We start from the raw sequence: 144,179 nt of genomic DNA on the forward strand, positions 1-144,179 counted from the left end.
ACCCCACTAGAATGTTTTCATTGAGTGTGAGTAGGTATTCCAGTTAGACCCAAATGAAGATAAAAATCCACTTGAACTTATCCCAAATTTCCACTCAGTTTAAAGCAATTACTACAACACGGACAGTCTGTCTTTTGGACGCAAAGAAATACTTTGTCAGGACGCTATTTTGTTTCTCTATGAAAAACAATGAAGGTGGAATAAAAAGTAATTGCAAAGGGAGTAGAACAGAGGAGAAAAAAAAAAAAAAGGATCAGCAAGACCACCATCACCACCAGAAAGCAAGGGTGAAAAATTCATGCACCTGAAAACATTGATTTCACGTCAGAACACGGAAAAAACCAACTAAAGAAAGCAGACTTTAGGGGAAGAAACGGAGCAGGCGTAGGAGAAGGGCTAACAGTTAAGTGATCGCAAAAGGGAAGAAAACCTCGTTGCTTTTTCTTGGTATCTGAAAACCGAAGCTCTAACTGGAGGGCAGAGGTCAGTGCCTGCAGCGCCGCATTGCAAACAAACCCACGGTTTGGTGCTTCCGCAAGCGTGGTCGGACCGACGTGGGCAGCGCTGGTTGGGAGCCGACAGTCTCCGTCCCGGCCGCGGCCGCCGTCAACTCCTTTGTCTCCCGCCGGCGAGGCGGCCGGCGCGCCCGGAAACCTCCGCGGGCAACGCCGCGCGCGCAACTGCCGGGTTCGCGCGCCCGTCGCCGCGGCCCTGCACGCCCCGAGTCTACAGCCCAGTGAGGCAATGCTGAGGCGGTCTAGCTCGCCCCGCCGTTCCTCCCAACTTGCCGCCGGGACCCGCGCGCTGGCGGGCCCGCCCCGGCTCTTATTTCCTCCCACGCCTCGACCAGTACTGAGTACGACCCTGTGTTTCTGTTTTGCTTTTTGGGTTGGGAGGGTGCAGAGGGCTAGAAACAGCCGTGGTTTCCCGCGCCCTTTACTTCGGCAAAAATTTGGGGCCCCTTATTGATAACGTTCACGGGCTCCAAACAGCTCCCGCCTTCCCCGAAAACTCGACACACTGAAAAGGGCTTGCTCCTCCCTGTGGCCGCTCCACCAGGAAAGGGGGAAACAGGATTTCGGGGGAGCTTTTTGGTGGTGGTGGTGGTGGTGGTGGTGGTGGTGGAGGGACGGGTCCGATGCGGCAGAATCGGCCAGGCCCGGACTCGCTCTCCTGAGGGAGCGGGAGAGGCGGGAGCGCCCGCGGGCCCGGTCTCCGGAGCCGGCCCCGCGGGGCGGGCCGACGCGCCATGGCGGAGCTCGGGGACGAACCAGAGGTCGCGGCGGGGAGCCGGCTGGTGTGGGGGAGGCGGAGGGCGGTGAGCCACCTGAACGACGTGGCAGCCATTCCCTACTTCCCGAGACCCCTCCCCATTCGGCCGCCCACCCGCCCTCTCGCGGCTGGCGGCGGCGAGGCTGCTCTTCCCGGGCCGGACAGAGAGCGGCAGTGTCTCCCCGCCCGGCACTCGCCGCGCGTGTCTCCCCCCCCATACCCCCCCCCGCGGCCGCCGCTGCTCGCCAGCCCAGCGCCGCGCCGGAGAGCGCAGTGGCGGCGGCGGGAAAGGGCTGCGGACTCGCGGCGCCGCGTCGCGCACTCGACGACGCGGCCCCGGCCTCGACGCCCTCCACCCGCTCTCGGAGCAGGTAAAGGCAGCGGGTGGTAGGCGGGGCGGCGGGTCCGGGAGGGAAGGGATCCCGGGGCCCCGAGCCGAAGCGAAGGGCCTGAGGCAGCGGCGGGCGGCGCTACGACCGAAGCCCAAGTCCCCGAACGTGGGGGCCGGCGCGGGCCGCTTCCAGTCCGGCCCGCGGGCCTGGCCGCCTGGACGGAAGGGAAGTGAGGCGTCGGTGAGAGGCGGGTCCTGGCGTGCCGCCCGAGGCCGGGCGAAGGCGGGGGCCGCGGCCGCTTGCCCGGCCTCCCAGTCCCGGGCGGGCCTCCAGGCCCCAGACACACCCCTCTCGACCCCCCGGAGCTGCTTCCCTGTCGGTTCCCGCCGGGACTTGACCTTGTGCCCCTCCGAGCACCTTCGGCGTTTCCCAGGCGGAGCCTTCTCGGAACTTCGGGCCACCCTCCCGAGCACGTAGTCCTAGCAAAGCCGTTTATTTACTCACTTCTTCATATCCAAACACAGCCTCTCACTCCACACGTTCCGATTTTGGATACTGTGGGGAGACATCCCGGGTCCCTGGTATTTGTGCCTCTTTGACCCTCGTCCGCACCCCCTCCCCCACCGCAACTTTGATCCTCTCTGGGACCTTGCTTGAACCCTTCTGTCATCCGGACCTTCTCCGAGATGTTCGTTTGGAAATCCGTCCTCGATAGAGTGAGTCATCTGACCGGGGGCACAGTTTATTCCTTAGGCTCTTTTGATTAAAACAGTCAACACTACCCACCCCCCGCTTCAGAGAGCTAGAGTAATAAAGTGTAGATGCCAGATCACGCTTGGTGTGGCTTATAAAGAATCTTCCTTTTCGCAACAGCCTTTAGAACTAGGAATCTGGTATTTGTAGCAGGGACAGGTTTGTACACATTCTCGCCATGCAGTGGTTGTAATGTCTCCATAGCGCAGTTCCGACTTGAGGGCAGGATTGGCTGGTTTTTCTACTCAACATCTTTAAGCCAATCAAGAAGCGCTGCTTGCCTGGAGACTGGTTAACTCAGAAAAGGTGGGGATTGGTTGAGCGCAGAGAAGAAAATCCTGGTGATCAACCTGGTCTCTGGGAAAACAATGACTGTTGTGCAGATGCCTCTCTTCTCTCACTTTTTTTTTTAATGTTATCTTTTCATCCCAGCATCAGCTTTTTCGTTCCGTTTTTATTATTTTTTCTTTCAAACACCCAGCTCTCTTTTGTAACTCGTTTGAACCATCTTTCAATTTTCAATGAAAGAATCCTTACACACTTTAAGAAATGTAAACGTCATGTGTTTTGATGCTTGGCTTGTTCAGTTTTCTAACACTGTTCGTTTTTAAAGGTCAGAATTTAAATCAATAATTTTTAGTTTCTATGCTAGATAGAGCCTTTATCATTTAAGTGGTTCTGCCAGAATAAGGGGGCTGCAGTGGTGGAGATGGTGGGAAGAATAGGGAAGAAATGGCTGCTTTTGTATGAGGAGCCTACAATTTAGTTCATGAAAAAAGACTAGTATATTAATGGAAAAAAAAAAAAAGTGCAAAATCCCAGTGCAGAAACCCAGCATACAGTACTGACGAATGTCAGTTTGTGTACCTGTTGACTTTAATAGCTTTTAGGGGAAGAGTAAAGAGGACCAAGTGTTGGACTAAATAGAAAAAGTGGGCTTAGGTTATCAGAAGAATATTTTTCCTTTATTGAAGTGGGTTTAGTACCTTGTACACAGTAGAGGCTAAGTAAATATCAGTGTAGGTGCATATTTTTTTTAACAATATCTGAGGATTTTCCTTCTTTTAGAATCTCCTTTTCTGTCTTCAGGATTATCCATGGTTGTGCTTGTCTTTTGATATGCAAAACAGTAACCATTTATTAGTCAATGTGAATTTTGGGAAACAGCTATCATTTTTGCCTTTCTTCCCTTCAGTTTTTTATATGCAAACTCATGCTGTCAGTCTTGTGAAGAATATGTCAGGCCAGATATTGAATCTTAATAGATCCCTATTAAATGCCTTCAGAAGTAGTTTTAGGAATTAAAGAAGAGATTGACATTTTATTTATTTATTTATTTTTGAGATTGACATTTTAAAAAATATTTACCATGCCAGGCAGTGAATAAGTCAGAAGTCATTATCGGCCTAATCACCTTCATCCTTATAGTAATAAAAGTGGCCACCACATATCTGTTTATGTATGTGCATACATATATATATGTATATATGCATGTGTGTGTGTATATATGTATGTATGCCAGGCACTGTTTTAAGCACTGTATATATGCTGCTGTATTTAATTTTCACAGTTCTATGAGATTTGCACTATTATTGGTACTGTTTCACAGATGAGGAGACAGACAATATGAGAAATGTGAAGAAAGTTGTCCCAATATAAGCCAGCTGGTATTTAGCAGAGCCAGGATTCAGTCAATTCTGGATCTTTGTGACCCAGAACCTTACTCTTAGCATATTCTTTTTGTGGCCCTCTGAAACAAAACCTTTGATATCAAGTAAATCATGACATTTCCAAATATCTACCATTCCTCCCATCAGTTGTAAGATGGATTATTTTATGTACCTCTACAAAACCAAAAAAAACTCCAAGTAACTGTGATATGCCATTGATTTTAGGATGGTCCTTACTGCAGAAATGTAAAAGTGTCTTAAAATTGATGAAATAAGGTATATTAGTTTGTCACATAAACATTTTTTCCTTCTACATTACAGTTCAATTTACTTATGTAAGATCATATACAGATTTTTTTTTTTAAATCATATACAGATTTTAACATTACTCTGAATTTTGGTTTATTGAATTTACTTTTAAGTAAGTACCTTCCTACCCACTGTACTAAAGTTTTAAAATATGTCTAGGTGGGCAGACTGTTGGAAGAATCTCAGCCTTGTTCTCCAGAAACTATTTTAGTAGTATGTCTAGATTCAGGTTAATTAATTTGTGCTATCCAAACTCACATAACTTTGAAAATTGAAAAAAATCATTTCATTAATTTCCATGGAGGAAGAAACTAGCTATGCCAGCTAGGTTTTTATGACTATTAGTGCAATTAGTAGCAGGAAGAACCTACATGTTGCACTTGGCTGAGCACTGGCTCTGGGTCTATCAATTCCGCTAAACCTCACTAGACTGATGGTGGACACTATTTTTCTAAACATGGATTGTTCATATCCTTTGATCATCTGTTACATCTGTTTCTCTTAAAATTTTGAGAATGGTCCAAATATATGGTTATTAGTGTCTTTTTTCTTGAAAATATTTTTCTCTAGCTTGTTGTTTTACTTTTTGGTTATTTTATTTGTCAGAAGTTTAAAATGTTCATACATGAATCCATCGTTCTTTTCCTTTGTTATTGCTTCATATTTCCAAATTAAAAAATTTCATTGTTCTACAGATGTGATAATCAGTTTTTTCTAATATTTCTAAGATTAACTTTGTAATCAATTTAGGATAAATTCTAAGCATAAATTTATAATTCTAAGGTGATACCACCTTAATTGTTTTACAAATTACTATTAAATCATTTTATCACTATTAAAAACTTTAATCTCGGGCGCCTGGGTGGCTCAATTGGTTAAGCGACTGCCTTCGGCTCGGGTCATGATCTCGGAGTCCCGGGATCGAGTCCCATATCGGGCTCCCTGCTCGGCGGGGGGTCTGCTTCTCCCTCTGCCCTCTTCCCTCTCGTGCTCTCTCTCATTCTCTCTCAAATAAATAAATAAAATCTTTAAAAAAAAAAACAAAACAAAAACTTTAATCTTCTTGTTTTGGAAAGCCTATCTTATTACATGTAAATTTTGAGATATAGTTAGGACTTTTTCTGGACTCTTGATTTCTTACAATAGTTCCTCAATCTTTTATTGAATTTTTGTGACTGTACCATTTCATAATGCATAATATGCATTAGTTTGTTTTTCAGTGGGCTCCATGCTCAGCATGGAGCTCAATGTGGGGCCTGAACTCAAAACCCTGAGATCAAGACCTGAGCAGAGATCAGGACCTGAGCTGAGATCAAGAGTTGGTCGCTTAACAGACTGAGCTACCCAGGCACCCCTCAATAATATGCAGTAGTATTTAGGGGCATCTGGGTGTCTCAGTTGGTTAAGCGACTGCCTTCGGCTCAGGTCATGATCCTGGAGTCCCAGGATGGAGTCCTGCATCGGGCTCCCTGCTCAGTGGGGAGTCTGCTTCTCCCTCTGACCCTCCCCCCTCTCATGTGCTCGTTCACTCTCTCAAATAAATAAATAAAATCTTAAAAAAAAAAATATGCAGTAGTATTTAGTAGAGGGAATTTCCCCATGTTACTTTTTTTTAAGAAAAACATTTTTATATATCTTCTATTCATTAAATTTAAGAGTTACTTTGGGAAACTGACATGAATGATATTTACTTTTTTTTTGTTCTGAAGCAGGGTATCTTTTTAATTAATTAATTAATTATTTAAAAGTGGAGCCCATCGTAGGGCTTGAACCCACAACCCTGAGATTGGACCTATGCTGATATCAAGTCAGTTGCCTAACCAATTGAGCCACCCACACGCCCCAAAGCAGGGCATTTTTTTTTTTTTTTTTTTAAATTCTGTGTTTGAATTTTATTTCTTCTGCCTGGAGTGTTTTACTGTTTTCTCTGTCCTCCTCCCCCTAACCTTTGAACCTTTGATATATTTCCAGTATACACTTAACTGCTATGCTGAGCTCCTTCTTCCCTCCCTCTACTAACTGAGCTTCACTGAATCTTCCTTTTTTTCCCCTGCTAACACTGGTCCCAACCTAATTACTTTAGGTATGTAGGTATTAAATAAATATTGGCATAAATAGAAGAGATATTTTACTTTTAAAAATATTTCTCTATTTACCATCTGTATTCTGGTAATTCTCTGTCTCCAACCCAAAGCTCTTTTCCTGATAAGTGGACTCATGTATCATCTATCTTCATGACATGTCCATTTGTATGCTACCATCAGTACTAAGCATATCCCAAACTATAGTCATTAACAACTTTCCGTCTCCCATCCTCAAACCAAAAATACAGAATAGACTGTTTCTTTTCGGTCTTCTTTCTAGGGGAAGATTAAATGAGATAATGTATGTGTGGTAAGAATTTAGTAAATAGTAGACATTGTGAATAATAACTTGGCAGAAACATGGGCTATTCCTTGTCCTCTCTTTTTGCTTTCACATTCTGATTGATCACTGGGCCCTGCTGGATTCTTTCTTCTTAATATTTCTTACCTCTGTGCCTTTTCCCTATCCCCAAGGCTACCATCCTGCTCAAGGTTAGCATCATCTCTCTCATCAATCCCCTCCTAAGTGGTTATCCCTGCTTCCAGTCTTGCCTTCCAATCCTTCCCCCCCCCCCCGCCATTTTAGCCAGAGTAATCTATCTGACACAGCTGAACATATAACTTCCCTGCTAAAAAACCTTTTTGTGACTTTTCATCATCTTTAGGATAAAGTCAACTTCTTAATTTGGCTTTCAGGATCCTCATGATCTGGTTTCTATTCACCTCTTCATCTTCATCCCTTCTCACTTTTTCCCTTTGCTTTCAATGTGCTAGTCATGTTCAGTTACTGGCATTTCTTTCTTAAAATGCCAGATTTGTTAAATCTAAGCCTGAGTACAGGAGCTTCCCTCTGTCTGGAATGCCTTCTCTGGTTCCCTGCTTCCCTCCCCTTTGGTTTTGTTATCTCATACTTGTCTTTCAGGTCTCAGTCAAGATGATAGCTCTATGGGGAAGCTTTTTTTGATATCTCAAGGCCTGGTTTAATGTTTGTTCCATGTCTTCTGTTTGTTTCCCTAGCCAACTCTGTATTATCACATTGTTATAGTTTGCTTATCTGTCATCTCACCATGTAGTGGTTAGGGTGTAGTGAAAGAAAGAGGTGAATTGACTATCTTAAAAAATGATGTGATTTGCATGGAGGGAATTAAGTAGTTATTTTGGGGTTTACCTAGTAGGGAAGGGAAGGAGACACTATATGTTAGATGAAAATTTTCTTTCTTTTTTTTTTTTAAGATTTTATTTTTGCAAGAGAGAGGGAGATGGGGGTGTGGGGGCGGAGAGGAGAGCGCATGCACAGAGGGAGAAGTAGACTCCCCGCAGAGCAGAGAGCCTGATGCTGGACTCCATCCCAGGACCCTTGGATCATGACCTGAGTTGAAGAAAGATGCTTAACTGACTGAATCACCCAGGCGCCCCAGATGAAAGTTTTCTAAGTTAGGAAAGGCATACTAGGTAGGCCCTTTTATAGCGTCAGTGAAATACATCTTTACATAAAATTTCCATATATTCAGTTTCTCTGTTTGTTAGGACTTTTTGGATTGCAAGTAACAGAGATACAGTTTGAAATAGCCTGTTTCAAGGGAAAAGTTACTGGCTTAATAACCATATAACAGAAATTGTATGGATAGAGATGGCCATAAAGACTAAGGTAGGAACTTGCCCATAGGTAGGTCCTTCCTATACTTAAAATCTGTGCATACTGGTGCCGTTTCTCCCATTGTGGATATGCTTCACATGGTGGGACCTGGTTCCTGCCAGCACAGGCTTATCTATTTAGAGCCTTATGTACAAGGTTTTAGGTAGATTTGGTCACATGTCCATCCCTTGACTGATTCCTGCAGCTGAGGAGATGAGGTGCTATGCTTAGTTTAGTTTAGATCATGTGATGTGCTCGTTTATGTGTCAGGAGTCTGTTTTCTAACAGACCAGGGGAGGAGAAGGAGTTCTGGGCGGACACAAAGAATATTCATTATAATTCTTAACCATTCTTCTGATTATAAATTTATTTTCTTAGGTACTTTATTTGTGAAAAAGAGATACTCAGTATTACGTATGTGAGTATTCCAGGTACTAAAGTGGAAAGTCTAATATTTTGTTTTTTTAAAAAATTATTTATTTATTCATGAGAAATAGAAGCAGAGGCAGAGGGAGAAGCAGGCTCCCCGTGGAGCAGGGAGCCAGATGTGGGGCTTGATCCCAGAACCTTGGGATCATGACCTGAGCCAAAGGCAGATGCTTAACCGACTGAGCCACCCAGGCACCCTGGGAAGTCTAATATTTTAAAGAACTAATTTGGCTTTTTGGTTTGTGCTGGCATGTAACAAATATTTATTGAGCTCTTGCTTGCTAAATAACACATTACCTGGGAGATGCTTATCAACTAGTGGTCTAAGCAAGTAAATACAGAGGTGCTAAGATAGAGGTATATCTAGGGTGCAGTGGGAGCTGTGTCTAAGTCAGACTTTAGGATAGCAGAAAAACCTTCTGAAGGAAAGTTAACTAAGCCAAGAAATATGGGTTGGGTGGAAAGGTGTAGAGGGACTTTGGGGCAGAACATTTGTGAAGCACAGAGATGTGAAATGTCCTACTTTGTGTGGGGAAACAAATAATTAGATACAGAAATAATAGAGAGCACCTGAGGAGGACTAGAGGAAGAGGAAGCTAGGGGTACATAAGAGACCAGATCATAGAAGTCCTTGAGTACTTTCCCTAGGAGTTGGAACTTGATCTTGAAAACTGTAGAGTCATTGAAGGATTTTAAGCTGGACCTCTCAGGCTTGAAGGGCCTATGTAATATCCAAGTGGCTATGACTGTTAGGCAGTTAAGTATATTGGAGTTTTGGAGAGAATTCTGGGCTGGAGTTGTAGTTACAGGTATTGAAACCATGGGTTTAGATGGGCCTAGAAAAAGCTGGTGGAGCAGAAAGTTGGGAGACAGAATCCAGGGGAACCATGACATTGAAAAGACAGAGCAAAAGAGAAGAAATCAATGGAGACTGAGAAGGGGCAGCCAGAGAAAAACCAGTAGGGGGAAGATTGCTTTGGATTAAGACAAACAGGAAGTGGGAATTTGAAACAACAAATGTAAATTATTATTTTACAAAACAGTGTAGGGAATACTAGGAATTTGGTTAGTCTCAGTTAAGAAATCTGATGCTTATCAACTCTGGGTGTATTGAGAAAATTAAATTCCTTCCTTCCTCCCTCCCTCCCTCCCTCCCTAAGATTTTATTTTTCGTAATGTCTACACCCAAAGTGGGGCTCGAACTCACAACCCTGAGATCAAGAGTCACATGCTCTACTGATTGAGCTAGCCAGGTGCCCCAAGAAAATCAAATTTCTAAACCGTTTTTCCAGTGCAGGAATTTGAACTTTTAGACTTTTTAAAGGCAGAAAGGAGAGGATGGAGGCTTTTTGGTAGGTGATGGTTCATAGGAAAGAAGTGGTTGAGTAGGGGATGGATATAGTATATGTACAATCCTAGTAGATAGTATTTTGCATATAGTTTCTGGAGCTAAAGAGATCCAGGAGATCTATTCTATCACAGGACCCAAAGTTGATAATTGATTATGTAGTTGTAACTAACATAATTCACTTCTCAGGGTTTCTATTTGTGATTTTCTTTTCTGTTCTATTTCTGACTCTAACTCTCTTCATTAAAAGATTTTATTTATTTGTCAGGGAGAGACTGAGAGAGAGAGGTAGGCAGAGGGAGATGCAGGCTCCCTGTTGAGCAAGGAGCCCGATGTGGGACTTGATCCCAGGACCTCTGGGATCATGACCTGAGCTGAAGGCAGGCACTTAACCCACTGAGCCACCCAGGCATCCCTGACTCCAACTCTCTTCAGTGAACATTTTCTTTCCCTGCTAAATCATCTTCTCTTATTTTTTTCCCTTTGTAGTTTTAACCCCTTACAGGTTTTTTTGTTTTTTTTTTTTTTTAAAAGATTTTATTTATTTATTTGACAGAGACACAGAGAGAGAGGGAACACAAGCAGGGGCAGTGAGAGAGGGAGAAGCAGGCTTCCCACCGACTAGGGAGCCCAATTCGGGGCTTGATCCCAGGACCCTGGGATCATGACCTGAGCCAAAGGCAGACGCTTAACGACTAAGCCACCCAGGCACCTCCCTAAACCCCTATAGTTTTATTAAAAAAATTGGTGAACAGGGGCGCCTGGGTGGCTCAGTTGGTTAAGCGACTGCCTTCAGCTCAGGTCATGATCCTGGAGTCCCGGGATCGAGTCCCGCATCGGGCTCCCTGCTCAGCGGGGAGTCTGCTTCTCCCTCTCCCGCTCCCCCCTCTTGTGCTCTTTCTCTCTCTCACTCTCTCTCTCAAATAAATAAATAAAATCTAAAAAAAAAAAATTGGTAAACATATAACATAAAATTTACTATCCTAACCATTTTTAGATGAACAGTACAGTAATGTTAACTATATGTGCACTGTTAATACAATAGATCTCTAGAATGTTTTCATCTTGTAGAACTGAAGCTCTAGTCCCATCAAACAATTCTCCTTTTCTTCCTCTTCTCCAGCCCCTTGCAACCATCGTGCTACTTGCTGTTTCTAAGAGCTCGACTACTTTAGATACTTCATATAAGTGGAATCGTACAGTATTTGCATTTTTATGACTGGATTATTTCACTTAGCATAATGTCCTCAAGGCTTATCCATGTTGCAGCATATAACAGGATTGCCTTCCTTTTTTGAGGCTGCGTATTATTGCATCATGTGTGTTTGTGTGTACACCATGTATTCTTTATCCTTTTTTCTGTTAATGAACATTTATGTTGCATGGACATTTTTGGTTGCTTCCACTTCTTGGCTATTGTGAATAATGCTTTAATGAACATGATTGTGCAAATATTTCTTTGGGATCTTGTTTTCATTTCTTTTTGATATATACCCAAAAAGTGGGATTGATGGATCATAATCTATTTTTAATTTTGGAGGAACCTCCATATTGTTTTCCATAGCAGCTGCACATTTTATTTTTATTTTTAAAATTTTAAATCCAGTATAATTAACATCCAGTGTGAAATTAGTTTCAGGTATATAATATAGGACTCAGCAATTCTATATATTACTCAGCTGGTGCACATTTTACATTCTCACCAGCAGTACACAAGGGTTTCAGTTTCTTCCCATCCTTACCAACACTTGTTCCTGCCCCCTTTTTTTTGGTGGTGGCCATCCTAACAGGTGTGAGGTGATATCTCATTATGGTTTTAATTAACATTTCCTGATGATTAGTGATGTTGAACATCTTTTCATATGCTTGTAGGTCATTTGTGTATCAATCGCCTATGGAGAAATGTCTGTTCAAGTCCTTTGCCCATTTTGAAAATTGAGGGGTTTTTTTTTGTTTGTTTGTTTTGTTGACTTGTAAGAGTTATTTATATATTTTGGATATTAACACCTTATCAGATATATGGTTTGCAAATATTTCTCCTATTCTGTAGATTGCCTTTTTGCTCTGTTGATTGTTTTCCTTTGCTGTGCAAAAGTTTTTTTTTTAAGTTTGATATAGTCCTGTTTGTTTATTTTTGCTTTTGTTTCCTGTGCTTTGGTGCCATAACCAAGAAGTCATTGCCAGTCCAATGTTATGAAGCTTTCTGCCATGTTTTCTTCTAAGAGTTTTATGGTTTCAGGTCTTACGTTGAGGTCTTTAACCCATTTTGAGTTAATTTTTGTATATGGTATCAGGTAAGGGTCCAGGTTCATTCTTTTGCATGTGGATATCCAGTTCTTCAAGCACCATTTGTTGAAAAGACTATCCTCTCCCCATTGTGTAGCCTTCGTATCCTTGTCAAAAATCACTTGACTGTAGGGGTACCTGGGTGGTGCAGTTAGTTGAGTGACTGACTCTTGGTTTTGGCTTAGGTCATGATCTCAGGGTCATGAGATCGAGACCCACGTCAGGCTCCATGCTCAGTGTGGAGTCTGCTTGGGATTCTTTCTGTCTTCCTCTCCCTTCCCTTTTGCCCCTTCCCCCGCTTGTGCTCACTCCCTCTCTCTGTCTCTGTCTCTCTCAAGTAAATAAAGATTACTTGACTGTGTATGTGAGGGTTTATTTCTGGGCTCTATATTCTATTGCAGCTGTTCTTCTGCTTCTTTATGCCAGTACCGTACAGTTTTGATTACTGTAGTTTTGTTAATATGTTTTGAAATCAGGAAGCCAGTCAGGAAACAAAGACTTTAGCTTTGTTTTAATTTCTCAAGGTTGTTTGGCTATTCAGGGTCCTTTTCTTCTTCTTTTTTTTTTTTTTTAAGAGTGTTTATTTGAGAGAGAGTGAAAGTGATCCACAGAGGGAGAGGGATCATAGAGGGAGAGGGAGAAGCAGACTTGCCGCTGAGCAGATAGCTGTTGCGAGCGGATAGCCTGTTGCCCCAATTCAAGGTCCTTTTCTTCATTTAAAAAAATTAATTTTTTTAAAGTAGGCTCCACGCCGAATGTGGGGCTTAAACTCACAACCCTGAGATCAAGAGTCATATGGTCCACTGATTGAGCCAGCCAGGAGCCCCTCCTTCAGTTTTATCCTTTAAGATTTCTTCTTTCAGGGGCACCTGGGTGGCTCAGTTAGGTAAGTGTCTGCCTTTGGCTCACGTCATGATCCCAGAGTCCCCTGCGGGGGGGGGGCGGGGAGTGGGGAGTCTGCTTCTCCCTCTGCCCCTCACCCCACTCTTGTGCTCTTTCTCTCTCTCTCTCAAATAAATAAATAAAATCTTTTTTTTTTTTTTTAAAGATTTTATTTATTTATTTGAGACAGAAGGAGAGGGAGGAGGGTCAGAGGGAGAAGCAGACTCCTTGCCGAGCAGGGAGCCCGATGTGGGACTCGATCCCGGGACTCGATCCCGGGACTCCAGGATCATGACCTGAGCCGAAGGCAGTCGCTTAACCAACTGAGCCACCCAGGCGCCCTAAATAAATAAAATCTTAAGAAAAAAAGATTTCTTCTTTGATTTTCTTCCTTCCCTTTACTTATAGCATGATTGAATTTTTCTTCTCAGAATGCATATGGATAGATAACCAGATACAACCTTTACTCTGCTTTATGAAAACTTGGCATATTTGAATTAGAAGTTTCAAATTAAGTGTTGGTATTTGGATTAAAAAAGGATTTTACTTTGTAGACTAGACAAACAAGTTTACTTGAAGCATGGTACATTCTAAGAACTTTTACAAATGGAAAATACTTAAGCATATAGAAAAGTAGAATAGTATATTGAACCCACCTTCTAGATTCAAATAATTGTTAGTAATTTTGCCACATTTACTTTACATATCTGTGTATGTATGTATAAATATCCTGCACCATTTAAAAGTAAATTAATGGTGGCAAGTGGAATTTGTTTTTTGGTTTTTCCTTTTCTTTTTTTTTTTTTTTTTTTTTAAGATTTTGTTTATTTGAGAGAGAAAGAGTGGGTGAGAGAGAGCACAAGCCAGAGGGAGAGGGAGAAACAGACTCCCCGCTGAGCAGGGAGCCCAACGTGGGGCTCAATCCCAGGACCCTGGGATCATGACCTGAGCTGAAGGCAGATGTTTAACCGACTGAACCACCCAGGAAAAGCCACCCATGGTTTTTCCTTTTTGAGTATTATACATTTATGTTATAGGTGTATATATTTTGGACTTTGCTCAATTTTGTTTAAGGGTTTAGTTTGAAATTTGCTCTTTTAAAAAAATTATAAGAAGACATATTATCTTTAGCATATATCCCAGAAAAAGGATATTCTCTGATACAGCTGTAAAACCATGATTATTCCTAGCAAAATTATCATAATTCCCTAATATATAATACTCATACCATAGTCTTATTTCTCCAATTGTTCCCAAAACCTCTTTTATTGTTTTTTTGTTTTTTTTTTTAATTTAATTTTTTTAGGCAGAGAGAGGCAAAGGGAGAGGAAGAGAAAGCATCTTAAGCAGGCTCCATGCCCAGGGTGGAGTGTGACGTGGGGCTTGATCTCACAACCTGGAGAACATGACCTGAACTAAAATCAAGAGTTGGATGATTAACTGACTGAGCCACTGAGGCGCCCCTTTTATTGTTTTTTTTTTAATACCAAATTCAAATCAAGAGCTACCTATTGCATTTAGTTATCTCTTGAGTTTTTTTTTTTATAGAACTGCCTCTCTTAGCTATCTCTTCACCACCCTCCCTCTCTTACTCCGTGATACAGATTTGTTAGCTCTGTTGAGAATGTCTGACATTTTTTGTATTGCTGATCGTTTACTCATGGTGTAGTAGAACTTTTTCCTCTATCCCCTATATTTTCTATAAACAGGGAGTTAGGGGCTGCCTAGGTGACTCAGTTAGTTAAGCTTCGGACTCTTGACTTGGGCTCAGGTCATGATCTCAGGGTTGTGAGATCAAGCCCCATGTTGGGCTCTGTGCCGAGCCTGGAGCCTGCTTAGAATTCTCTCTCTCCTTCTGTCTCCCCGCCGCCGGCCCCCCCCCCCCCCATATTTAAACTTGGAGTTATATCTAAAGGTGTTTCAGATTCAGGTTAAAGATTTTTGGAAGAGTACTAAATAAAAGTGATGCTCTGTATTCATATTGTTTCATATTAAGAGCACATAATGTTTAGTTGTCCCATCATTCTGATGCTGTGTTTCATCACCAGGTGACAACCAGATCATTTTATTGAAAAGTTATCTTTTTCTTTTTGCATCTGTAAGTCATCTGTGGATGGCACTTTGGCTCCGGGTAAATCTCTATCAACCTGTTTCACCTAATGATTTTAGCCTTCATTGATGATTGCTGATTCTTGTTCAGCTACTTGTTAGAAATGTTAAGATTCTGTTGTTCCTTTTACATTCCTTTTGCATAGTCATCTTCTATGAAGAAGTTTCCCTCATCAATTTGGGCTATTTTGTTATCTTGAAATAATGTTCTACCTGGAGAATAAATGCTTAGTTTGTTCCTTTAATATAACCATTTCCAGAGGGTTATAGTTACCTCTAGTGGTGGCAAATGAGGTTGGCCTTTTTTGTCTTTTTTTTACTTTTGTGCCTTTCTCTGTGGAATATCATATGTACTTAGGTTATAAGTATTACATGTTTTGAACTTTGATTTCATTTAGGATTATAGTTTGATATAGATTTGCCTTTTATTATATGTATAAAATTATTTTTTTTTTGTAGTAAGAAGACATGTTGAATAACAGGAAGAGCTGTAGAGTTTGTAGATATCAACTGTGGCCTTAATAAGCACGTTCTTAGCATCAATGTTGGACAGATGGTAAGTATTATTAAAGTCATAGAGGATGAATATTTTACACATAGGTTCTCAAACATTTTTATTTGAGTGATTAAAAAAATCTCTCAGAAGGAAAATGTAATCACGGATTTTGTTACTAGAATTTCTCAAAGAGCTTGTGGTTGTGTAAAACAACTATATTGTAGTCCTGTTCCCCACCCCCTTTTTTTTAATTCAGCTTCCTTTCAGATTTTTTTTTTTTTAAGATTTATTTATTTATTTGTCAGAGTGAGAGAGAGCGAGAGAGAGAGAGTGCACAAGCAGAGGGAGTGGCAGGCAGAGGGAGAAGTAGGCTCCCCACCAAGCAAGGAGCCCGATGTGGGACTTGATCCTAGGACCCTGGGATCGTGAGCCAAAGGCAGATGCTTAACTGACTGAGCCACCCAGGCATCCCTGCTTTTCCCCTTTAATATTTCCTCTTTAATGTTGTAGTTTCTGTTTCTAAAATGCATCTTCATATTTTATATATTCTCCATTTGCAAATATTATTTGTGCACCTATTTTATGTATGGGACTATGGCTATCTGTCAGATTGGAGTATATATCATCATCTATGTTATCAAGGAACATGGCTAATGGGGAAATAAACACATACAGATGAAAATATGTTGGGGGGCACCTGGGTGGCTCAGTCGTTAAGCGTCTGCCTTCGGCTCAGGTCATGATCCCGGGGTCCTGGGATCGAGCCCCACATTGGGCTCCTTGCTGGGCGGGAAGCCTGCTTCTCCCTCTCCCACTCCCCCTGCTTGTGTTTCCGCTCTTGCTGTGTCTCTCTCTGTCAAATAAATAAATTAAATCTTTAAAAAAAAAAGAAAGAAAATATGTTGGTAAAACCAACAATGTGAGGCTCTAAAATAACCAAGCAAGACTAGTACTGGCAGTAAGTAATGAGGAATTATAGAAAGTGTTGAAGAACTCTAAGAATTACCACTTCCTGGATTCTTTGGCCAAGATATGTATATTATTTAGCAACTGGCTTTTTCCTTTAAGAGTATGTCTCAGAGGTCTTTCTGGTTTCTACACACATCTGGTTTCTTCATTCTATCTTAAACTGTTTAATAGTTGCCTAGTATTCTAAAGGGTGATTTTAATCATAATTTATTTAGCCATACTCTTATCCAGGGATATTTAGGATGTCTTCAGTGATCGATTATAATAGTTCTTATGTCAGATAGATACACTTTAAGATTATTGGTTACCTTAATTTGATTACATTTTCTATAAATGCTATTTTTTTTTTAGTGACACACCCTTTGGTACCTTGATCAGATTTAATATTTATCTTACTTTTATCACAGTGGTGCACTTAAAATCATTTTGTAGGTGACTTAATCCCCAGTAAAGATGGATTGATTGGTTTTGGTAGCATTTGTTTCTGAAAGAGATGTTTCTTGATCTTGTTTGGGATGATACAATGTTTTGAGTCCCGTGGCTCCCATATATATATTCCTTATAGAGAGATGCTTTTTGTTTTTCTTTTTTTGATGATTTTAAGGAGCTAAAGTATTATTAATAAATTTGATTGTTAGTATCAATTTTCTTAGGCCTGTTCTTTCTAGATGGTTGATATTGCATATATTAAATAGAATATCTTTCTTGATTGTTATAGAAATTTGTTATTCTGATATTTTTCTGTAAAGGTTATCTAAAATTAGTAGTCTTTATATAAATATAGCAGATTTATTCATAAAATGACATGGTAAATTTTTTTAGTGAGTGTTGTGTTGATGATGTAGCTTTCAATAGGAAGGTATTTTTTGAAGTGGTGTTTATTGGTATATTCACTTTAATGGCAGTACTGACTATTGCCATACCACTGTTAGAGTTCATGTTCACTCTACTACTTTTATAAATTTCATGTTAACCCAGAATTTTTTTTTTAATGTTTAAAAGAACATATATCTTTATCTGTTGAAACAAAACAAAACAAAACAAAAAACTCAAGTTGATAAGGCCTCTGCGTACCATGCGGGAATATTTTGATGATAATTAGTGAGCAAGTATATATTGGTTAGGTTCTCTATCAGGTTAAAATTAAATAATAGAGGTAGAAGAGCTTGGAAAATGTGTATATGAAATTTAAATATTCATGGTCTCATTATTAACAAAAATTTATATTATTTATTTTTAAGTTCTTCATTTGAGCCAGTTCTTTCACATTTCTCCATAGTATATCAAACCTTACTTACCCATCCTTATTTTCCATATCCTTTTAGAATACACTCTCTAGGTCAGGTATGTATGTGAAGAAGCTACATAACCTTGTTTAAACTAGTGTATCAATAAGGCTCTCTTTATGGAAAAAGGAAGATGCATAAGATCAGTTGATAAAAGTTGAACATTACTCAAGTGAATAAATGGAATTGAAATAATCTAGATATATAAAATAAAACTGGTACTTGGGTGGTAGTGTATGTTTTTATAGCAATTCCCCATTATACTAAATATTGGTTGGACACTTAAGCTACCTACATGTTTAGATCTTTTTCCATATAAATAGACACAATGGAAAAAGGTGGAAGGGATGTATGGTTTGCCAGCTGGAGGAAGTATAGGGGAAGTCTAAGATTCATCTTTGATAATAGTGATTTTTTTTCCCCCTGATTATTGAAGTATGTATATATTATAGATTATTTGGAAAATGCAAAAGTAGTATATAAAAAGAGTAGTATGCTAAAAATAAAGTTACTTGTGGGGCACCTGAGTGGCTCAGTTGGTTAAGCGACTGCCTTCAGCTTAGGTCATGATCCTGGAATCCCGGGATCCAGTCCTGCATCGGGCTCCCTGCTCAGTGGGGAGTCGCTTCTCCCTCTGACCCTCTCCCCTCTCATGCTCTGTCTCACTTTCTCTCAAATAAATAAATAAACTCTTAAAAAAAAAAAAAAAGTTACTTGTAATCCCATTACGCAGGGATTTCTTTTCCAGTCTAATATTATAGTCTAATCTAGTCCCATTTGGGTGTCTGTATAAATTACATTTAGAGTTGTGTCTTGCTTTCTTTTCGAACATTGTCTTAAAAAAAAACTCTCAAATATTATCCAAAATATAGTCTTTAATGACTGTACAAAATTCCAATTTAGGAATCTAAATGGATATTGTGCTTAGTGGAGTCTAACAAATCTGGGTTCAATCCCACTTTTGCTACTTAAGAGCCTTAAGCTTGATACTTATCTTTTCTAGTCCTTAGTTTTCTTATTTGCAAAATAGGCATAATATTACTTACCATTTTAAGAGTTAAGTAAAATCATGATCTTAACATTCTAGCTGGCATTTGTGAAGTATTTAGTAAATTATACTTACTATCACCAGAAATTATTTTATCATTCCTTTCTCACTACTTAGTTGTTTTTGGTTTTTCTTTGTAAAAAATTCCTGTATTTTGAACATTTCTGTATAAATGTCTATTTATATATGTAAATCTGATTATTTTTTATGATGAATTCCTAAAAGTGGAATTGTTGGATCAAAGAATAAAAGTACAGTTGACCCTTGAACAACACAGGCTTAACCTGCCGGGATCCACTCACATGGAAATTTCTTATAGTACAGTACTGTAAATATATTTTCTCCTTATATTTTTCTTAATAACATTTTGTTTTCTCTAGCTTACTTTATTGTAACAAAACAGTATATAATACATTTACAAAATTTGTGTTAATTGACTTTATGTTTATATTCTCAGTAAGGCTTCCAGTCAAGAATAGGCTATTAGTAGTTAAGTCAAAAGCTATCAGTAGATTTTTGACTGGGTGGTTGGTGTTCTTGACACCTCCCCCAACATTGTTCAAAGGTTAACTGTAATTTAAGATTTCTTTTTTTCTTTTAAAGAATTTTTATTTATTTATTTGACAGAGAGAGAGCATAGCAGGTGGAGTAGCAGGGAGAGGGAGAGGGAGAAGCAGGCTCCCCGCTGAGCAAGAAGCCAGATGTGGGGCTCGATCCCAGTACTCTGGGATCATGACCGGAGCCGAAGGCAGTCGCTTAATCAACTGAGCCACCCAGGCACCCCTAATTTAAGATTCCTTGATACACAGTGCCAGTTTGCTTTCTAGAAAGGTTATACTAGTTTATTCTCATTACAGTGTATGAGAATTCCTATTTCACTGTAGACTTGCCAACAGTGGCTATTATTATTTTGAAAATTATTTTTTGTCTATTAGGCAACATAAGAGTATTTGACATAACAGTAATGTTCTCTTTAAAAAAGAAAAAAAGAGGGGCACCTGGGTGGCTCAGTCATTCAGCGTCTGCCTTCGGCTCAGGTCATGGTCCCAGGGTCCTGGGATCGAGCCCCGCATTAGGCTCCCTGCTCGGCGAGAAGCCTGCTTCTCCCTCTTCCCACTCCCCCTGCTTGTGTTCCCTCTCTCGCTATGTTTCTCTATGTCAAGTAAATAAAATCTTAAAAAAAAAAAAGAAAAGAAAAAAGAGAGAGAGGGAGGGAGGGAGGATGGGCATGGAGCCTAATGTGGGGCTTGAACTCAGGACCCTGAGATTAAGACCTGAGCTGAGATCAAGAGTCAGACGTTTAACTGACTGAGCCACCCATGCACCCCAGTAATATTCTTTTAACTTCATTTTATTAATGGGGTTAAACTTCTAAATTTTTATTGAGTATTACTGTTTCTTTTCAGAATTTTATACCTAAGGCTTTCCTGTTCAAGAGCCCCACATCTGGCTTCTTGCTCAGCGGGGAGCCTGCTTCTCCCTCTCCCTCTCCCTGCTACTCCACCTGCTATGCTCTCTCTCTGTCAAATAAAAAAATTCTTCTTATTTCTTTTTCCTTGCCTTAATCCTTTATTTATCTAGCAGAAATTTATTGAGCGCTTACTATGTGCTAGACATTGTTTTGATATTGGTATACAGTTTTGGTACTTATTTAGTTTAGTGATGGCAGTAGAGGAGTGGACAGAATTGCCAAAAACCTTTGTCTTCAGAGTTTACTTTCTAGTGTCAGGGTATATACAGCCATTAAACAAAATAAACATTGAAATTAGAGGGTGTTAATTTCTTTGGAGGAAAAAATAATGAAAGGGAGATGGAGAGAACATGCGTGTGTACAGTTTTGCATAGGATGGTTAGGGGAAACCTTGCTGCAAAGATGCTATAAGTGAAGTCTTGTAAGGAGTGAGTCAGGTAGATATCTGGGGGAAGTGCATTTCAGGATTTGATTTAAGTGTAAGGGCAGTGAAACAGGAGAATTCTGGGTGAATTTAAGAAAGAGCAGGAGGGAGAGTAGCAAGAAATGATTTGAAAGAGTTACTAGGGAACCAGACTGTTTCATATCTTAACTAGGCCATTTTAAGAACATGGGCTTTTACTTTATATGAAATGCAGAGGTGTTGGAAGCTTTAAAACAAACCTTTGACTTAGGATCTACTGATTCGACAGAGTCCCTGTCAATATTCCATCTGGCTTCTTTGCAGAAATTGGTAAACTAATTCTAAATTTTGCATGTAAATCCAAGGGGCCCAGAATAGTCAAAAGTCTTGGAAAAGAAGAGCGAAGTTCAAAGGCTCACTTTTCCTGATTTTTTTTTTTTTAAAGATTTTATTTGTCAGAGAGAGACAGAGTATAAGCAGGAGGAGCAGCAGGCAGAGGGAGAAGCAGGATTCCCACTGAGCAAGGAGCCCGATGTGGGACTCAATCCCACGACCTGGGATCATGACCTGAGCAGAAGGCAAATGCTTAACTGACTGAGCTATCCAGGCATTCCTACTTTTCCTGATTTTAAAACTTAACTACAAATCAAGATGGTGTGATACTGGCATAAGAGTAGATTTATAGGGGTGCCTTGGTGGCTCAGTTGGTTAAGCGTCTGCCTTCAGCTCAGGTCATGATCTCAGGGTCCTGGGATCAAATCCCCCATTGGACTCCCTGCTCAGTGGGGAGTCTACTTCTCCCTCTGCCTCTGCCCCTCCTCTCCTTGTACTCTTTCTCAAATAAACAAATAAAATCTTAAAATAAAAAGAGTAGATGTATAGATCAGTAAAATAGAATTGAGAATACAGTAATAAACCCTTATAGTTATGGTCAATTGATTTTTGACATGGGTGCCAAGACCATTCGTTGGAGAAATAGTCTTTTTTTTTTTTTTTTTAAAGATTTTTATTTATTTATTTGAGGGAGAGAACACGCGAACCGAGGGGGGTAGGGAGCAGGAGAGGGAGAAATAGACTCCCCGCTGAGCAGGGAGCCCGATGTGGGGCTCAGTCTCAGGACCCTGGGATCATGACCTGAGTCTAAGGCAGATGCTTAATGGACTGAGCCACCCAGGTGCCCCAAGAATAGTCTTTTCAACAGATGGTACTGGGACAACTGGATATCCACATGAAAAAGAATTGACTTAGACCCCTATCTCATACCACATACAAAAATTAATTAAAAATGGATTAAAGACCTAAACGTAAAAGCTAAAACTTGTAAAACTTTTCGAGGAAAACATAGGCATAAATCTTTGTGACTTTTGTTTCAGCAGTGGTTTCTTAGATAGGACACCAAAAGTGTAAGTGACAAATGAAAAATACAGATAAATTCGTCAAGATAAAAAATGTTTGTGCTTCAGAGGATACCATCAACAAAGTGAAAGGATGGGGCGCCTGGGTCCTTTCCCACAGAATGGGAGAAGAGATTTGATAAAGGACTCCTATCCAGAATGCATAAAGAACTCTTACAGCTAAATAATATTGACAGTAACCCTTACTTTTAAAAATGGGCAAAGGATCTGAATAGATATTTCTTTAGATAAGATATACAAATGCTAATTGAGCAATGTAATGATGGTCAACAACATTAGTCATTAGGGAAATGCAAGTCAAAACTACAATGAGGGAAAAAAAAAAAAACACCAACCAAAAAAATACAATGAGATACTGTTAGGATGGCCATAATCAAAAAGGTGGATAATAACAGGTGTTGGTGAGGATATAGAGAAATGGGAACCCCCATATATTGCTGGTGGAATTTGAAAATGGTGCAGCCACTTTGGATAACAGTCTGGCACTTCCTTAGAAGGTTAAACGTAAGAGTTATCATATGACTTGAATATATTTTGAATTTAGAACTGGCAAGTTTTGCTGAATGATCAGATGAAGTGTGCAGGAAGGAGGAGGCAAAAATGACTCCTAGTTTTTTGGCCTCAGCAACTAGAAATTGCCATTAGCTGAGATTGGAGGATTATAGATAGGATAGGTCTGCAATGGAAGATTGAGATCACTTTTAGACATGCCTGGTTTGAGATGTCTATTAGATATACAAAGTGGAGGTATTTAGTGGGTAGTTTGTGTGTCTGGGGTTAGGGAAGAGGTGCAGTTTGAAGATGTAAATTATTAGCATTATGTTAGTGTTTAAAGCCATGAGACTAGGAGAGGTCACCAAAGAAGTGGGTAAATCAGGGAAAAGAAGAGAACCTAGGGCTAAGCCCTGCAACAGGTCATTTTATCCAAGTTGAATGATGAGAAAATTCTGATAGTAACCCTGTTCTTAAAAGAATATAATATCCTTAGGATGTTCTTTGAGGGAGGGATTTATCAGCTATGTAAATGCTGCTGATAGGTCTAGAACATTAAATTTAATTTTTATTTTCTAATTGCTGGTGTAGAGAAATACAGTTTAGTAATTTTGCTAAATTATCTGGGTAATCCAAAAGATAATCTGTAGATTCTTTTGGATTTTATGTGTACTCAGTTGTATTGCCTGTGAATAATGACAGTTATATTTCTTTTTTTCCAATCCTTACAACATTTATTTCCTTTTCAAGTCTTAATGCACTGGCTATGATCTCTGGTACCATGTAGTACTGTAGAATAGAAATGGTGATGGCAGGCATCTTATTTCTGATTACAGAGGGTAAACTTTTAGCATTTCCTAATTATGTATGAAGGGGGTGTGTGTGTGGGGGGTGTGGGTGTGTGTGTTTTGGACATGCCTTTATTCCCTTCTATTTCATGTAGAGTTTTTATCATGAGTGGATGTTGACTTTTTTCAAATAGTTTTTCTGCATATATTGAGTTGATTATTACGATTTTTCTTCTTATTTTGGTAATGCTGGGTATTGAATTGAATAATTTTCAAATATTAAAACAACTTTATAATCTGAAAATAAATTCAGGTTGTGGTACATTATATTTGTAACTAATATAATTTTTATATTTTGTATAACATCACTCATAATTTATGTATTACTACTGTAATATTTTGCTTGGGAATTTTGCATCTATTTTCATGAGTGAAATAGGCCTGTAATTTTTTTCTTTTAATATCCTAGTAAGGTTTTGGTATCAAGGTTAGATTGACCTCATAAAATGAGTCGGGAAGTGTTTTCTCTTTAGTCTCTAGAAGAGTTTGTGTAAGATTGGTATTACAGATTATTTAGTGGAATTTTCTTATGAAGCCACCTCGACCCTAGGGTTTTCTTTGTGGGAAGCTTTTAAGTTCTAGATCCATTTCTTTAATAGATACAGGACTATTAGATCTTGTTATTTCAGATATGGTATGATATGTGTTTTTTAAAAATGTGCATTCCATTTAAAGCTTAAAATTTATTGGCATAAAATTGTTTGTGATCTCTCTCTTTTTAAAATATGTCTGTGGACTTGATAATGATGTCCCCTTTTTCATTTCTGATATTGGTAATTTGTACCTTCTCTCTCTCTCTCTTTAAAGATTTTATTTATTTGTCAGAGAGAGAGCGCTCATGCACAAGCAGGGGGAGGGGCAGACAGAGGGAGAAGCAGGCTCCCCACTGAGCAAGGAGCCCGATGTGGGGCTTGATCCCAGGACACTGGGATCATGACCTGAGCTGAAGGCAGCCGCTTAACCAACTGAGCCACCCATGCATCCGTTCTCTTTTTTTGATCACTCTTGCCGGGGATTTGTTCTTCTTAATGGGGTGTTATTTTGGTTTTTTTTGTTTTTAAGCTAGTTTAGATTTCAAAGAACCATCTTTTGATGTTGTTGATCCCATTTACTGTGTATTTGTTTTCTATTTTGTATTTGCTGTTTGTTATTTCCTTTCTAGTTTCTTTGGGTTTGATTTGCTATTTTTTCTCCCCCTCAACTGCTTATTGAATGTTTAGACAGTTGATTTTTCACCCTTTCTTTTTTTCTAATATATGCATTTGTATGCAGCTTTTTTTAAATAAAGATTTTATTTATTTATTTGAGAGAGAGAGAGAAAGTATGAGCAGGGGGAAGGGGGAAAGGGAGAGGGAGAAGCAGAGTCCCCGCTGAGCAGGGAGCCTGATGCTGGGACTTGATCCCAGGGTCCTGGGATCATGACCTGAGCTGAAGGCAGATGCGTAACCAACTGAGCCACCCACGCACCCGCATTTGTATGCATCTTTTTCTGTGCATGACCTTAGTTGTAGCTCACAAGTTTGGATATATTTATTTGGTTAAAATATTTTCTAATAATATTAATTTAATTATTTTTGTTTTTTAAATTTACATTTATTTTTTAAAAAGATTTTACTTATTTAGAGAGTGCTTGTGAGGTGGAGGGAGGGGAGAAGGGAGAGGGACAGAGATGGAGCGGGAGGGACAAGCAGACCCCTAGCTAAATGCAGAGCTGAGCTAAGCACAGAGCCGGACTTGGGGCTTGATCTCACATCCCTGAAATCATGACCTGAGCTGAAATCAAGAGTTGGATGCTTAACCCACTCAGTCACCCAGGCGCCCTTTAACTATAATCTTAAATTGATGTTAGCATTTCACTAATATAGTGGAATTCTTCTTTGACTCAAGTATAGGAGTCTGTTTCTTAATTTTCAAACAATTGTGTTTTCTAGTTATATTTTAGTTACTAATTCTTTTTTTTTTTTTTAAAGATTTGTTTATTTATTTATTTGACAGAGAGGGACACAGCGAGAGAGGGAACACAAGCAGGGGGAGTGAGAGAGGGAGAAGCAGGCTTCCCGCTGAGCAGGGAGCCAGATGCAGGGCTCTATCCCAGGACCCTGGGATCATGACCTGAGCTGAAGGCAGACGCTTAACGACTGAACCACCCAGGCGCCCCATTAGTTACTAATTTCTAATATAATTCCATGTATACTTGAAAATAAAGTGTATTCTGTGGTTATTTGGTCCAGTGTTGTATAGATATTAAGCCAAGTTATTTATTGATCTCCTCTGTCCTTATTGTTCAGCCTTTGTTTTTTTTTCTATTTTGTTGGGGGTGCTCCTTTTTCTAATAGTTACAGAGGGAGTGATTTTACAAGTTGAATACAAGCTTAGAATTGTAGAATTGTTGTATCTTCCTGGTGAATTTTATCATTGACTTTTATCATTGATGAGTACATCAATGGTGATTTAGATAAGAGCAATTTTTATTTTCTTTAGGAAAACAATTTAATATTTGACAAAAAAAGAACAACATAAATCACAGTCAGGGAAAATCAGAGCCTTTCTAGGCTTCTTTTTCATTTATTTTAGTTTAGAATGGCTTGTACTTTTTTTTTTACTTTTTTATTGTTATGTTAATCACCATACATTACATAATTAGTTTTAGATGTAGTGTTCCATGATTCATTGTTTGTGCATAACACCCAGTGCTCCATGCAGAACGTGCCCTCTTTAATACCCATCACTAGACTAACCCATCCTCCCACCCCCTCCCCTCTAGAACCCTCAGTTTGTTTTTCAGAGTCCATCATCTCTCATGGTTCGTCTCCCCCTCCGATTTCCCCCCCTTCATTCTTCCCCTCCTACTATCTTCTTCTTTTTTTTCTTCTTAACATATATTGCATTATTTATTTCAGAGGTACAGATCTGTGATTCAACAGTCTTGCACAATTCACAGCGCTCACCATAGCACATACCCTCCCCAATGTCTATCACCCAGCCACCCCATCCCTCCCACCCCACCCCCTACTCCAGCAACCCTCAGTTTGTTTCCTGAGGTTAAGAATTCCTCATATCAGTGAGGTCATATGATACATGTCTTTCTCTGATTGACTTATTTCGTTCAGCATAACACCTTCCAGTTCCATCCACGTCGTTGCAAATGGCAAGATCTCATTCCTTTTGATGGCTGCATAATATTCCATTGTGTATATATACCACATCTTCTTTATTCATCTGTCGATGGACATCTTGGCTCTTTCCACAGTTTGGCTATTGTGGACATTGCTGCTATAAACATCGGGGTGTACGTACCCCTTCGGATCCCTACATTTGTACTTGGGGTAAATACCTAGTAGTGCAATTGCTGGATCGTATGGTAGCTCTATTTTCAACTTTTTGAGGAACTTCCATACTGTTTTCCAGAGTGGTTGCACCAGCTTGCATTCCCACCAACAGTGTAGGAGGGTTCCCCTTTCTCCACATCCCCGTCAACATCTGTCGTTTCCTGACTTGTTAATTTTAGCCATAGAATGGCTTGTACTTTGAAATGAATATGGGAGAAGGTACCAGAACCTTTTGGTTGCTTAAGATACCTAAAACTTTTTTTTCCCTTTTAAAAAAAATTTTATTTTTTTGTTCAAGTATAATTAACATACAGTGTTATATTAGTTTCAGGTGTACAACATAATGATTCAATAATTCTGTGCATTTCTCAGTGCTCATCAATATACGCATACTCTTAATCCCCTTTATTTTACCCATCCCCTGACTTACCTCTCCTTTGGCAACCACCATTTTGTTTTCTGTATTTAAGAGTCTGGCTTTTTTTACCCCCTTGGTTTATTTGTTTTGTTTCTTAAATTCCACATATGAGTGAAATCATATGATATTTGTCTTTCTCTGGCTATTTCACTTAGCATTATACCTTCTAGGTCCATCCGTGTTGTTGCAAGTGGCAAAATTTCATTCTTTTTTATGGCTGAGTAACATTCCACTGTGTATGTGTGTGTGTCTATGTGCATATCCCACATCTTTAATCATCTATTGATGGATACTTGGGCATGGAGACTTGAATTCATGACCTTGTCATCAAGACTTGAGCTGAGATCAAGAGTCAGACGCTTAACGAACTAAGCCATCCAAGCGCCCTTATGTTTTGGCTATTGTAAATAATGCTTTAATAAACATAGGGGTTCATGTATATTTTTGAATCAGTTGTTTTCATTTTCTTTGGGTAAATACCCAGCAGTGGAATTATTGGATCATATGGTAATTCTATTTTTAATTTTTTGAGGAACCTCCAAAAAGCTCAATACCCAAAAAACAAATAATCTGATTAAAAATGGGCAGAGGACCTGAATAGATATTTGTCTAAAGAAGACATACAGATAGGCAACAGACAAATGAAAAGATGCTCAACATCATTAATCATTGGGGAAATGCAAATTAAAACCACAATGAGATATCATTTTACACCTGTCAGAATTGCTGAAATCAAAAAAATAAGTGTTGACGAGGATTTGGAGAAAAAGGAACTCTTGTGCACTGTTGGTAGATAAGAGCAATTTTAGGGTAGTTGTAGAAATGGTGGATGCAAAACCCTCTTTATGAAAGAATGGAAGGAGAAAAATTGAAAACAGTTGCTGTATGTTGTACATATTTTTCCCTGATTTTGTTTCTGATACATAGGTCTTTTACATTTAAATGTGGCTAGATGTGTTAGTACTTTTTTTCTTTATGACTTTCTCTTTGTACTTTTTTGCTTCCCAAGATGGGATATTCACTTGCTCCATGGAACTTATATTCCTGAACAGTGCTGTCTAATAGAACTTTCTGCACTGATGGAAAAGTTTACTATTTCTGCTCTCCAATATGGTAATCATTAACTGCATGTAGTAATTGAGCATTTGAAATGTGTGTAGTATGACTGATGAAATGAATTTTTAATTTAACATGCTTTTTTCATAATTAAACTTTTTGTTTTGAGATTACAAATTCACATGTTCTAATAAATTATGCAGAGAAATCTCCTGTGCTTTTACCCAGTTTCCCTGATGAAACATCTTTGCACAACTATACTATGGCATCACAACCAGGATATTGTCATTATTATAGAACATTTCCATCACTACAAGAATCCCCCAACTTACCCTTGTATAGCCACACCCACTTGTCCTCCTCTCCCGTCCCTTCCTTAACTCTTGGCAATCATTAATTTGTTCTCTATTTCTGTAATTTTGTCATTTCAAAAATGTTATATTAATGGGATCATTCAATATATAGCCTTTTGGGATTGGCTTTTTTCCACTCAGCATAACTTTGGAATTTCATCCAGGTTGTTTTTGTATATCATCGGTTTGTTCCTTTTTATTGCTAACTAGTATTTCATGGAATGGAAGTATAATTTGTTTATCCGTTCACCCATTGAAGGACATCTGAATTGTTTTCTGTTTTTCAGTTATAATGAATAAATCAGCTATAAACTTTATAGGATTTTGGGTGAACTTAATATTTGATTTCTCTTAGATAAATGTCCAGAAATGCAATTGCTGAGTTGTTATATGATGTTACGTGTTTAGTTTTTAAAGAAACCTCCAAACTCTTTTCCATAGTGGCTGTACTGTTTTTCATTCCTAGCAGAGTGTATGAGCCATCCAGTTTCTCTGTATCCTTGCCAGCATTTTGTATTGTCATTAGTTATGTTAGCCAGTTTGATAGATGTGTAAGTTAATAGCTCATTGTATGTAGTTTTAATTTGCATTTACTCAATGCCTAATGATGTTGAACATCTCTTATGTGCCTATTTGCCATTCGTATATCCTTTTGGTGTTATGCTTTTTGCCCATTTTCTAATTGAATTGTTTGGTTTTTACTGTGAAGTTTTGATAAGTTCTTTATATATTTCAGATACTAGTCATTTGTTGGATATATGGTATGCATATATTTCCTCCAATCTGTAACTTGTCTTTTCATCTTCTTAACAAGGTCTTTCACAGAGCAAAAGTTTTTAATTTTGATGAAGTACAGTTTATCTGTTTTTCCTTTTATGGATCATACTTTTGGTGTTTTGTTTAGCTCTAGGTCCTGGAGATTTCCTCCTGTTTTTCTTTTTTTTCTTTTCCTAAGATGTTTATAGTTTTATGGATTTAAGTTCTTGATCCATTTTTAGTTAATTTTTCTATAAGTGTGAAACTGAGGTCAAGGTTTATTTTTTTAATCTGTGGATGTCCACTTGCTGCAGTTTCATTTGTTGAAAAGACTGTCTTTTCTCCATTAAATTGCTTTTGCACCTTTGTCTAAAGCCAGTTAGGCATATTTATGTTGCTGTATTTCTGGGTTCTCTCTTCTGTTTCCAAATCTATAATCTGTTTTCAGATCTATAGGTCTGTCCCTCTACTGATACCATACAGTCTTGGTTAGTGTAGTGATATAACAAATCTTGAAATTGAGTTGACTGATTCCTCTCTTTCAGAATTGTTTTAGCAATTCTAGTTCCTTTGTCTTTCCATTTAATTTGAGAATAATCTTGTCCATATCCACAAAAAAATCTGAGAATAATCTTGTCCATATCCACAAAAACTTTGTCTGGGGTTTTGATAGGAATTCTGCATATCAATTTGGGGAGAATTGACATCTTTACTATGTTCAGTTTTCTAGTCTGTGAACATGCTGTGTCTTTCCATTTATTTAAATCTTTGATTTCTTTCATCAGTGTTTTATGTTTTGCCCTTCTTTTTCTAGGTAATAGTGGTGGGGGCTTAGATTATTGATTTGAGACTTTTCCTCTTTTGTGATTTGTATGCATTTGGTTATGAATTTGCTATAAATTTCTGGCATTGCTGCTTTGGCTGTGTCCTACAAATTTTGATGTGGTATATTTTCATTTTCATTCATTTCAATGTATTTTTAAATTTTTCTTGAGACTTTTTCTCTTTGACTCATGGATTATTTGGTATATTGCTTAAGTTCCAAGTGTTTGGAGATTTATCGGTTATCTCTCTGTTAATTGATTTCTAGTTTGATTCCATTGTGGTCAGAGAATACACTTTATATGATTTCAGTCCTTTTAAATTTGCTGGAGTTTAAGGCCTAGGACATGGTCTTTCTTGGTACATATTTGGTGGGCACTTGAAAATAATGTATTCTGCTATTGTTGGGTGGAGTGTTCTATAAAGATTGACTATCCTTAATTGATGGTGTTATTGTGTTCTGTATCCTTGCTCATCTTCTGTCTAGTTATTCTATCAGTTGTTGAGAGAAGGATTTGAAGTTTCTATAATTGTGGATCTGTCCATTTCTCATTTCAGTTCTGTCAGCTTCTGCTTCACTTATTTAGTGGCTCTTTTGTTTGGTGCATACACATTTAGGGTTGGTATGTTATCTTGGTGCACTGATCCTTTATGATTATATAATGTCCTTCTCTGTCTCTGGCAGTTTTTCCCCCTCCGCATTCTATTAATGTGCTATTAATAAAGTGCTATTAATAAAGAAAGGTGTAATTTAACTGAATTTAAATAGGCACATGTGGCCGGTGGCTGCCGTACTGACAGTGCAGTTCTGGAAGATGGAGAGAGCTATGACACAATAAATTTAATTAAAAGGTACATTTTATAGTATGGGTGTAAAGGGCCAATGGGTGGTTAGAGGAAAGGGAGATTGGGGCAGAGGGAGCAGGGGACATGATTTTAAATTGGGTAATCAAGGAAGAAATCATTCACTGTGACACTTGAATAAAGATTTAAAGGAGTGAGAGTTAGCAGTGCAGATATTCAGGGGAAGAGTACATCAAAGGCCTGCAGGGAGGTGGGCTACTCTAAGAACTTTAGCTTTTACTGAGTGATGTGGAGAACCACTTGAGGATTTAGAGCAGACTTGATTCATTTTGACTTGTTGTGTGTTGTATGTATGTATGTATGTATGTATGTTGTATGTTGTACAAAGATCATTCTGGCTGGTGTGTTGAAAATAGACTGTAGGAGACAAGGGTTGGAAGCAGAGAGAACATTTAGGACCCTGGAATATGAGTGAATAATGACAGTAGCCAGACCAAATGGTTAGAGCAGGTTTTGGAGAAAATATCAGACATTTAGTTTTAGATAAGTTAAATTTGAAATGTTTATTAGATACATCCAAGTGGAGAAAGCAAGTAGACTATCTGGGGTTCTCTAGATCAATGAGTCCCTGCCCTTGTGGAGCTTACTTACACTTTACTTGAATATGGGTAGTAAATACAATTTAAAAAATGAGTAAAACATACACTGTGTTAGAAGTTGATAAGTCTTATGAGAAAATTCAAGTAAGGAAAGTAGGGTAAGTGGTGTTGGGGGACCGACTTCTTAAGTGGGTAACGTTTAAGTAATGATAGGAAGGTGTTGAGGAAATAAACTTTTATAGATACCTGAGAGAGAAGTAGTTTAGGTAGAGGGAGCCAAATGTAAAGATTCCCTGAGGGGAGCATGGCTGGTGTGTTTGAAGAAGAACAAGGAGGCCAAGTGTGGCTGGAGTAACACTGAGCAAAGGGAAAGAGGTTTAGGGATGACAGTACTGAAGTAACACATGTCTGAGTTATGGGCCATTTTAAGGGTTCTGGGTTTTACTCTGGGTGAAATGGGAAGCCAGTAGATAGTTAAGCAGAAGATATGTATGATCTGACCTGTAGTTTAACTGAGTCACACTGATTGCTCTGCTACATATAAATAGCAAAAGGGGCAAGGAGATTGGTTTGGAGACTTTTACAGTAATCTTGACAACAGGCTGTGGTGGCAGTGAGATAGTGAGGCAAGGTCATAGTCTGGATACATTTGAGGGTCGTATTGACAGGATTGGCTTACTGGTTGGATTTGGGTTGAGAGGAGTTAGGATTTACTCCAAGATTTTTGACCTGAGCAGTTGGAGGAATAGAGTTGTATTAACTGAGACGGGAAAGACTGAGAAGAGCAGATATGAAGGAGGCGATCAGGAGCTCAGTTTTGGACATGTTAAGTTTGTAATGCCTATTAGACATCCAAATGTAGGTGTTCAGTAGGCGTTGTCGTTATGAATACTGTTTTATGGTTTTCAAAAATGAAATAATGACAGTAAAACAGTGTACACACTGTTGCGAAAATTCATTATATTTGTTAATATCTTGATTTTTAACATGTTCAATCCTGGCAAAATTTGAATATTTTGGAGAGAGAGAAGTTGTCTGACTGCTTTTTGGCTTTGCTACCAGAGTTGATGGTACTTTCTTAGAGTTAAATAAAGATGTCATTCCGATTTTAGAAATGGAAATATAACTATATAGTCTGAGTGTTTTTACTTGCTTTCTATTTTAGGTCCTATTACTGCTGGATTGTGCAAGATATTTAACCGTGTTTTCTTTGAGGTATGACTTAAATATCAAACATCTTAAATAAGAAAAGGGAAACATTTTAGTTTTGGAAGTCAGAATGCCAAGGAGAAAGAAAAATCTTGGGGGACATCCTTTTTGGAAGACTGCAAGCTCTAAGGAAGTTGTCGTATCCAGTGTTGCTAGTCATGAGGAGCCAACTACTACTCTTCCTTCCATGTGTGAGACAAAAGTTGATCAGGAGGAACTCTTCACCAGTATCTCAGAGATGTTTTCTGATCTGGATCCCGATGTAGTGTATTTGATGCTTTCTGAATGTGATTTCAAAGGTGAGAAAAAGTTTAGTTTGAACACTTTGCATCGTATAAGTAGACTTCATGTACTGTGCCATGACCAGTAGTAATATAGAAAAATGACTGCCTTATTTCTGTTTTGTTAATTTATTGAGCATCTGCTATGGGCAAGGTACTAAGTTGATACTGTGAATGATATGAAGAAGAAAGCATTGTTTTTTTTCTGCTTTTGAGAAATACACAGTTCTAGATATAAGATGTATGTATAGATATCATATTTTATGTTTCATTTCTTTTTATCTTCCCTCTAGAACAGGTTGGCACTATTAACATTTTGGACTGGATAATTCTTTTTTGTGAGTGGCTTTCCTGTGAATCATAGGATGTTTAGCAGCATCCCTGGCCTATACTCTGTAGATTCCAGTAGCAACCTTCAGCAGCCTGTTGTGACGATTAAAAATGCCTCCATCTGTTGTCATATGTCCCTTGGGGACCAGAATCATCCCCAGTTGAGAACCACTGTCTTAGGATGTAAGCTCCATAAAGACAGATTTTATAAACTGTTTTTACTGCTGTATCCCCAGCCCCTAAAATAGCAAATGATTCAGATAGGACCTCAGTAAATATTTATTGAGTGAAAAGATAATTGTAATTGTGGGAATGAGAGCTGATTAGGTTTTGATGCTAATAGAGTAGTGTTTCACAATATTGGCTTTGGAGTCAAGAAACCTGGGTTAGATTTCCAGTTCTGCCACTGAAGCTCTCTGGGTGTTTCCTTATCTTTTAATAAGAAAAATAGTAGTATGTACCTCATAGGACTTTTCTGGTGAGAATTGAGTTGTGTGTTTTTTGTTTTTTTTTTTGTGAAGTCTTCAGTATAGTATTATTAATAACTTGTAATAAATTGTTTAGAAGTATTTTGGCAAATAGACAAACTATCAAAGTTGACTGAATGAATAAATGTTGTTGCTTAGTGTTGCTATTGGCCATGATTAGTATAAGATAAAATTATTCTAGATTGGGGAAGTTTTGCTAATGCATGAGAAACTTCCATTTTTATTCATTGCATGGACTGTGATGTGAGCATATCTTAACTATCCTCTTATGTATGCAAAAAAACAGTTTTCGGCAGTCCATATGATGCTGAGAAATGATAGTTTGTAGAATTTTATGTGTGACTTCAATACTTATTTCCTGTTGTTGAGGTGTTAAAAATCTGTTTCAGATACACTAACATAGTAATGAGGAATTACAAGAAAAATATATTACCCTTATATCCTAACAAAAAACATTTCTCTTTTCCAGGATCTTCTCTACACCTTGTTCATAAATACTGATATTTTGAGTATTTTGAATAATAGTATTGATGAAATTATGTATTCTGCTTTTTAAACTTAACATAAGCATTTTTTCAGTGTTGCCGTGATCTTTGTATTTATTTTTAATAGCTTTCTAATATTTCACTGAATTGTTGTGCTCTAATTTTTTAATTATATCTAAATTTTTCATGAATAATTAATACAGCAGAGGACATCTTGGTACAAACCACTTTTCCCTTCTTTTGGCTTTTTTTCTTAGTCCAACGTTTTATTTTCATATGTCACAAGGTAAGAACAGTTTTCAGTTCTTGGAAACATACTGCTAAATTGCCTACCAAACAGGTGTGCTGATTTGTCATCCTGCTAGCACTGTTTAAATATAGTGGTTTCACCACAGCCTTTTCAGCATCGTGTAGTATTAGTTTAAGATTTTAATGGGAATAAAATTTTGCTTTTTCTTAATTTGTTTTTTCTTTAAATAAACAGGATTATTGAGCATTTTTGTACATGATTATATATTAATTTTTGTATTCTTGTGTGAATTGTTTATTCATATTTTTTTTGTTGTTTTATACCATTGTTTTAATTTTTTCCAACACTCTGTGTAAGGACTTTTCTTTTGTGTGACTGCTTTTTGGCTTTGTCTGATTGCTCTGCTACATATAAATAGCAAAAGGGGCAAGGAGATTGTAAAAAAAAATATCTTTTACTTATTTTTACTTAATACTGTTTTTTATTATATACACCTTAATTATTTTGGTTGACCTTGTGGTTTTTCTATTATGTAGAGTTTCTTCGTAGAAATACCTCTTATGTTTGCTTGCGTGCTTTCTTTTTTTTTTTTCCCCCCATGTTTAGGGCTTCTAACCTTTGTACTATTGCTATAATATCCTAACTGGTCTCTCTGCCAGGCTTGCCCCTCCAATCCCTCTTTGTTTTTCTTCTTAAGGGAACATTAATTGGGTGCTTACTAGGTGCCAGTCCTTGTGCACAGCACATTTTCATGGATTATCTCATTTAATCCTCACAAGAACCCTATGAGGTAGGTACCTTTATTATCCCTGTACTGCAAATGAGAAAATCAAAGCTTAGGAAAGTTAAGTAATGTGTTTTAAGGGTCATATCCAGTAAGCAGAGATTTAAGTGTTGGTTTTCTGACTCCAGACCAGAGCTGTTACCTCCTGTGCTGTGCTTCCTTTTCATATTTATTTTCCGTAAAACAAAACAAAACAACACAAAAATAAGCAAAACTCCAAAATTTCAAATGCTTAACAGTTCTAATTCTGTATTTGTATTATAACAGAAAGAGCTCAGCATTGGAGTCAGACATACCAGTCCTGGCTCTGTCACTTAATATCTGTGTCACTTGGGCCAAGTTAATATACTTTTTGAACTTCACTTCTTCATCTATTTGCTAGAAATATTATACCTCATAGTATTATTTGATGGTTCATTGAGGTGATACATATAAAGCTCCTAGCTCAAATATGGTGACAGGTAGTTTCCCTAGAAAGTAAAATTGATTTGTCCTACCATGACATATAGCACTTTTTCCAATTTCACTTGATCTTTTCCAGATTTGTCTCCTTTCATCTACCATACTACTGTGTACCCACACTCCAACCAACTTCTCTTAATACCTTAAACATGCTTTGTGTTTTCAAGACTGGCTTTGCCTTTCCCTTTTGTGTCTGACAAGTTTCTTTTTAATCTTCAAGTCCCAGTTCACATATTACCTTATGTGAAATCTTTCCTTATTCTCCTATAAGGCTGCTATGGCATTTGTGTATTACTAAAAGTGTGTATTATTTAATCTATATTATATTATAATGTAATTGTCTTCTAATTTAATTATCTTTAATTACCTCCATTAGACTGCAAAAATCCCTTAAGTGTAGTAAAAACTATGTCTTATTTACTTTGAACAGAGTATGTCATATGTAGTACATGCTGATACCTATTTTTTGTATTAAGTGAAATTCATAGCATAAACCATATAAACAAATTAGATTTATAGGAGAGTGCTTAAAAATGCTTAATATTTAAAAGGATAGGCAGTAGCTAAGTATTTGTTGAATAAATTGTTTTTTGGGTCTTTATAAATAAACATAATATATGCAATTTTTAGATATAATTTATAGATATTTTTAGATAAAATTTATAGATGTTTTATGTTTTATGTTTATTCACATTTATCAGAGATTATCTACTTGATGGCAGTTTGTTATCCTAGTTTATTACAGTTTGTCTGATAGTAACAGCATTGCATGACTCCATCATTCAAACCTTTCACTAATACAGACTGGTATATTCATAAAATATTAACTGAAAAATGACTTGAATATTTATAAATTATAAATTTCTGTATTCTATTCAGTACATGGATTTTAATCAAATTATAGTTTACTTATTTCAATACACATGTATGCTGCTCTTCTTGTTGTACAGTTGAAAATGCAATGGATTGTCTATTAGAATTATCTGCCACTGATACCAAGGTAGAAGAATCGTCTTCAAAAAGCTTTGTTGCTTCTGAGAACCAAGTAAGTGCTGTGGGACGTGAAATAATGGAAAAGTATCCTCCTGAAGAAGAGAATGAAGATTCAAAAATGGATTCATTTTTGGACATGCAGCTAACTGAAGACTTGGATTCTTTAATACAGAATGCTTTTGAGAAATTGAACTCTTCTCCTGATGACCAAGTGTACTCATTTTTGCCTTTGGAAGGTGTTAATAGTTCTAGTGACCCGAGTGCATTTATAAATTCCGATTCCGATTCAAGTATTATGACTCCCATTCTTTCTACACAAAATATGGAATTGAACAGTGAAAATTTAGAGAATTCTGCCTCTGCATTAAATTCAAACACCTTAATGTCACCTTCTGCTTCTAATGAGTCCAAAAGTTTTATAAAGGATGACACATTGGCATTGGAAGATTCTCTTCTCAGTAGTTCTTTAAATGTAGCAAATGACACTATGGTGGGTGGTAGCAATCTCAGTCAAAGACAGAAAGAGCTTTTAGAATCTGAGTGTGTTGAGACTCTGTTCTCTCCAGCCCCTGTAGATTTGGATGCCAACGAACCTCAGGCTCCGTTAAGCCTTACTGTGCGAAATCTGGGCCTTGATTTACTAGGTACAAGTGGGGATCAGAAATCTACTTCTGTCCCTGATGCATTTGTACCTTCTGAAGAATTCAGTTTCAAGCCACACAAACATACTGAACTGCCGTCAAAAGGGAAGGATGTGAATTACTGCTCTGTACTTACCCCTCTCCCTCTACTGCTGCCTCCTCCTCCTCCACCAATGTGGAATCCAATGATTCCTGCTTTTGACCTCTTTCAAGGAAATCATGGCTTTGTAGCTCCTGTTGTAACCACCACTACACACTGGAGACCGGTCAACTACACATTTCCCCCTCCAGTTATTTCTCACACTTCCCCAACAAAGGTATGGAGAAATAAAGAGGGAACAAGTGCTTATCAAGTACAAGAAACCCCAGTTTCTCAGGTTGTAAGAAAGAAGACATCATCTTATGTTGGACTAGTTCTTGTTCTTCTCAGAGGGCTTCCAGGATCAGGAAAATCTTTTTTGGCAAGGTATGAGGTTTAATTAAGTTTAAAAAAAAGTATATGTGAAATGCTATTGCTTATAGAGATGTTTAGTAACCCCTAAAGTCTTTTCTTTTTACTAATTTTTTCTTTGTAGCAAATAGCAGCACTCTTTTCTCCAAAGTTTTTATTGAATTCTTCTATCTTAGACTATCATTTTGGGAGATAGAATAGAAGAAAAATTTAAAGATAATTCCAAGACTGTAAGCTTCTGAAATCAGTAGAAATAGCTTTATGTGAAAGAGAACTAATTTGAATGGGAAAAAAATAAGTTCAACTTAGATTGTAGTGTTACAAAACCATAATTGATTTTGAATTCAAGGAATAAAATAGACTTGTTTTACTTCAGCTTTCTTGGGAGTCAAACTTCTGCTAAGAGGATTTCCAGTATGACTTGTCTGGATATTACTGTATTCTCACTTTTAAGTAACAATTCTTTATTTGGATTGTGACCTTGTAAAAATTAGGAGAGAGAATTTAGGAGAAAAATTAATGGAAATAATTCCATTTATCATTCACAGGACTTTGCAAGAGGATAATCCAAGTGGAGTTATTCTTAGTACTGATGATTATTTTTACATAAATGGACAGTACCAGTTTGATGTAAAGTACTTAGGAGAAGCACATGAATGGAACCAGAATCGTGGTAAGAATAGACATTAGATTTTGGGTAATATTAAGAGCAGTATAAAATATTTGTATTTTGAGAGGTAGACAATTTTTAGAAAGTTATAATTCCCTGTAATTATTTTTCCTTTTTAAGATTTCCTTGAGAGAGAGGGAGAGAGAAAGAGCACGAGTGGGGTGAGGGGCAGAGGAAGAAGCAGACTCCCTGCTGAGCAGGGAGCCTGATGTGGGACTCAATCCCAGGATTCCAGGATCATGACCCCAGCCGAAGGCAGTCGCTTAACCCACCGAGCCACCCAGGGGCCCCCTAAAATGGAATTTGTATTGTTAAACGCTACTCTTTCCTAGATTGATTTTGTTGGTATGGGGGGACAGTGTGAGAGTAAAAATGGCTCTCCTCAAACTGAATCTGTAGAGAAGAGATAAAACCTTACTGTTTTTATTAGTGCAATGATCTCTTCACTGAAGATGGTTTTATCATGAAATGTTTAGTTATAGTTTGAATTTCATATGAGGAATTTTTTTTCTTTTTTTTTTTTTTAGTAGGCTCCATGGCCAGCGTGGAGCTCAACTTGGGGCTTGAACTCAGGACTCTGAGATCAAGAGTCAGCAGCTTAAGTGACTGAGCCACCCAGGTGTCCCATGAGGAATTCTTAATACACATAGACAATATTTTGCCTTCATTTTATGATAAAGGCACTGTGAAAGTGATTCTTGAATTTGCCATCTTCAGACATTATTGAATTTTTCTGTATTTTTTCTTGAACTGAATATTAAAGTGAGAACGCAGGACTATGAAAATACTATTACAACAAAAAATGAAAACAGTATCCTGTGGTGAAGAATAGTCTTGGATTTGGTAGTTACTAGCTATGCAATCTTGTACAAGTTATTTATACTCTCCAAAGCCCATTGTCTTCATCTGTAAAAGGGCTTAATAATACTTAACCCCTATGGTGTTGTTAAGGTTGAGAAAGAAGTGTTTAGCAGTGGTTCAACATGCCCTCACTACTGCAATAGCCATAGCAGTAATAATATTAAATTAATAGGCAGAACTCTTTTAAACAGTTTTATTGAGATAAGAATCACATGGTTTTAAGCATATTCAGAGTTCTACAACCATCACTATAATTCTAGGACATTTTTATCACCCCCAAAAGATCCTTTACCCATTAACAGTCACTCCTCATTTCTCCCTAACCTCTCCCAGCCCTAGGCAACCACTAAGTTGCTTTCTGTCTCTATAGATTTGCCTATTCTGGGCATTTCATATAAATAGAATCATATCATATGTGGTCTTTTGTGAATGGCTTTCTTTCACTTAGTTTAACATTTTCGAGGTTCATGTTATAGCATGTATCAGTAGTCCATTCTTTCTTATGGCTGAAAAATATTCTGTTGTACGGATATGCCACATTTGATTTATTCTTTCATCAGTTGATAGACATTTGGGTTGTTTCCACTTTTTGCCTATTATGAATAATGTTGGTATGAACATACATGTCTATGTCTAAACTTTATTGGACCTACCAACCTGTTTTTCCAAAGTGACTGCACCATTTTACATTCCTACTAGGAGTTTATGAGGGTTCTGTCTTCTCCACATTGTCACCAATACTTGTTATTATCTGTATATTTGGTTATACCTATCCTGGTGGATGTGAAGTGGTATTTCATTGTGGTTTTGATTGCATTTTCCTGGTGGGTAATGATGTTGAGCATTCTTTGGTGTGTCCTTTTGGCCATTAGTTTATCTTCTTTGGAGAGTTGTCAATTTAAGTTTTTTTTTTTTTTTTCAAGATGTGATTTAAAAGTTTTTAATACATTAGTTATATAAAGGTACAGTCTTTCCCTTCCTATTTAAAAAGTATTTAAATAGGAAAATAGTATTTCCTTGAAAAATTGTACTTTTTTCCTAAGTATCTTGTGTTCCTTTTTTAAAAATTATTTTTTTCGTCATGATGAGTGTATTCTTTAATACCCATCACCTATTTTACCCATCCCCCCACCCACTTCCCCTCTCATAACTATTAGTTTTGTATAGTGAAGAGTCTGTTTCTTGGTTTGTCTCTCTCTCTCCTTTTTGTTTTGTTTCTTAAATTCCACATATAAGTGAGATCATAAGTTATTTGTCTTTCTCTGACTTATTTAGTTTAGCAATATACTCCCTAGCTCTATCCATGTTGTTGAAAATGGCAAGTTTTCACCATTTTATGGCTGAATAATAGTCCATTGTGTATGTGTATGTATTGTGTGTGTGTGTGTGTGTGTGTGTGTATACACCTCTTCTTTATCCATTCAGCTGTCAGTGGACACTTGGACTGTTTCCATAGATTTGCTATTGTAAATAATACTACAATAAACATAGGGGTGTGTGTATCCCTTTGAATTAGTGTTTTTGTACTTTTTGGGTAAATACCCAGTAGTGTGATTCTTGGATCATAGAGTGGTTCCATTTTTAGTTTTTTTTTGAGGAACCTCCATACTGTTTTCCATAGTAGCTACATTCCCACTAACAGTGCAGGAGGGTTCCTTTTTCCGCATATCCTCACCAACACTTGTTTCTTGTGTTTTTGATTTCAGCCATTCTGACAGGGGTCAGGTGGTATCTCACTGTAGTTTTGATTTGCATTTCCCTGATGATGAGTGATGTTGAACATCTTTTCATGTGTCTGTTGGCTCTCTGTCTTCTTTGGAGAAATGTCTCTTTGTGTCTTCTGCCCATTTTTTAATTGGATTATTTGTTTTTTGTTATTGAATTGTATAAATTCTTTATATATTTTGGATACTAACCCTTTATTGGTATGTCATTTGCAAATTTATGTTGAGGTATGTTCCCTCTAGACCTACTTTGCAGATGGTTTTTCTCATGAATGGATGTTGTACTTTGTAGAATGCTATTTCTGCATCTATTGAAATGATCCTGTGGTTTTTGTCCTTTCTCTTACTGATGTGATGTATCATTTTGATTGTTTTGCAAATAATTGAACTACCCTGGCAACCCAGGAATAGATCCCACTTGATTGTGGTGTATGATTTTCTTAATGTATTGTTGGATTTGCTTTGCTAATATTTTGTTGAGGGTTTTTGCATCTATATTCATGAGAAATATTGGCCTGTAATTCTCTTTTTTGGTGGTTTTTATCTTGTTTTGGTATCAGGATAATGCTGGTCTCATAGAATGAATTTGGAAGTTTTCCTTCCCCTTCTATTTTTTTGGAATAGTTTGAGAAGAATAGGTATTAACTCTTCTTTAAATGTTTGGTAGAATTCGCTTGTGAAGCCATCTGGTCCTGGACTTTTGTTTTTGGGAGTTTTTTGATTAGTGATTCAATTTCATGTGGTAATTGTGTTCAAAATTTCTATTTCTTCCTGCTTTAGTTTTGGTAGGTTATACGTTTCTAGGAATTTATTCATTTCCACTAAGTTGTGCAGTTTGTTGGCATATAGGTTTTCATAATATTCTGTAAAAATTGTATTTCTGTGGTGTTATTTCTCCTCTTTCTTTAGTGATTTTGTTTATTTGTTGATGAGTCTGGCTAGAGGTTTATCAATTTTGTTGGTCTTTTCGAAGAACCAGCTTCTGGTTTCATTGATCTGTTCTATTATTTTTTTTTAGTTTCTATATCATTTATTTCTGTTCTAATCTTTATTATTTCCTTCCTTTTGCTGGGTTTGAGTTTTGTCTTCTTTTTCTAGCTCCTTAATCGTTTGTTATTTTTAAATTGGGTTATTTGCCTTTTTATTACTGAGTAGTAAGAGAGTACATGGAACTTTTAAAAATTCCACATAATATCCTTGTAAGGCTTATTTATTGTGCTTCATCGTTAATTTCCTGAATGGTTTAATTCCTTGGGAAAAAAGGTAGTTTTTTAAGAAAATCTCTTGGAAACAGTATATAATAATGTTTTCTTTATTTTAAATCATTACATCTTTTTGTGTGTGTTTGTTTATAATTTGTGCTTGTTTGTTTTAAAACTATTTTGGAATAATTTTTGATTTATGAAAAGGTTGCAAAGGCAATATAGAGTTTCTGTATACCCCTCATTTCCCCTCTAATGTTAACATCTTATATAACCATGGTACATTTGTCAAGACTAAGAGGTTAATGCTGGTATATTACTGTTAACTCCAGACTTTATTTAGATATTAGTTTTTCTTTTCTTTTTCTTTTTAATTTATTTATTTTTTACAATTTTTGTTTTTAATTAGGCTCCATGCCCAATGTGGGGCTTGAACTCACAACCCTGGGATCAAGAGTTGCATGCTCTACTGACTGAGCCAGCCAGGCACCCCTGATACTAGTTTTCTCCTAAAGTTCTTTTCCCTTCTAGAATCTTATCCAGGATACCTTGTTGCTTTTAGCATTATATTGTTTTTAATGATAGTTTTTTCCCCATTTATACATGTAACTCACATAAAACTTAGACAGTTTTTATTTTATAATTTTCTCTGATTATAACTTTAGTATTTATTTATTATCCGACACTTACCTGTACTTTAATTTTTCATACACTCATAAGTGATATTTAGAAGTAGAGTTGTGGAGAACCTGGGTGCCTCAGTCGGTTAAGCATCCAATTCTTGATTTTGGCTCGGGTTGTGATCTCAGGGTTCTGGGATCAAGCCCTCCGTTGGGCTCCGAGCTGGGTGTGGAGCCTACTTGGGATTCTCTCTCTCCCTCTCCTGCTGCCCCTCCCCCCCTAAAAAAAAAAGAAGTAGAGTTGTGAGTAAAATTACCCCATATCTATGATTTTCATTATGGAAACAAGATCAGATTTTTCAGATTTCAAGAGAATACTTAATACTGTTATAAAAAGTGATTTGTCACTTTCTATTTGTGTTTTTCAGCAAAAGAAGCATTTGAGAAGAAGGTGTCTCCTATAATAATAGACAATACAAACCTACAGGCATGGGAAATGAAGCCATATATTTCTTTGGTTTGTACTATAAATTGTCATAAGTCTATAGTAGTAAGTTTGAAATTGTTGGTGGATGTTAATTACACAACTGAATCTCAAGCAAACAGTCCAGAGACTGTCTGTAACTGAGCTTTTCTCTGGTTGTAAGCGAAATGAGAAAAATAGGAATAGTTTTTGCATAAAGCTAAATTTAATCAGTTTTCAAATTCTTAGTTTTTAAATCCTGTGATTATTTCATTTTTGATGTCTTTTATAAAAAGTAGTGGTATTGTTATAATTTTATGTTTGTGTGTATATAGATAATAAATTATAATTTTATGTTTACATGGGTATATATATATGTGTGTGCGTGTGTGTGTATTAATGTGTATACATACAAAATATTTTTCCTTACTGCTTTTACTTGGTGGAATCAAAATTGGTGGTCCTTTGTTACTGATCAAATTTCTTTTGATTTTGCTCTTCTGATAAATTCAGACTTTTATAAATTCAACTCTTTTCAGTTCTCCAAATTTGCCAGATTCTTTTCTTTTTTTTTTGCCTAGCTTTGATGTCACCTTTTTCAGGAAGTTAGCATTAACTTACTAAAAAGCTGAGTGGAGGGGCGCCTGGGTGGCTCAGTCATTAAGCGTCTGCCTTTGGCTCAGGTCATGATCCCAGGGTCCTGGGATTGAGCCCCACATCGGGCTCCAAGCGCTGTGGGAAGCCTGCTTCTCCCTCTCCCTCTGCCCCTGCTTGTGTTCCGTCTCTCGTTGTGTGTGTGTCTCTCTCTCTGTCAAATGAAAAAAAAAAAAAAACCTTAAAAAAAAAAAGAACTTTAAAAAAAAAAAAAGCTGAGTGGAGTACTCTTTATGTTTTCATGGTACCCTGGCTTGCTTCTGTGATACCATTAAGCACGCTGCTTTTATCAGTAGGCCATGGGTTGGCTAGCTTTTTTCTATAAAGTGCCAGGTAGTAAATATTTTAGGTTTTGGGGGGCCACATACAGTCTCTGTTGTTTTATCTTTTTTTTTTTCTTTTCTTTTTAAATGACCCTTTAAAAGATATAAAAACTATCCTTAGTTCCTAGGCTGTACAAATACTGGCTGATGGTCTAAATTTGGCTATAAGCGATCTATATATTCTTGAGGATAGGTTGTTGTTTTATTCATCATTGAATCTTCAGGGTGGCATATAGTAAAGATATATTTGTTAGGTTAAAATGGTGAATGAATGAAGCTTTTGTGATTATTGGGTATTGTTTATTCCCCCACTGTTAGCACACACATGTCTGGCACGTTAAAGCTCAATTTATGTTTCTTCAGTTAATGAATGTTGTACTTCTTGAATGTCCTCAGCATATCCAGCCTGTACCTCCTTTGCTATGTGTTGTGCACTTGTACTATTTTGAAGGTGTGACTCTTCATTTTTCTGAAGAAAATTAATGTCCTTTAAGAGCAAATGAGATTTTACTTCTGTGCGGGTGCAGTAAAGGGAACAAAGACTCAATTTTAGTATATTGGGAACTGAAATTCAGTTTGCTTTCTGGCCTCAAGAGTTACTAATTTCTAGCCTAATGTATTTGTCATGGGGAATGCTTTCCCACTTAACTTACTTGACTTCTCTGTATGTTTTCTTTAGCTTCCTATTGTCATATTAAGAAATTCTTTAACACTCATTTTCCTATGGAGAAAATAAAAAAGCCTCTGCATTACTGTGTTACTGATTTTCATTTAGACTTCAGGCTTCCATAGTATTTTTCTTTCCTTTTTTTTCTTACATAATAATTGAAATTATAAAGCTGTTTTCCCAGTATTGATTCCTTGGCTCTTCCCAACTCTACTTAGAAGTATAAAGGACTGCTGCTTATCATAGGTTGCCAGATTCACTTTTTCTTCAAAAACGAGTAGATACAGCAATTACTGTAGAGAAGAGGATCACTTTTTGCTCCTTTTGGTAGCAAGATAACGAGAGCTGTGGGGGAGTAGAATAGGTTGGAGATAACAATCTATTACTATTGTGACTGTCATTTACAGAAGTAGTTAAGTAGTGAGTTGGGGATAAGTAGCAAGCAGTCAGGTATGCTTAGTGGCATCTGGCAAAACTTATTACTTTAAATATATATATAGTTTCCCTTGTGAGTTATCATATAGCTTAACATAAATAAGAATCCTCCCAAGTAATATAACATTATTAAGATTTGCCTATTGATATGGGAGTTGAAAAAGTCTTTAAATTCATAGTCTCTTTTTTTCCCTCTGTGTGTGTATATTCATTTAAAGTTAATTTGATCCTAAGAGCTATAGGACAGTCCCTTTAGGTAATTAGAGACCACAGCTGTTGCCAGCCCCTGAATAAAGTATATAAAATTTGGTACTGAGGTGAGGAGATGGAAGTGAGTAGACTCATTACAGGGTGTTCTGTCACTTCTTACCTAGGTTGATTTTGGGACTTTTCTGTCAGAATGACAGAAAATATCAGTGAGTACTTTGTTTGCATCTTGTCATAAAACTGAGGGGATCAGGGCACCTGGGTGGCTCAGATGGTTAAGCGTCTGCCTTCGGCTCAGGTCATGATCCCAGGGTCCTGGGATCGAGTCCCACATCGGGCTCCCCGCTCAGCGGGGAGCCTGCTTCTCCCTCTGACCCTCTCCCCTCTCATGCTGTTTCTCTCTCGCTCACTCTCTAAAAAATAAATAAAATCTTAAAAAAAAAGAACTGTTTAAAAAAAAAAAAAACTGAGGGGATCAGTAGTGAGAGATGAGGTCAGAGATGTAATGGTGGTTGGGGAGATGGTAGGGCAGATTATATAAGGGCTCATAGATCACTGTAAGAATTTCAGATTTTACCTTGAGTGACATGGAAGATGTATTAATCTGCTCAGGCTGCCATAAGATACCACAGACTGGATGTCTTAAACAAGTTTATTTTCTCACAGTTCTGGAGGCTTGGAGTCCCAGGTCAAGGTCTGGCAGGGTTGGTTTCTGGATGAGAGTTGTTTTTCCTGGCTTGCAGGTGGCTGCCTTCTTGCCATGTTCTCTTATGGTATATAAGGAGTTCTCTGGTGTCTCTTCTTATTTGCATACTAATTCTGTCAGATTGGAGCCTTACCCTTATGTTCTCATTTAACCTTAATTACCTCCATAAAGGCCTTATCTCTAAACACAGTCATATGGTGGGAGTGGGATTTCAACATAATGGGGTTTGAAGGGACATAGACCTTCAGTCCGTAACAGGGTTTTGAGCAGAGTAGTGACATGATCCGACTGTTGACGGGATTGCTGTAGCACAATGTTGAGAATAGACTTGGGGTAAGGGCAGGGGCTGGGGTGGCAAGTGTGGAAGCAGGGAGATTAGAGGACTATAGTGGTAATTAAAGGAAGAGATCATATGCCTTAGACCAACATGGTGGCAGTGAAGGTCACAGTGAGTACTGATTAGATTCTGGATATATTTTGAAAGTAGAGCCAACTGAATTTCTTATTGGATTGATAATGGATGTGAAAGAAAGAGGAGTTCAGTGTGACATCAAGGTTGGTTTTTGGCCTATGTAATTAGAGGTTGTCAGGAGCTGAGAATGATGGATAAGGGTTCAGATAAAATAGTTTTGTGGTGGGTGTCGGGTAATGGATTTCAAAAGTTTAGGTTTGAATATGTTAAGTTTGTTGAATAGGTAGTTGGATCTATGAGTTTGGAGTTCAGGAATGAATTCTGAGCTAAAGATATGTATCTGAGAGTCATTACCGTATGGTAATGGTGATACTCAAAGCCAAGGAATGGAATGATATCACCGAAGAAGTGAGTATGATCAAGAGTAGAGGACCAAGCGCTGTGAATTGTGTAAGACTGTTAAATCACAGACCTGTACCTCTGAAACAAATAATACATTTTATGTTAAAAAAAAAAAAGAAGAAGATAGCAGGAGGTGAAGAATGAAGGGGGGGAATCGGTGGGGGAGACGAACCATGAGAGACTATGGACTCTGAAAAACAAACTGAGGGTTCTAGAGGGGAGGGGGGTGGGAGGATGGGTTAGCCTGGTGATGGGTATTAAAGAGGGCACGTTCTGCATGGAGCACTGGGTGTTATACACAAACAATGAATCATGGAACACTACACCAAAAACTTATGATGTAATGTATGGTGATTAACATATAACATTAAAAAAAAAAAAAAAAGAGTAGAGGACCAAGGACTAAGTGCAGGTCTAAGTGGGAAGAGGTCTGGGCAAAAAAGGACTAGCAAAAAGGAGTGAGAACACTCTTCCAGTGGGGCAGGAGGAAAACCAAGAGGGTAGAAAGAAAGTGTTAGGAGAGGGAGTGATGAACTATGACAAATGCTGCTGAGAGTCAAGGAAGAGAGGACTGAAAATTAGCTATAGCATTTTTCACTGTAAGACCTGTATTACAGGTCTTACAGTGAAAAGAAGTATAAAGGACTACTGCTTATCATAGGTTGCCAAATTCACTTTTTCTTCAAAAAGTGAAGAAAATGGGGAGATCGCTAGCATCTTTTTTACACAAGTGAAAATTATGTATCTTACTTTCCTTACAGTTTGTATTGGGACCTTTTCTCATGAACACATGCAGCATTTTTAAAATTGCTGTATTTGCATTGTATGGCTGTACCTTCATTTATTTAGCCAGTTGCATATTAATAGTCACTGTGTTGTCTTCTTTTGTTATTACAAATAATGGTGAACTGGATAACTTGTGTGTGTATGTGTGTGTTTGCAGTCTTATGTAATTATTTATTAGTAGCATAACTTTCTGGAAATGAATTGCTGGGTCAAAGAGATTGTACCTTTTGCCAGTTTAACAAACTCATCACAATTAGATAATCTTTTAGGTTTAAAATTTTAACATGCTATGAATTTGGAAACAATGCATTTAATTTCATGGAAGTAGTATTTTAAAATACATTTGTCTTTTTTGTATGTAGTCTCAAAATCATAAATATAAAGTCCTTTTCCGGGAACCGGACACATGGTGGAAGTTCAAACCAAAGGAACTTGCAAGGTAAAATTGAGAGACTATTTAACATGTTTTTAATTTATGGCAGTGATAGAAAGTCCATCTAGATTTTTTTTCTCCCTACAAATAATGAATGAAACAAAATGGATTAGGTTGCAGCTTTGATAACAAATTTTGTATTTCCTGTAGACCTTTTTTCAGTTTATGAGGAGTTTGTATCTTTTTATTCCTAATACTGAGTTAATTAACAGAAATATTCCAGTTGTCTTATATAGTCAGTACTTTATTACTTATTAGCAGTATAATGTCAATATCTGAAATTAGAACAGATCCTGGGGTTTGGTGTACCTGAACCATGTGCTAGTAGCCAATCATTGGAGGAACCAATCATTGTAGCTGCCTAATGACTAAGAATACTGAAAGGAAGTGAAGGAAGTATGGGTAGAAAAGGTAGCAAATGTCTAGCTATGCAGTTTTTGCACTACCCTCCCCTCTCCCTGCCCTTCTCCCAAAGGTTTTACTTTTTTACTTGATTGTTTGACTTCAATTAAAATGTTACTTAGGACATGGACACATAATGTATTTTGCTTTGTGTTCTGTATTCCCTTAGAGATAACCCTAACTTGATTTTGGTCAGGGTATTTTCTTCTTGGTCATTTTAACTAATTTCTATACTAACTGAGGGACAACCTAGTCTTAGTATATTCATAATGTTGTGCAACCATCACCACTATCTAATTAGTGCACACTTCCATCTCCTCAAAAGAAACCCCGTACCTGCTATTGGCCACTCCCAATTCTCCCTTTCCTTTGGCAACTGCTAATTTGCTTTTCTGTCTCTATGAATTTGCCTATTCTAGTCATTGCATATAAATGGAATCATACAATTTGTGGCCCTTTGTGTCTGGCACCTTTCACTTAGCATCATGTTTCAAGGTTCATCCATGTTGTAGCATGTATCAGTACTTCATTCCTTTTTATATGTTTTTGGTACATTATAGATTTGGTTTTCTAATATTTTGCTTAGGATTTTTGCATCTGTATAAATGAGAGAGGTTGATCAATAATTTTTTCTTCCTTGCCCTTTCTTGCCTGGCTTTGGTATCGTGATTTTAGGTTGATAAAATTAATTGGAAAATATTTCTTCTTTTTCTCTTTTCTGAGTTTATGTAAGTTTGAGTGTTTGATAGAATTTACTTATGAAACTTGTGGACCTGGTGTTTTCTTTGTGAGAAGTTTCAGTTAGAATTTGTCCATTACACCAAAGTTTCCAAATTTATTAAGACTTTATTAAGACAATTATAGTATTCTCTTATCATTTACATCTGTGTTGCATCCATACTTAAGTTCCCCTTTTCAATCTGGATATGTTTATATGTATCTTCCTTCTTTTTTTCTTATTCTCACCAGAGATCAGATTTTTTTATTAGCCTTTTCAAATAAACATCTCTTTGCTCACCTGATCTTTCTATTTTAAGTTTGTTTTACGTTCATTTCTGCTTCTCTTTTATTCTACTTTCTCTGCTTTTTAAAAAATCTATTTTGCTTTGTTTATTCTGTTATTTTTATAAGGTTTCACCTGAAGGTTCAGGTTATTTTCTTATATGAGCATTTGATGCTATAAATTTCCTTAGGAAATTAGATGCTCCTAGAATTTTAATATATAATATTAATATATAATGCTTTCTTTTTATCATTTATCCTCTAATTTGTATTATGATTAATTTTACTTTTTAACCCTTGGGTTATTTAAAACCATGTTTTTAAGTTTGTGAACAGATGGTTTTTAAATTTCTTTTTTAAGAAATTCATTTTCAACTTAACTGTAGTAGATAAGATTGTGCCATTTGTGTGATACTAATTCTCTGATATTTTAAAAGATGCGTTTTTATGGCCTAGTTCATTGTTTTTTATAAATGTTTCATGTTTGCTTGATAAAAATGTATACTGGTTATAGTATGTTAATATATTATTAAGTCATGCTTATTCTGTTACATCTTCTGTAGCTTTACTTTTTAAAAAAATGCTTGATGGATTAATGTTTTAAGAGAGGAATGAGGAAATCTATATGAGAAGGATGTGTTGAAATCTCCCTTTATTATGTTGAATATGTCCAAGTTTCTTCTTATAAATCTGCCTATTTTCACTTTATGAATTCTGAGGATATATTTTGATGTGCTTTTATAGCTTAAAGTTTTTTTATCTGTCTGATTTAACCTTTTATCCTTGTCAAGTGATTTTCTTTTATCCTTAATTTTAATTTTTGTTATAAAGTCTCATTTGTCTAATATTAATAGAACTACACCAACTTCCTTTTAGGATTTGAGTGTTATTTCTTTTTCCATATTTTTACTTTTGACTTTCCTTTGTCTTTACATTTAGATGTATCTCTTATAACCAGTATGACTGGGTTTTGAAAAATCCTCTCTGTCCATCTTTGGCTTTTCATTCTTAAGCTTAATTCTTTTATGGTTATTTTGGTTATTCATGTAATTAGCCTTGTTTCTTACTGTCTTCCCTCTGTGCACTGTCTCTTTATTTCACCTTTCCTGCGATTGCTTTTCTCTTATCACAGAAAATTATATATTTGATTTTTCCCCCCTTTTCATCATGCCTTATTTTGGATTTTTTTCACTGAATGCAGATTTTCTTATTTACTTTTTCCTTCTCTTTTAATTTGGAAATGATATACACTATTTTTATCCTTTTAGTGGTTACATTAAAACTTTGATCATGCAAACTTTAAATTTAAAGTCAAACCATTTTGTTAGCCTTCCTTCTCGCAAATATAAGGACTTTAAAACATTTTAACTCTGATATTTATCTCCCTTCTGACTTACATGCTATGATTGTCCAGAATGTACAGACACTGTGTGTTTTCACTCATACAGTTATTGTTGTGCTTAATTTTTCTTTCATCGTAGATATTTCATCTGGGAATTTCCTTCTGTCTGACATTCATCTTTTAGGATTTTCTTTACAGTGTAGTTCTGCTTCATGTCAAACTCTTTTTTTTTTTTTTTTTAAATCTGAAAATTCTTTTATTGCCTTCATTCTTGTAAGATACTTTCACTGGGTATATATATTCTAGATTGACAGTTTCTGTTATTGAAGATAACATTTAATTATTTTTTGACTTCCATTGTTAAGGCAGCTGTAATTCTAATACTTGGTTTCTTTATAGATAATTAGTTTTTTTTCCTTTAGTTTCTGGCTGCTTTTAATATCATCTCTTTATCTTTGGTGAATGACAATTTCAGTACCATGTTTCTAGTGGATTTCTTAATATGTATCTTGTTTGGGATTTGTTGGGCTTCTTGGATTAGGGGACATCAATGATGTCTTTGATCAGTTCTGGAAAATCCTTAGCCATTTTTCTTTAAATTGCTTCTGTCCCATGTACTCTCTTTCTGGGACTTGGATTACATGTATACTACCTTTTTGCTCTGTCCTCTATGTCTGTGTCTCTTAACTTCTCTTTCATATTTTCTATCTCTTTGCTTCTCTGTGATCTGAAACCAGACAAGATTGAGGTAGGTAAATATGAAAGCCAGATTTGCCCAGGTGGCAAATACTGATATTAGCCCTGGGATCCAGACACTAAGCCTTGGATCCTTGCCCAAGATAGGAATGTTGCAAACTAGAGGTTTTCATTATGACAAGATCCTTGAGGGACGAAAGCATATCATCTGGCCTCCTGGCAGATGCAAATCCAGATGTTGTATGAAGGAAAGCACCCCAGGTTAAGGCCTAAGGATTCTCATATATTAGGTTCAACTAACTATGAGTTCATAAAAACACACAAATAAGCTACCATGAGTGAAAGCACAAATATGACAAATTTCATATTTGGACATCCAGAGACTGGACATACCAGGAATTTTTTTTCTTTGCTTGAATTTAAAATGTATTAAAATATATGTTTGCTTTAATTGACTTGGGATCTAGTTTTATTGTAACAGGAGAGCCCTTTGGACATCTAATCTGCCATAGTGGCATAAGTAGAAGATTGTAGTGGAATTTTTTTACTTACTAGTTAATAGTCTTGAAGTAATGGTCATTTTCTTATGAAATGTTTTTTTGCAGAGCTTGAGAATAGCTTCTTTTAAAGTTATTAGGATCTGCTGGTTTTTTCTGAGTTGATAAATGATATTTGGAAAAGATTGTATGGAATGATTATAAAAATGGTAATTTAAGACATCCTGAATAAGATGAAATTAGAATCTAACAGTATATATTGTGTCATAATAAACCAGCTTAGATATTTTTACTTATTAGAAATAATATTATTTCCTTGACATTTTATGTTTCAATTAAAAAAAAAACTTAATTACCAATATTCCTTCTACCCTTTTCTCCCCTGGAATCTTTAGGCGTAATATACATGGGGTAAGCAAAGAAAAAATAACAAGAATGTTGGAACATTATCAGCGTTTTGTTTCAGTGCCAATAATCATGAGTTCTTCAGTTCCAGAGAAAAGTGAACGTATTGAGTTGTGTGTCTATTCTTGTGAGGACACCAGTACTAGGTAGGTTAAAGTCCCTGAATACACAAATTCAATTTGAAATATAATTTAAAAAGAATAATTTTGGAGCTTGTGAAATCACTACCAAATAACTTTAAAAATAAAAGTAGATGTTTATTATTTGTAGGGTTTAGATATAGTCTTACCTGAAGCAAGATGTATATGGTTAGCAAGAGAAGTGAAGTTATATATGCAATGGCATGGGAGTTTTTTCATTGTCCTCAGGGTTTTGTGGCTCCATGTTTATACTGTGAATACTCCTGCCTTTTTTATGTAACTGCCTGCTATTCCAGTATTTATTTATCTGTTATTGCCTGTCATTATTTTGCATCACTTCTTAATTTCTTTAGGTATTTGTAAAAATACTCTTTCAAGTTAGTATTATAAAAATTAATTATTAATGGTATACCTTGACTGAGTAATACAAGTCATAGCCTTTTGAGAGTTTGTAGTCCAGCATAGTACTGATTCTATTAAACATTTAGGACATAGAAACAGTTGAATAGATGGGTGAGTTAAAGAATAACCTTAAATATAGATAGAGGTCTAAATTGCCCACACTTTCTGATGATAAGGAATGGTGAGGCTCTATTAAAAAGGGGTTGGGAAGAGAAAATTCATAAATGCTCTTTTATTGAGGAGTCATGTTGCAAAGTGGTTTAGAGCATGGGCCCCCGAGCTGTGTTTCCTAGCTTGAAATCCCAAGGCTTTGTAATCTTTGACAAATTATAGAATCTCTCTATACTTCAGCTCTTCATTTCTAAAATGGCAGTAATAACACTTTGCTCAAAAGATCTCAGCAACGTAATAGTTATCAAACTTTTTAATCTTTGCTATTTTGATTTATAAAAAATGGTTCCTCCTATTAAAAGTTGAGCATATTTTTATATTAAAAAAAAAGAAAACTCAGTGTTAGATGTGATTTCATTTAGGAAGGCTTTATGGGAGAGTTGGGACTTTGAGAGCTCCTGGAATAAAGGAAGAAAGGAAGGGGCACCTGGGTGGCTCAGTTGGTTAATCATCCGATTCTTCATTTCCACTCAGGTCCTGATCCCAGGTTGTGAGATGGAGCCTCAGGCTCTGCGCTCAGCTGGGAGTCTGCTTGAGGATTCCCTCTGTCCCTCTCCCTCTGCCCCTCCCTCCCCCTCTAAGAAGAAAGAAAGGAAGGAAGATGAGTAGATAAATTGACTAAGGAGAAAAACACTGAAGTTGAAAGTGTAATGATTAGGCAAAAGTGCTCTAAGTCTGAAATTAACATTGAGGATGATTTTAAGAAATTTAATAGGTGACATTTCAAATGACAGTTCTCCCTTTCATTTCTTTTAGTTGTGCAAATCATGTTGATTCTTTGTGACTTTGTAAATGAAGCTTAAGCCTAATCCTCGGTAGCAAATGACAGGTGTTATAGAAGCAGACCGCTTTTCAAATATATTAAGCTAAAATAGTTCTGAAAGAAGCCAGGGAGGTGGTGTCCTCTTCTGGGAACAAATTTAGAATCGTATCTTTAATATTTAATGCATATGAACACCTTAACTGAAAATCTCATGTTCACTATTTAATTCGAAAAAAATTTGAGTGCTTCCTATATGCCAAGCATTGTGTTAGGTATTGGGGTTACAATAAAGGGATGTATTCACAATGTACTAGAGAAAGATCAGGATGAGCTTTTATAATTTTAATGTAGTTTATTTATAGAAGTTTTAGAATAAATGTTAAGTGCCTTGTCTTTCAGTTGAATGCTGCTTTAATTTAAATCATAATGTTAATGGCAACATTAAGAGACTTCCTTATAATACTTTAAAAAAAATCTTACAGCCCAAGAGACAATGAAGATATTACCTCTGAAAAAGAAGAAAATGTTTTATCCTCATCTTTGAAGCATCTAGAGTTAACTGAAGAGAAGAAACTTGAAGTGACCAAAGAAACTATATTACCTGAGAATGTTACATATCTCTCTAATGCAGATTTAAATGAAGGAAGAAAAGAAATAAGTGCTATGAATCCTAACATTCAGAGTGCTTTCATTCAGGAAGTTTCAGACATGTATTTTTCTGATTCTGAAAGCAAAGTACAGGCAAAAGAAAAAGGTAAAAAAGAAGAGCAGGTAGAACTGGCTTCTGAAAAAGAGTATAGTAAAACTGATGCAGATAGTGTTGTTGAGAGAGTGTCGCCGAGTATTTGCTATGGTGAATATAATCAAGAAGACTATGATCTTTCAAATACTATACCATTTCATAATGAAAAATCTTCACCGGGTGAAACATTGGAAGAAAGAGCCACAGTAAGGAAAAAAACCTTTGGAAAACAAAAAAGCAAGTCAACTTTGGAAAAGTTCCCGACGAGACACGAGCTACCAAATTTTGTTGGTGACTGGCCAGTTGATAAGACTATTGGTCAGAGGACAAAAAGGAACCGAAAAACTGAAAAAGCTTCATCTGGTCAAAGTGACAAAAAATATAATCGCCTTCAGTCACGCAAAGGATTAGATAATACTCTATCTGCGAATATAGATCATATCCAGCAACGAGAATCTCCGCATGAAAGTACAGAGGATGACAAGAAGTCACAGTATGATGATGCTTCAGAATCTTTCAATAGCTGTCAATATGATACATATAAAAATACTGAAAAACAGTCATTCAGCATTGTGGGTGACTGGCCTTTGTCTGATTCCTTAGCTCAGAGAGAGCACAGATCAAGAATGCCGAAGGATGGTTTAAAGGAACCCAATCTAGAATTTGGAACTAAAGACAGTATGAATGAAATATCCTTCTACACAGCACATGAGACCTGTTGTTGGGGCACAAGCCCTGAAGAACTGAAAACCCTGGGTAGTTCCACTCTAGGAAATTCTGAAACGCTACCCAATGAAATGACCTGTGAGAATAAGACTTGTCCAAGTAAAAAGATTCATAGCCAGCACACATTGTCTCTTACTTTTACCAATAGTAGGCCAACTATTCCTGGAGTAGTAGGACCACAAACTTTAGCTGAATTTCCAGAAGGAAAATCTAAAAAAGTCCCTAGAATAGAAGAAGGCATGTGTACCCAGACTGAACCACAGGATTTTGCTCTCTTATGGAAAATAGAAAAGAATAAAATTAGTGTTTCAGATTCTGTGAGAGTACTAACAGGACAGTTAGATGGATTTAAACCAAAAGCTTTCAATATTAACACAGAATTAGATGTTCAAGAAACAATTCCATATAGGGTAATGTATGACAAAAGCACGTATGTTGAAGAAAGTGAGCTTACTAGTGCTGATGAATCTGAAAATCTTAACATTCTTTGTAAACTCTTTGGATCCTTTTCATTAGAAGCCCTAAAAGACTTATATGAGAGGTGTAACAAAGATATTATTTGGGCCACAAGCCTTTTGTTGGATTCTGAAACTAAATTATGCGAGGATACTGAATTTGAGAATATCCAAAAATCATATGATGAAGCACAAATTGGGCCATTTTCTCTGGGATTAAATTTGAAGGAAATTATTAGCCAAAGAGGAACCCTGGAGGATTCTAATTCTTCTGTGCCAGAATTTAGCCATGGCACTGCTGTCAGTAACACTAATGTACAGTCCACCTGTGATTCAGAAGAGAGAAACCCAGAGCAGGCAGAAATAAGAGCTATCACTACTGAAAAACCTGGATTAATAACGGGTTTATTTCCTAATGCCACTCTAGATCTAAAGAATACTAATGAAGTACTTCCCAGTAGCCAGGCAGAAGTTCCAGGTCTGTATAACATTAAGCAGTCTTTCCCAGGTACTCTAAAAGCTACTGTAGCTAAAGATGTGAATGAAATGGAGAAGAATCTAGAAGTCACAGAGATTGGAGACAGTATACGTTCTTCTTCGAATTTGTCTGATATTTTAAACTCTGTATCGAGCACTTCAAATCTTGAATTAAATGAAGAAGTTGATTTAACCGACTCTCTTGAAATAAAGAAAAATGAAAATCTTCCAAAGGATTATGTGAAATTTCCAAACACTGAAGAATTTATGAATGAAGATGAACAGGAAATGGAAAAAATTCTAATGGCTGAGGGTACTTTGTCAGCTGGAGTTAATGAAGAAGATAAAACTGAGATATTGAATCCCATGCCAGTGATGGCCAAATCTTTGACCATAGACTGTCTGGAATTGGCATTACCTCCTGAATTGGCTTTTCAGCTCAATGAATTATTTGGCCCTGTTGGTATTGATTCAGGTAAAGAAAAAATAGATTACGTGTATGTGTGTCTTTGTGTGAATAGAATACAGATTCAGGGTTCTATCTTAATTTTAAAATTATGTCATATGTTAACTGAAATGTAAAAGTAATTTATTTGTGTTGCCTACCTTATTTTTGACACATTCGTTTGTAGAGGATTTAAAAAAAATGTAATTTAAAGAAATAGTATTTATATGGAGTTTGCGTTCATTCCATGCGTATATTGAAAGTTTTCTGTGGTATTTACCTCATACTTATTTGCAGAGATGAACCTTTTTGAATCTGTAGTGCTACTCCAGATGTACCTAAGGCAAGATTAATTTAATAGAACACACTTCTTGAAAAGTCTTGACTAGTGGAAATGAATATATACATTTAAACTAATGGACATGAATAACTTAAATATGTGAAGCATTGTATAATTGCACCTGCCAAGAAGTGTGAAAACAGTGACATAGTACATAAACAAAAATATTGCAAGAGATTTAGAACTAAAAATATAGATTAGTAATTAATAATATAAATTAGTTTTATGATACATAAGGTGGTTGAGTATGTTTTCTGAAAATGTATGAGTAATGATTATATTTTCTTTTCTTTTTTCCCCCCTCAAAAGGGTCTCTAACAGTTGAGGATTGTGTTGTTCATATAGATCTGAATCTGGCTAAAGTGATTCATGAGAAATGGAAAGAATCTGTAATGGTTGGTAGGCTTTTTTTTTATGATGAGCTCCTTTTGTGTTCACCTTTGCTCTTAATAAAATCTGTTGTATGAAAGAATTCTGTTGAATTTTGACTTTGAGAGAGAATGAACTTTTTCCAATAAACAGATAAGTGATATTTTTTCTCTTTCCAGTGTTTTAGATTATTACCAGACTGGCCAAATTATATAACTGATGATGGAGCTCAATATGATTGTTGAATTTTTTTAAGAGAAAAATCATAAATAGTTTTTTATTCTCTAAAGACTTGCAGGGCTGGGCTCCTGGGTGGCTCAGTCATTAAGCGTCTGCCTTCGGCTCAGGTCATGATCCCAGGGTCCTGGGATCAAGCCCCGCATCGGGCTCCCTGCTCTGCGGGAAGCCTGCTTCTCTCTCTCCCACTCCCCTTGCTTGTGTTCCCTCTCTCGCTGTGTCTCTCTCTGTCAAATAAATAAATAAAATCTTAAAAAAAAAAAAAAAAAGACTTGCAGTGCTGACTGATTAAATTTCAAAAACAGTCTAAAAAAGAAAGCCTAAGAGCTCTGTAAGTGGAAAAATATATTGATATAGTCATACTTCATAATCGTATCTAATTTTGTTTTACTTAGATTTAGCAAGAATGATTGATAGTTTTACAAGAAGTGATTTCTAGAGAAAAATAATATAATCTTATTTTCTAATGCACCCTCCTTTGCCAATCCCCTGTCCTGCATTTGTGTTTAGGAGCGACAAAGACAAGAAGAGGTATCCTGTGGCAAGTTTATGCGAGGTAAAGCACATACTTTTTACTTCTGATGTTCCTGTCATGATGTCAAAACTTGGTGTATGTGTATGAATTTTAACTCATTATTAAATGTACTTCCACAAAATATGTTACCCAAGAATTTTGATTTGCAAATAAAAATTCTTTTAAAATATTTAACATTTAATATTGACATAAAATAAAACTAGAAGAACTAAAAAGCATCTATGATTAATTACTTTCATGAGTACAGTGGAACACCTTAGATGTGCTCTAATACATATAACAAGGTGTTTCCTGTTTAAGATTTTGCTCTGAATGAAAGAAAACTTCTGGTTTGAGAGCAATAAAATGTTCATGTGTCTGAGAGCATCATTCAACTGTTACTTGGTTATTTGAAATTTTTATTGATGTTAATTTTATTAGAGCACAAAAGTCGGCCTGCTTTTGGAACATCTGCCATTTGATTCTAGAAGACTTTTTGGGTAGCATTGGCCTCAGTGATTAGTGCAGGGTGGCAGAGCTGTTAACAGGAGCCTCCTATTGTGCACATTTCCTTCAGATGCCTCTTTTGTCCACTCCACACCAGGACTCCAGGTTGAAGGTTCTTTGGGTATGCTTTAGTTGCAGCTTCAAAGAACTAAAGCTATTTGAGAGCTAGAGGTACTGAAAGGGTATCAGAGTTATGGGGATGGCAGTATCTACTGTCTTCACTCTCCGGGAGAGCTAAGGAGTATATCAAAATGTGCTGATACCGAGATGCTGAAATACTATACATTAAGTCTCGTTACTGTGAACTTCTTAGAATGTTCAGTTTCTTCCTTATGTTGAATATCATTTGTTTAATATTTGTTGTGTGCCTCTATTGGGTTTATGGGTTTGCTAAGATATTGATCCTTTCAGTCCTTGGAGTGGCTGAGCAGAGCTGAGCAGAGCTGAGCAGAGCTGAGCAGAGCTGCTCTAGCTGGTTGCTTCCACCTGGCCAAAACTCCCTTTGTTTACCAGTGTATGTGTGCTGATTTTTCTGTGTCCGTGCGATGTAAAAAAGAGTGGGAACCATTGAGTTGATTTGCAATGATACCCAGATCCTTGCTCATTTGAGATATTCCTACATTTATACATATTCTTGCTTGCAATTATGTGAAGATATATTTTGAAACTTCAGAGTTATATTTATAAGCTAGAAATAAAAAATCATGTTTCTTTGGTCCTTCTGAGGTAGTTGTAACAGAATGAGTAATGCTTAATTTGTTTATTGTTGAGGGCCTGATACTATTTATACTGCTTTTGTAGATCCTTCCCTGGTTGGGCACATTGGTCTCGAGAATCCTGAACAAAAATCATCTCAGAGAACAGGCAAAAAATTACTGAAGACTTTAGCAGCACCTGAAATGCTACCCTTATTGGATCATTGGAACACTCAAACTAAAAAAGTATCACTCAGAGAAATAATGTCAGAAGAAATTGCCTTACAGGAAAAACACGCTTTGGTATGAGATGGTATAACTATTAAGCTTTTGCCTCTGACTCTAGGTTGATTGTATGTTTACTCTGTGATTTTCATTTGATTCTGAATTTCCTAGCCTGGAATCTGTATTTAACTGATTGAAATTAATGTTAAAATTGAAACTGTTTCGAAGTTTGAAGCTGGAATTTTTTGCTTCTGGGAGATTAGTTGATATTCTATAACAATAAGCCAGTCTGTGTTAAACCATTATTTTAGATTTAATTTTGCAGGTGATTGAGCTGCATTTTTTTTTTTTACTTTTAGCATTTATTTCTATAATTTTTTAATTCTTGAAAAACATGAAAGATTTTTCATTTAAAGATAATTTTGTTCATAAATTAGTAAAAAGAAATGTCTGTCTTGCTATTAAAGAAGTATCCAACCTCAAAACAGTTTTTTTTTAAAGTAGGCTCCATGTACAGCGTGGAACCCAGCGTGGGGCTTGAACTCATGGCCCTGAGATCAAGACCTGAGCTGAGAACCAAGAGTGGGACATTAACCAACTGAGCCACCCAGGCGCCCCAAAACAGAGTTTTTTAGAGAAAAATTTAGAAACTTAAAAAAATTAAGTACTCTTCTTTTTCTAACTTTTTAATCAAACATGTTCAAGTAGAAACTTTATTTTGAACTTTATTTTTGTTTCTTATTCACCATAATCAAATTTTATGAAGCCATAAGTGAATTTGGTTTCTTTTGCTTTCTTCTTAGCCTTTTTTTGAATTCTGAAAATTAGTATTAGAGAATTTCAGAAATCAAAAAGGGGAAGAACTTAGAGGTTATTTAGTCCAATTCTCAAAGAAAAGAAATAATTCTTAGATGGTGATCTTAAAACATTTTACTTTCTTACTCATTTGACTATGCAAAGGAGCACCTTTACATTTGGCTGAAATACATAGAATTGGGGCATAGGAAGAATGATGGAATTCCTCCACCTTCATATTTATTTTCCCCAGTTAACTTGTTAATTAATTGGAAACATGCTACCATTTTTGCATGTTTACATAACCTAAGGAACCAATCTCTTTGGTAGGGTCTTATAATGTAGTGTTGTTTCAAATATCCTCTTCATTTATATGTGTAATAAATTGGAGAAATGCATTTTCTTAAAAAAATAAGGAAATCTTAGAACTTATGCCCAAATGGTGTGACACCTTTTGTTGAACTGCCATTTTTTTTTTTTACTACTGAAACTTAACTTTGTGGTTCTAATCTGCCTTTTAATCTCTCAGTATAATAGTGAACAGAGGAGTATCTTTGATTTCCCAACTTAATGCATTTTTTTTTTCTATCAGTGATTTTTGCTTATCTTTCTGTGGGTTGGGTAATAGAAGCTGTACTTATTTTGTCCCAAGGATACTTCTTAGGTAGAACCTCAGTAAGAGAATTTCTTGATGCTTTCTTTTCACTCTCTGTCTCCAAAGGAGAAATACACTGCATTTTTTTAAGCAAAGTTATAAGATAAACATTAGGCATAATATATGAGTAGAATAACTCTAAGATGATTAAGGTCATGAGTTTTCAGTCATGAGACCTTAGAATTTGTAGTTTAGAAACTCTATGACCTGAATTTTTTAATAAGTTCAGATTATAATGTGTATCTTAAATAAAACATGAAATATTTTTAATTCTTGAGGTGGCTTGTTTCCATTACTCTTGTGATGTGTGATGTGTTTAGCTTTACCAGTCTCTTTTACTGGTCAGATTATCACCTATTGTGGACTCTCTCTTATTGTTTGGTGTTGTAAATGACCTAGATACTAGGTGACCTAGGCTTCAAAAGCAATAACTATTCTAGGGTTGTCCTAGATTATTGTAATTTTTATATTTTTGAGTCACCTTTGAAATTGTATAGGAAGTTATTTTTCAAACATCAGCAGCTTCATAGCAAACAAAAATATTATGTACTTACAGTGTCAACAAATTGTCTTAGAGTTAGAAATCAACTTTAAGAATGTTTACCATAATCCTAGGTTAGAATTTAAAAAGCACATTTTAGGAAAGTTCTTTAGTTTGGCAATTTCAACCGATCCCATTATGACTTACGAAAAAATAACAGTCAGTGGCAGTTCTCATACAGTTATTTTGGAGTAAATATGTTTGTGAAAATTTTTAAAATTGTGAATTTTAAGATTTTCTCATCAACCTGAATTTGCAACTCATTTGTACGTTGTAGTTTCTGCCCATTGAGGAGAATATGTTTATGAGGACGTTGTTCACAGCATCACCCAGTGTCCCTTTTCTGAGGACCCATGGGAGAAATTTCTCTCAGGGCTCAGTGCCAGAAAAAGCTGTACTTCTCCTGAGCAACTGGTTTGTTTTTATTTTATGGACACTGAGAATCTTTGTTTCCCCCTTTGCTTTGGCCACTAAGAAGCTCAGAACTGAATTTGTGGCCCACCTTTAGCAATTGTACAGGATTTTATGGCATGCATTTATACACTAATGTTACCTGCTAGCTTTATCCTATAGTCTTCCTTTTATTTTCTCTACTCTGACTTCTTCATTTATTTATATCCTGTTTATATATCTATATTTTCATCTTCTTTTTTTATATAATACGACTGAACGTGCTGGGTGTGTATATGTGAGAGTATGTATATATTTATATACACTTGCACACATTATGTATATACGTGTGATTGTGTATGTGTATAAATGAACAGCTTCAAATACTTTGCAAAAAATGGGATATAAATAAATAGTGCAAGAATACTTATATTACTAATTTCAGTCTTTAATCAGTGAAGAAAGTCTGTGATTGCTTTAAATGACTAATCTTTTTGCAACAAAATAACCATGCTTATGGATCAGCATAATTAGTTTTATAAATTCTGTCTGAAGGATGATTTTTGTCTCTTTTGTTTGTTTTAGAAAAGGGAGGCACTTATGTTTGAAAAAGATTGTGCCACTAAACTAAAGGAGAAGCAGCTCTTTAAGATATTTCCAGCCATTAACCAGAATTTTCTGATGGACATTTTCAAGGACCACAAGTAAGTGATAGGATTATCTGTAGGTTCTATTATGATGTCATTGAAAGTATATCATTTTAATTTTTCTGATAACAAATCATATAGGCATATTATAAACCATTTAAATGCAATGTACATAATATAGCAAGTGAGCAGGTTTTGGTAATTGGTTCATGGTCCACTAATGTGTATGTGCTTACATATATATCTGTTTGCTTTTGTGTCTACATATAAATACATATTTCACCAAAAATAGGTTGTTACATATACTGTTTTATAGTTTTGTTGATATTTATTTTTCTAGTACATTCTTAGTAATTTGCTTTTTTTAAGTCCATAGAGTATTTCATAGTAATCATAAAGTGTTTTTTTAAAGATTTGTATATTTATTTTCCATCCTATGGCCATTTTTATTATAAAAATCCAGATATAAAATGTATTCTTCCAATCTTTCCAACTTTTCTTTTTTACAAAAACAAAAAAGGCACGTAAAAAAAACCTTCCCTGTTGTCATTCCCATAGATGGATGTTTTCCCCCCAAAAGTACTATATAATTTGAACATGCTCCTCTTTATGGGCTTTTTGACTGCAAGAAAAATTGGAGACCATGTTGCCCACTAAGCATACATTTTTGCACACATGGATGAAGGCTATTGTACACTAGTTCCTAAAGTGAAATTGCTGGTTCAGAGTGCACATTGAAAATTTTTACAGCTAATATATATATACATATTAGCTATATAGAGAGAGGCTTTCTGTATTAGTTAAATGTACTGATAGTGTAACCCACCCTGGATATTAAGAATCTGTAAGATTTTTGCCATCCCAGTGGGTAAAATAGTTCATTATTGTTTAAATTTAAATTTTCTTTTTTTAAAATTAATTAATTAATTAATTATTGAGAGAGAGCAAGAGAGCGAGCACAAGCAGGGGGAGTGGCAGAGGGAGAAGCAGACTCCCCACTGAGCAGGGAGCCCGATTCGGGGCTCAATCTAGGACCCTGGGATCATGACCTGAGCTGCAGCAGATGCTTAATCGACTGAGCCACCCAGGTGCCCTAAATTTTAATTTTCTTGATTACTAGGAAGGTTGAGCCTTTTTCATTATTTTTCTACTAAATACTTTTTGCCTGTTTTCTGTTTGGTTCTTTGTATTTCTTTGGACATTTGTGAGAACTCACTATATATTATGTGTAGTTATCTTTGTTTCTATAGATTATTATTATTTTTCTACCCTGATACTTATCGCTTAACCTAGTATAGTCTCTTTGGGCATATACATGTTTTAATTCATGTTTTATCAGAAAATCATTTCCTTTATGGTTTCCAAGTTTAATGTCATTTTAGGAAGTCTGTCCTACCCCAATATTATAAAATTATTTTCTTCAGTATTTTTATTTTTTTATTTTATTTTTTGATTATTTATTTGAGACAGAGAAAGCGAAAGCGAGAGAGAGAAAGAGAACGAGTCGGGGGGAGGGGACAGAGGAAGAGGGAGAAGCAGACCGGCTGATGAGCAGGGAGCCTGACTTGGGTCTTGATCCTGAGACCCTGGGGTCATGACCTGAGCTGGAGGCAGATGCTTAACCGACTGAACCACCTAGACGTGCCTCATTTTCATTATTTTTAAAATAATCTCTAATGCAGATTGATTTTATTTACCCAAAAGTTTTTCATTTACCCCAAAATTTTTAATATGCTTTTTTTTTTTTTTGAAGAGTGTTTAATTTTCTAAATGGTTTGATGGTTTTGGTGGTAGGTGGATTGAGGACTATTGTTTATTTTATTTTGTTGTATTGAGGTATAAGAATGTGGCCCGAAGAGTTCTTTTTAGAATTTAAGATTTTCTTTATGGTTTATACCTGATCAGTTTTAACAGATATTACACTAACGTGCTTTTGAAAAAGAATATTCTCTGCTAAGTATGTAGAGTTCTAAACATGTCACTTAAATCAAGTTTTTAATGGTGTTATTCCAATAAACAATTTCCCTACTTATTTTTGCTATCTAACCGGCTGTTTTCTTAGAGTTACGTGTTAAAATCTCCCAAGGGGATGGGGATTAGGAGAGTGTCACTGACATATGGCGGCAACTCTCTTTTATGGGAACCTGGCACAAGATGGCCTGATGTGAAACAACCCAGAGTTGTGGTTCCCTGGGCAAGGTAAGGGGGACTGAGTGAGTCCTTCCTGGGGATGCCCAGAGTGACGGGGGTCAGTCAGGCCCTTCAGGGTAGGTGGTCAGTTGCCTCCATTTGTTTGTCGGCAGCTGGATAATTTTTTGTTAGCAGTAGCTTCACCTTCACCCTTCAGAAGGGTAGGTGGGTTCAGTTACTGATTTTATATATGCCTGTGGTATAATCTTCCAGGGCCATCCTCCCTTTAACACTACCAATGGTGGATACTGCCTTCCAGCCCCAAGAGTAAGCAAGCCTGTGATTTTTAGGGCTATTTAGGATGGTAATTGCTGTTAGCTTCCAATCCCTAGGAACCTCTCTTTGTTGATCATATCTGAGGTAGCAATATCAGAGGGCTAAAGTGGTAGTCCCCAAAATGGTTCTCCATCAAGGAGAAATTGAAAGAATACTACTAAATTGAAGAATAGCAAAATATCACAATACTTCGGATCACTGTTTATCACATTTCACAAATACTCCTTTGTGGTCAGCTCTTCATTATGTAGTCATTGGAAGAGATCAGAAGCATAAACAGCCTGAAATAATAGCAGTATAATATCATTTATAATTTGCTTTGGAATGAGTTTCTTTAGAAATTGGAACATGAGTGTTTTTTTAAGTCTTTGTCAATTTGTAGAATTTGATATTACATATATATAGAATCACCATGAAAATATGCCTGAATAATTAGGGGTGAGGGGTAAGATAGTGTTTTACTTTTTCCTTTCTGTATCCCAGCTTAGAATTTCTTTGACTAGAACCTTATGGTTTAAGTAAAAAGTGAAATTAAGTAAAAACTGACACAATAAAAATGTCAGTTTAAAGATATATTGTCTGTGTTTGATGTTTGAAGGAAACTGAAACCATGTGTGAACCAACAAGGGACCTAAGAAATATAGGTGTTGAGATGAAAGTAAGATTTGTTGTGGATAATCTACCTGGAATAAAAGATCAGAAAATGAATTCATTATCTATGTTACCCTTTGGTCTTCATTCACAAAAATTAGTTTTTGAGAGCTATTATTTAATAGTTTCCTTCTGGTCATTCTTGAGTCTTTGAGATGCATAATGAGCATATAATGTCAATGTTTAAAACTTAGAAGTAAGCCAGTGTTTGAAGGATTGCTTATGTTAGTGTTTTCGTATAACTTTTATTTTTTTAAGTAACATTATATCTGTAACTCTCTACAGCTATTCATTAGAACACACAGTTCAGTTTCTAAACTGTGTTCTTGAAGGAGATCCTGTAAAAACAGTTGTAGCACAAGAGTTTGTTCACCAAAATGAGAATGTCACTTCTCATGCTACACAGAAGTCTAGGGAGAAAAAGGTATGGAGTTATTTTTACTATAATGGTAAATACTTGTATATGAAAATGTAATTGGCTTGTTGGTATAATTTTATGATTATTTCTCACCATTTTAACTAGACTGGAAATTTAACCAACAGTAGTATATTTGATTTTAGGATATCTGTTTGCTCAAAATAATGAATTTATAGCTGATTATGTTTTTTTCTTCAATGTCATTGTGTATGGCAAGCACTTAAATTTTTGTAACTTTTTCTGTATAGGCTCTATACAGTAGAGCATGAGGTAATTGAATAGCAGTGCAGTGGTAATATGGTGGATTTTAGGTGTAAATATGTTAAATATGTGGGCGGAAATTTTTAACCATTTGAGAAACTGCGAAACTTTTTTCCAAAATGGCTGTACCATTTTATGTTCCCACCAGTAATGTATGAAGATTATAATTTATCCACATCGTCTCTGACACTTGTTAGTGTCTGTCATTTTGATTATAGCCATCCTAGTGGGTATGAAGTTGTCTTAAGGGTACCTGGGATTTGTTTTAATCAGGTATGGTAAGATACTGAGACATAGAAATGTTACGAAGGAAGAAATTTATTATACTCACAGATCTCTAGAAACGGGAGGCATGGCTTGCCACCCAGGGCCACATGGAGAAGCACTAGAGTCAGTCAGGAGACAGAGCAGAGGGGAAATGTGGGCAAGAGCGTTTTTTGTGGTTTCTGTGGAGAGGAATGGGTGAGGCAGTGCAACCAGGTTAAGGATTGGCTAGTTTGAACAGTTTCGGCAGGCTCTGGAGTATAGGAACTGTCCCTGGTTTTCTCATATCTGGTGTAGGTGATAGGCAATGTGGACGGTGGCCCTGAGGGTGAGAACCCCATAAAGGAAGTGGTTGAGAATATGGCCTCGAGATTGGTTACATATATAAGATATCCTAGCAGATGAGTTGTTTGCTCTCTCTAGGAATTAGACAACCCCAGGGTTGGGGATACTTTCTCTCTAGGGGTTAGCAAGGACCCAGATGTCAAAGCATCAGGAAACAGGAAATAAATGATTAATAAAGAAGTGATTATCTCACTGTCATTTTGATTTGCATCCCTGATGACTGGTGATGTTGAGCACTTTTTCATGTGCTTATTGGTCATTTGTATATCTTCTTTGAAGAAATGTCTATTTGTATCCTTTGCCCATTAAAAAGTGTTTTTTTATTTTTGTGGGTTTTTTTTTTTTGAAGATTTATTTATTTGAAAGAGAGTGTGCATGTATGTGAGCGGGAGCAAGGGGAGGGGCAGAGGGAAAGAATCTCAAGCAGACTCCCTGCTGAGTGTGGAGCCCTACATGGGGCTCCATCTCATGCCCCTGAGATCATGACCGGAGCCTAAATCAAGAGTTTGATGCTCAACTGACTGAGCCACCCAGGTGCCCCTTAAAAATGTTTATTCTTGAGTAATAGGAGTCCTTTTTATATTCTAGACAAGTCCCTTATCAGACATGTGATATGCAAAATTTTCTCCCATTCTGAGGGTTGTCTTTTTACTTTTTTGATGGTGTCTTTCATTTGAAGCACAAAGTTTTAATTTTGATGATGTACAATTTATCTTTTCTCTTTTGTTGCTTGTACTTTTGGTGTCCTGTTTAAGAAACCATTGCCTAATCCAAGGTCATGAAGTTTTTTTGTTTTTTATGTTCTATATTTTCTTATTTTTTTGGTTTTTTATGTTTTCTTCTAAAATTTTATGATTTTAGTGCTTACATTTAGATCTTTGATCCATTTTTAGTTAATTCGTGTATATGGTGTGAGATAGGGGTCCAGGTTCATTCTTTTTGCATGTTGATACCCAGTTGTCACAGATCCACTTATTGCAAAGACTGTTCTTGCCCCACTGAATTTTCTTAGCACCCTTATCAAAAATGAATTGACTCTTAAGTTTATTGCTAGACTGTCAGTTCTGTTCCATTGATCTGTATGCCTGTCATCATACCAGTTACACATTGCCTTGATTATTGTAGCTTCGTAGTAAGTTTTGAAATTGGGAAGTGTGAGTTTCCATCTGTATTCTTTTCTCAAGATTGTTTTGCTTCTTCTGGTCCCTTTGCAGTTGCATGTGAATTTGGGATCAGCTTGCCAATTTCTGTAGAGAAGCCAGCTGGATTTTTTTTTTTTTAAGTTTATTTATTTATTTTAGTAATCTGTACACCTAACATGGGACTTGAATTCACAACCACAACCCTAGGATGAAGAGTCGCATGCTCTTCTGACTGAGCCAGCCAGGTGCCTCAAATCCAGCTGGAATTTTTATGTGGAGTGTGTTGAGTCTGTAGATCAACTTGAGGTGTATTGCCATCTTAACAATATTGCCTTCCAGTTCATGAATTTCAATTTAGTTAGATCTTAATTTCTTCAACGTATGTTGTAGTTCTGAGTGTAAGTTATGCATGTCTTTTGTTAAGTTTATTTCTGAGTTACTTTATTCTTTTTAATGCTATTATAAATGAAATTGTTTTATTTTTGGATTGAACATTGCAAATGCATAGATATACAATTGATTTTGTATATCAATTTTGTATTAACTTTAGGCTTTTTTTTTTTACAGACCTTCATTATCCTGCTCTTCTTACTTATTAATTAAGACCACCAGGGATAACTTGTATGCTCCCTTTTTTCTTTGGATATTTCACCATCACTTTGTTCACATATAGGACTCAGTTAAATTTTGTATTCATGTGATCTGTTAGTGCCGTACATGCCTGTGTTCATCGTGGATAGATAGGTGTAGTATTTCATAAGATGTAGAGGGGATACAAGATGATGATGAGACCATCAAGGCCAACTTGGTAATGATTATTTCTTCTCTCTCCTGATAATAGAGCAAGGCACTGTAGGTCATTATGGTGATAGAGGAAGTAATGGGGAGAAAGTGTGCTTGCTCAAAATGGGAGATGATTGGAACATGCTCAAATAAGAAAAAAGAGTTTGTGAGTTATGTAAACATTGGCCAAATGTAGACTTTTAAGTTATTCTGGAAATTATTCTTAGCCTTTTCCACAAAATATAGGCAGGTATCCTAACATGGATAAAAATTATTTTAAGATTTGTGAACAGAATACTCTTTTTAAGATTTGTAAACAGAATACTCTGTTTTTGATATCCTAGGACCCTAAGGGACCACAGATATTAAAGGGGAGGGTATCATGGTACCAGTAATATTTTGATTTATCTATTTTCAAGAAGCATTTAAAACTGTGTTTTGTTAATACTACTATTTTTCCCTTTAGCCTTCAATAAAATTTACAAGTTTGTTACCATGGGAAATGGTTTTGGTATTATAGTACATCATACTTTCAAGAGAGTAAGTGGCACTGATTAGGTGAATTCTTAGGAAGCCTGTATTTCACTTGGCCTTTGTTAATGGGGTTATAGTAATAAACCACATCACTATGAAATGGATATAAAAATAAATCGTGGTTTCATTTTGAAAGAGTAGCTATTTGAGAAAGCATTTCTCATTATATACTGTTTTTTTTTTCTTTTTTAAGAATAAGAAATGAAAGGTCTCTTCCCAGAGAACCAAATGTGCTTTGCATTTTTTAGTATGAACACCAACAGAGACTGTAATGCTATGAAATATTTATGTTCATTCTGTTAAGCACTGTGGCTTTTCAAAAGTCATAGAAAGCATTTTTATTATCCCCTCCTTGCAAAATCTTTGATTTTTATCAGAGATGCAAACCATATACTCAGAATATTTAAACATTAATATGAAACAAGCGTGTGCTTAAGTACTGGTGAGAGTGACAGAAGGGTGTAGGTCCATGAATATTCTCATGTGAGAGAGAGCCTTGTATTCTTTCATAAAATAGGTTGGGTATTTGTTGTAAAAGTAAATCAACTGTATATATTTACAGATTTTTTTTAAGATTTATTTATTTGAGAGAGAGCATGAGTGGGTGGAGGGGCAGGGAGAAGCAGACTCCCTACTGAGTGCAGAGCCTGACGTGATGGGGCTCGATTCCAGGACCCTGAAATCATGACCTGAGCTGAAATCAGCCACTTAACTGACTGAGCCATCCAGGCGCCCCTATTTACAAATTTTTGACTTTGATAATGAGTTAGGAGTATGGAGATACCTTTATTTTATGCTTTAACTCATTTTAAACCTCTTGAATTCTAGGGGTTAAATAAATAAAATGTAATCAGTAAAAAGATTATACAATCAACCATTATATATTAGACCAGTTTTTTTCCCAACCTTTTGTGACTTTGGAACTCAACTCATAGGTACAAAATTTGAAAAAATGGTCAATTAGTGATATATGTATTATATAACACATACATATAATTTTAACGTAATATTTAATATATATCAAATGATATTACCTTAAAAAATTAAAGTGGCATTTTATTAAAGACTGTATTGTAGAGTACATTACAATTATAATCTTTGGTAATATTTCTAATTTAATGACAGTTTTCAGCTTTTAGGAATTTAACAGGCTACACTATTTAATTTGCTTTCAGTTAATTGTATCAGAAAAGCATGATTTGTTTAAGAAATTGAAGATTATATTTTTGGAGGAATTTTGGGATTGAGTTTTCATGAAATGTTCATTAAATTACTTGGTATGGCACCTGATACTTGGAATTCTTTTAAGCTTTTAAGAAAATCCACTTAAATCATAATAATTAATCCCCACTCACCCCCCCCACCCTCCCCCCACCCAGTGACAGCCTAAGAAATATATCAGATTGCTGTTTGCAAGCAGTTTTCTGCAAATAGCACTTTAGGAGTGGGATAAATGAAAAACCAAATTGGACATAGAAGTAACTATATTTTACTGTTTTTTAAACACCAGCTTTTGATATTTTAGAGACATCTTCAGAAACATGCAATTTTCTATTTGGTGGGAAGTATTGAGGCATAATTATTATTTTCATTTACTTTGTGTTTTAGAGTTAGTTTTGCTTGTTTAAGGATCCATTTTGAATAGCAGTTACTTGATTGATGATTTTTTAATAAACTCAAAAGTCGACACTACCATAGTGGCTAGTAGGTAGTAGTCAGCTGATTGAAAACTGCCGCATAAGCCTACTTATGATTTTTGGTATCAGCTATGGACATTACAAATGCCCTTCTGTTTTATTTTTATTTTTAATTTAATTTTATTTTTTTAAAGATTTTATTTATTTGACAGAGAGACACAGCGAGAGAGGGAACACGAGCAGGGATCCTGACGCGGGGCTCGATCCCGGACCCTGGGATCATGACCCGAGCCGAAGGCAGAAGCTCAATGACTGAGCCAGCCAGGAGCCCCTATTTTTTATTTTTGAAGGTTTTATTTATTTGTCAGAGAGGGCACGCGTGTGCACAAGCAGGGGGAGTGGCAGGCAGAGGGAGGAGAAGCAGGCTCCTGGTTGAGCAAGGAGCCCAATGTGGGGTTGGATCCCAGGACCCTGGGATCATGACCTGAGCCAAAGGCAGACGCTTAACCCATTGAGCCACCCAGGCGTCCTAGCCCTTCTGTTTTAAAAAGAGTATTATTTAATTATTTTATTTTTAAAACATATAAATTGAAATATGCCATTATTACCTTCAATGACTGGACTCTTTGGGTTTACAAACCAAAATTTAGAAAATTTTGCATTAGCTAAATGAATTTTATTCTTTGAATATCTTATGTTTTCTTTTTTGGTTTGATTTTGTGACCTAATTATATTTTGATAATTTTAGAGAACTTTTCAACATCTTTTAAGATAAGAGTGGTTAAAGAAGAGGTACCTTGTACCATGAAAAAGTTAATGTAGTCGCTAAATGCATGACTTACTAGGTAGACTCTGGGGAGAGTCTTCTTTCCTGAGAAGAAAGGTAAAAAAATAGGGACGCCTGGGTGGCTCAGTGGGTTAAGCATCTGCCTTCGGCTCAGGTCATGATCCCAGGGTCCTGGGATTGAGCCCCCACATTAGGCTCCCTGTTCAGTGGGGAGTCTGCTTCTCCTTCTCCCTCTGCCACTCCCCCTGCTTGTGCTCTCTTGCTTACACTCTCTGTCAAACAAACAAACAAATAAATAAATAAATAAAATCTTAAAAAAAAAAAAGGCAAAAAATAGTAGAGCCCAGTTTTCAAATACATCTTCTGAAGGAAAAGCCCATATTTTTTCTACTCTCTCTGTATTTTATTTATTGTATAACATCTTATAGGCAAAGAAATCGAAAGAGACTGAAGATATACCAAGCGAACCATCTTTCCAGGATTTTGAGTACCCAGAGTATAATGACTACAGGGCAGAGGCTTTCCTGCACCAGCAGAAGAGGATGGAATGCTACAGCAAAGCAAAAGAAGCTTACCGGATGGGGAAAAAACACGTTGCCACGTTTTATGCCCAACAGGTAAAGAGGAAAACTGATTATTACTTCTTTCTTTGTCGCTTACAATGTCTAAATAATCTTATAGCAGGTAATACTCTTATTGTGACTAGATTAAGTTATTCTGGGGAATGTAGATTATATAAGTGACATAAGATACCCTAATATATAGGAAATGTATGGTTCTGAGAATTACCTCTCCTTTGAAATGCTCAATTTCTATGGTTGCTTTTGCAATTATGAATTACAGTTTATTCTGACAGTCCATATTTTCTTTTAGGATAAATTCTGTCATTTAGTGCTACTTCTAAACAGAGGTTTTCTGAAGGAAAGACAACAGAATGTTAATACTGACCATCTCAGGGTGGAATTACAGGGGACTTGTGCTTTCTATCATGTTTGAATTTTTAGTGATGTATCACTTTTATGGTCAGAAAAAGAAAGTTCCATTAATATCTTTCAGTGAAGTAAAATTTTGACTCAGGGCTTATTGGACATGGTGTTACAAGAAACCTGTCTGATTTCCTTTTTAGCTTTGTGGTTCCACATGGCTTGCTTTTTGTGATTGAGTGGAGAAAGGTACCAAACTGGTATAACCCTGTGAGCCCCAATAACATACCTTGAGGGATGACTTCAGGGGTAACCACAAGGTGTTGAAAGGAATGAGATCAGAATTATCAAAGGATAAACTAAGGGATTCTTTCTTGAGATAGGTGATATTTATTTAAGTCTTCCTCTTCTATGATTTTTGGATCAGGAAATATGTTAGAAATGATGATTTAGTATTTTAAGAACTATGTTATTAATTCACCAAAATTCACCTAAATTTTGATGCCTTCTTGCATATTAGACCATTGCATTATTTAAAATTTTAGATTTGTTGTTCCCTTTTTTGTTCTACCTTTTATTTGGGGGCACTGTTTGTTTCCTCATTTGCCTTCTAAGTAGCAAATAGCAAAAGTGTTTACTGGTGATCTGTTTAAAATAAAAGGGTAGTCTCCATGAGCAGAAGATGAAAGAAGCCAATCACCTTGCTGCCGTGGAGATTTTTGAGAAAGTCAATGCCTCCCTGCTGCCACAGAATGTTTTAGACCTCCATGGGCTACATGTGGATGAAGCTATAGAACATTTGATGACAGTTTTACAGCAGAAAACTGAAGGTAGGACTTGTGGTAATGACAAATTTTCAATAGAAAATATGTTTTTGCTTATGTTGGTAAACTTGCTAATTTAGGAGAATCTGAATTCGCAGGCTTGAGGCTATCTGTGTCACATTTATAGATATTTCTATTAGGTTCATTCTTCAAGTGGACCTTCTTGGAAAAGAATCCTCATTGGCATAGTCATTAACATTTTCTTCTTATTTCCCTATTTCATATTTTTTTGTTTGTTTGTTTCAAGTTTTTATTTAAATTCTAGTTAGGTAACTCCCTGTTTCAGTTATCTTTGTATTCCTTTGCTATATTTATTAAAGGGTATAATCTGAGAATCCTCTGTGACTTATAAATGGGACCTTTCAGGAATATCATACATCTTTGTTCAGTAGACATTTATTAAAGCGAACAGATGTTTATTAGATGTCAGTTGTGCAGTAGGTGTTCAATAAAACGCAGAAGTAAATATGGTGATAGGATTTTTACAGAATTATCACAGAAGGCAGGCTTTCTGAGTGTTTGCATTATGGAGGTGCTCCCTTTCTCCCTTTCTCCCTTTCTGCTTGTATTTTTGTCTTTGCAGGTCAAGGAAAGGCAACTACCTGCCTCTTCTAAGTTCTACGTCTTCCAAGGGCTTTGGATGAGGATATTTTTCCATCCAATATCATGTATTCATATATATTAAAGTATCTTGTTTCGTTTTCATTATCAGGTGGTAGCATTTAGAAAAATTCAATCTGTTTTAGTTATTCCAGACTCCAATACTAGAAGTCATCTTCTTTTACCACCACTAGAGTATTTTTGAATTCTCAATTTGGCTTTTTCTTTATCTTCCATTTTATTGTGGAGACATGGAATCCCATGCCTCAGCTATCCCCTCATAGTTCCATAACCCTGCCCTGTCTCTGATAGCTATATTATTCTGGTTAATTTATACATATATAATATTATATATATAATGTGTGTAGGAAGGCTTTGTATTAAACTTTATACAGGTTTATCAATTCAACATATATCATTTGTAATTAATTAAATACTTGATTAAATATGATTAATATAGAGGTTGGAAATTCATCTGTTTACCATCTGTTTACCATGTTGAAAAGCTTACAGTAATATAATAAAACACCTGGGTACCCATGAATCCAATTAACAAGTGATAGCATTTTACCATGTATGCTTTATATTTTTAAGTTTTTTTTTTTTTTTTTTTAAGTAATCTTTACCCCAGTGTGGGGCTTGAACCCATAGCCTAGGTTAAGAGTCAGCATACTCTACTGACTGAGCCAGCCAGGTCCCCTATTCTTCCCAATCATTTTCTCTTTCTTCCTTCTCTTTCTAGTGGAAATCAACATCTTTCAGTTGGTTCCTGTCTAGTTTTTAAAATACCTTTACTATATGTACATTCATCAATAATCAGTCTGTAGTATGTGAATTTTAAAAAAATTAATGTACATGGTTTCACACTATACCTTCAACCAAACTTTATTTTCACCCAATATAGTTTTCAAGATATACTCATGTTGATGGTATCATTTTTTAATTGTAACTGCTGTATAGTATTCTGTGAGTACATCATAATGTATCCATTTCTCTACTCACAGACATTTAATTATAATGTCACAGTGATCTTTATTTTGCATATCAACATGTGTACTCTTATTGCTATCTTTTTTCCTGGCTTTTTATATTGAAAAATTAAGAACCCTTAGAGAAGTTGAAATAATTATATAATAAACATCCATGTATCTTTTACCTAGATTGATCAGTTGTTAACCTCTGGCCACATTTGCTTAATCTGTTTAAAATTGTTTTTTGCTGAACCATTTGAAAATAAGTTGTTAAACATCTTGGTACCTTACCTCTAAATACCTTAGCATGTTTATCTCTTGATAACAAATCCATTTTCCTACATAGTAATAGTACCATCATTACTTTTAAGATACTTAGCATTGTTATAATAATACTGTCAAATATACAGGCCACATTCACCTTTCTCCAGCTGTATGGAAATGTCTTATATAGCTGTGCCATTTTTTTCCCCCTCAAGCCAGGATCCAGTCAGACATCATATGTTCCAGTTGATTGCCCCATATTTGTAGCCTCCAGTAATATAGAAATAGATTATTGTGGCACCTGGCTGGCTCAGTCAGTAGAGCATGTGACTCTTGATCTCGGGGTCGTGAGTTTGAGCTCCACGTTGGGTGTAGAGATTACTTAAGAAAAAATAGGAATAGTTCCTCTGCCTAGTTTTTGTCTTCTGTGTTGACATTTTTGAAGGCTCCCGGCTTTGGTAGATTGACCTACAGTTTTGTCTGATTCTTTCCTCGTGATTAGATTCAATTAACTTTTTTGGCAAAAATACTGCATAGGTGATGTTAAATCATCCTTGGTGAACACATCAAAAGGCATAATATGGTCATTTTGCCCCATTATTGGTGATGTTAAGTTTGATTTCTTAGCTAAGGTGGGACTCTGTTAGATTTCTCTATGTAAATGTACCTTTTCTTTGTAATTAATTAGTAGTTTTGGGCAATTGATAACTTCGCAACTGTGTGAATAACTCGTTCTCTTATAGTATTTCACATAGTAATTTTAGTATCCATTGATGATCCTTGACTGAATCAGTTATTACATTGGTAGTTGCATAATGGTGTTTTATAATTTGTGTTCATTCTGTGTTTATTAGCAGACATTTTTTTTAAGACTTTTAAAAATTTATTTGAGGGGTGCCTGGGTGGCTCAGATGGTTAAGCATCTGCCTTCAGCTCAGGTCATGATCTCCAGGTCCTGGGATCGATCCCTATGTTGGGCTCCCTGCTCAGCAGACAGTCTGCTTCTCCCTCTTCCTCTGCCTCTCCCCACTGCTCCTACTCTCTCTGTCTGTATCTCTCTGTCTCAAATGAATAAATAAAAAATTCTTAATAAAAAAATAAAAATTTGAGAGAGAGAGAGAGAACGAGCAGGGAGGGAGGGGCAGAGGGAGAGAGAGAGAGGGAGAAGCAGACTTCCTGCTGAGCAGAGAGCCCGAGGCTTGATCCCAGGACCCGGAGATGATGACCTGAGCCAAAGGCAGATGCTTAACTGACTGAGCTACCCAGGAGCCCCTATTAGTAGACATTTTTTGATAAAGTAAAGGATCCCCCTTCCCCAGTTGTTTTTTAAACATAATTTTGGAAATCTTTGAGAAAATTTAGAAAACAGTAATAATAAAGATTAGAAAAGAAAAAATTTAAGAGCAGTTTAAATACATTATTTAATCTGGAGAAAAGAAACCTGTTATAGAAGTGGTATAAGAGAACATTCTGTCTGTAGAGGATGAATAAATAATTTACTCAATAAAAAATTTGATTATCTTATATATTCTAGGCATCAAGGATAGAGCAGTTAGACATACGGTCCCTATTTTTATGGAATTTGCTGTCTAGTAGGGTAGATGACAGCAAATAGTTACATAATAATTGGCATTGTGATACAAAAATACAGGTTGCCATGTTATATTTAGCATAAACTCCCAGATTCCTGTGTAATCTGTTCCTTGCCTCCCTCCCCATTCTCATGTTGTGTTTTGTTCCTCCTCCTTTTCTGACTTTTTACCTGTACTGTCCTTTGCCATCCAGACTCCCTGTTAAAAGCCTCTTGCAGTATTCCTGTGTATCACAGTATTTATAAAAAGCTTATTGTATAGTTGATTATTAAAGTCTGTCTTCATGGCCAGGAATTGAGTCAGTAATGATTATTAAATCATCATTGTTGAATTTCATTCAACATCCCCAAAAAACTTAAATGACTGAATAAAGAGTAGATACTCCTTTCATTTTTGGATGAGGAAACTGGTGATTTAAAAAGTTAAGTAAAATGGAAAATAGTAAGTGTTGGTAAGGATGTGGAGAATTGAACCCTTTATTTATTACTTTTTTAAGATTTTATTTATTTATTTGTCGAGAGAGAGCACAGGCAGGGGGGAACAACAGGCAGAGGGACAAACAGGCTCCCTGCTGAGCAAGGAGCCCGATGTGGGACTCGATCCCAGGCCCCTGGAATCATGACCTGAGCCGAAGGCAGACGCTTAACCAACTGAACCACCTAGGCATCCCTGAACACTTTATGTTGCCAGTGGGAATGTTAAATGGTGCAGCCATGGTGGAAGAGGTTGGCATTCCTCAAAAAGTTAAACATAGAGTTACCGTATGACCCAGCAGTTCTGCTCCTAGTTAATGTACACAAGAGAATTGAAAACACAATTCATCCACACACAAACTTGTGCATGAATGTTCATAATAGCCAAAAAGTGGAAACCACCAAATGTCCATCAACTGATGAAAGGACAAAATTTGGTGTATCCGTACACTGGAGTATTATTCAGCCACAAAAAGAAATCAAGTAGTGATGCATGCTGCAATATGGATGAGCCTTATAAACCTGCTTTGTGAAAGAAGCCAGGTACACCAGGGCCCCTTTTTATATGATTACCATTCATCGCTTCTCGGCCTTTTGGCTAAGATCAAGTGTAGTATATGATTACCATTCATATGAAATGTTCAGAATAGACAAACCAATAGAAACAAAGTACATTAGTGGTTGCTGGGGCTAGAAAGTATGGATTGGGGAGTGACTGCTAACAGGTACAGAATTTCTTTCTGAGATGATGGAATGTTCTGGAATTAGTGTTTATGGTTGCAGAATATTGTACTATACTAAAAGTGACAGAATTGTACATTTTAAAATCATGAACTTTATGTTATATTAATTGTATCTCAATAAAAAAAGATTACAAGAAAAAAAGAGTTAAATAACTTGTGTAAGGTGATACTTGGTCAGACCCAAGATACAAACCCTTTCTGAAGCCAGGCCCATCCTTGTGCAAGTTGCCACCTGTGGTAGCCTGTAGTTGCTGTCAGTCACCACCAGATGGTAGTATTGTTGACTAGAAATATATCTAGGGGACAATCTGTGGCTCTGCCCTCCACTGCTTTTAGTTATAAAAGATGATTGTCAAACTTGGGAGTGAACAACGAAAAAGATATCTGACCCTTATGTGCCTTCTGATTGAAATATGCATCACCAGCACCTATGAAGTTTTTACTACTTTGTAGGGATTTACAGGGAACAGAGGAACAGGTTAAATGGTACCATGGGGATACAGTCAACAATATTCAGACTGAAAATCTCAGATAAATGATCCAAGTTTTTCAATAAATCGTAAAGAAAATCCCAGGAGGAGGGAGAACATGTAGATTAAAAGTTACTTCAGAAATATATCAACCAAATGCAATGTGTGAACCTGTTTCAACCGTGATTTAAGCAAACCACTGTAAAAACATTTTTTGAGGGGAAACTTTTAGCCATTTTTAGAAACATGATATTAAGAAACTATTTTTGAGATATGATGGTGATATTGTGGTTGTTTTTTAGGAGTCCTTTTTGAAATAGACACTGAAATATTTACAAATGAAATGGTAAGAAATCTGAGCTAGGCTTAAAAATGAATAGTTTTTTTTTAAGGTGATAAATGTTAGGAATAGTCTGAAATTTGGGAACATTTAAACATACACATTAATTCATTCAGCAAACGTCCTTTGAACGCCTGCTTTTATCTGAGGCATGCAATTCAACTGTGGAACATTTTCAGAGCAGTGAATTTAAAATGAGGTGGTATAAATGACTGCCCTCACTGATAAGGGGAGCAGCAGTGAAGGAGTGATGAGAGTGAATTATGGATAGTTAAGAGATTTGAGGTTTTTTAAAAGTAAACTTTATAATATCACATCCATAAAGAACAGTGTACAAGTAATAATTGTATAGCATAAAAACTTTTTACAAAGTGAATACCCTGTATAGCCAGCACCCAGGAAGAGTTGAATTTTGAACAAACTATTGCTTGAAGTAATGGGTATGGACTAGAGTAGAAATGGCGATCTTGGGGTGCCTGGGTGGCTCAGTCGGTTAAGCGTCTGCTTTTGGCTCAGGTCATGATCCCAGGGTCCTGGGATGGAGCCTTGTGTTGGGCTCCCTGCTCAGTGGGGAATCTGCTCTGCCTTTCCATCTCCCTCTGTCCCTCCCTCCCTGCCCTGCTCCTACTCTCTCTCTCAGATAAATAAATAAAGTCTTAAAAAAAAAAAAAGAAATGGAGATTTTAAGCAAAGAAGGAATTAGAAATGCAGGAGCAACATACCCTCTTAAAATTCTAGGCTAAATATTGCCTTGGAGATAGGAGGCTTGAAAAACTGTGGATCTGCTGGAGTCTCAGGGCAACTTAATGAGCAGAATATGGAATATTTATATTATGTGTATAAGTATTTTATGCTAACGGTCAAATTTGTGCTGTTTATGACTGAGGAAAAAATATTTACTAAATTCATTATACCAACTCTTACTTAACACTGTTTTTGTTATTTTATTGCAGCTATTATTGACTTTTTGGTTTATACACTTAATTTTCACATGGTCATATCCAGAGCAGGAGCTGTATTTTTACAAGAGGCCTAGACTCATTTAATATTTAAAAATCATCTCTTTGGGAGAGTTTCTTCTTCTTTTTTTTTTTTAAGTTTTATTTGTTTTTTTAGTGATCTCTGTACCCAACACAGGGCTCGAACTCACAACCCTGAGATCAAGAGTCTCATGCTCTTCTGACTCAGCCAGCCAGGTGCCGTGGGAGAGTTTCTTAACAATTATCTTTAACAGTAAGACTGTATCCCATTTTACTCATAAGGAAACAGGCACAGATAGGCTAAGTAACTTGTCCATGGTCTTCCCATACAGCCATTTGGTGGCAGAGCTGCTAATCAGACCAAAGCTGGCTGGCTTCAAAATATTTAATTAAAAGGCTCATTGTGAAGACTCTTGGTTACTAAATTAAGCTGCTTAAAGCAATGCCTGACTCCAGGTATGCAATCATTGTTGGAGATCATCAGTATCACTGTTGTCATTATTATTATTTTAGAGAGAAATTCTGGTAGCACACAGAAGTCTTCTTCCCCACAGGGGAAGAAGTTGCACTTGTGTTTAGGTGGATGAGCTGCTTGGAGACTTCCATACTTAAACAGTATAGATGAAACATAGTTTTCAAAACCTCAGTGTGGGGGCTTTTTGAATTTATAAATCTCTAAGTCCCCATGAAAGTAATTTCATATGTGTTTGAGTAGTTGAGGTTTGTTTTCTATTGAGAATGTAAGATAAATAAATTTTGACTGTTGCAATTCCTGTCGTAACAGAATTTAAGCAGAATGGTGGTAAGTCCTCTCTCTCCGTGATTACGGGGAGAGGAAACCACAGCCAGGGAGGAGTTGCTCGCATCAAACCAGCCGTCATGAAATACCTCACAAGCCACAGCTTCAGGTGAGTATAGAGTTCTGTTACTGATAATGGCGATTGCCCATATACAGATAGTTAACACCAGTAACATGCTCAGATGAGTTATTAAAGAAGTTAGCTAAATTTAACCATCTGATATTAGCCACAAATTCATGCTTAAATTATGATATAACATTCCCTGCTGGATTTAGGATGTTCAGAAAACCAGAAATGAAAGACAGATAATGTTTCTTGTTGAAGGAATCACCTGACAAAACTATTTCTATCGTAAATTTAAAATCTAACAGAAAGTAAGTATAATTGTGTTTCTTTGACAATGAATTATCCAAGATTATTAGATTGTATATTTCATAGTTTAAAGTTAATAATTAAATATAATTATTCATATGTGGATTTTGGAAGGAATTGGGTGTTTCTGCTAAAATATGATTATAATTTGGATTTTTGAAACTGCAACAGAAGCATCCAGTCAATATAAATTTATACATCTTCATAAGTCAAGTGCTGTTAATGATCGTAATTGACAAACATGAAATGTCTTTTTTCATTAAGTGATTATTATTCAATAACAGGAAATGACAAGAAAAGTCCAAGAATAAAGATCTGTTGATGGATAGATTCCCTGAGGATGTTTATCATTAGGTACCAACCTCCCCCTACTTCTAGTTTTAGTTAGTGTAGCATATTTTGTTTATGCCATGTAATAAAATGTTGTTTGGCCACATTATAGAAAATGGTAGCATTAATTCTGAGCATGAAAATAGATGACATTTTAGAGTTTCTGTTAAAAAAGGAGTAATTGGACTAGAACATTATCGTGTTGGGATTAATGGTCTATTGTAGAGACTAGTGTTTTTTAAATTTTACACCAAGGGACTTGGAAGCATTTCATGGCCTGATGAATCAGACTTACGATTATGTTAGAGATTTCTTTTTAGTACTCACTTAATGCATAGAAATAATGTAATGCAGACATCATCTTATCCTTCATACAGCATGGTCTTCTTCATGAAGGTCAAATTCCAGCTTGAGAGTTTGAAAAATCTTAAATAACTACTAAGTTAGGAGTAACCCCTAGCCTTAGGGTTATTTATTTTTACAATGGATTAAAAGGTGCATAAGCATAGATATTGGTCCTGGATGATTGACTTAATAAAGGAGAATACTTTGATAGTAAATATTATATTTAGCATAGACACTTGGAATTGATTACATGCATGATATATTCCTTAACCAGTTTGAAATTTTTACCTAAAATAACTCTTTTCTCATTTCTGTAGGTTCTCTGAAATTAAACCAGGGTGCTTGAAAGTCATGCTAAAGTAAAATAAACATCCTTGACTTAGAAGTGTGAAGGTTTGTAGGTTAAAATTACTTTTATTTGCGGTAAATTTAGTCAATTTTACTGTCAACGTGTTTATTAGAAATGTCCACTTATAATAAAAACATGATAATGTTTTTCAGAATTCAAGAGAAGTTTAATTTTTTACTGAAGCAAATGCCAAATATGTTGTCTGTTAAAAATATTAAAGAGAATTTTTATTGATTATAAAATGTCTAAGAAAAGTGTCAGCTGCAGTTTTAAAGTTTGAAATGCTCTGATTCTTTCTCAGAAAATGTTACCTTTGTATTAATTGTTGTTTAACATTTAGTAAAATCCTAAAGGCATCATTGAGAGATATTTTAAAGTGCTTTGAGACCTGGTTCATGCCCATGAAAGCCTTGTATTAAAAGGAGAAGAAGAAGAAGAAGTAGTAGTAGTAGTAGTAGTAGTAATGAAAGAAAGGAAATCTAACAAAAACACTTGAATACTTTTTGATTTCAAAACTAAATACAAAAAAAATGTTTCATTTTGCCATATCCTACAGGAAGGAAGACATGCCATTTGCACTTTCTTCTGTTTTGTATATGATACTGATCTCTTACCTTTTGTTCTGTGTGTGTGCATTTTCTAGGAGGAAAGTTGGAGCCTGAGATTATATTACAGTTTTATACCTTCCGTAAGCAGAAAAGTTTTTAGAGAAGAAATGGTTAGATAATCTACCAAGTATTGGTGTCTTATAGAACTGCTTCTAGAGCTATCTGTGTAAATGGTATTTAAGACGGTACTAAAGAGCTATATTTTATATTTGAAGCATATGATTTCTAAACTGCAGTAGGTCGAAGTCCTCTATTAATTTAAAGCAAATAGAAAACATTTTTGATATAATCTTAAAAGGAATCTTTACAATTTAAAAGTTTTTTACCTTTGTTTTTAAAATGAGCCAACTTTCTGAAGAGAAACTTTCACTGACTTCTTTTTTTGTGTGTGAGCTAAAAAGTCCTGTATGTCAATTATAATTTCATTTACACAAGTTTAATATGGTAAAGTATAATTTTCCAACATGAAACAATGGCTTAAATAAATTTGACTTTGGATATGGAGAATATTTCCAACATACGTAATTTAACAAAATGGTTGTGTTGCTTTTTGATAAGCTTAAAAATCATTTGGATCAAGAATTACAGGGTTGAGCTGTTACTGAAAGAATCCTGAATCACAGAATGATTTCCCAAAAGAACAGACATTTTAATGAAACCAAAACTCAAAAACACGTTTTTATATATCATGGAAGCATGCTTTTAAAAGAGCTGTATCATTAAATTTATTTCCACAAAAATAAAAATGTTTATTATTTAGAAATGGTTAGTGAGTGGTATTGAAATATTATTCTTATGTTTGATAATAATTTGTTTAAAAAAATGCCAACAGTTTAGCATGTTTTTTGTAATGTCTAGAAGAGTTGTATACGTTAAAAATAAAGCAATTCATTTGGAGAACTTATTATAAAACTATAGTTGTTAATGAAATAAAATATTTCTATGTGTAAATTAATATGATTTAAGAAATGTGAATAACAATGCTAAAACCTGGAATTAGAGTGTGTGCAGCTGCATACTCGCTTTCCATGTTCTTATGTTTCCTCACCCTGTTTAAAAAAGAGTCGCTTTTGTGCACTTCAGCTAGATTTATTTCAGTGTTACTATAATTATGATTAACATGGGAGCAATCAAAAAGAAAAAGGGGTGAGGTATTTTGTGGGCAGAAACCAAATGAAAGAAGCTATGTTTTCTGCTGTACCAACCTTAATTTTAGGCTTTATTTTGGTAAATCTAGGATGTTTTTCTTAATCATCATTTATAAGTATAGGCAAATTTTGAGCATCTTGTGTTTTTATGAAGTTGTTTAATTTTAAACTGCCTCCCACCCCACTGTCTAACATAGTTTAAACAACACAGAATTATGAAAGAAAATCTTACAGTTGCTTCTTTCTTGTTTTGCCCATTTCTAAATCCTGTATGCCAAAGGTTCGGGGATTATCAAATTCTTTTCTTGCTCCTTTCCAAATCCTGTGCGTCAAAAGTAAAGACAGTGTGGGGATTATTGAAGTTTTCAGGTACTGGTATATTTGTGCTAATACATGACTCATTAGGATGGCTCTTTGCAAGTGCATTGATCCTCTAAAAGTACAACACTTCTGTAGTTTCGAAGGTTTTAGTAACAATTAGATCTTTTCAGTAGTCTCTCACCTGTATCTACCAGGAGAAAAAAAGAGAACTAATGTGGAAACCACAGGGGAAGTGGGTTGGCCTGAGGAGGCTCACTAACAGTATTTTCAATTCATCCACTTCCTTACTTCAACACTGAGAGTTGGAAGCATGTTGTCTTAGATTTATTGGCTGTTCATATATCTCTATATTATTTTCAAGTTTCATCAACTTATTTGTGTTTCCATACTATTTGCAATTCTATGGCCTTTAAATATAGGACATATTATACAGTAGAAATTCTGACTTATAATTTAAAGTGTTTTGTATATTATAACACATTTTGAGAAGAAAAGTAAACAGTTCTCTTGGATGGTTTCCAGTCCTTATTTTGGTCTTTCTCTTTTTAAATTCAAGTGTTTTGTGTGCTTAGAAAAAAGGACATATATAATAGCAAGATTGGTTATTTCTGAGCTGGAAATTGGAAACTTTGAGACTCAGGAAATTGCTCTGACAATGTTTTAACTGCTCTCAATTTAAGAAAATGACAAAATGTATAAAAAAGACACAAAAATAACATGTGCTGTTTTTTCCAAGTGCTTTTTCTAAGTGCTTTTCCATTGTGCAATGAGGTGAAGTTTGGTAATTTTCTGTGTAGTGGTTATTAAATATTGCTTATTTTTATTTACATGGTAAAGAAAACAGATTTAAATGTGTGGACAAAAAAAGTGTCATTTAAAAGGTAAATTTATGTAGAATGTATGTTAATGGTGCTTATTTTTAAAATGTAATTGAAGTTTACATATTACTTAATGCCTCTACAGAATTTAGTAGAGAAACAAGGCTGGAATACATGTATATCCCGAAGAGCCTTTTGTAACTTAACATTATATAATGACAAATTTTATTATTTTCCTTAAAGTTGAGCAGTTGACTTTTATGGTCCAAATGATGAACCTGTTATTAACAAAAGATTGAATTAACCATGAAACTTCTCATTAAAATATAATATTGCAGCTATCAGTTGGAGAATATAAGATTTTCAGACAGTATATCAGAAATGAAATGTTTTTATTTGTACTATAAAGAAAATGTAATTTTGCTGTTAACTCTGTACTTTTTTATTGAAAATGTTTTATAACTTTGCTTTTAAAATTTCTTATGAAACCATTTGCAAATAACATACTTAATTTAATAAAATACTTTAGCCACAGTTCAGTGTGAGGAAATCCTTCATTTGATGTGGTAGGATTAGTGGTTTAAATATTAAAATATGTCTTTATATGTCACTTTGTAATTTCAAGGGAAAGAAAAGGGTCATAAAGATTTTATTTCTGTACCACAACTTGTATTCTTATTTTGCTATAGCAAATTGGGTCCAGTTTTGAACTAGATAAACGGATTAGCTAGGTTTATTTTTTCACACCTTTGTATCTTTTGACTGATGGCAAAGTTAAGAATTGTGGCTCTAAGAAACTCAAGTAATACTTTAATATTAAAGACCTTTGAACTTTATTCATTCTAAAGCAGAACAATTCACTCATTTAGCAAGGATTTCAAAATATCTATTCAACAAATACTTATTGAGACTTGTTACTGGAGAAACAATCTGAGACAGAGTTTTTATCCACAGGTATCTTATAATTCTCATCAACTATCTGTGTATAGTTATTTATAGTATGAAACACTTCCATATATGTTATATTTTAAGGCTCAAGAGAATCTTATTACATAGTGTCTTATAAAGCCTTAGAGAAGTTGACTCATTTGCTCATTAAGGGCAGAGGTAAGACTTGAACCTGGGTTCTCTAACTCCTACTATAGAGCAATTATATTTTTCATAAGAATAAAAATAATTACTTGAAAAGAAATAATATCCTATTATCCCCAACTAAGAGAGATGTGGCTCCACAGTATATATCTTTGAAAAACTGCCACTTAATAAATCTGTCTTCCTCCTTTATACAAAGGAAGCTGGTATCGTGGGGTTTTTCCAGTAACAAAGATAAAAGTTTATTTCTCTCTTCATATAAAATTCCAGAGATAGACACTGCAGGACCAATGGATGTGCTTTTTTTCCATGAAGTTTTTGGAGATCTAGCGTCCTTTTATTTTAGTTCACCACTTTTATCATACCCAAGGTATCGTCCTCAATTCCTAAACCAGGGTGGGTAGCTAGAGCTCTAATAATCACATCTGCATTCTGTTGGCAGAAGGACAAAGAAGGGAGCAATGGGCAAGTGCCAGCAATCTTTTGTAGAGTTTTGGAAGTTGCCATTCAACACTTCCACTTATATCTTACTGGCAGGAACTTAATCATGTGGTCACATCTAGCTGCAAGAGAGGCTGGGAAATTGTCTTTATTTCAGTCTACTATATGTTCAGCTAAAATTTGGGCATTCTCTTAGAGGAAAGAGAATGTGTAGGGGAATTCATAGCAGTTTCTGCCACATCATTTTTGATCATTGGATGCAAATAATGTGAAAAACAGTTCTTGATGCATTCCTTCAACATATCTTTGTTGACGATTACCCTGTGCTAGGAATAATAAAAAGGAAATCACAGTTCTATTTATTTTAACTTAAATATTCAAATGATATCACTAACCAACATGGCTGATTAGGGTGGTGGTTCCTGAAGGTTTGAGGTAATTGTAACAATTTCTTAAAGTTTGCTGCATTGATTGACTCTTCCTTTTCTGATGATTTATTTGTAGCATGTGATGGTGTTGGATAGCGTTTTACCCACAGCTGACCTTCCAGAATCGGAGTCAGTCCTCTCGAACCCTGCCACTACTTTATCAACAAAGTTTTTTTTGATAGTCTAAATCCTTTGTTGTCATTTCAACAATCTTCACAGCTTCTTCACCAGGAGTAGATTCCATCTCAAGAAACCACTTTCTTCGCTCATCCATAAGAAGCAACTTCTCATCTGTTAAAGTGTAACGAGATTACAGCAGTTCAGTCACATCTGCAGGCTCCACTTCTCATTCTAGCTCTCTTGCTGTTTGCACTACACCTACAGTTAGTTTTTCCACTGAGGTCTTGAATCCCTCCATGTCATCCATGTGGGTTGGAATCAGTGTCTCCCAAACTCCTGTTAATGTTTGTATTTTGACCTCTTCCCATGAATCAGAAATGTTCTTAATGGCATTGAGAATGGTGAATCCTTCCCAGAAGGCTTTCAGGTCCATCAGAGGAATTACTATCTATGGCAGCTATAGCCTTATGAAATACATTTCTTAAAGTAATAAGACTTGAAAGTCAAAATGACTCCTTGATCCATGGGCTGCAGAATGGGTGTTGTGTTAGCAGGCATGAAAACAATAATCTCATACATCTCCATCAGAGCTCTTGGGTGACCAGGTGCATTGTTGATGAGTAGTCCTATTTTGAAAGGAATCTTTTTTTCTGAGCAGTAGGTCTCAACTGTGGGCTTAAAATACTCAGTAAACCATGTTATAACAGATGTGTTGTCATCCAGGCTTTGTTGTTCTATTTATAGAGCATAGGGAGAGTAGACTTAGCGTAATTGTTAAGGGCCCTAGGTTTTTAGAATGGTAAATGAAAGGCTCAACTTAAAGACACCAGCTGCATTAGCTGTTAGAAGGCAGTTTCGTCTACATCAAAACTCTGTTTAGTGTAGCCACGTTTGTTCATGTTCTTAACTAGGTCCTCTGGGTAACTTGCTGCAGCTTCTACGTCAGCACCTGCTGCTTTACTTGCCCTTTGATGTTATAGAGGCAGCTGCTTTCCCTAAACCTCATGAACTGCCCTCTTCTAGCTTCAGACTTTCCTTCTGCAGCTTCCTCACCTCTCTCAGCCTTCATAGAACTGAAGAGAGTTAGGATCTTGCTCTGGATTGGGCTTTGGCTTAAGGGAATTATGTGGCTGGTTTGATCTTCTATCCAGACCACCCAAACTTCCTCCATATCTGCAATAAGGCTGTTTCACTCTCTTATTCATGTGTTCACTGAAGGAGCACTTTTAATTTCTTTTCAAGAACTTTCCCTTTGCATTTACAACTTGGCTAACTGATGCAAGAAGTCTTGCTTTTGGCCTATCTTGGCTTTCGACAAGTTTTCCTCACTAAGCTTAATCATTTTTAGTTTTTGATTTAAAGTGAGTGACGTGTGACTCTTTCACTTGAACACTTAGAGGCAATTGTAGGGTTATTAGCTGGCTTAATTGTGTCACCAACAGACTTGCTTGATGCAGGGTTGCCACAGATCTTCATTGTAAAACTGCAGTATCTGTGAAGCGCATGCAATACAGCAAAAGCAGGGAAAGGAGGTATGCCTTGTAGTTGTCCATCTGACTGAGTGCACAATATTATGCTTTTTGTTTTTTGTTTTTTGGTTTTTTTGGTAGCTTCTACTATCTCAGAAAGATGTCTGATATATAGAATTGGGGACTCAAAAATCAGGGGAAACAAAACGAAATTGAACCTAAGTCTGATCAAGCCTGTAGATCTAACAACCAATTATATGAATTAACAGAGGACAGAGGAATACGTCAACACCATGGGATGTAACCACCAAATACAGACTGTGGGATGCTCTAACAGCACAGTTTCTTCAAGTAACTTACAAAGGGGGGGGGGAACACAGATGGATAGGGAGCCTATACATTAGGATGGAAAAGACATATCAGCCAATTGCAATTTGTGGACTTTATTTGTTCAGCAAAAAACTATTAAGTTTTTAAAAATGACAATAACAAGACGATTGGCAATGGGAACATTGACTGGACACTTAATTATATTAAAGATCTATTTATTTATTTATTTTAGGGATGATGATATTGCAGTCCTATTAGGAAAAATAACAGTTTTTCCCCCTCCTATCTCCTTCTGTCTTGTGTAGGAAAAAACCCAGTCCTTCCCCCTGTGTGTTTCTTTTCTGTGTCTCTTTACTGCTCACACAAAACACCTTCCTCTGGTCACCAAATGTGTGGAGTTTTTTTCCGACACCAAGCAATTCTCTTGAATTAAGTTGGGTGTCTACAATTCAACTCCGTTCTTACACTGCCTACCTGGAGATAACATCCACAGTTAAGGGTTCAGTCCCACAAGACTGTCCAGTTGCAAGTAGTAGGTCCCCAGGTTACTCACAACTTCTGTCCAACTTGGCTATAAACTGGGGGTTCCCACAACCCACTCCTCATGGTTTGATAAATCTGCTAGAGTGGCTCACAGAACTCAGGGCAACACTTCCTTATGTATACCAGATTATTAAAGGATAGGATAAAGGGCACAGATGAACAGCCAGATGAAGAGATGTTCACAGATGAACACCCAGACCGGATGAGGTCTGGGAGGGTCCCGAATGCAGGGGCTTCTGTCCCCATGGAGTTGGGGTGTGTCACCCTTCCTATTTGGATGTGTTCATCCATCTGGAAGCTCTCCAAACCCCATAGTATTGGAATTTTATGGAGGTTTCCTCACATAGGCATGATCGATTATTAACTCCCATTTCCAGCCCTTTTCCTGTCTCAGGATGAGGGCTGGGACTGAAAATTCCAAGTTTCTGATCATGGCTTTGTCTTTCTGGTGACAAGCCTCTAACCAGGAGCCCACACCAGAGTCACCTCAATAGATGCTCCTTAGCGCTTTTATCACTTAGAAATGGGTTTTAGGAGCCCTGTGTCAGGCAGGGATGGGGTCAAAGACATATCAGAGTGAGAGATGCTCCTAGTGTTTTTATCACTTAGGAAATTACTACAAGGGTTTCAGGAGCTCTGTGCCAGGAACTGGAGGCAAGAGACCAATACGTTCTATTATCTCAGAGTGACTATATTTTTTTATAGAGTCTTTACTTTTTGAAAAAGAGATATATGCTGAAATACATAAAATGATACGATGTCTGGGATTTACTTGAAACTATGATGAAGTGGGTTGGTGGGGGGTGCTTATAAAATAAGAATGGCCTAAGTTGGTAAATGTTGAAGCTGGGGTTTTATTAGTCTATGGTCTACTTCTGAATATATTCAAAACTAATAAAAAGTTTTTTAAAAGTCAGTGAAGAGCTCAAGAAGTAAATTCTAGACTGGGCTCAGGGAATGATTGCCTGTCCTTATATGAACAAACCATGTTCATATAAGATGGCCAGAACACTGCAGAATTAACCTCCTGCCACCTCTGCCTTAATTAAAAGGCCACCATGGCACCATTGCCATGCCTGCTCTCAGTGTACCCAGAGCTGGTGACCAGACACCAGAAATCTGTTGCTGAAAACCCTGACCTCTCCATAACTTGACGTTTTATCAGAATGAGACACAGCAGTAGATGGAGGGCCTTCAACTTACTTCTGCCTCCCACATTTCATAAGAGTATATCTTAATTGGTGGACACTATTGCATATCCAGATTTTTACCTGCCAGAGGGGTCTAGGAAATGTAGTTTTAAACTTCTCAGTCTCTATCGTACAAAAAGGCTCATTAGAAGAAAGCGGAGCAGAGGATGAATTATCAAATGATGGTCCTTGTCAAATCAGACACTAGAAATGGGTTGATACAGTTATCACAAAAGCTTGTAATGTCAACTGGGGTATGTAGATACATGCCAGGGGCTGCCACGAGTCCAGGATAAACGTAGCAGATCTTTGAGGAGCATTAATTTCACTCAGTGGCAAATAATGCACATTATTATTTAATGTACTTTATTTGTATATTAAAACAAAAATGGACAAATTGTGGGGAAGAATGGACAATTTTGCCTTCATTTTTAAGGTAAAACAGTAAGGTTCAAAGAGATTAATCTTTGGGCTATTTACCTGGACTCCCTTTCCCCAGGACAATGGTTTTCAAACTTTAGTGGACACAAGAATCATCCACAAAAAGTTCAGTTAAAATCCAGATTTCTGCCCTCCTTTAGACTTCCTGAATCAATCTCAGAAGGTAGGGCCCCAAATTTTAAATAAATACCCCAGTGATTCTAATGCAGGTGGGGCCACACCTTAAGAAATGCTACCCTAGTGGGATAGCCCATCACAAGGACTTTATTCTTTTTTTGGCTACTCAAGGTAATGTTCCTTGGCTTCTATCCCAATTCTGGTTTGCAGGTCCTCAACCATAATCAATTCTGCCATGGGACACAGAAAGAAACCCTGCATTATTTATTTATTTATTTATTTAGTTTAGTTTACATGGAGCAACTTATTTAATCCTCATAAAAATCCATTGAGGGAAATTGAGGCATAAAGAGGTTAAGCAACTTGCCTAATATTACATAGATAAGAGATGATGGAACCGATTCAAATCAAGGCAATCAGGCTCCAAAGCCTTTGTACCTTTCCATGATGCATATTACCTCTCAGCAATGGTGAGACTTAAAATTTATGGAGGAGAAAAGCAAGATACATTTTCACCTGGTCTGTCATAGTAAACCCATGAACCTTCCCGCCGCCCTCACTGGCAGTCTCTTCAAGACCCTTTTAAGTCTTCACTAGTTCTCTCATCAAAGTTCTTCCAGCTTCTGTCCACTGACAAGTTACAAAGCTACTCTTGCATTTTAAAGTTTTTGTTATAGCAGAACCCCCATTTGGTACCAAAATCTGTATTTGTTATCTATTGCTGTGTAAAAAAGTCATTTTAAAACTTAGTGGTTTAAAACAATAAAAATATTTCTCAGTTTCCCAGAACTCTTGCAGTGGCCTAGCTGGGATCATTTTGGGTTGGAGTCTTCCATGAGGTTGCAACCAAGATGTGGCTTGGTGCATCTGTCCATTGAAGGCTTGACTGAGGCTGAGAAATTCACTTCCATGGTGATGGCTCATTCACAGGGCTTATAAATTGATGCTGGTTGTTGGTGGTAATCTTTAATTTCTCCCTATGTGGGCTTCTCCATAGGCTGCTTGAGTGTCCTTACAACATGGCAGCTTTCTCCAGAGTGGACAACCCAGGAGAGCAAAACAGAAGCTGCAATGCCTTTTAGGACCTAGTGTTGGAAATTGCACACCATTATTTTTCCCAAATTCTATTTGTTAGAACCCAGTCACTAGGTACAGTCCACATTCAAGGGTAGGGGAATTAGCTTTACTTTTTGAAGGAAAGAATGTTAAAGAATTTGTGGACATCTTTAAAAACCATCCTGTCTACCATGTGCCAGGCAGGCATCCCTAGGTACTTTGCAAATGTTTCCAGTATAATCTTATAGCCATCTTGTGGAGCAGCTATTATTGCCCAAATGGCAGAAATTGTTGGCCTACACAACAGATATTCTTATTATCACAGCCTTTTTTGTTTAGGTATCTGGTGGTAATGTGCTTAGGAAAGCTTGACCACTCTCTGGCCCCAGAAAGTGAATTAAGATTGGTTGAAAAGGCAATCATGGTAATCCCATTTCCTTTTGCCAGTGACTGGCTAAAGAGTGGGTATTTGGAGCGCCTGGGTGACCCAGACGTCATTAAGCGTCTGCCTTTGGCTCAGGTCATGATCCCAGTGTCCTGGGATCGAGCCCCGCATCAGGCTCCCTGCTCAGCAGGAAGCCTGCTTCTCCCTCTCCCACTCCCCCTGCTTGTGTTCCCTCTCTTGCTGTGTCTCTCTCTGTCAAACAAATAAAATAAAATAAAATAAAATAAAATAAAATAAAATAAAATAAAATAAATAATAAAATAAATAAAATAAAATAATAAAATAAAATAAAATAAATAAAATAAAATAAAATAAATAAAATAAAATAAAATAAAATAAAATAAAATAAATAAAATAAATAAAATAAATAAAGGGTAAATATTTGACCAAGCCAAAGGGACCTAAGGAGAATTCTAGGAAGATTCTAGGAAAGGTTTCCTTCACTAATAGAGACACATGGGAGGAAGTGCACTCTTCTTCTGCAAGACTTCGTGTCTGTATGTGATGCCTGGTATTGCAGTCACCAATGTAGTAACGTGAAGAGATACGCCTAAGGCCCAAGTCAATGTGCTGAGGATGGTGGAGCATAAAGAGGAAAGAATCTTTGTTCTTGATGACATCACAGAGCCACTGAATTAACCCTGGAACTGATTTTTAGCCACTTTATTACGGGAGACAATAAGCTCCTTTTGCCTGGATTTTCTGTTACGGCTGCAAGTATCCTAATGGATAATACCCCATTTTTGGGGTAAGGAAACAGATGTTCAGGGAGATTATGTTGCTTGCCCAACTTTACCAGCTAATAAATAGAACCAGGTTTTGGATTGAGAGCTGTATATCCTCAACACCTGGTACTTGCTTATTGTATCAATTAAGTGATTTTTCTCCCAATTTGTAGAAAGGAGGAGAAACAGACATCGGTTGGGTTAAAAAAGGTTAGTGGTTGTCAAGCAGAATCTAGAGGGGGCTGGTAGAGTGGGGAAATGGAGTTGAGCAGTGAAGGTGTTATGGAGGTAAAGAACAGGTTCAAGAAGTGTCGAGGAGAGGGAAGGTAGAAGGAGGTTGTAGGAAGGGAGAGAATATCAGAGTTCAAGATATTAGGACTGTGGTATTTGTTCCCAACATAGTTTGATTTGTGGCTGAGCATAGAGATGATGGTATCAGAGTGGAGAAGGTCACAGAAGTGATATCAAACTTCTGGATCATCCATTTTAGGTACATATTGTACAGGAAGGTGACAGGCAATGAAGTGGAGGGGAAGATTGAAAGCCATCTGCCCAAAGTATGGATGGATGAAAACATGTTTTCTTTATTTGTATGGTCCCCATCCTTCACACTGATAGGATCTGACTCAACATAGCTCCACTTTGAGGAAAGATTTATAAGGATTATTCTGCTTTAATCTACTGTTTTGCACATACTGGAGGGGTGAGATGGATGGGGTCATCGGGAGGAGCTGAGAGGATTGTGGGAAATGAACAATTTCCCAGGTCTTTCTGAAACAGTTGTTTACAATAGGATTTCGTTGTTTTGTTTGCACACTTCTTTGCTGATCATTTATCCATCTGGATGTATAAAAACCAATAAAATATACTTAAAAAATTACCCACTAGTTTGGTTTATCTTGGTTTCTCTGCTTGTATAAACAACTGAGAATTGATGGCATTCTCCTGATTCTCTTTGCTAAGATTCTGATGTGGATGGAGCTGCATAGTAAGAAGCTCTCACTGTCTTGTTAAGCTCTGGGCTAAGTTTTTCTTTTCATTGTTCAGTTTTTCCTTAGGTAAAATTAATTTCTTCCCTTCAAAAATAATGTTTGGCATTTGGTTACTTAGGAATCTATTTTTAAAGTACCTTAGTAATTTGTTATTACATTCATGAAATGACACTATTAGCTAGAATTTCTGAATGTAGTTTCTCCCTTGGCCCTTTTACTTTTTGGTTCTTGTCCTTGGAGTCATGTTAAAAATTTGCCTATGATGTTATTGTAAACTAACTCAAATCTTTTTAGGAAATAGGCAGGATAGAAATCAACCAGTCTATATATTTAAGGGGAAAAGAGGCAAGGTGCAAAAGTGTATTTACACTTTTGTGTTTTTTAAGAAAGGATATATGTAGGGGCGCCTGGCTGGCTCAGTCAGTGGAGCATGTGACTCTTGATCTCGAAGTTGTGAGTTCAAGGCCCACGTTGGGTGTAGAGCTTATTTAAGAAATCATAATAAAAATTTTAAAAAGATACACGTAGATAAATCTACTTATATATTATACATCTTTTTCTAAACACACACAGACATACATATACACATACATACATGAATGCAAACCCACACATAAAATGAGCAGAATAGATCTTGGGCCTCAAATGACAACCTCAGATGGTCTTGGGCTTACAAGATAGTGAAAGTAATTCTAATCTTTGTTTGCATTCCTCAGAAAAACTTATCTGAAACACTTGTATTTTTCACAATACAAGTTATATAAAACATAACTTGCATGAACACCTCTTTAAGTCTGCATATCCACATAGTCTTTATGTCTCTCACTCTCTCATATCCAATACATACCCCAAAGCCTCTGTCTCCCCACTTTTGCCAAAATTCTCCCTGTTATCTCTGCCAGTACTAGTCCTCATCTATCACCCCTCTACCTGTCTTTCCATTTCCATTTTTTTTTTCTCCCCGTAGTGAGTAGGCCTGGGCTTTTTGGATATAAATCTCCTACCTCAACTTCTTCGCTTCTATATTTATAAGTCCCCCACTCCTGTTTGTCCCATCTGCATGATAAGGCAGTGGGAAGTAAGGATGTAGGAGGTGGGAAGGGATGAGGGTGCAAATGTCAAAATGTTCTGTTAGTAGGTAGGAGGATGGAAAGAAGCTATGGATCCTTCTATAGTAATAATTTTTGTCCCTGTTATATGTGAAGAATTTCTGAAAGGTTTTGTAAGAAACTGTGAAAAGCAAGTTACCTTAGGGGTGGGCCTGGGGAGTCAGAGGTAGGAGAGGGAGATTTTACTTTCATTATCTGAACAGAGTTTTAAAAAGACTGTGTGTATATTGCTTTAAAAATATTTTTAAAAAATAGACATAATTAAATTAATAGATGCATATTTTAAAATATAGTGAAAAAAGCCAACCTTGATAGAGTGAGTTATCTAGTATGCAAATGAGATGCATATTATTATATTTCACTTTAGGCAACAGTGTAGTACCAAATGTTATAGTCAGATAATTTAGCTGATGTTGGTGATGATCTAGTATTATCAGGAAAAGCATTAATATACCTTTTCAAATTCTTAAATGGATACTTTAACTGCTGGAAGAAAGAAGACAAATCCAGAGAGCTAATGTGTGGGTAATAGGAGTTCCAGAGTGAATTACAAGGGTAAAACCAAATGTAATAGATGCAAATTTTCCTGACCTGAATGAAAACTTGTATTTGCAGTTGAAAGTGCCCTAAGTCTTAGGCAGAGTTGATGAGAAAAGGCACACACTTTAAACATATTCTGACAGCATTTCTGAATCCCAAGGTTGAAGAGAAAAACCTTGTAAGTTTCTAGAAAGAAAGAAGAAATAATTTACAAAGGGAAAAGAATCAGACTGGCGTCAGACAGTGGAATAATGTCTATCTCTATTAAGAGAAAAGGAATGTAACCCAAGAGGTAGGTCTCTTTCCAGCCTAGCACCATTCACCTGCCAGGGGGAAAGGAATGCAGAAATGTAAGGATTCCAAGAATATATCGCTCATACCCCATCCAAGAAAACTATGAAAAGAGGGCTGTAACTAAACAACAAATTAATGAGAATAGAGATCTCAAGAAAGGAGAAGGTGAAGTAGAAGGGAAAAAGTGGTGAGTGAATAGTGAGCTTTGTAATTTATGTGGCTAATAATTGAATGACTGGGAATATGTACTATATATGTTAAATAAAGACTCTTAAGATAAATGTGACTCTACTAATGAGAGCCTGGAAGTAAAAATTGCAAAATTGTTCAACAAAACCCAAAAGGTGGGGTTGGGAGAAGAGGAGTGGAAAGTAAAAGCATTCTAGAAGTGTCATCTTACTGAGGTGGAGGAAAAGTATCAGGAAATAGACTAATATGGTAGGGAAATCACATCTTTTCAGAAAATAAAAAGGAAGATAACCACTAATGGAATGGGAAAGTATATAATTTTGAAATTAATAAAGGAAAAAGGAATAAATTATAACTTGATCATAATAGTAAATATAAATTAAAGGAAATAGGGAAATCAAGTATGTTCAATGGTAAGCAAAAATAAGAGGGAAGGAATAAAATCAAGAATATCAGAGATTATATTAAAGATAAATGAACTCCGTTTTCCTATCCAAAGACAGAGATGTCACATTAGATTAAAAACAAGCCTAGCTATACGTTGTCCATAGGAAACACTTAACATAATAAAGAAATATTCTAAAATATAGAGATTGGAAAAGCAGTACCAAACAAATGCAAGCAAACAAAACTAGAAAGAGGTGGAACTCTCAATGAACACGAAGAAGAAGATTTCCTATGAAGGGCATAACATAATGAATATATGCATCAAACAACATAATAGCTAAATATACCAAAATATTATTAGTAACATAAAGATAATTTCATAAACATGAAATTAGAGTGGATTTGTACTATACTGTTTTTAGAAATAGATGGACCTAGTAGACCAAAAAAAAAAAAAAATAACATCATACCAAAGCATATAATCAACATGCATACTTTAATAAATACATATGGAATCTTACATTCTTTATTTTTTTCAGAATCTTACATTCTTTAAATAAAGATTACATATATATTTTCCAAATGACCATTGACTACTTACAAAACTGGTCATAAACTTTCCCACAAAAAAACAATCAGAAATTTAAAAGTAGAGACTTTTACAGGTCACATTGTCTGATGAAATTAGAAGAAAATTAATGAAGAAGTAAATCTTAAAAAGAACCATAAAAGATATTAGAAAAGAAAGATAAAAGCGCCCCCCCCATAAACTCCTTATGAACCAGAGGGTAAGAAAACTAGTAAAAATCAAAATACACAGCAATTCTACTCTACAATTCTCATGGAAATAAAAACATAAATCCCAAGATATATATTCAAGGATATTTATTGCAGAAATGTTTGTAGTGGCAAAAACTGGAAACAAAGTGAATACCCTTACAAATGTAATTATCAAACCAGCCATATTATAGCAAGCTGTTAAACACCATACAGCCACTAGAATGGACAAGTCCGTTCTCGTCCAGCAATCTATTGTAACAAAGTTCCCCAAAACTTACTGACTTAAAACAACAATTTTATTATGCTTATGGATTCTGTGGGTCGGGGATTTGGAAGAGGCATAGTAGAGACTCCAAGCCCAATGGAGATGGTTTGTCTATTCTCCATGGTGTCTGAGGCCTTACGTGGAAAGCAGAGGGAGACTTCATGGAAGGGATCTGGAATTATTCAGAGGCTCATTCACTTCCATATCTAGCTGTCTGGCCTGTTGGCTGAAACCTTAACTAGAGCTGTCTCCTAGAAGTTCTACACATGGGCTCCCAGAGGAATCTGCACTTCTACACAACATGGTAGCTGAGAGAGGGAGGGAGGCAGACAAGGAAGGAGGGGGCAAGGAGGAGGAGGAAGAAAAGAGAAAGAGGAAGAAGAAAGGGGAGAGGAGAGGGAGGAGAAGAAGAAAGAGATAGAAACAGGTTGAAGCTATCTCATCTTTTCTAACTTGGTGTTAGAAGTCACACAGCATCACTCTACCACCTTCTATTTGTCAAGACAGTCACAGGCCCACAAGGTTCAAGAGGAGGGAAATAGACTCCACATTTTTATTTTTTATTTTTTTGCCTCCACATTTTTTCTAGGAGAGTGGCCAGTTTCTGGAAGAGCATGTGGGACAGGATATGTTGTGGCTGTTTTTGGAAAATACAGTTTGCCACAGATGTATACCAGTTAGCTTTGAGGGCATTCCATGGTGTATTATTGTTAAACAGACAATAAAATCAACATGTATATAAAATTCTGTTTTTGTAACAGTGAATGGCAACTCCGATATATGTGTATATTATGATTATATGAATGGAGAGGAGACCACGTAGAGATAAAGAGCAGGTGGTTAACTTTGGTCGAGGGCCTAGATGGAGGGCGGAGGTAAACAAGATGAAAGTACACATATACCTGCCTACCTACCTACCTACCTACCTACAAATACAAGAAAGTGCTAGTAGTAGAGATAAAAAAATGGGGAGTGTGTGTGGGGCAAGGTTGCATGTGTATGTAGATTCTCAAGGACAAAATTCAGAACAACGGGAAGGGCTGTGATGTGGAGCCCATGTAGAAACCTGCAGCATCTCTTTATAGAGCTTTTTGTAATTTCCAATTTCAACACCTATATCAGCAGAAATAGACTTCAGTCAAATGATGACCCTATTATCATCAGGAAAAGTAGTTTCGTTTTTCTTGAAAAATATGTTTTCCATCCAGGTTTGATATTTTTCTGCTAATATTTCAAAAAAAATATCATACTGGCAATCTTTCTCTTTAGTGGTGTAATGTCTGGTCAATGTCTGAATGGTTACAATCACTTCATGGTTTCAAAGTTTTAAGTCTTACCAGTTATAAATGATAGTGGAAGGATTGCTTTCTAACGTCTAAATTTATATTCCTCTTGGTATATCAGTATTACTTTTTGTTTCTGAAAACACTTTATTATATATGATTAAGTCCTGTGTCTGCACTTATTAGCACTCCTATGGGTGCCAATTATCCACACCTTTCTTTTCTCTCCGTGCTTGCTTTTTTTGGGGTTTTCCCTAAACACTAGCACTCTGAAGAGGTTGGGGAGAGGAAGAGAAAAGAGAACACAAGCTGAAGAACTATTCCTTGTCTGGTGTTCTTGGATAGGCTTGCTTGAAACCAGCATTTAAACGGAAGTTGGCCAAGAGTTCACTAATACCCTAGAACCACCTAGGGTCAGAGAGATCATTGCCCTCTGAAAGTGTGGTTGACTGTCTTCCTCGTAATCCTTTATAGATGGATGCCCTCTTGAATGGTAGCAGTAATTCAGGATGGAGAATAAATTTGAGGACCTTATTACAACTTTACCACTAGAGGTCAGAAATTAGCCCGTGAATCCTTTACAACTTCATCAAGGGAGTGCTGGTAGTTAATGCTTTATGTATTTTTCATTTGGTTCATACTTCTGATGAGGTTCAGGATACTAACCAGATACCTTTGAGGTTTAAAGGGAACTCCTGCATCTTTTTTTATACCAAATTTTAATAACTGGATTACTTGGAAGTCTTTAATCCACCCTAACCTTAATTTTTTAATTTTTTAAATTTTTTAATTTTTTGCCTACTTACTCACTGAACGCACACACCACACCAACATAAGTGTTCATTGTGGTAATATATTTAGAGGTTACAAATGAAACAGAAAATGAACTCGGTAGACTTCTAGTAAGGATACATGCATGAGCTCAGCAGACCTTATCCGTTTTTGTGTTCTATTGGAAATTGTTGATTCTGTGTATTTTTTTCAGCTGTATCTTTTTGGCCCAGATGCTACCAAATGAGATAATTTCCTGTTCAATAGCTCTATCAAGTGATTCATTAACTTATATGATTGAGTTAATGTGTCATGAGCCATTGAAGACTGTACAACTATATTTAAAGTATCCTCATTTTGTTTAATGATGTCTTTTCTACTTTAGTTCCTCTTTGGTGTATTGGAAAGTGATTGAAACTAGGAAATAAGTAAAAAAAAAAAAAAAAGAAAGTAGGAAATAAGTGATATAAAATTTGTTTTTTACATGTTTACAATTGAGAAATTTAAATATTTTTTGGAATTTGAGAATTCAGTTTTAATATTTCAATAAAGCAGATTGACATATTTTATTTAGTGGTGTCCAGTAATGACTTTATCAGTTAGGCTGGAGTTGGGGAGAGGCATTTAGATATGTTTAGCCTATCTTTCTGGGTTGCATATTTAAAGGACTGGGCTTCAACTTCTCTCAGCCCATCTTCTGCCCTTGGCGAAGCCCTCCAAAGCAAAGCGCCAGGACATGCTATCATGAACATTGTTTGCTCTGGGCTTACCCCTACTGCCAGGAATGAGACAGGAAAATAGGAGCCAAGCTCCAGGAGAAGGCTGCTAACCCCCCTTGGGAGGATGACAGTGCCATCTTGTACCTTACTTATTGCTGCTGTGATTGATGTCTCTGCTACCTTTGCCCCCAGGGATAACGCTGGGGGATAGTCCCCATGCCACAGTGGCCAAAGAAGTAGTTGAAGGCTGTCTAATGACATTTAGGTTTAGCTTTGGATTATCTGTTAGATGTGGGTGGGTATTATGGGTTGAGTTGTATCCCCTCAAAATTCATGTGTTGCAGACCTAATCCCCAATACCTCAGAATGTGATCTTATTTGGAGATACAGTCTTTACGGGGGTAATTAGGTTAAAATAGGGCCATAGGGGTGGGCTTTGACCCAGTACACTGCTGTCCTTATCAAAAAAGGGAAATTTGGACACAGGGATATGCATAGAGGGAAGACAATATGAAGAGACATGGGATGAAGATGGCCATCTGCAAGCCAAGAAGAGAGGGGCCTAGAACTCTCTATTAATCCCATTCAAAACAAAAACCTGCTAGCATTTTGGTGACTTTCCCGTCTTAACCTTTTTGCTGCGTGTATATATGAAACATTTAAATAGTTGAGATCGTATTTTATATATTTTTTGTATCCTGCATTTTGCAATGAAAGTTAAACCATGCACCTTTTCTCATGTTATTAAAAGTGTTAGTTGTAATCGTTATAAATATACTCCATAATGTGAATTACTGTAATGTAATTTATTTCCCTGTTGTTGGACATTCATGCTGATCAGTTTTCAGCATCTGTCCTCATTTCTAATTATTTCCAAACTGGATTCCTAGATTCCTTTTCATCTTTTGTTATCTCCCCTCTTCTTCTTTGATTAGATCATTGTTTATGATTCTAGGAGCAGAGAGTGTATAATTTGAACAAAAAAAACTCCCAAGATGATTCCGATAGACATACCCCTGTCCCTCCCAACTTTGGTTAAGAACTGCAGGATTAAGGCAATGAAGTCACTCTGGTGACTGGAAGAAAATATGAGAAGGACAGGAACCATAATAAAGGCCCAAACAATTGTGATGTATCTTTTTTCACTGAGTTAACTTTTAATTATTTAAGCTCCTAGTGCTTGCATCTAAAACTCACAGTCAAAGCAGGTGTCACCAACAGCCAGCCTTATTCTTCTGCCTTCCAGAATTCTCCTCCATTTTCCAATCTGGAGGGGAGGAGAAGGCCTGAGGCAGTGCCTGGCTGAAGCTCAACTTTGAAAACAGCATTTCCACAGTATTTTGGACATGGGTTGATTATGAAAGGGAAGAGTTAACTAGGTTCTTTGTGGGATAAAAGGTGATCTGCTGTCATGCAGAAGGAAGGAAGGGAGGGAACGAGGTTGCTTTGCTTTGATTTTTAAGACTTCTTGCTCAAGGAGAGCACAGACTTAGCATGAGGATATCCAACTTCAAAAAATATATTATTTATTTGACAGACACAGCCAGAGAGGGAACACAAGCAGGGGGAGTGGGAGAGGGAGAAGCAGGCTTCCCGCGGAGCAGGGAGCCCGATGATGGGGCTCCATCCCAGGACCCTGGGATCATGACCTGAGCCAAAGGCAGACGCTTAATGACTGAGCCACCCAGGCACCCCGATATCCACCTTTTCAATATCAGACAAATTCTCTCATTGCCTGTGATCAGAAACCCTATTTGTAGGGCATAGGACTTTGGCTCTTCTGGAGGCTGCTCCCAGTTCTAACATTCTACCATTTTCTCTGCACTCAACTGGCGCACAGGCCTTTTTTGAGAGAACAACTCTACCTTTATAAATCATTTGTAGCCTAGATGTCTGCTGGGATCACTCTGTCCTTCGAAATTCAAATAAAATTGCCACAACCAAATGCTTTTATTAGGAAATGAGAAAGACTGAAAAGAGGAAGACCAACATTTCACTTGAGAAACCAGAAAAGAAACAACAGAATGAATCAAAGAGGCGAATTGCTTGCTCAGAAATGAGTACAATTCAAAAGCAGTCTTGGGGCGCCTGGGTGGCTCAGTCAGTTAAGTGACCGACTCTTGATTTGGGTTCAGGTCATGACCTAAGGGTTGTGATGGAGCCCCATGCGGGGCTCTGTGCTGGGCGTGGAGGCTGCTTGTGATTCTCTCACTCTCCCTCTGCCCCTCCCCACTGCCCTTGACCTGTGCATGCACGTGCTCTCTCCCCCTCTCTCCCTCTACAAAAGAAAAACCAGTCTTTACCTTTCTGATGCCTGTCTGTGTCAATACAAATGAAAGAGATAACAGAAATAAATAAATTAGAAAATAAAAATATAACAAGAGTTGGTAAGTAAAACCAGAAGCTGTTCCTCATGATATATAAATGTTATAGAGAAGATTCTTGCTGACTCATTAAGAAAAATAAAAGAAAAAAACGGTTCAGCTTTGGGCATAAAAAAGGTACCCACAGAGATGGAAGAGATTCAAGAATTAAAAGATGAACTAGCGGTATGTGGGCAACATGTGCCTTTCTGGAGATTCCAGTGATTATTAACAAAACATGGGCATACTTTGTCATGGTAAAAACAATGAACCATCGGGCGCCTGGGTGGCTCAGTCGTTGGGCGTCTGCCTTCGGCTCAGGTCATGATCCCAGGATCCTGGGATCGAGTCCCACATCGGGCTCCCTGCGCGGCAGGAAGCCTGCTTCTCCCTCTCCCACTCCCCCTGCTTGTGTTCCTGCTCTCACTATCTCTCTCTCTGTCAAATAAATAAATAAAAATCTATAAAAAAACAAAAAAAAAAACCCCCAAAAAACAATGAACCATCTTGGTCTTCCAGCCACAATGCTAACAAGGATAATGATCAGGCTCTCTAAATAACAACATAAAGTTGCCTGGGGCTAAACAAAGCTCGGGAAAGGTTTGAACACAAAGTAGTCCCTGAGACTTGCTAAATGTATAGATTAAATGTGTAGGAAATGAGCTTCCCTTGAATGTGAAGGGCGCATTTGCCGCAGATGAGACAGGTTTGTGTAACTGGTGTTGGAGAGACCCGTCAGGGCAAGACTCAGAGTCGAAACATAATTCCTACCTTATGTCCTTCTATTTCCTTAGAGCTGGTTGAGTTTTCTCGCTGGTGCTTCTGTTTGATTTGATGTGTGGCGCCTTGCCCTTCTTATTTGCTGTCTTCAGTTTTCTGTCTGTCTGCAGTTGCTGAGTTTCATTTTTCTGATAGAGGCAGGTGGCAGAAAGGTTAAGACCATTATAAGGATTGGCGGCATTTCTGGAGTGTTTATTTGTGGGCTATTTCAGATATTAAAACAGTTTGGGAAACTTCTGTCATCAAGGCATGGCAAAATAATTGTAGCTAATGTTTACTGAAACTTTCCGTGTTGCAAAGAGTGTTCTGAGCCCCTAGTAGGTACTGACTCATTTAATCCTCACAAGTGCCTTATGAGGGAACCAAGGCACTTAGAAGTTAAATTATTTTCCTGAGGTTATACAGCATCATTAAGATTTGAACTCGGGCAGTTTGGGGCTGGAGTCTGTACTCTTCATTATTACGTTATTGTCATGTCATTTTGGTAGAATCATAAATCATAAAATAAAGGAAAATCTTGTTTACATTTGGAGTGGCAAAATCTTTCTAAATCATTTCCAAAATTAAGATCTTGGGCTTGGCAAAAGACACCATAGACAAAATTAAAAGACAAATGACAGATCAAGAGATATTTTTGTTAAATATATAGAGACCAATTATTGATATCTTTAACATATAAACATTTTTTCCTAAATCAGTATGAAAAAAGAAGCCGTTTATTTATTTATTCATTCATTTATTCATTTATTTATTTGTCAGAGAGAGAGTGAGAGAGGTAAGCAGAGGGAGAGGTAGGCAGACGGAGAAGCAGGCTCCCTGCTGAGCAAGGAGCCCGAGGCAGGACTTTATCCCAGGACCTGGGGATAACGACCCTAGCTGAAGGCAGACACCTAACAGACTGAGCCACCCAGGTGTCCCCAAAAAAGAAACAATTTAATAGAAAAAAATAGAAAAAATCAGGCACAAGATATAAATATGCATTTCAGAGAAAAAATGTAAATGACCCATAAATATGTGAAAAGATGTTAAATCGCACTAATTATTTAGCTTGAGACCACTTTAAAGCTGACAAAAGGTAAAAAGATTTATAACATCTAGTGTGGTGAGAGTACAGGCCAACAGGCCCTCTCGTGCAGCAGTGGTAGACTTCTCTGGAATGGAGTTTGGTAATAGCTACTACAATAAAAAATATATCTACTCTGAAACCTTGGAAAGTCTCTTCCTGTCATTTATTCCAGGAATATTTAATTGTTAGTGCACAATTGCACTTAGGTGTTAACAGTATTTTGCACTAGTACTGTTTGTAATAGCAAAAAAGAAAATTTACATCAATATGGACTAGTTAAATTAATTATGCTGTTTCCATATGATGGAATACTATGCTGTTCTTATCGAATGAGGTTAATTTATTTGGAAAGATGTCCTGGGCATATTGATTGGTTAAAACAAAACAAAAGTAAGTTGCAAAAAAGTATGTCTAACATGACTCTATTTCTGGTATAAAGAAAAATGATATGCAAAACATATATATAAATAGCATTAAAACATGCTAATATATGTACAATATTGGTTCTAAAAACCGTTGCATTTTGGAAATACAGCATTTCCACCCACTTTTCTGGGGGCTTGGGGAAGCATTTGCTTATTATAGGCTCTGTTTTCAGCTTCCCCTGAATGTACAGCCTTTTGGTGTTTCACTTATGCTGTGGTTTTACTCTGCCTTGACCCTTTCTTCTTGATTTTCCCAAAAACCTGCTCATGCCAGGCTATTGTTTATATTAGATTTTTACCGAGAATTTGCTAACATCAGGGAATTACATTGTAGCCGAGTGCAATAGGTGACTTAATATTTCATACTAGTCCTCTTCATTCTTAAAACTTCTTTGGTCAAATCTTAAGCCCCCATCTCCTCCCTAAATAGCCATTGGTGGCTCTGGCTTCTCACCACATTGCTAGCTCTTCCTCTTCTTCAGCCTTTCTGTTTTCCTTTGCATGCCAGCCCCACACTGCCAACTTTCTGTTCATTTCTTCTGGATAGCAATTCAGTGATACTGTGGTCATTCGTCTTCTATAAGCCATTTTTGTTACTAGCTTAGCTCATAAATTAATACATCAGTTAGCATTTGGTTTAATTGTGTATGACGGGGTGCCTGGGTGGCTCAGTTGGTTGGGCGACTGCCTTTGGCTCAGGTCATGATCCTGGAGTCCCAGGATCGAGTCCCACATCGGGCTCCTGGCTCCTTGGGGAGTCTGCTTTTCCCTCTGACCTTCTCCCCTCTCATGCTTTCTCTCACTCTCTCTCTCAAATAAATAAATGAAATCTTTAAAAAAAAATTGTTTATGACAGAAAACCCTGAAACAATATTGGGATGGGCAAGATAGTTATCCATGTCTCTGTTCTGCACAGACCAAACCCAGAGATAGATGCTCCAGGGCCGGTGGTGGCAGCAACGCGAGCATCAGGGACCCAGCCTCCTTCTAGCTTGTTCCTCCAAGCTCAACTCACGGGTTTCATCTCACGGTCCAAGTTGGCTGTTCAAAGTTGAGCCTCTAAGGGGGCACCTGGGTGGCTCAGTTGGTTAAGCGACTGCCTTCGGCTCAGGTCATGATCCCGGAGTCCCGGGATCGAGTCCCGCATCGGGCTCCCTGCTCAGCGGGGAGTCTGCTTCTCCCTCTGACCCTCTTCCCTCTCGTACTCTCTGTCTCTCATTCTCTCTGTCTCAAATAAATAAATAAAAATCTTAAAAAAAAAAAAAAGTTGAGCCTCTAAGAAGGAAAGGACAAAGAAGAGAGTACCTGTTCCTACTAGGGACATTTCCTGGAAGTCGCCTGAAGGTTGCCCACACCTCAGTAGCCAGAACAAAGCCATATGACTACATCCAGCCGAAAGGAAGGCTGCGCTCTATTGCTGTTCTCCGGGGCTGCAGTGTGCTCAGTTGAAAATTATTTTCTATTACTGAGGAAAGGGATTTTGGAGAATAACCATCAGTCCTGGCACAACTAGCAGCCCTTATCTTGCACACAAGGAAAGGTCAGACAGACGCAAGAAACACACACAGAGGACACAGGAATGTTCGCTGTGGCTGGAACAGGACATGTGGTGGGAGGCGGGGCTAGAAGGGTAGGCAGGAGCCATGTGAGGAAGGGCTTTGACAGTCAAATTGGAAAGTTTGAGTCAGCCAATAGGGAGCCAACTATAGTCTTATATCTGATATTAATTCTTCCAGGGATTTTTATTGCCCGTCTACATGAGTTACTCTATTTAATATTTTCTAATGTAAAAATTATAACCTGTGAAGTCCAATATTTAGAAAATAGAGGAATGGATAAAAACAATTTATTGTCAATCCTATCCCCCCTAAGACAATTCCTGTTAATGGTTTGGGTTTGTTTCCTCACAGTCTTTGAGAACATTGTTGTAATCATAGTGCATTTATAATCCCAAGTTGTTTTTCTTTTTCCTTTTATTTTCACATAATATTACCCTATGAGCATCTCCTCATGTGGCCACACTGTCCTCCTAAATATTATTTTAAAATGACTGTATAATATCCCAGTAAAGTAATCTAACCATTTCTTTTTATTTTCCAGCTTTATTGAGATATATTTGACATACAATATTGTATATACCTAACCATTTCTACATGACACTCCACACTGGTGGCCATTTAAATTGGGTATTGGCTAAATTTTTTTTTTTTACATTTTGAATGATATTGATAGCTTCAACTTCAAATTCTTGTTATGTGTTACTATATCGTTACAGGACATTCAGTTTCAAGTGTTAGAATAACAAACTGTGGCTTAGATAATGCAGGCAGATAATTTTCTCGCATAATAAAAATTAAGAGGTGGTGAGTGAGTCAATAATGTTCTGGTTCTGTGTCTCTGTAGTTTTCTTGGCTTTCTCACTTGTCCTAAGATGGCTGCTGTAGGGCCTGGGTGGCTCAGTTGGTTAAGCGACTGCCTTCGGCTCAGGTCATGATCCTGGAATCCTGGGATCGAGCCCTGCACCGGGCTCCCTGCTCCACGGGGAGTCTGCTTCTCCTTCTGACCCTCCCCCCTCTCATGCTCTCTCTCATTCTCTCTCTCTCTCAAATAAATAAATAAAATCTTTATAAAAAAAAAAAAAAGCTGCTGTAGCTCCCGGAGCAAAGCATTCTCCTGTGGCAACACCCAAAGCATAAAAAAGGAAGGTGCTTTCTGACCATGTCTCCCTGATCTAACTGGTGAGGAACATCTTTCCCAGGAACCCTCAAGAAGACTTTTCCGAATATTTTATTGAGCAGAACTGGGTCACATGGCTACCCGGAGCCGCGTGGAAGCTGGGAAGCCAGGAACCAGAAGATTCTCTTTCACTGTCCTGGACTAGACATCATGGTTCATCCCCTGATTTGGGACTTTCTGCCCGTCCTGAAATACAGGTTCTGTTAGCAAGGAAGAGGAAATGGCTATGGGGCAGGCAGTCATCCAAATTAACAGTTAACATTGGCACTCATTGTAGAGACAAAGAAAACCACAGAAACGTTTTTTTGATCATATTCTAAAAAACTAGTCCTGTATTGCTAAACAGGCTACAATAGAGAGCCAAGTCCTCAAAATACAGTGCTGTGATTTCTCATTACTTTTTTCTTTTTTTTTTTTACATTGAAACCACATCTGCCTTTTTTTTTTTTTTAAGATTTTATTTATTTATTTGAGACAGAGAGAATGAGAGAGAGCACATGAGAGGGGGAAGGGTCAGAGGGAGAAGCAGACTCCCTGCCGAGCAGGGAGCCCAATGCGGGACTCGATCCAGGGACTCCAGGATCATGACCTGAGCCGAAGGCAGTCGCTTAACCAACTGAGCCACCCAGGCACCCTGCCTTTTTTTTTAAATAAAAAATTTGCAGCAAACCAAGAAACTGAAGTGAAACCAATTACATTATAGTATCATTAAAGAGAATAAACTGTATATTTATAGTACTTTTTTGTAAAGATTTTTTATTTTTATTATTTATTTGACAGAGAGAGAACACAAGCAGGGGGAGTGGCAGAGGGAGAGGGAGAAGCAGACTCCCTGCAGCCACCCAGGTGGCCCTTTATAGTACTTTATCAACAGCAGCTTGTAATGTTTATTTTTCTGATTATAGAATTCTGTTAAAAATTTACAGAGTTAAAAATTTACAGAGTGGGGCGCCTGGGTGGCTCAGTTGGTTAAGCGACTGCCTTCAGCTCAGGTCATGATCCTGGAGTCCCTGGATCGAGTCCCGCATCGGGCTCCCTGCTCAGCGGGGAGCCTGCTTCTCCCTCTGACCCTCTTCCCTCTCGTGCTCTCTGTCTCTCATTCTCTCTCTCAAATAAATAAATAAAATCTTAAAAAAAAACAAAAACAAAAACAAACAAAAATTTACAGAGTGCAAAAGGTTAAAGAAAAATAAGTGAAAAACTTATCTTTAATTTCACCATTCAGAGACAATCACTGTTATTATTTGATCTAGTTATTTTTGATCCTTTTAGACATATAAATATATTTTTTCATATATAGGATTTTATTGTACAGATACTTTAGTTTTGTATTTTTCTATATTAATAAATCTATGGTCCTTTTAAAAAATAGCAGATTTTCTTGATTTTTTTGCATGTCTCTCTCCAATGTGTACCTTATACTGTGTTTATGAATCAGTTGGGAAATGTAATTTGTTTTCTTGTAGGGAACTGCTGTAGAATTTAATTGATCTAGAGAGTTCTCTCACTCACCGGCTGCATGGCCTTATGTAAATTACTTAATCTTTCTGAACTTCAGTTTTCTTATTTATATAATGAGGTTGCTGAGAATAATAATAATACTGGTTTTTGCTATTTTCCAGTGATATTGTGAGGATCAAATATAATATACATAAAAGTATTTTGTAAATTGTAAATTAATCTGAAGGACAAAAATTCAAAATTAAAAGAGAACTTAGTAACTTAATGTTTTCCTTCCAAAGCGTTAAAAAACCTCATTATTTTATATTTAGAAGATTAATTTAAAAGAAAGGAATTACAGAGAACAAAACAATCTTATTTTATACTTCAAATAATAAACACGATAGGAAAAAATATACCATAGAGATAGGTTTGCTCACAATTATAAAAACAATTTTTAGTCTTTTTTTTGAAAGATTTTATTTATATGAGAGAGAGAGAGAGTGCGTGCGTGAGCAGTGGGAAGGGCAGAGGGAGAGGGAGAAGCAGACTCCCCACTGAGTGCAGAGCCGCATGCGGGACTCCATCCCAGGACCCTGAGATCACGACTTTAGCTGAAGTCAGATGCTCAACTGATTGAGCCACCCAGGTGCCCTGTTTTTTTACTTTTATAATAATATTTATTTGATTCTTCTTATAATAAAATCAATAAATATTCTTATGGTAAAACTTTAAAAAAAATGTAGATAGGTAAGTAAAAAAGGAGAAAAGAAAATCCCTTATAATCCAATCATCCAGAAGAAATTATGTTAACATTTTAGTGTAAACCATTTTGTTTTGGGGGCACCTGGGTGGCTCAGTCGGTTGGGCGACCGACTCTTGATTTGGGCTCAGGTCATGATCTCAGGGTCTTGAGACTGAGCCCGGAGTTGGGCGCCCGGTTTGGCGGGGAGTCTGCTTCTCTCCCTCTCACTCGGCCCACCCCCCTCCCTACAACCCCCCTCTCCCCCGCACGCTCTCTCTAAAATAAATACATCTTTTTAAAAAACCATTTTGTTTTTGATAAACATATGAAAACTCAACATTTTTACTTTGAAAATGTTTTAATAGAAGTTTTGCTTTTTAAAATGTTTATGTGGTTAAAAAAGTAAAAAGAATAGATATTTATGACTAATCTTGAAATTTTATGTATAATTTTCAATATCATTTAACAGAAAGTGCTCATTAAGGAGAATTTACAAAAATACTCCCTTTTCTCCTAAGTGATTAAAAAACTGCACAGCTATAATAATTTAGGAAAAACTACTACTAAGAAGAAGAAAGCAGCAGGTTTAGTTTGAAACCAAATATTGCAATCGTTGACTGCACTCGTCACAAACATGTTTTCCTCTAATAAAGCATCAAGCATTTCCCACTACCTCTTTCTTTTTGAGCTCAGACACTGCACAAGTTTCCCGGAAACCCCACTCTTTTATTTCTGAGTAGTCCTTTATCTTTCCCATGAGAAGATAAAGCTCCTAGATAGCTTAGGATAGCTTTCCCAGCCATGATTTGCATTTTAAAGGAAGTTTAAGACAGGACTTCTAAGAGGTTTAGCGCAGAAACCTCTGGAATCCCTTGTCTTTGGAGGCTGCAAGGGAGTGGAATTTGCATCTGGTTGGAATCATCTAAATAAGACCCTGGTAGAGTCTGAGTGATGAGGAAGATGACTTTGCAAGGTTCAGCTGTGGTTTGGTAGTTGTCCTGAGAATCAACTACTATAAAATCACTGGCTATTATGCAAAACACATTGAGGCTGAGGCAGTGACAAGGGTTTATGAGAAAACTTAGGTAGACTTGCTCAATGCAGATGAAAACAACGACGATTTTTCTATCTGGTTTACATTAATGATAAATGCTTATTATAGAAAATTTGGGATATACAGAAAAGGAAAAAGGAAAACATAAAAAATCACTTGTGTCTTGTCACCCAGAGGTTACCTCTAATTAACACTTGCATATGTGCATATCATACGTTGAAATCAAATTCAAGTTTTATATTGTGCTTTTTTTCATTGAACCGCATATTGTGAGCACCTTCCCCTGTCATTAAATATTTTTTGATTTATAATAACCTGAAATTGCCTGCTTCTTCAGACTAGCAAAGAAATGCAATCGGTACCTTCCAGAAGAAAGTTATTGCCTCTACTACCCACACCTGTCTCTCTTTTGTGCCCATGACTATTTTTCCTGACAAGCAATGCCAAATGGCGTCAAGTCTCAGCTCGATGACGTGTTTTTTTTTTTTTTTAATCTATGGACATAATTGCACTTTATAAATAAGTACAAACTTTCACACATGTTTCAAGCTGGTTCTCTCCATGAATGTTGCATCAGTAATAAAGTGAATGGAATTCACATTTTTGCTTAGTTGACTCAACATTTATTATTTGAGCAGTGGCTACTTCTAAGACAAGAAGTCACTTGGTAAGGAAGGAGGACTATGTTAATCTGAATCTGGCTTCCCAAAGCTCTGGCCACATTACTCCAGATTTGCTAACAGATCAAATATAAAATTTTTGACTGAAGTAAACGCCAGCATAAGGAATATGCTACTTTCTGATGAGGTTAAAGAGGTCCCCAGTGATTTTTTTCAGCCATTTTTTTTTTTAAGATTCTTTATTCATTTGAGAGAGAAAGCGCGTACAAGCAGGGGGAGGTTCAGAGGGAGAGGGAGAAGCAGATTCCCCGCTGAGCAGGGACCCCCCCCCCCCCACGTGGGCCTTGATCCCAGGACCCTGGGATCATTACCTGAGCCGAAGGCAGACACTTAACTGACTGAGCCACCCAGGGACCCCTCAACCATTCTTAATGAGAGAATGGAATCTTAAAAAGAAAAACACGAAACTACATTCATCCAAAGTGAAAAATCTACATACAAACTGGGCATTTGTGCAAAAAAAATTTTAAGCTGCTATATGTAATTAAAACCCCACTGGCCATTTTATTTTTAACCCATAACATATCCTGAATTCCTTGTGTTCGTTATTTGTTCCTGTAAGATGCATTTTATTCATTTAAGAGAACGACTTGCTCAAATTATGAACTGACAAGCCATATCAATTCTAGTTTGTGTGATTTTCAGAAGAAAGTCCCATGCCTCTTCTATAAATCAGTGTGTGTCTGGAACAGCTTCCAGAACTTTATTCAGGAGTGCATGTGAAGCCATTTTTACACTTGTCCTTCACATTGTCAGCACCACTATTCAGTAGTGGCTGAAAGGCCTCTGGCCTATTTGTGTAGTGGCAATAGCTAATAAAATTAGTATCTAAAAATAATGTGTCTAAAATTCATGCCTATCCACAGAAGCAGGAAATGAGAGGAGTCTTAGAAAAAGACAAAAGAAGCAAATAACCATTCTTTAAAAGCACAAGGAATAGGGAGAGGGCAAAGGAAATATTTCTGGTTTTTTGGATGAGAATAATGACAGCTCTCGAAAATCAATCTTCTTTAATAAACCATGTGAAATTCAGGCAAACGGGCTGGGTACCAGCCTGGCCTCTCCACCCGATGTGAGAGACCCTCCTAATAACTAACATTTAAGTGATATGGCTGTATCCTGTAGTGAAGGGTACTGAAAATACTGGCAAAATTCCACAGGCTACCATCACAAAAAATGGTTTATGGAATCAGGTCATGCCATTTATTGCCTGGGCGATATTGAACCAGATGTTTAAGTTTTCTGTGCCTCAGTCTCTTCCTCTGCAAATGGAGATAACAATGGTACTTACCTCATACTTGTTAGGATGATTAAGTTAAAAATGCATATGTTTAACTGGAACATGTTAAATGCCCAATGAATGGTAGGCCAGTGTGACTGATATTATTAAGTTATTATCATGAGCTGGTTAAAAAGAGCATGGAAGCAGAGAATAGCAAGCTGAAGGACAAGGCAAATTTGTGGCACTGTCTTGACAAGCTCCTACCACCCTGGAATTTTCCGCTAGGTATTTAGCTTTGGTCATAGTTCTCTCTAGAGGTCAGCAGTCCATCACGGAATGACTTACAAGGATTCAGAGAAGAGACTCAGAAAGGGCAGAGAGGTGGAGAAGGAAGCATAGTGGAGGACTGGGGCCGAGAGAGGAGCACCCACAAGACCCCCCCTTCTAGTCGGGGAGGGCCGCCTCCCAGAGATGGCAGTCAGCTCCCCTGTCCCACGGAGGGCACACGAGGAAGCAGGGCTTTCAGCACGGAGCAGAAGGCAAAACACTCAGTAAACCTGGGGATGCTGATGTGAAGGACCACTGAACATTAAAATCACTATTGGGTGTTTTAAAAACAGACTTTAACTCCCTCTTCTTCTCAGTGAGGACTTTCCTGAGTTTCGTATGTGGATATGCACCTTGCCCAAGCTTTCTATCCCTCTTTTCTGCTTTATTTTTCTTCTTAGCAATTAGCACACCATAAGATACTCTATTACTAGATTATCATGTTCATTGCATATCTCTCCAGGAGACGCAAACTCACGAGAGAGAGCAGGCTGTTTTATTTTTGTGGTTGTTATTATTCACTGCTGTCTCTCCAGGGCCTAGCACGGTGCTTAACAAATATAGCAAGTGTTCAATAAGTATTTGTTGGATGAGAAGAGAAAGGACAAATTTCACTTATCTTAAGGTGTTTGTAGCGTATGAACAGATGACCTCACGGCTGAAGATTCTGTGATTGTCTGGTTATGCATAAGAAATAAAGTGCCATTAAGAACTTGAGTTTAATGAAACAAGACGAAACCAGAGAGGGAGACAAGCCATAAGAGACTCTTAATCTCAGGAAACAAACTGAGGGTTGCTGGAGTGGAGGGGAGTGGGAGGGATGGGGTGGCTGGGTGATGGACATTGGGGAGGGTATGTGCTATGGTGAGTGCTGTGAATTGTGTAAGACTGATGAATCACAGACCTGTACCCCTGAAACAAATAATATATGTTAATAAAAAAAAGAACTTGATTTTAGGGACACCTGGGTGGCTCAGTCATTTTGTTAAGTGTCTGCCTTCAGCTCAGGTCATGTTCCCAGGGTCCTGGGATCAAGTCCTGCATCAGTCCCCTTGCTCAGTGGGGGGCCTGCTTCTCACTCTGCCTTCTGCTCCCCCTGCTCATGCTCTCTCTCTGACAAATAAATAAATAAAATCTTTAAAAAAAAAAAAGAGGAACTTGATTTTAAAATTTCTAGATCTTTGGGATGCCTGGCTGGCTCAGTTGGTAGAGCATGTGGCTCTTGACCTTGGGGTTGTGGGTTCAAGCTCATGGTGGGAGTAGAGATTAAAATTCTAGATCCTTTTCAACTGTTGAGACAATAAACACATGACATTAGAATCCTATGCGTGATATGTAAGCTTGCATGACTTCCTTCAGCCAGAACTGGGCACTGGCAAATCTTCTCAAATTATGAAATTTAACACTTGTTAGTCGAAGAGAGGATAGGGGTGGAGGAAAAAACTCCAGAAGGCAAAAGTCCAAAACAGGAGTGGCTAGTAATAGCCACCACATAATGAGCATCTACTATATTTCAAGGACTTTACAGCTTTTTTATAAAATCCTTCCAAGATAGATATTATTACACCTATCTTCCAGACGGGAAGATCAGGGCCGCGTCCTTGCAATTAAATGGGGATGGGCTTTGAATCTTTTTTTGTCTTAATTCAAATTTACACTTTCTCCAAAATTTCAGATTGCCTTTGGGTACAGGCTTCAACCTGTTCCCTCCAGAACTGTGCCGGAGATCTGTTATTTTGAAGAGATGGCAAGTTAACACTCACCGGTCTCTGCCTCATAACTGAAACGTTTGCAACCCCCGCTCTGAGCAGGTGTGCTGAGTTGCAGTTATCCTGTGATGTTTGTGCCCAGACTGAAGATCCCTATCAACGGGTAAAATATGAATGTGAGCAGAAGCAGTGATGGCCTTCTTCTTCTTCCTCTTTTTTAAACAAACCAGCATTTCTGCCTCAGAGTGAATGTTGTGCTCTTTGCAGGGGTCCCCTGGGAGTTTAATGCACTTGACCCAAAGACCCGGCTCTGACATCACGTCTCAAGCTCCTCTTCTGGATTTGCTCTGAGCCCGAGGCGCATTCTTTTACCTTTCTTCAAATGATAGCAAATCTTTGTCCTTTCCGGGTGGATGTGATTTGGGGAGACAGCCCTTTGGAGCTTCATCCAGTGAGTAAGGTGGGTCAACAAGCCAGGTTATATTTGGGGTTCAGAACATGTTGTGAACAGAGTGTAGTGATTCTGGTTTTCTTCTGTGGTTTATTAAACCGGGTCAGAAGGATATTTATTGTAAGAAGGCTCTCAAAGTGCTTTGACGAATGCCTGCAGCATAGGAAGAGTGCCCCAGCTACTGAGCGACCGCTTTGGAGGGTGATGGTCATCTGACCACATGAGCTCTGTTCCGACAGCTGAAGAAAGAAAAGCACCATTAACTTTGGAGCCAGAGCTTGAATGACACCTTTGGGTGCTGTCACCCTCTGCAAGGGGAGCCTGCATTGTTATGAATGATGGCTCTATAGTAAAAAGAACCTGGATGTCAGTGTTTGCTAGAGTCACGCAGTTAGGCCGAGCAAACAAACGCAGGTAAAAAGGGCAGTTGAGAATTCAGAGAACCTCCTGCTCACTAAAACCAAAGGCAGCCTGCTACCTTAAAACAGTCGGAGGGAAGATAGACGATGAGAAGAGTAGAGGGGGAAATGACGGTTCTGGCAGTAAGAGGGAAGCGAGGAGATGTTTGAAATGATATTCTTATCTGCGGAGGGTGGCTGTTGTTACAAGGAGTTAAAAAGCGTCAGGAAGAAATTGTGCAGTTGATGTCTAAGCCTGGGGCATTTCTAAGATGTCTTCATATTTAGAATTTTAAAGGGCGTTTTACATGAATGTATTTTGCACCGATGTATTGTACATCAGAATTCAGCTCTTTCTCTTACAAAGGGCTAACATTTTACATGAAATTTCATTGTCATGAAATCTCTCAATCAGAAGGAATGTGTGTTTTGGCTTAATACAGTTATCACATGGTGGGGAGCTGGGTAAGAATAATTACAGTATGACTAATGTCCTGGGTTTCGAAGCATTTAGACAAGGTTTTAGTACATATTTTCCATCTTCAGAACCCACTGCAGTATTTTATCTTATTAGTGGCATATCACAGATGAGGGTCTGTGTAAACATTAAAAGCTACCCACTAAATCTAAATCATTTCAGTTACTAAGTTACTGGTAAGAAGAAGGGGGAAGGCATCTTACAGACCCAGGGGAGAAATAATTTAGTAAATGACTGATATCGCAAGGTTCCCAAGATTTTACTGTTCATTATGAATACCATTGTCTTAATTAAGAGTTCTCTTTGGAAGAAATGGCAAAGCGCCTTTGCAATGGGCAAGAATACCACTTATGCATGAATCCAGGGTGCACAGATGGTTGTCTTGTTATTTACATAAAAATCCTCAGTAAAAGAGGTCCTTGTTCAGACTGTGAAAGAGAAAATAAACCGTGCGTCTGCCCTAGCAGAGGGCATTTCAAACAAAGGTGTTTTGAGAAAGCAAACCTTGGCCTTGCGTTTGGATTGCGTTTGCCTGGGAATCTCAGAGGAGGGGCACCAGGAAGAGAGAAAATGGCTCTGGCTGCCCCTCCCCATCCACAGTGACCCAGCTCTCGCCCTGCTGGGAGACATGGCCTGAAGAACCAGGACAGCCGGATGGGGTAAATCTTTGTTCTGCTTTTCATAGGCCATAGAGTTTCATTCAACCAGCTGAGGTCTCCTTGGCTTGTAAACCATATTTTAAAATGTTTACCACATTGAGCTATTGCAAGGCTTAGATGAGAGAACCAATCTATCGTTCAGCAAATGGTTCTTGCGTGACAGACTAGTCAATGCCTGAGAGACACCAGTGAGCAAGGCCAGGCCCTGGGCCTCGAGGGCCTTGGAACCGGGCTTCACGAGGCTGTTTGGTGGGGGTTCTCACAGTGTCAACATGCTGGTGTGGGAGTTCATGGGAGGCCGGTTCCCAGAATGTGGCTTATAACAAGGGTCAGTTCCCTATTAGGAACCCCATAACCATAGCTTCCTTCCCGCCAGCCACTTTGAATTCCCCAGGATTTACCCCACCTCGGTCCCAAGGCCGGACTCTGTGGCCTCAGAAAGATAGCCCCCACCACCCCCGTCCCTGAGAAGTTTGGGTGTGTGTGTGTGTGTGTGTGTCTGTGAGCGTGTGGTGTGTATGTGTATTTTAAGTCATTTGCTTCCGCCCCTCAACACGACCCCTGTCTATTAACAGAGTTGGGGGCAAAAGCGAGACAGAGAGAGAGAGAGAGAGATTGGGAGAGAATCAAAAAGAGATTTCCAGAAAAGGAAGAAAGTTAGGTCGCTGTCCCCAACCCGCTCCCACCCCCAGCAAGAAACCCACCCCCCTGGATTAAACTGTACGTGGAGGTTAGAGGTGTGGAAGAGGCGACAGGAGCAGGAGGCAGCCCAGAGTCTACACGAGAACACCAGAAACGACAATCACGCTCACAGAGCGAGCCAGTCCCCCAGAAGAGGGGGGATCAACCAGGGCGCCACGAGGCAAAAGGGAGTCTCGCAGCCAGACACAGCAATGCCCTTCCCAGCACCATCCAGGATGCGCTGGGAGTGCTTGGACCTCCAGACACACCCCACCTGGCTTGACCCGGGGAGTACGTGTGTCCTTTTGTGGAGAGAAGGCACAAGGCCTGAGGCCTCCTGCTTGTGGCACCTCTTACTTTGTGTCTCAAAGGGCAGAGTCTTGCCTCACCTTCTACGGCAGGTGGAGGACGCTGTCCACGCAGGCTGCTGTCCCTGCCCGGCTCCCCCCACTGTCTCAAGGGACGCTGGGACACAGAAAACCCCTGGGTCTCTTGCTGGAAGTATGACCGATTTTGAACCCTTTGCCGCCCCCAATTTTTTAGAAAGTTGGATGAGAAAACCCTTCTAGCCCCCATTTTCTGAAGAAAATCTGCAATTGATCTTCATCTCTGCATTAAATTGGCACCTCACAGCAGCATGAGGGATAGTGCACCCCTTATGAACTACCACCTTCCGGCACACCCTCCCCTCCTCGCACCCCGGGATTGCTTTCAGTCAGCTCTTTGGGGAGATGAAATCAGCCTACCCTGAGAAACAGGGCAAGGAACCACCGCACAAAACTTGTCACTGGCTGGGTTTGGTGTAAGACAGTGTTTCATTTCAGCCGTGGTGTCCTCTCTGTGAGAATCCAGGGGCCAAGTTCCTCTCTAGGCTCAGCATCCTGAGCAATAATACAGTTATTTTACTGAGGAGGGCATTCAATTTTTGATGCGGCGGAATCTGTCGTTTCATATGGTGGCTTAAAAGCTTAGAACCACATGGCACATCTTTTCTGTATCAACCTCACCTCTGGTTTTAGAATTTCTGTCTTCGTTTCTCTCAGTGTCATCATTTCATTTCGTATTTTTAATTGGTTTGATCTTGCTAAGATGTGTGTATCTTTACAAGCCGCCCTAAATCTTTCGATGAACAAAACCAGAGGTAAATAACTAAAGGATCCACAAGCCCTGTGTTCGGCTTACCTAATAATAAATATCATGATGGTGAACTGACAGAGAATTTTCTAGGAGATAACGTACTCATCAGAGAGCTCAAGGATCTCACCTGGCAGATTGAGTTCTTCCTGCACATTAACAAATTGACACTTGGGTTCCTGTAAGAGTCTGTTACGGGCTTTGAGAGTGTGTGTCCATCCCCGAGAACACTCATCTGGCAGTGTTTATGCCCACCACTGCTGCACTCTAGACAATAGCCATCCTCCTCCACTCCCTTGAACATGGCAAACTCTTTCCTATCTCAGGGACTTTGCACATACAGGCGCCTCTGCTTGGAAGGTCCTTCCTCCTGCCCTCTCCAGGTCTCTCTCTATTAGAGCAATAGCCGTAGCAGAACATTAGAATGATCGGGATGGGGTGGGAGGGTATATTAATACCCAGGTTCCCACGCAGACAAATTAAACTAGAATCTCTAGGGGTGGAGCCTAGCTACTGGCATTTTTTTTTTTTTTTTAAGCTTCCCAGATGCTTCTAATTTTCAGCCAGGGCTGAGAATCATGGCTGCAGTCTCAGCTTAAATGTTAGCTTCTTAAAGAGGCCCTCCTGGACCACCTCTAGGACATAGATATTGTCTTGCTGCCTAGCTCAGCTTCTTCTGTGGTTCCTTTGTAATAATAACTACAATTTGTAATTAGTGCATTTATTTGAATGGTTTTGTTTGCCCTCCCCACCCCCCCCACCCAACTAGGACATAGGTGCTGTGAGGACAGGAAATCTATCTGTCTTGGTCTTTGTGCTTTTCTTCAGTACACAGTGTCAGGCGCATAACAGGATTCTGAGTCTACAATGATGAGGATGGCCGTCAGATGATGCTACTGGTCTGTGGGGCCTTCTGGAAGCCAGTGAGTCTCCCTGGAACATTATGAGAGAATCCATGTCAAGGCTCAGGGGCTATTTTAACTGGTAAAATGGTTGCACACACTTCCCTTTCACCTGACTCCCGTGTCCCAGGATTTTTCAAGGGAAATCTGTAAATAAGTCCTGATTCGGAGCATCTCCTTTATGTGCATGTCCTTCTCCTTCACTTGATTTTAACCATTCTGAGTGAGAGATTCCATCTTGTTCCTCTTTGTGTTCCCAACCTGCTCCAGCACCCCGCACTGAATCTTACACATAGTAGGGGCTCTGTAGATGTTTGTTCACTTGAATGGAGTTTACTTTATCTCTATGGCACATAGATATTTTGATGAAGATTTCACCCTGGGCAGTAGCATTTGTGATTATTCGGGGACTGGAGGCATGGGGGATTGTGAGCATGTCATGAAAGTTAAATTTGTTGGTCTAGGCAGCTTCACCATAACTTAGATGCAGATGGTCTCTACACCTGGATTGCATAGAAGAAAAAAAAAAGTAAATTTGTGTTTGGAGGCAAATAATGAAACTGTGAGGAGTCTGAAAACAACTCAGTCACCTACCTCATAATACAGGTGCTGGTCCAAAAAAGGGTGATTTCATGGTGGGGCAGCTTGAGCTGAGTCAGTTCTTTCTAAATTATTATTTGATAGTTATTAATAAATCAAAGAAAAAAAACCACCCACCTACTGTTTTCCCTCCACGGTTAGTATGTTCACCAAGCTGACCTGTAGGTTCTAAGGTGCTTTTTTCCCTAAGCTTAAATTAACTAAGACCAGTTAGAGGAGTGGACATCTTTTTCTTCCTTCCTTCCTTCCTTCCTTCCTTCCTTCCTTCCTTCCTTCCTTCCTTCCTTCCTTCCTTCTTTCTTTCTTTTCTTTCTTTCTTTCTTTCTTCTTTCTTTCTCCTTCCTTCCTTCCTTCCTCCCTTCCTTCCTTCCTTCCTTCCTTCCTTCCTTCCTTCCTTCCTTCCTTCCTTTCTTTCTTTCTTTCTTCTTCCTTCCTTCCTTCCTTTCTTCTGCTTTATTTCACTTCCTGAAGGAATCATCTGGGTTTTTCACTCTTCCTTTCCTCAGTTTTACCCAGGTGATTTGTTGGTGGGAAAAGGAGAGGCCCCTTATCTGGGGAAGTTTTCATATTGTCATGGAGAGAAATGCACGTGCACACACACACACACACGGGTAAACCCACGCAAACGAAATCCCCTCTTCAGAGAAGCCAGCTACAGGAAATTGACTTATGCACAGGAACTTGCTAATCTCTAGCGTCACATTCCGATTGTTCCTGCCACCTCAGTCACTGCACCCACGAAACCCAACCATCTTGGGTTGGATTCTCTACCAGCTAGACTCTTACATTTTTGGTTCTTCCAATGTGAATCAGTTATATTCTTGGGGAGGAAGGAATCTTTGATCCCAGAAGGAAATCCTAAGAGTGAAAGGGCTTGGGTAGCTTTTGCTTTTACTTACCTGCATTGAACAGATTAACTTCCGGAGTCATTCATTTTGGTGTCAAGAAATTTCTTCGGCATTCTACAACAGGTAAGACTTTCGCTTCTTTAAAAATATTTTCTCAGTGTCAAAAGAAATCTCTCCAGTTTATGTAGCTTTTACTCTAAGCTAAACACAGTAATGATCTTGCTCTACCTGTTGTAAAGTATGAAACCATTTTATGGGGGAAAGGGGAGTTGCTCTGGTATCCAACTCCCCCTGCCATCCTGACAAGATGCATATAGCTTTTGAAACGTTATAAGTTATAATAGTTGGCTTTTGTTTTTTCAGATATTCTCCTAGAGAATTCAAATGCTTATGATTGACTATGACCAAGTTTAAATATTTGGGTAGTTTAAATATCACTCTGTGTTTAATAAGTAAATATAAAGATCCTCTCAGTTGTACAAATGAATTTTTTTTTTAAGATTTATTTATTTATTTGTCAGAGAGAGAGAGAGAGAGAGAGGGAGAACATAACAGGAGGAGCGGCAGGCAGAGGGAGAAGCAGACTCCCTGTTGAGCAGGAAGCCCGATGCGGGGCTTGATCCCAGGACCCTGGGATCATGACCTGAGCCAAAGGCAGACGCTTAATGACTGAGCCACGCAGGCATTCCTGTACAAATAAGAGTTTTAAAATTTTCTAAATCATAAAAGAAACCAACCAAAATTCTGATGATAAGGATTTGGATCTGGAATTCCTAGCTTGTTTGTTGCACCTATTGCCAATGCTCAAGTCCTCTTTCCACAAGTGGCATGTGATGCGTAAGTATTTATTTTTAAATTGCATGAAATTAAATTTAGTTTCTGAGGTGGTTTGATTTGGAGACATGCTGTGAGTTACCATCAATAGCCTGGGTTGTAGCTAAACTAAATAAAGCTAGGGAAATCACTAGTTTTAGGTGTTTCCCTAAGTTAAAGCTGCCATTGAAATATTCCAGCAAGCAATAAATAGTCAATAAAGATTTAATGATTCCAAGCTGGTGCTGTGGAGGATATAAGAGAAATGTAAGGAATCCTCTACCGAAGGAATTTATAATCTAGTAGTCGTGGTGAGAAGTAAAATTCAGAAAGCAGTGCAAGATGGGAATTATGTGAATACTGGGGTGACATGGGCCGTAAGTTACAGGCGTTCCAAGAAGGGGGTTTGAGGGTAAGCTAAAGTGGGTCTGGAAGCCATGGCCTTGGAAAGACATGAGATTTGAGTAGGTAGAGAAGGGGGAGGTTAATTCGCACAGGACCACTGTGTGGGCAAAGACACAAAGCTGAGACTGATGAGATGAGCAGTCCAGTGGAGGAGACTGGCCCCCGCAAAAGAAGAAAGTTTGTTTTATACATTGTCAGGAAATAAGCTTGGAAAATTCGGGTATAGACAGGTTACAGAGGACCCTGAGAGGCTGCTGAGCAGAACAGATGCCTTTCAATAGTGTTGTGGTCTTCTTAGGCCATCAGGCTCCTCTTCTCAGCTCTCCCAGCTCTCCCAGAATTCCAAGTGACAGGGAGCCCAGAGATCCCAGCCTCTTCGTGTTGGCTCTACTTTATGCATCTGTGCCTGAGGGTTCCTGTAAGACTCCATTTCTGGTTCTTACATGTCCATCATCCAGTATTAAAGTGGTCTTCCTCTTGAGAAGATGAGCTGGTCGACCGAGTGAGCCTCTAGTCTTCAAAAACCAGTCTGAACATTCCATGAAATCTGTATTGCTTCCTTTGCATATCTGAATGAGATGTTATGTATTAGCTGGTACTTTTCCCCCAGTGATTCAGAGCGCTTTTTTTTTTTCTGAACTGTGAAAAATTTGCATCCATCTAATAACAAAAATACAGTATGGTGAACAAGAACCCAGACTTTGGAGCCAGATTACCTTGTGATGAATCTGGTGCTTTTGCTTCCGAGCTGCGGGAACCTCGGACACACATTCTTCAATCCTCAGATTAAAAACAAGCGTCTGTAAAGTAGCTCTAATAACTGAAAATACCTATGTCAGAGAGTTGTTGTAAGGATAAAAATGAGATAAAAATATGTAAAGCCTTTAGCCTAGTGCCTGGCATAAAATAAACTGTCAAGAAATGTAGCTATTATGGTTGTTACTAAGAACTTGGTGGGGACATGAGAGTGAAGATGATATGGTCCCTGGCTGGGAACAAGGTATCTGTAAATAACTCTTTTAATGCCAGTGTTCCTTTCAAAGGAAAAATGGGGCTAATGGGTGAAGGCTGGACATTAATATTTTTTGAGCACCAAGTACGGAATAGGCACAGGGTTAGCTATTTTATAGCAATAATATATATATGAAAAAAGGAAAACAAGATTAGAAACGGACTTTTTAAGTCTTTCCATGTCTGATTGTCCGACTCAGGAGACAAGGCTTTGAGTGACTGCTGTGTTATTTGTGGGCATCTGGGGCTGATGTTGCTCTCTGAATGCTTTGGGTGGAATTTTAGAGGTGTTTTTGGCATTAGAGGCAGAGGTAAAGGGTGACTCTTCTTCCCTGGTCAGCTTAAATTAAATTATTTAATTTTTATGGTATTTCAATTTTAGTGCCAGCAAGGCATAACCAAAAATCTATTTCTGTTCACTGACCATGTTGACAAGAAACGCCCAAAGTGCCGATCTGGTTTCTAGATGCCTGGGTCTCGGGTGACCCAAGACTGAAAAGTGTCCTGCTTTCCTGTTCCACTCTCCAGACAAGAGATTTTGGGGGGGATAGTAAGCACCCTTTTGAAAAAATGCAAATATGGCCAATATGTTCATTATACAGGGATTTCTCAAATATGTGTGCAGATTACCTTGGTCAAATAGTAAAATTGTTTCCCTTCTAGGGTCCCACTAATAACAGAAGGAAGAAGAGTTTGGGGCTTTGTGTATGCAAAGGGGTGAGGCCAAGTCAGCCTAGGGTGCCAAAGTGGGGCATGACAGGAGTCAGCAGGACAGTAGTGGGTGCTGGGGAGGGGCAGTGCAAGAAGGAGGGTGTCTGGGCGCCTGGGTGGCTCAGTTGGTTGAGCGACTGCCTTCGGCTCAGGTCATGATCCTGGAGTCCCGGGATCGAGTCCCGCATCGGGCTCCCTGCTCGGCAGGGAGTCTGCTTCTCCCTCTGACCCTCCTCCCTCTCGTGCTCTCTGTCTCTCATTCTCTCTGTCTCAAATAAATAAATAAAAAATAAAATCTTAAAAAAAAAAAAAGAAGGAGGGTGTCCAAGATGGAGAGGGTGAATGGAGGCAGGTGGACAAGCGCCAGAAACAAAGTCTCCTCCTATGTGGCTCTTTAGTCATCTGACTCAAGCAGCTGCTTGAAGTCCCAAGCACCCTCTTGGTGCTTTGTGTAAAAAGATGTGCTGTTCCCTGGATGTGGACAGTTGCTCAGAGGTGATTTGATTTGTTTGGTTCTGGCCCGGAATCGTAATTCCTAAAGTTGGCTGGACATCAAAACCACTTGGGGAATTTTTAAAAACTAGCACTTATCACGTATCATATCGCAGCTCTGGGGTTTGGTGCAGGAAACTGTGTGATAATCAGTACAAACCCTTTCCCCCAGGTGACTTCAAGGCAGCTGTTCTGTGGGTGAGCATTTGAGAGCCATTAATCTAGAACGCTTCTAACGGGGCACCAAGCACCAAGATGGTAAGTTGAGTAAGTGCTGAAATGAGGCCAAACGATCTTCTCTTTGTTGTGATTCATATTGACATACAAAAGTATTTTCCTTTGTTTCGAATTTATTTCTTAGGAGAATTCCTGGGGGTGGGATGACTGAGTTAAAGGTGTGGACACGTTTAGAGTTTTCATCAACCATATTTACATTTTAACAATCAAGTGGCAAGGCACCACTCTAAAAATTCTGTTATATACACAGAGAGGCTGTTCATTATTACTCAGGGAAAGCCCAAAGAAAGGAATTTGCTTTCAAGGGAGAAAGTGCCAAATCACCTTTCCATTTCTCTTTTCCAGTAAAACAGAATACTAATGAATTATTTTTGGAAGAAAATGTCAAAACATTACAGAACACTCAAGTGCTTCTTAGAGCCTAAGTTGGAGCCTTCTTATCTCTACGCTTGGTTTCTTGTAATACTGTAGTCAGCAGTGACCTCTTCCCCATTTCGTAGAAAAGAAAACCGGAGAGTGGTTAAGTAACAGGCAGTATGGTTCTAATCACATCTGCCATGAGAACTGCGCATAGTCAGTCACTTAGTCATTGTTTGAGTTAATAAATAATGGAGTAGTTGTTACAGGTGATCCTGTGAAAAAACACTAGTGGGTAAGTGCATGAAGAGAGTATTGTCCAAATTGGGGGAGGGTGGGTAGGATTAATTGACCCAGATAGACCTCCTGCTCTATTTTTTTTTTTTGCATTATGCTTTATTCATTATATATTTGCACAACTTGCTAATCTAAAAGCATGGTTATTGTTTGTGGCAACAGATGGGAATAGGGTGAATTTTCAATGGCTTCGGTAAAAAAAAAAAAAAAAAAAGACATGCTCTTGCAAAATATTCAAGTGAGTTATTTGTAGTGGTGTGTGGGAGCCTGCCTGTGCTTGTTTGCAAGAGCCGATTGTAATATTTCCAGAAATTTCGCAATTTTGTTAAACACAGCCGCCATTAAAAATTAAATTCTATAACTTACAGTTCAAGAAGTTATGTTAAAAATAAATGTAGTAAATACTCAAAACACATTAATTCCTAGTTATTTACTACATTTTGCTATTATCGATGCTCTTGAACTTACTTCAAGTCATCTGTTTGATAGGAACACTTGTAACAGTGTGCTACTGAGCATCTCTTTTCAACTCTGCATTCAGGTTCGTAGCTTGAACCTGGACATGGTAGGAGTGTTTACTCCATGGAAATTGGCAAACACCATAAATCATGCTCCCCGCACTATTTTTGAGGAGAGGCGGTTAAACATCTTATCAATATACCATCAAGGAAAAATATAAAATACAAATATGGCAACTTGGCAATATGTGTTAAGAACCATTAAAATGCTCATACATTTTGATCTCTTAATTTTATCCCTGGGAATTTATTCTAAATAAATAATTCAAAGTAGGAAAAAATAACATGCAGGAACGTATTCACTCATAACCTGACTAAGGAATAATGATTCTGGCAACATTAACTCCATGGAGTACTTTGTAGTCATTAAGGGCAATGACTTTATGGTAGCTATGAAAATATATTTGGTATGCTGTTAAATTAGAAAAAACAGGATTAAAATTTTCACTTATATTCTGATCTTATTATGAATGAAGATTAAATGTGAGGGTAAAACAATGCAAGCATTTAGTGGGTTAGCATGGTGAAATAATGGAGTTTTGTTTTTATTTCATTTATTGGAGTAGTGGTGTGTGTGTGTATTTAAAAAAAATATGGAGGGGGCCTGTAAATATGTTATCTTAAGCGGTTTTAGCATTTAACTGGGAAGATTATGAGTTTTGTGGTCCAGATGAGGTTTGCCTTTGACATGCAGATATGACATGCAGATACGTGACTCTCTGGGCTGGGTATTGTAAAGGGAGTTTGGACCCAGGCAATCTGGAGTGGTAGATGGTAAGAGGGTTTCTTTCTTTCTTTCTTTCTTTCTTTCTTTCTTTCTTTCTTTCTTTCTTTCTTTCTTTCTTTCTTCCTTCCTTCCTTCCTTCCTTCCTTCCTTCCTTCCTTCCTTTCTTTCTTTCTTTTCTTTCTCCCCCAAGATTTATTTATTTATTTATTTACTGAGAGAGAGAGAGAGAGAGCAAGCAAGCATGCGCACCCATGAGCAGGGAGAGGGGGAGGGTGGGGAGAGGAAGGGGGAGGGACAGAGTGAGAGGGAGACAAACAGACTCCCTGATGAGCTGGGACCCCGATGGGGGGCTCGATCTTAGGACTCTGAGATCCTCACCTGAGCCAAACGAAATCAAGAGTCCGAAGCTTAACCGACTGAGCCACCCAGGTGCTCCATAAGGGGGTTTCTTTAGGGCAGCTCAGGAAGGAGGAAGGAGTGACTGACTGGGTACTGAAGACTTGCTAACATAGACTGCAGAGGCTGAGAAAGAGCCCAGAGAAAATCAACTGGCAAAGCCCAGAGAGAGGAGAAAACATTTCTTTGGAAAAGACAGGGAAATGCTGACCTCAGAGATGAGCAAGATGGATGCGAAAGCAGTTCGATTTAGATCTGAAAACAGTAAGACTCAAACCAGAGTGGAAATGATTCTTCTAAATCATGGGTTCTCAAATTTTAGTGCATTTAAGGGTCATCTGGGTGGATGGGGGTCATGTTAACAAATGCAGCCTTCTATGCTCCACCTCTGGATTCTGATTCAGTTGGTCTGGGGGTCGGCAGGAATATTCATTTTTCACAAGTCTTCTCACTCCATAAAGTTTTTGATACAAATGGTCTGCAGATCATACTTTGAGAAACACTGCCAGATTAAAGGTAATAGTTTGGATGGGCCGAGGGAATGTATATCAGTGTGTGTGTGTGTGTGTTGGGTGTGAGGCTGTTACCTTGAGGCTTAGGATCTAAGGGTTTATGATGGAAAAGGGTATGACAGCAGAAAAAGCCCAGAAGGGACAAGTAAGTGTATTGAGTCTGTAGAGACAAACTAAAAACAGGAGGCCGTCCTTATGCCACTCCTTAACTAAATATAGTTTGTACCACCTTTTTTGGTGAAATGCAGTACTTTCTTATATAGAACTGTAGCACTTAAAATAGTAATAACACCAGACATATGCCATAACAACAGCATATCACAAAATAAACATATGAAAGTAAATGATATTCCAGTTAACAGGAGCCATGATACCAAGGTTATCTGCTTCGCCTGGCTTTAGAAGAGCTTTAGTGATTGTAGTAAGCTCTCAAATAGCCTTTCATATCTTGGGTTCTTCCACGTTTATCCTGAAGATGAATCTTTTCCTTTAAAAAAGTTTCACATTCTCTATCATCAGGGTCGCTAGTCTCTAGGGACATGGATGGCGTGATAAATCCAGAATAAATCACAAGCCTTCTTAGCACTAGAGACACCACTCAGGGTCTGTTGGGTGTGTAAGTGTGCACCTCCTGACTATCCTATTCATGAAATACCCACTCAAAAGGGTTTTTCATGGACTGATTGGCTTACACTTCAGAGCAGTGTTTCCTAATCACTTTTTTTTCCCCCTCACAAATTCCTTTAAGAATCTGTTGAGAACCAAAAACCTTCTTGAGAAAAAGCACAGGAATGCAGGAACATGCACATTTGCCATACAATTTTAGGGGACTTCGCAGCCTTCTGTAAACCCATCCATGACTTCGCACTAGTCCAGAGTCCTCATATGAAGAACTCCTGCCTCAGAGGTTGTCAATACGAAAAAGTTCTAATTATTGCTGATGCTGGATTTAGCTGCCAGAGAAATGCTGACTTTCCAGGTGATGGTTAAGATGAGGACAAGATGGCAGATGTACGTATAGTTTTATTGTACTGGATCCTTAACTTGAGTAAACGTGTGGACGTGTGGGGCGGAGTTGGTTTTCAGAGTATCTGTGACTCATGCTCTAAGTCCTTAATTCTGAATTCTCTTATGTGAAGCCAAAGTTAGTTCCCATTTGGGAAACCAATCTCTCAAAATTCTACTTTAATGTCTGATTTATGGTCGTGTGGTTCCTTTTGGAAATGTAAGCAGGCTGTAAATACTGATATGGCCAACTCCAGAGTATAGAGACAGGTGTGGAGCCAACTGTCGCCCCCGGTGAACACTGGATACTTGGTCAGGCTGCTTTTCTGTTATGTGCTTGGTTCTGAGTGTAAAACATAGGTTTTCCTATCTGAAGCTGAGCATCTGTTTAGGCTGTAATAACTCTGGAGATAAGTCCTTTTCCTGTGTAGCCTTAAACCACAGAAGCTCAGTTGGTCATCTGTTGTGAGTGGGTACCTAACTTGCAATTTGGAGAACGGGGTGTTTTTGGTAGGAATGTCATATCTTTGTTAATCTCCTACCTGCTTGGACTGTGATAGGGGCTCAGGCAGGGTTTGGAGATTTACCCGAAACCCACTGTTTAAATTAGCCAATTCTGTTAAAAGTGATAAGACCATGTTATTGTGTCATGTTAGTAGAGTGGGCAGATACAGGATGGGGAGTGGAAATGCACCCCATCTTCAACCCTCCAGAGAAAAAATGTGGGCAATTGGCTAAATGAATTGTGAAATATGAGTCAGGCTTCTCTTGGTCTTGCATAGCGTAAGGGTTATACATTTTTTTTTAAAAGATTTTATTTATTTATTTGAGGTTGGGGGAGAGCACAGAGGGAGAGAGGGAGAAGCAGACTCCCCACTGAGCAGGGGTCCCCATGCAGGGCTCCATCCCAGGACCCCGAGATCATGACCTGAGCCAAAAGCAAAGGCTTAACTGACTGAGCCACCCAGGCACCCCAGGATTATACATCTTTTTCGAGGTAGAAAAAGAAAGTCTATGACAAATATATTCAAATAATTAGTGCAGCTCAACTTCTACAACCAGTTTAAGTATTGTACGCCTATGACTGGGTCTCCTGCCAATTTCAATTCAGTGCATTCAATGTAGTTAATTTATTTTAATTTAATACATTCAATGCATTTAACTAATAATACTGCATCATAGAATACTCAGTTACAGCCCACAAAACAGAAATAGTCCGTGTACACCAAAGGCCAATAGCAAACGCTCCACCCCTCTTGTCTCGTGGACATTGCCCTCCCTGCTGCGTCCTTACGCCTGGCCACCTAGTTGCCAATGCAGGGAACTGACTGCACGTATCTCTTCTTTAATGCCTTCGCATTCTTTCAGAGGATCCTTTCTTTGGGACAGGACCCCTACTTTTCCTTTCCTCTCCCCACTGCTGTTCCAGCTGATGCCTTCTTAAGCTCTCCTGAACACACAAATCTCAACCTGAACCTTCTTCTCAGTTGCCACAAAATTTTTTTCCTGTGTTTGTCCCCACTGAAAATGATCTCAACCATGATTGAGGAGTGTAAGAATGCCTGTGAATGCCAACAGGGAAAAGGAAAGCCATATATTTCAATTCAAATTTAAATGATATGAAGCCACTGTCATCAGCTACAAAAACCCTTAAAGGATTTAGAAATCCCCTTTGGTATACTTTCTTTAGATAAAACCTGGTTTTCTTTAAGCTCCAGTATCTTTGGGCAGTAACTTGCCAAAATTTATTTCAGTAGTCTCTCTCTCTCTCTCTCTTCTGGTTGTGATAAGGGAGTAGAAGAGGGTGTTGGACGTACATACAGGAAATAGGAGGGGAAAAGGCAGAAAAATCTCACTTGTTGACAGTACCACAATTTCCTACATCTGCTAAAGTAATATTGTCACTATAGTCCTATACTATCTGGTAATATCAGAGAAATATCTGTAATAATGGGGACTTTCACAATACAATAGTAATACATGTTCATCTTAGCAAATGTGGCGTGTAACCTTTAATTTAAATATAGGTGTATATATTTTATTCGTAAGTATTTAATGAAGTTTTTACACATTTAAAACGTCATCATGCTAGTGCTTTCCCTCCAAAATGTGCAGAATATATAGAAAGAAGCTCAAAGTAAACATTGCTTCCTGATATAATAAGAACACAGCCGATGCTTAAATGGATCACTTGAATTAATGAAGGGCCGGAAACCATGGTATCTTTGCTGAGTCCTGTCGCTACCTTTTCTTTCTTTTCATCCTCTCTGTCTCAGGAAGAGCAACTTCTAAATGTGGATCGTGGCAATGTTTCTATTCAATTCTAGAGCCATAAGAACACATGCACAGCAGGGGAGTTCTATATAAAACCTGGATCAAAAGTTCAAAACCCAAACCAATAGTTTTGGATTTCCCCAAAGGATACCCATTTGACATGTCATCCAGGAAAGACCCAACACACAGATATGTGGAAGGAAAAATAAAATTTCTCTTCCAACAGGGGCTAGACTCTTGTGGTTTTCAGTGTAGAAACTAGATTGTGCAATTGTACTCATAAGAAAAAATCACCAGCACTTTCAGCTTCAGCTTATGTTCAATTTTGTTTTCGACGTGGGACCAGCCAACCTTAACGAAGTTACATGATTTTAAAGCTTCCCCTGGTTAGCTGGTCCTTTCTTCAGAGGCTGTAATGATCATGATTTAAAAGAATTTTCCTACATCCAATCACGCTACTTGGAATTTAAATGTTAGTGTTCCTTCTGTTATATATTTGGTCATGACTGGTTTTATGTCTCAACATGTATGTAGCTCATTATTTTACCTGTCATTTGTAATTACTTTTCTTTCTTCTGCCAATTTTGAGAGTGCTGAACAATTCTTAAATACTAGATTTTTAACAAATTAATTACTGGGGTAAAATGTAGGATAAATAACAAAACAAATTCAGTTGCCTTCACAGTCTTTTAGAGTTTGATCAGGAACTTTCAAATTATTGTCAAGTTTTCCCTTTTCCTATAAAATATTGGCCAAAGTACAATTTATAAACAATGTCACCAGCCAGTCAGGGAAAAACAGTCGAATGATCCTTTCTTCTCACTACTTAGTAGGCTCTGTTCCAAATTATTATTTTGAGTTATTTTAGATGGCTATTAAAAGGCCTCTTTTCAGAAAAAATTGCAAGGAGCTGGGCAGTAGGAATGAATAACCTTAAAATGTTTATAACCTTTGACCCCTTCTAAGAGTTATTTGTAAGAAAACAAGAAATATTTAATTATAATACAAAAGCTTTTTAACACAAAATTTTTTTATAATAAAGAAACCTAAAAATCAGCTAAAATGTCCAACAGAAAGGTATGATTAAATAAATTATATTTAAGCCTACTAAATATTTATTAAAATATTTTTTGAGTGATGTTTAATGACAAGTAAAAAGAGTATAAAATGATATATTTTTGCTTAAAAAGGCCTATCTATGTTTTTTATACATGAATTCAGAATGTGAAAATAAACCAATATTAAAAATTATCATCTAGTGTGTGGTAAGATTACATGTAATTTTAAAATGTTCTTGATTTTTCTTGTATTTCCTGTAATTAGCATGTATTATTTATATAACAAAAAGGCCCAAACTCCTTATTAAAATAAAGTCAATTTGTGGTGTTATGCTAATGATGAAACTAGTAAAATGATTTTGATATGAGAATTATTTTGACATTGTGAAGGCAACCCAATGCTTTGAGAGCCCTGAACCGATAATTAAATTTTACCTTTTAAGAAGATTTGGAGGATCTTTAGATTTAGAGGGATCTCAAGTCTCTTATACCTTGAAACTTGATAAGCCTTTGAAAAATCACTTTTAATGGGAGATGTTGGAGTTATTGAATAGGTTTGTGAGTGGTTTATGTTTTTAAAATAAGAGAGAATCAGCTTTAGCTATAATAAGAATTTAAGCAAAGTATAAAACATGCAATTGATGAATATAGATGACTAAAAATTTTTATGTGACAAGATTCCCAAAGGTATCCTTTAAGAGGCACATTTTCCTGATGCATCTAAATATTTAACTTAGAAATAATTGACTTTTAGATATTTTGAAAGACATACCTACTAGGCAAATCATAAATGTATTCATTCTGGTGTAATGTAAGAAAATTACCTTGTAGCCTTTCATGGCCATTTTTCTACACAATAATAGATCCAAAAGTCTTATTAGTTTTAAGTGCTGAATATTAGTTGGAATCTTTTTAAATTATTTCGAAGGTGATTAGTTTAGCAAAGAAGAGAGTTTTCCTTTTAAACATGAGTGCAATCTCATGTTTGATTTGTGTAATATTCTTGGTTCCATATTTTGTTTTTGTGTGTGATTGTCTCTGGCTTTGGTTTAACAACTCATGATCTTGTCAGGACAGCTGTGGTCGGTGAGACATATCATATAGGTTCGTAATGATTTCGGCAGCAAGTTATACCATACCTGGCTAACAGTAACTTACAAAAATCCCGATTAACTTCTCCCGTATAACAAGAAGTCTGGACGTCTCTGTCTCTGTCACCCCGTGGTCTTGTCCTTCATCGTGGTTGCAAGATGGCCGCAGCAGCCTGGAGCCCTGTGTATTCATCATCCATCCCGAGGCGTAGGGCTGGGTGGAGATGGAGGGCGGCGAAGTTGGCAGGGGCTCTCTCTTTTTCTAGGAAAGCAAAAAGTTCCCCAGACACCTCTCAAACAGGTAGCAGCTTCCGTGTTGCTGCCAGAACTGGGTTACATGGCCAGCCCGGCTTCGAGGCAGGTGAGGCATAGGAAATAGAATTGTTTTAATTGTCTTAGACCAGGCATTCATAACGGGGAGGGAGGGAAGGGCTGGGGTGGGGCCGGGGGGAGGGTGGGATAGGGTGGTGCTTTGACATCATCCCGGGGGCACCTGGGTGGCTCAGTCAGTTAAGTGTCTGCCTTCAGCTTACGTCATGATCCCAGGGTCTTGGGATCGATCGAGTCCCGAGTTGGGCTCCCTGCTCAGTGGGGGACCTGCTTCTCCCTCTCCCTTTGCCTGCCGCTCTGCCTACTTGTGCTCTCTATCTCTCTGTCAAATAAATAGATATCATCCCTAACGAAAGATAGAGTTTTTTAGTGGAGAAAAGAGGCAGAAAAAACTCTTACTCTTTTTATATATAAAGATACACAGATATATACAGATATACATATAATACATAAACAGACATATATATGGTATTAATATTTCATGGGTGGGGCGATTAGGAAAAAAGTGTCTAAAAATGCCGTTGGGGATGATCACGAAAAAAAAGTTGAGGGGTACCTGGGTGGCTCAGTCAGGTAAGTGTCTGACTTTGGCACAGGTCATGATCCTAGGTCCTCAGGTTGAACCCTGCAGCGGGCTCCCTGCTCAGAGGGGAGCCTGCTTCTCCTCCCTCTGCCCCTCCACCCCGCTCATGCTCTCTCTCTCTCTCTCAAATAAATAAATAAAATCTTAAAAAAAAAAAAAGGTTGAGAAACACTGGCCTACACCAAGCGTGATCCATTCCTGAGGCTTTGCACATAGTCTTACAAACAAAATTGGATTCTATTACTAATGACAAAGAGAGGCACAGATATTGAATAGAAAGCTAACAATGCCTGCCACAATGTCATAGATTAAATTAACAAGCAACTTACATGATCTTGTAGTTGGCGGTCTTCTCTCATTGAACTATGAATTTCTTAAGCATAAGCACTGTGTCTGATTCATCTTTGTATATTAGTACACCAGGCCCTCCGTACATATATTTTGTAGATTGAATGGAACCTAACATACGTTTCACAGCTGGACCAGTTACCAGATATTTGAACATACCTGCCTACCCAAAAGTCTTCAGCAGATTCCCATTCCTTACAGACACGAGGTCCGTTTGTCATTCTCGTTTCCTACCACTTCCGCGACTGGTACCCGGAGTCCCCACACACTGATCTGTTTGGTCCCGAAACACATCCTTGGTCTGAATCATTTGTGCTTTTGCACCTGCTGTTCCCTCTCTTGTTAACCAACAGACTCCTTTTCCCTCGAGACTCTATTTGAAGTCCCTTCCTCTGGGAGTCCTGAGGCGGTTCCACTTGCCTGGAAGGCTTTTCCCTTCCTCTCCCAACTCTTTCAAACCCTTCCCTGCACAGCCTAGTTTAAGTCCTGCTTCCTCCCCGAGTTCTTGACAGCGCCCCCAGCCCACATGAGTCTCCCTCCTCTTTGAATCCTACTGTGTTTCTGCTCTGTGTCATTCTTGGACGTGCCTCATTAAATAACTCGGTGTATGAAATGTCTCTGCTTGTTGCCTGACTCACGCATCTGTATCTTGTCTCCACACTAGGCTAAATTCCAAGAGAGCAAGGCAACTCCTGCAAAGTCCGGTGTTGTGCGGCGCATCCAGGAAACAATTAGTCAGACTTGGTTCAATGATAGATATAATTGATAAATAGCAATAAATAAAATGAAAGCCAATAAGTACTTGGCAATTCTGTTTTCTCCGGTTCTAAAACCCACTGTATTTGTGTTTTTGGGTTTTTTTTAAAGATTTATTTATTTGACAGAGAAAGAGACAGTGAGAGAGGGAACACAAGCAGGGGGAGCTGGGGAGGGAGAACCAGGCTTCCCACAAAGCAGGAAACCCAATGCGGGGCTCGATCCCAGAACCCTGGGATCATGACATGAGCCGAAGGCAGACGCTTAACAACGAGCCACCCAGGTGCCCCTATTTGTGTTTTAACATGAATATACCTGGCATCACTGGGATCAGTTCGCAAGAGAGAAATCTAAAGGCCTTACTGAGGAGCTAGAAGCTGGTGCTCGCTCTGTTCTGCCTTCCAGTTCCTGATGCTCTCTGCCTAAGAGAATTGGAGGCATGGAAATGTGGTGTAAAGCTCAGGGATTTGAAGTTAACCAGAGACAAGTTATTTAATTTCTCCGGACCTCAGTCATCATATCTGTGAAATGGGGATAGTATGATTTACCATGTGGGATTGTTGTGATGACAAAATGAGGTCATATATGAAAGGGCCTGTTTCAGGATCTGGTTCTCTGTAGGCACTGAATGTATGTATGTGGATAGTGTGGCTTGTCAGCCTGATGTTTTGGCGTGGGGGCAACATGTTTTTGCTTTACTGAATTTCCCTCTCAATATTCCCTTGAAAAAAGGCAGTAACTTAGGCATACTTTTTATTTTATTTATTTTATTTATTTTATTTTAATTTTTTTTAAAGATTTTATTTATTTATTTGACAGAGAGAGAGAGAGTGAGAGCAGGAACACAAGCAGGGGGAGTGGGAGAGGGAGAGGGAGAAGAAGGCTTCCCGCCGAGCAGGGAGCCCGACGCGGGGCTCCATCCCAGGATTCTGGGATCATGACCTGAGCCGAAGGCAGATGCTTAACGACTGAGCCACCCAGGCGCCCCTTAGGTATACTTTTTTTTTTTTAAAGATTTTATTTATTTATTTGAGAGCGAGAATGAGAGAGAGAGAGAGAGCATGAGAGGGGGAGGGTCAGAGGGAGAAGCAGACTCCCTGTCGAGCAGGGAGCCCGATGCGGGACTCGATCCCGGGACTCCAGGATCATGACCTGAGCCGAAGGCAGTCGCTTAACCAACTGAGCCACCCAGGCGCCCCTAGGTATACTTTTTAAAAGGGTATTTCTATCTGAGGAATTGGCATAAGGCTAGTACCCACATTTCATAGCATTTTGAGCTGGAACGAAACATTCTTGTGTTATGGATGATGGAAGAAACGCTTCAAGACAGTGAGCAACTTGCTCCTCCGTACAAGGCCAGTGGCAAAGATGAAATTGAACCCAGGTATGCTGACTCATGTTTGGAGATTTTTCTCCTTGTCTAGGGTTGCCAATCAGGCAAATAAAAAAAGCCTGGAATGCCAGTTAGATTTTGAATTTCATTTTTTTTTTAAGATTTTATTTTTATTTATTTGATAGAGAGAGAACGAGCACAAGCAGGGGGAGCAGCAGGCAGAGGGAGAAGCAGACTTCCCACTGAGCAAGGAGCCCAATGCGGGACTCGATCCCAGGACCCCGGATCATGCCCTGAGCCGAAGGCAGTTGCTTAACCAACTGAGCCACCCAGGTGCCCTAGATTTTGAATTTTAGATAAATAACTTTTTAGGATAAGTTATATTCCATGACCATCAGTTAAAGTTTTAAAAACCATACCTGTTTGGAGAACAAATGAGAAAAGAATAGATGTGCAGGAGATATTTGGTAAATAATTATGCTTATTGTCAAATGTTTTAATAAGCATTGAGACTTTGCCTTTCCAAGGAAAAATGGCACTTTGGGGGAAGTGAGAGTGTTGATCTTTTTAAAAAGCTGTTTTATTATAAAAATTCAAATACATCTAGGGCTCCTGGATGACTCAGTCAGTATGGGTCTGCTTTCAGCTCAGGTCATGATCTTGGGGTCCTGGGATGGAGCCCTGTGTCGGGCTGCTTGCTCAGCGGGGAATCTGCTTCTCCCTCTCCCTCTGCTCCTCCCCCCTGCTCGTGCTGTCTCTCTCAAATAAATAAATAAAATCTTTAAAAAAAATTCAAATACATTTAAAATTCCCCATGCCCATCACCCAAATTCAGCAATTATCAAGATATTACCATATTTGTTTCATCTGCTTTTACCCTTTTGCCTACATAAAGTAAACCCCAGACATCATGTCACTTTGCCCACCTATACCATACATCTCTAAAATCAAGAATATTTTCTTACAATTCCATGCTGTCATTATCCCACTTAACAAAATTAGCAGCGATTCTTTGGAATTTTCTAATACCCAGTTTATAATCATATTTCACTGACTGTCTCAGAAATACCTTCTTACAATTAGTTTATTTAATTCAGTATCCAAACAGAGTCCATCCATTATATAGGTGTTATGTCTCTTAAGTATCTTTGATATTCCTTATTTTTAGTGACAAAAATGAACTGATGAAGAAAGACACCAGTTGATGTATTGGGGTAATTTTATTAGGCTCATAGCAAGTTGCTAGATTGCTCTTATGTAGATGTTAAAACCAAAAGAGGTGGCGCCTGGGTGGCTCAGATGGTTAAGCGTCTGCCTTCGGCTCAGGTCATGATCCCAGGGTCCTGGGATCGAGTCCCGCATCGGGCTCCCGGCTCAGCGGGGAGCCTGCTTCTCCCTCTGACCCTCTCCCCTCTCATGCTGTTTCTCTCTCGCTCGCTCTCTAAAAAATAAATAAAATCTTAAAAAAAAAAACCAAAACAAAAGAGGTTTTGCAAACAGGGATGTCAAAATGATTATGTATAAGGCGATCAATTCCGATGGTTCTATTGCTTTGTTTACAGTAGATGGAAAAGAAAGAAAATGGAGAGAGATTTTGTTTCATTCTGTCTTTTGGGCTGATTGTTTTTTGTTTGTTGAAGCTGATTCACATATAATATGGGGGAGAATAACATGATAATCCTTCCTTCCTAGATTGCGAAGGTCAGATGAAAAGCCAGCTGTCTGAGGAAGCTGAGCTTGGCCGTGGAGCAGTGTTTCTCCAATCTGACTGCTTCTGTGTCATCTAGTGCTTTACAAATTGTTTCTCTGGTTCTTCCCAGACCCCCTGAATGAGAATGTCCCCAAGAGGGTCCCAAGGAAACATTTAAAACAACTTCTTAGGGTAATTGTGAAGATGATCAAACATGGGGATCACTGACTTTACCCTCCTTGCACCTTGATCGCTTTATCGGTAAATTGTGAATAATGATACTTCTCGGGGCTAATGGTACTTTACAGCGCTGTGGGTGAATGAACACCAAATGCCTCCTTAACACCTTCGTCATGATCAGTGTTATGAATCCAGGTGATCCTTATCCAGATGTTGGACACTTGACTTTGGGATGGATTAGTATTCTTCAGCTTACATTGTTCCCTGTGTACCATCTAGTATGGTGCCCAGCACATAGTTGGAGGGCAGTACATATTGGAGAAATGAATACATGAATGATATTATTGAGGATTCAGATCAGTGACCCTTCAAATTATCCATCCACAGACAATACAAGGATCTGGCAGGCCACCAGTGCTATTCTAATGTAAGAGGGGTCCAGACTTAGATGGGAATGGCCTAGAGAATGGGATTAATGCCCAATAATATATATCTTCCCCTGTTTCACCTCTCTTTATATACTGTTTGGTGTTTCGTAAAACTTCCTCCTCTGGCAATCAAAATGGGCTTTGAGGAAATAATGAGACTGGAAACACATTCATATAAATGTGGCAATGGTAACAAGGCCTTTACCTTCCAAGGAGACTCACATTTGAAGAAAGCACCAAGCCTCTAGGGGGGCCTGGGTGGCTCAGTCAGTTAAGCGTCTGACTCTGGATTTCCGCTCCAGTCATGGGATTGAGTCCCATATTGGGCTCCCCGCTCACTGGGGAGTCTGCTTGAGATTCTTTCCCTCTCCCCATGCACACGCTCTTTCTCTCTAAATAAATGAATCTTTTTAAAAAAGAAAAGCACCAAGCTTCTAGAGAAAAGGCTGCTCCAGTGGTGGGAGAGATGTTCAGTAGGGAGGGAACTTCTCATCACCCTGATGTTGCCCCATGTAGGTGGGTAGCTTCTGGTAAGACTGTTCCCTGAAGGAAACATGCTGGGTGCCTCCTGTGTCAGCTGACCGGAAACCCTAAGGGCCAAGACGTCCAGACTCTCTTGCAGGGGATTCTTATCAGGAGGGATGAGAACTGCTGCTGATAGATTGGGAAGCTACTTCCTTTGCCATCTTCCTGTGGGAAAGATTCCCCGGAACTGGGTGTCTTGATTCTCCCAGTTTTGTGCTGTGGGGATCTTACCAGATGCTTCTGCACTATAGTCCTTCTTCAAAATGAGGAGTCTAGAATACTCAGTTCTATGCATGCGTGGCACTGACACTGGAATTCAGTCAGGAGAATATCATTAAAGAGAGAAGATGAGATAACAGACTTTTCATGTGACAGAGAAGGGAGCTCTCTAGCTCATATGCCCTGTGATGCAAAAAGGCGGGTGCATAGTTTATCCACTGATAGTTGACTCAATGGTAGTGAAGTTTCTTGGGAACTTATTTTAGAAAAATAGCAAGTGTGAGTCTCATTCTTTTAGTTCCTGATCCTACACACACACACACACACACCTTGGGACAGGCTAGTAAAGCTTCATGGGAAATGGAACACTGAAGAGTTCCCTGGGAGGCTTTCAAATTTACTTTCACTAGGTATGCACTTTTAGGGTGATAAAGTGAAGGAAGCAGATGGACATCTGCATGGTATTTGTGAGTGTTACAAGATATCACATAATGTGCAAGAGAAGAGGTGGTTAGAGGAGGATGGAATGAGATTAGGGGATTATCTTCTGGTACATTTCAGTTCACTTTGGGATTGCAGATTTAAGAAGGTTGGCTAATGGTGATGTCTGGAGTGGTTCTTTTCAGAGTCTTAACTATTGTCTTTTGAAAGTAATTTCAGGTGGGTTTGTACCACTAAGACAAGACTACGGTCGCCTGGTACCTGAAGGTGACTAGGGAATCATCTCCTAAGAAGTTGAATTTATATGAAGAGATATTAATCAGAAAGAAAATGGCTGGTCATCCATGGAAACATAGCAAATCTGAGAATTGTACTTTGGCAGTGCCCATACATGCATTGTCAATAGAGAATTTTGGCTAATGGACTTCCTGTATTTTGATCTCATTTACAAAACTATAGGGAGGAAGTGAACTTTAGGCTAAACCTGTTCTTGACCATTCTGGTACTCAGTGATAAAAGGAAAGAAATTCCCATAAATCCTAACAGTGGTACCCATTTATATGACAAAAGAAACTTCTTTTCTTAGGATCTTAATTTCCTTAGGAATTTTTCTAGCATGTTGAGCAGGTTGGTCTAGGCACAGTTCAAATCCCTGGATTATTTTGGGTTTGTTTGTTTTAACTTGAGTGATGTTCCAGACTGAGTAAGAAAAGGACTTACAGACCCAGAGAGACTTGCTCATCTGACAAGTAAGGTGACTGAGCGGGGGGTGGGGGGAGGGGGTCTGAGAGTTTTCAGGGTCATTTCTTTAGTCCAAGGCTGATCCTGACCTAGGATGCAGGCCCCCTGTGCCACACTTTCTTAAAAGTGACTATCCAGGGATACTAGCAAATGCCACTTCTACGCAGAAAGGAACTGTAGGACATATTTATATTTTCTTTTACAAAGGATCATGAGCTATTTTTGCACCTTTTTTGGGGGGGTTGGTTACAGAGGCAATATATGCTTATGAAGGAAGTTTGGAAACTGTAGATAAGCACATAAAAGAAAGAATCTATAATTGTACCAATAAGAACATTGTTAACATCTTGATATGGTTACTTACTCCTCATTCTATTTTTTTATTGAAAAATCAGGGTCATGTTGCACATAGTGTTTTGAACTTGCTTTTTTTTTTTTAATGTAACAATGTTGTCATACATGTTTTCCACATTATTATGTATTTTTCTAAAATAAGAAGGAATTCAGTGATAAGAAGGTGTGCCTTTTTTCCCCTTTGAAAAGTTATCCTGTATGGCAAGTTGTCTTATATTTAAAGAGTAGAGACAAATGAGGGCAAAAATGAATGGAAATGGCAAGTCAATCCCACAGGGAATGTGGTTTCTGAAAGTCCCTGCTGCTAGAAACAGATTTAGGATTATACCTTCTAGTTCCAAGCATGTTGATGACATCTGTGTGAGGGTACAAGAGTTGGCATCAAGGATGAACATCAAATTCCAGGTAGGAGCTGTGGATAATGTAGAGAGAGTTCCAAGGCCCTTGCCAAGAGCAGGTGGTTTTCCAGCATCTCTCTCCCTGCCAGGAACTGTACTAGTTGCTCCTTCATGGACAGCTGGTCCTCAATTTTTGGTTGTTTTAAGGTTGCGGGGAATGCTTTTATAAGGCTTGAGAACCTTTGCCCTTGATGTGGACATTTGGGAGGCAGTGATATGTTTTGTTTCTGTTTTGTTCAGGAAAACCCCAAGGATAACTTAGAGAACTGAGGGAGTTGGTGGGGCCTATGTGAGTGATAATCACCTTTAGGCCCTTGGCCACCTAGTTGCTTTGCGGCCAAGGTCTGTAAATGGGCTGGGTGTATTCTCCTATTAGTCTCTGAAAACTCTCTAAGGCACTCAGTATTTGCAAGTTCTCTCTGTCACAGATTAGGCCAGTGAACTCTCCCTTGTATCGGGACAGGTTTTCAGGAAAAGAAGTCTAAATTTTGTTTGTATTTTGTAGAAATCCAAGACAGCTGCTGCCGAACACAGTCCTGAAATCAGAGGCCTGGGGGCTTTATGCTTAGCTTGGCTGATGCACCCTTGCTGAGGGCCTTTTTAACATGCAGGCCTCTGAGTCAAGGTTGCGAAGTGGCGGGGGGGGGGGGGGGGGGGGGGGGGGCGGGGGGCGGGACGAGCAAGGCAAGGCAAAAGGGAAAATCCTGGCAGCAGGGAAAGATCATCACGGAAAGAACTTGGAGCTATGCCCCTTTACCTTCTTCTCTGTTAGCATCTGCTCTCAAAGCAGCATGTGTTATTAGTATTTTCATAGAGACATGAAATATCAGTACTGGAGAGGCCCATCTGAGGTCAGGGCCTAATTTTACGGATGAGGCAGCTGAAGTCTGGAGAAGCTAACTGCTGTGAGCACGGTCACATGGTTAGTGGTAGAGCCAGGATTTGCGCCTGACTCACAGTCCAGGGCTCTGTCCACTGCAGGCCACCTCTCCCTACAATACAGTCAGAAATAAGCCTAAAGCACCACACCGAGTCTCCATTTATATTTAGTATCATATTCTCAGATTTATCCGTAATTGAGGAGCAGCTCCTTAGTCCTCTACTAAAGGAATTTAGAGTCAGGCAACTCAAAATCTACAGAGAAGGAAGAAGTGTCATGATATATTATTGGGTGAGAAAAGCAGCAGGGAGTATAGTGTAGTAGGCTGTAGTTTGCATATTAAAAAAGAAGAATGTGAGGGGCACCTGGGTGGCTCGGTTGGTTAAGTGACTGCCTCCGGCTCAGGTCATGATCCTGGAGTCCTGGATGGAGTCCCGGATCAAGTCCCGCATCTGCTCCCTGCTCAGCGGGGAGTCTGCTTCTCCCTCTGACCCTCACCCCACTCCTGTGCTCTCTGTCTCTCATTCTCTCTCTCTCAAATAAATAAATAAATAAATAAATCTTTAAAAAAAAAAAGGAATGTGTGTGTATAGGATAATTACACATATGCATTCATACATGTATGCCGGTGAGTACCTGTTGTAATGTAATAGCTTTGGAAGAATGCATGAGAAACTTAATACACTGGTTGCTTCTGGGAAAATGGCCGGGAGCCATGGAGGGCAGGCATAAGAGGGAGACATATTTTCCACTCCTGTACTCTTCGGATTTTTGTTTGTTCTTAAGATTTTTCTTTCTTTCTCTCTCTCTTTATTTGAGAGAGAGAGAGACTGAGAGACTGTGTGAGCAGGGGAAGGATCGGGGGAGAGGGACAAGCAGACTCCACGCCAAA

At 37.9% G+C, this 144,179-nt stretch overlaps 1 protein-coding gene and 1 pseudogene across 6 annotated transcripts; both read left to right on the plus strand.

Moving 5' to 3' along the window:
- The first annotated feature begins 592 nt into the window (after positions 1-592).
- Positions 593-104,750, plus strand: N4BP2 (NEDD4 binding protein 2). Of its 6 annotated transcripts, none has more exons than XR_010409339.1 (19): positions 593-856; positions 15,570-15,666; positions 32,841-33,183; positions 36,915-38,064; positions 38,598-38,722; positions 43,555-43,643; positions 48,544-48,620; positions 52,949-53,104; positions 54,917-57,309; positions 57,929-58,014; positions 58,736-58,781; positions 60,048-60,244; positions 62,435-62,571; positions 63,133-63,251; positions 66,597-66,735; positions 72,911-73,099; positions 74,067-74,235; positions 81,447-81,570; positions 82,827-82,880. XR_010409339.1 is itself a non-coding variant. In XM_064584393.1 (19 exons), exons 3-18 carry the CDS (start codon positions 32,955-32,957, stop codon positions 82,870-82,872), a joined length of 5,334 nt encoding a protein of 1,777 aa, XP_064440463.1. In that variant the 5' UTR covers positions 595-856; positions 15,570-15,666; positions 32,841-32,954; the 3' UTR covers positions 82,873-82,902; positions 87,791-104,750. The 6 variants fall into 6 exon arrangements, 4 of the variants coding, with proteins under 4 accessions (XP_064440465.1, XP_064440463.1, XP_064440464.1 ...); XR_010409338.1 differs by lacking the exon at positions 62,435-62,571 and adding an exon at positions 82,119-82,188 and having other exon boundaries at positions 595-856; positions 82,827-86,282; XM_064584393.1 differs by lacking the exon at positions 62,435-62,571 and adding an exon at positions 87,791-104,750 and having other exon boundaries at positions 595-856; positions 82,827-82,902.
- Positions 78,708-78,789, plus strand: LOC123849201 (U2 spliceosomal RNA; annotated as a pseudogene).
- Positions 104,751-144,179: the final 39,429 nt, after the last annotated feature.

Source organism: Mirounga angustirostris, unplaced genomic scaffold (genome assembly GCF_029215605.1).
Source record: "Mirounga angustirostris isolate CCGP_5_RB_7025 unplaced genomic scaffold, mMirAng1.0.hap1 SCAF_2, whole genome shotgun sequence".
NCBI lineage: Eukaryota > Metazoa > Chordata > Mammalia > Carnivora > Phocidae > Mirounga > Mirounga angustirostris.

Bases quoted from the DNA above. Each gene is read 5' to 3' on its own strand.
- N4BP2 (XM_064584393.1), top strand. From the start codon at position 32,955: ATGCCAAGGAGAAAGAAAAATCTTGGGGGACATCCTTTTTGGAAGACT. The intron at 57,310-57,928 runs GTAAAGAAAAAA...CCCCCTCAAAAG, and splicing joins CCCTGTTGGTATTGATTCAG to GGTCTCTAACAGTTGAGGAT. The intron at 74,236-81,446 runs GTAGGACTTGTG...CTGTCGTAACAG, and splicing joins TTTACAGCAGAAAACTGAAG to AATTTAAGCAGAATGGTGGT.